Source organism: Neospora caninum, chromosome Ia (genome assembly GCF_000208865.1).
Source record: "Neospora caninum Liverpool complete genome, chromosome Ia".
In the NCBI taxonomy this organism is placed as follows: Eukaryota; Apicomplexa; class Conoidasida; order Eucoccidiorida; family Sarcocystidae; genus Neospora; species Neospora caninum.
The window spans coordinates 2119431-2258463 of record NC_018385.1 but is presented as its reverse complement, the minus strand read 5'-3'; the positions used below and the strand labels follow the sequence as shown (position 1 = coordinate 2258463).

General features: G+C 54.6%; 16 protein-coding genes across 16 annotated transcripts; 7 read left to right on the top strand and 9 right to left on the bottom strand.

The window, feature by feature from the left end:
* Positions 1–14374: 14374 nt before the first annotated feature.
* On the bottom strand, positions 14375–15450 carry NCLIV_002440 (putative tubulin-specific chaperone a; the record flags this gene model as incomplete). The annotated part of the gene is made up of 2 exons (XM_003879742.1): positions 14375–14809; positions 15316–15450. The coding sequence occupies 2 exons, from the start codon at positions 15448–15450 to the stop codon at positions 14375–14377; spliced, it is 570 nt and encodes a 189-aa protein (XP_003879791.1).
* A 1263-nt stretch (positions 15451–16713) lies between these two features.
* On the top strand, positions 16714–24831 carry NCLIV_002430 (conserved hypothetical protein; the record flags this gene model as incomplete). Its single annotated transcript, XM_003879741.1, has 10 exons — positions 16714–16956; positions 17575–17736; positions 18304–18497; positions 18820–18918; positions 19532–20182; positions 20919–21159; positions 21872–21958; positions 22117–22185; positions 22610–22731; positions 24699–24831. 10 exons carry the CDS (start codon positions 16714–16716, stop codon positions 24829–24831), a joined length of 2001 nt encoding a protein of 666 aa, XP_003879790.1.
* Positions 24832–27026: 2195 nt separating this feature from the next.
* Positions 27027–39336, bottom strand: NCLIV_002420 (conserved hypothetical protein; the record flags this gene model as incomplete). The annotated part of the gene is made up of 14 exons (XM_003879740.1): positions 27027–27848; positions 28300–28674; positions 29374–30536; positions 30990–31133; positions 31494–31839; positions 32265–32378; positions 32819–34201; positions 34690–35213; positions 35682–35881; positions 36599–36664; positions 37001–37143; positions 37334–37867; positions 38203–38373; positions 39187–39336. 14 exons carry the CDS (start codon positions 39334–39336, stop codon positions 27027–27029), a joined length of 6135 nt encoding a protein of 2044 aa, XP_003879789.1.
* Positions 39337–42450: 3114 nt separating this feature from the next.
* NCLIV_002400 (hypothetical protein) lies at positions 42451–46510 on the bottom strand (the record flags this gene model as incomplete). The annotated part of the gene is made up of 8 exons (XM_003879739.1): positions 42451–42513; positions 42849–42914; positions 43122–43262; positions 43597–43662; positions 44090–44272; positions 44938–45042; positions 45713–45976; positions 46286–46510. The coding sequence occupies 8 exons, from the start codon at positions 46508–46510 to the stop codon at positions 42451–42453; spliced, it is 1113 nt and encodes a 370-aa protein (XP_003879788.1).
* A 1718-nt stretch (positions 46511–48228) lies between these two features.
* On the top strand, positions 48229–49302 carry NCLIV_002390 (nucleoside diphosphate kinase,related; the record flags this gene model as incomplete). The annotated part of the gene is made up of 2 exons (XM_003879738.1): positions 48229–48538; positions 49145–49302. The coding sequence occupies 2 exons, from the start codon at positions 48229–48231 to the stop codon at positions 49300–49302; spliced, it is 468 nt and encodes a 155-aa protein (XP_003879787.1).
* Positions 49303–50307: 1005 nt separating this feature from the next.
* On the bottom strand, positions 50308–51834 carry NCLIV_002380 (conserved hypothetical protein; the record flags this gene model as incomplete). The annotated part of the gene is made up of 3 exons (XM_003879737.1): positions 50308–50427; positions 50769–50996; positions 51349–51834. The coding sequence occupies 3 exons, from the start codon at positions 51832–51834 to the stop codon at positions 50308–50310; spliced, it is 834 nt and encodes a 277-aa protein (XP_003879786.1).
* A 5965-nt stretch (positions 51835–57799) lies between these two features.
* Positions 57800–68959, top strand: NCLIV_002370 (conserved hypothetical protein; the record flags this gene model as incomplete). The annotated part of the gene is made up of 11 exons (XM_003879736.1): positions 57800–58354; positions 58994–59386; positions 59835–62261; positions 62562–62891; positions 63482–63541; positions 63847–63961; positions 64557–64846; positions 65230–65367; positions 65919–66013; positions 66651–67768; positions 68700–68959. The coding sequence occupies 11 exons, from the start codon at positions 57800–57802 to the stop codon at positions 68957–68959; spliced, it is 5781 nt and encodes a 1926-aa protein (XP_003879785.1).
* A 2745-nt stretch (positions 68960–71704) lies between these two features.
* Positions 71705–72895, bottom strand: NCLIV_002360 (conserved hypothetical protein; the record flags this gene model as incomplete). Its single annotated transcript, XM_003879735.1, has 1 exon — positions 71705–72895. The coding sequence occupies one exon, from the start codon at positions 72893–72895 to the stop codon at positions 71705–71707; it is 1191 nt and encodes a 396-aa protein (XP_003879784.1).
* Positions 72896–75383: 2488 nt separating this feature from the next.
* On the top strand, positions 75384–80057 carry NCLIV_002350 (hypothetical protein; the record flags this gene model as incomplete). Its single annotated transcript, XM_003879734.1, has 5 exons — positions 75384–76536; positions 76851–77062; positions 77435–79132; positions 79601–79762; positions 80028–80057. 5 exons carry the CDS (start codon positions 75384–75386, stop codon positions 80055–80057), a joined length of 3255 nt encoding a protein of 1084 aa, XP_003879783.1.
* A 1083-nt stretch (positions 80058–81140) lies between these two features.
* On the bottom strand, positions 81141–88634 carry NCLIV_002340 (conserved hypothetical protein; the record flags this gene model as incomplete). The annotated part of the gene is made up of 10 exons (XM_003879733.1): positions 81141–81556; positions 82121–82232; positions 82663–82887; positions 83259–83669; positions 84298–84393; positions 84940–85013; positions 85474–85567; positions 86082–86861; positions 87467–87574; positions 88080–88634. 10 exons carry the CDS (start codon positions 88632–88634, stop codon positions 81141–81143), a joined length of 2871 nt encoding a protein of 956 aa, XP_003879782.1.
* Positions 88635–93338: 4704 nt separating this feature from the next.
* Positions 93339–98201, top strand: NCLIV_002330 (conserved hypothetical protein; the record flags this gene model as incomplete). The annotated part of the gene is made up of 9 exons (XM_003879732.1): positions 93339–93492; positions 93789–94000; positions 94241–94492; positions 94762–94908; positions 95489–95814; positions 96102–96426; positions 96729–96935; positions 97285–97368; positions 97671–98201. The coding sequence occupies 9 exons, from the start codon at positions 93339–93341 to the stop codon at positions 98199–98201; spliced, it is 2238 nt and encodes a 745-aa protein (XP_003879781.1).
* A 1523-nt stretch (positions 98202–99724) lies between these two features.
* On the bottom strand, positions 99725–100843 carry NCLIV_002320 (conserved hypothetical protein; the record flags this gene model as incomplete). The annotated part of the gene is made up of 1 exon (XM_003879731.1): positions 99725–100843. One exon carries the CDS (start codon positions 100841–100843, stop codon positions 99725–99727), a length of 1119 nt encoding a protein of 372 aa, XP_003879780.1.
* A 1859-nt stretch (positions 100844–102702) lies between these two features.
* On the top strand, positions 102703–103938 carry NCLIV_002310 (conserved hypothetical protein; the record flags this gene model as incomplete). Its single annotated transcript, XM_003879730.1, has 1 exon — positions 102703–103938. The coding sequence occupies one exon, from the start codon at positions 102703–102705 to the stop codon at positions 103936–103938; it is 1236 nt and encodes a 411-aa protein (XP_003879779.1).
* A 1463-nt stretch (positions 103939–105401) lies between these two features.
* On the bottom strand, positions 105402–106895 carry NCLIV_002300 (conserved hypothetical protein; the record flags this gene model as incomplete). The annotated part of the gene is made up of 4 exons (XM_003879729.1): positions 105402–105599; positions 106067–106143; positions 106419–106488; positions 106788–106895. 4 exons carry the CDS (start codon positions 106893–106895, stop codon positions 105402–105404), a joined length of 453 nt encoding a protein of 150 aa, XP_003879778.1.
* Positions 106896–109037: 2142 nt separating this feature from the next.
* NCLIV_002290 (hypothetical protein) lies at positions 109038–109460 on the bottom strand (the record flags this gene model as incomplete). Its single annotated transcript, XM_003879728.1, has 1 exon — positions 109038–109460. The coding sequence occupies one exon, from the start codon at positions 109458–109460 to the stop codon at positions 109038–109040; it is 423 nt and encodes a 140-aa protein (XP_003879777.1).
* A 4443-nt stretch (positions 109461–113903) lies between these two features.
* NCLIV_002280 (hypothetical protein) lies at positions 113904–137427 on the top strand (the record flags this gene model as incomplete). Its single annotated transcript, XM_003879727.1, has 35 exons — positions 113904–114114; positions 114251–114375; positions 114912–115217; positions 115967–116092; positions 117074–117509; positions 117770–117807; positions 118282–118413; positions 118610–118689; positions 119673–119865; positions 120140–120345; positions 120881–121234; positions 121750–122474; positions 123088–123242; positions 123964–124148; positions 124707–125010; positions 125197–126792; positions 127189–127446; positions 127672–127837; positions 128219–128303; positions 128780–128940; positions 129141–129282; positions 129753–129821; positions 130208–130358; positions 130522–130602; positions 131206–131424; positions 132003–132577; positions 132845–132991; positions 133510–133648; positions 133962–134082; positions 134549–134721; positions 135422–135594; positions 135756–135950; positions 136192–136339; positions 136959–137014; positions 137337–137427. 35 exons carry the CDS (start codon positions 113904–113906, stop codon positions 137425–137427), a joined length of 8322 nt encoding a protein of 2773 aa, XP_003879776.1.
* Between the last annotated feature and the right edge of the window lie 1606 nt (positions 137428–139033).

Sequence of the window (139033 nt, the reverse complement as noted above, 5' to 3'; positions counted from 1 at the left end):
AGTAATCAGAGAGACCCCCAGCGGCCAACACGGTTATACGCGTGCCCCAACCAAAGCGGGCCGCGCCACGAGTCAACCCCCGATTTGCTTACTCCCATCATCATTCGCTGTACAAGCTGATTCCCCTCTCGTAGAGAAATCCGACGTGCTTCCTACAACCCACCCGCCGGCCCATACGCGTGGACGTATCCCTGCTCCCTATGCAATGCCATCGGAAATCGCATGCAAATCGCATACTTCCTCCAGCTACATGGAAAAGGAAAAACGAAATCATGGACCACCCACAGAAATCCAGCTGTAGCGCCCCTCACCAGCCGCACCTGCCGTCCGTCCGTCTGTCCTTCAACCCTCCAAAATCAATATGCTGCCAGCGCCGCGACCTCCACAACCGGCTCCGAACCCTACGCCCAAGAGCACTCATCACACGCGCCCACATAACTGCCGACGCAGTTGTATTACTCGTTTCCAATTGGTCAACCCGTAAGCAATGAATTTCCATTCCGTTTTCAGCACCAATCTTCTGACTACCTACCAGATCCATCTGAACATGGCAAAGACGCAAAAGCTGTAGCCAACCAGCTGCGAAAACCAGCAGGCCAGTGTGATTTCGTCTTAACATTCCGTCCACGTAGACACATATTTAGTTGATATGCCGAGTCGTATAGGACCTCAAGACCTGACTCAACCCTTACTAACTCAGTGACACACCGCCATCCTTATCACGCCCGTAGACCTCGCTTACACAGACCTCTACACGTCTTATGCCCCCCACCCCTCAGGAACCCGAGTCTCCTGCGTCCCTCCTCTCCCGTTCCTCTTCACTGCCAGTACCCTCCTGATGCCCTCGATTCATTCGCTCCCTCATCCATAACGTCTCCCTGACACCGACAAACACACTATCCACCATTCGCCTACCGCCTGTTCAGTACGCCACAGTCAATCAGACACCTGTAGTCGAGCCGCTGGCTACCTTCTGTCTCACATCCCATTCCGGACGCGATTCGAGAAGCAGGTACCCCTTGCCTCGTCCCTCACTATCCACGCGCCGCATATCCAGCACCCAGGAGCCCTGCAACCGGACCTACACAGAACGTAACACCTGTTCACTGCCGGGCGATACACATCTCACTTCTAGATCACCACATCCATGTAGGTGCCCAGGCGCGAACCGATCAGGGCCAACTCCATGTCACTTCCTCAGGAGTGCGCTTCCCAGCATCACGCCAAATGCACTAGATATGAGTTAACCTTGGACTCACCTTGCTTCCCAACCCACGAGCCGCGCCCCAGCCATGCGCTATTCTCAGCCTCCACTGTCTGCCTCGCGCCAATTCTCATGACGACACCAAAGACCTTCTACGGACGACGAAACGACTGTGATGCAGTACTACCTCGCCCGTCTACCCTCTTCGTCTTCATGAACGTGTTTCATGGAAATTCCCACAATCTACGCAAACAGCTTCAGAGGACGGATCAATCCAAAACACACATTTATACAGGTGTGACGAACGATGAATTGTGGAACTTCGTGCGCACAGACGTGATCCGTGTATCACGCTGTAACCCAACCTCTCTCACGCCATGCTACACTATACCGCAAGAAACCTCGTCCACCACAGTCAACAGACACCGGTGACGAACAAAGGAGCCTGGAGCCTCGTCGTCACAGGCGTCATATCCACAACGCGCAACAGCCACCCCATCCCCAGCACTCCTCCTCTATTCTGCACTCATCTATGTCGCTTGCGCCACCCGCGAGAAACTTAACAGAATTTGTAAGCATGCGCGAATTGCCAGATGGGGTGGTTTGTTTCAATATACCTCGCATGCCTTCTGGTCCCCTCCAACAACTGCCTGCCCGCTGACACATACATTCCTGGCCTGGGGAAACAAGTGTCGCTACGCGTCTCCTGGATAACTGCACTCAGGTATCCTGTGGAGCAAGCACCGCCTTCGAGGATAACGCGAAAATGCAGCAATGCTATTCATGCACTGGCAGTGCTATACATACCTTCCTCCCGTCTCGCCTGCCCAGCGGATCGCAAGCGTGTGCAACCTGCCGGCCTGGCTGTCTACAGTTCTGCTTAAACAGAGCAATCTGCAAACGACAAGAACTACTCGGCGGCTAGTATGATCACTGCTGGCCCGGCTGTCAATTCCATCCGATGCCATCCGCCGCCCCAGCGACACTAGCTGGCCTCTAGCTGACCCGTTCAGAAATTCTTCTCTCCCACGCTGCAAAGGAAAACCTTCCACCTAGCGTACTTCTTTCTAGTGACGGGGACGGATTGACAGGGAACGTGGCGCCAGACGCAAAAGGATGGAAACGCCGCGTATTGCCGGCGAAACACCTCAAAACATGCCGTATCGCACAGCCTCTTCCACAGGCTCTTGGCGGATGCCTTCGTCTGTTCGGCGCATCATCTACATACCTCAACGCTTCACATCCCTTTCGTCCCTTGATGCCAGCTGGCCCGAGGCGCCGCAGCACTGCATCTCTGTTACTACTACCGCTATAGCCGAACAGCACATTCCCCATCAGTAATTTCCCCTGACTGCTCTGCACATCCGCTGTAGCTCACACGAACTCCCATCACCTGGTGCACCACCTCAGAGCCGTTCCATGACATTCCTCCGCCTGTCGCCCTCCCGTCCAGCTCTCGTCACCGTGGGTGCGCCCCAACACCCTCGGTACACTCGCTGCATCATGCGCAACGTTCCCTCAACACCGACACACACTTCCCGTCATTTGCCTACCCCCTGCTCAGCAAGCACGAAGCCCGTCAGACACCCGTGGATGAGACACGTGTTACCTTCTGTCCCACATCCCATCTCGGACGCAATTCGAGAGACAGGCACCCCATGCCTCGTCCCTCACTATCCACGCGCCGCATATCCAACACCCAGGAGCACTGCAACCGGACCTACACAAAATGTAACACCTGTTCACTGCCGGGCGATACACATCTCACTTCTAGATCACCACATCCATGTAGGTGCCCAGGCGCGAACCGATCAGGGCCAACTCCATGTCACTTCCTCAGGAGTGCGCTTCCCAGCATCACGCCAAATGCACTAGATATGAGTTAACCTTGGACTCACCTTGCTTCCCAACCCACGAGCCGCGCCCCAGCCATGCGCTATTCTCAGCCTCCACTGTCTGCCTCGCGCCAATTCTCATGACGACACCAAAGACCTTCTACGGACGACGAAACGACTGTGATGCAGTACTACCTCGCCCGTCTACCCTCTTCGTCTTCATGAACGTGTTTCATGGAAATTCCCACAATCTACGCAAACAGCTTCAGAGGACGGATCAATCCAAAACACACATTTATACAGGTGTGACGAACGATGAATTGTGGAACTTCGTGCGCACAGACGTGATCCGTGTATCACGCTGTAACCCAACCTCTCTCACGCCATGCTACACTATACCGCAAGAAACCTCGTCCACCACAGTCAACAGACACCGGTGACGAACAAAGGAGCCTGGAGCCTCGTCGTCACAGGCGTCATATCCACAACGCGCAACAGCCACCCCATCCCCAGCACTCCTCCTCTATTCTGCACTCATCTATGTCGCTTGCGCCACCCGCGAGAAACTTAACAGAATTTGTAAGCATGCGCGAATTGCCAGATGGGGTGGTCTGTTTCAATATACCTCGCATGCCTTCTGGTCCCCTCCAACAACTGCCTGCCCGCTGACGCATACCTCCAGGACCTGGGGAAACAAGTGTCGCTACGCGTCTCCTGGATAATTGCACTCAGGTATCTTGTGGAGCAGGCACCGCCTTCGAGGATAACGCGAAAATGCAGCAATGCTATTCATGCACTGGCAGTGCTATACATACCTTCCTCCCGTCTCGCCTGCCCAGCGGATCGCAAGCGTGTGCAACCTGCCGGCCTGGCTGTCTACAGTTCTGCTTAAACAGAGCAATCTGCAAACGACAAGAACTACTCGGCGGCTAGTATGATCACTGCTGGCCCGGCTGTCAATTCCATCCGATGCCATCCGCCGCCCCAGCGACACTAGCTGGCCTCTAGCTGACCCGTTCAGAAATTCTTCTCTCCCACACTGCAAAGGAAAACCTTCCACCTTCCGTACGACCTGCGATACACGGGAAACCAATGACAGGAGACATGGCGCCAGACGCAAAAGGATGGAAACGCCGCGTATTGCCGGCGAAACACCTCAAGACATGCCATATCGCATAGCCTTTTCCACAGGCTCTTGGCGGATGCCTTCGTCTGTTCGGCGCATCATCTACATACCTCAACGCTTCACATCCCTTTCGTCCCTTGATGCCAGCTGGCCCGAGGCGCCGCAGCACTGCATCTCTGTTACTACTACCGCTATAGCCGAACAGCACATTCCCCATCAGTAATTTCCCCTGACTGCTCTGCACATCCGCTGTAGCTCACACGAACTCCCAATACCTGGTGCACCACCTCAGAGCCGTTCCATGACATTCCTCCGCCTGTCGCCCTCCCGTCCAGCTCTCGTCACCGTGGGTGCGCCCCAACACCCTCGATGCACTCGCTGCATCATGCGCAACGTTCCCTCAACACCGACACACGCTTCCCGTCATTCGCCTACAAGCTGTGGAACGAGCACGACGTTTCGCACACAACACGAATCGGGATATGTCAGACCCTCCGTCGCACGTCTCCTGGCGAGCGCAATTGGAGACGTAAGCACCCATGCCTCGTCCCTCACTATCCACGCGCCGCATATCCAACACCCAGGAGCACTGCAACCGGACCTACACAAAATGTAACACCTGTTCACTGCCGGGCGATACACATCTCACTTCTAGATCACCACATCCATGTAGGTGCCCAGGCGCGAACCGATCAGGGCCAACTCCATGTCACTTCCTCAGGAGTGCGCTTCCCAGCATCACGCCAAATGCACTACATATGAGTTAATCTTGAACTGACTCTGCGTCCACACCCACAACTCGCTCTGAAGGCTTGCGCTGTACTCAGCGTCCACCACCATACCGAAAACAACTTGCCCCAAGCACTGCATGACACGCATCATGGAAAAATACTGTGAAGCAGTGCCGCGTCGCCTCTCTACTTCGTCGGACCCGCAGGGCAGTTCTGCATTGGAGACGCCAGATCCAACACGAACGGTGTTTGAGGACGGAACACTCCAACTCACATCAACGTAGAGTCACAAAGAAAAACAAACGTGGAACTACGTCTGCGCAGGCGTCATACGCACAACGTGGCATGCCTTCGCCCCCTCCCAAGAGCTGCTATTGTGTTCCTCATTCAATCCCAGCGCTGGGAACGCCCAGAGGACACTGCTCAAACTCCAGAAGATGGCGCAATCGCAATATGAAACGGTCTGATGCAAGATGCCTGGCATAATTTTTGGTTGCCTGCAAGAAGGGCGTCGCCACCCGAACCTACGTCCTTGACCTGGAGAAACACGTCGTCCAACGCCGCGACTCGACCGCGTACCGGGCAGCCGATACGGCAGGAAATGCGCCCGTGGCGCGAGTATGGTCGACAGTGCAACCGCGATGGAACAGCCTCAACGCGTCACGCTAACGCGCATCATGAGGGGCTCTCTTTTTCCACCTCAGTCCTATTGGAGTATGTTACGACCTTCCTGGATCGCTGAGTTCATTTCCGTGTTCGACGAGGCTCCGACATCAAAGGCGAGCCTATGCTCAGTTTACTCAGCCCCTCAAATGCCTTACCAACCGAGCCTGAAGAAGGAAACAAGTAAACACTAGCCGGCCCGTGTAGTCATGTCGCCTTAAGAACCCCCGCGCCACGGACTTGATGGAGTGGTCCCAAATCACGGTATTGTATATGATCACAGCAGAACACTCTGTTACTCAACGCACTTCAACTTTTGGCACATTCTTCCGACACTTTGGCCCTCGACACAAACACGATCACAAATGACGCCACATGGTCTCCAGATCGTTGCCCTCCTTGTGATAGCCTATCGACCAATACAGCGCTTCATCTCAAATGCAAGGATCTCTGAAGCATTACAGCATATTCCATGACGCTCATTCAGCGGCATTCTAAACATCTGGGGCAGTACACTCTAGCAGCGAACTACTGAACCCGTAACTGGCGGTGCAAACACACTTGCAACAAACGGGTTCGTCTATTTTGTGCTGCCATCCGTCTCAGGCACTCTCCATAAGAGCACAAACTTTTTTCTCGTCCTCTCAGGAGCAACGCCAGGACACCAGCCTGATAGTTCCTGGCCAATGCACCTACAGCCTGTCAGGGAAAGTCCAGAAACCAAACTTCTGTCAGAGACGGTCATGAGGGTCCCATGGGGGGGAGGGGGGGCTTCCAGTAGAAACCTTGCCTTCGTGACACGATCGGTGCAGGCGGGCAAGCCTCGATCAAAGGTATCACAACCTCTCTCGGAAATCAGGAACTCGGGGGTGAAACCGACTCCTGTCCCCTTCATCATTCCTACCGACATCACCCTCAACCGTTCCGTTCGCGGTAGGCCCCCACCAACCACGCAGACACAACATACTAAGCCTGTTCCACCGTACTGAGCCAGACCACGCAACTGATCCACTAGCCAAACGCCAGACACGCGACCGGCCTCAGAGGCATGTATCATGCAACAGCGGCGGCACCCACTGCCCACACGAGAAATTAACGCTTGAACGCCCCAGCAAAACACCCACCTTCGCTGTCCGTATCACTCGAGCCTTCACGACACGCTCACACCTGCATGCGTTACCCAGTATCCACCGGTAGATAAACGCCAACCCGCAGGCCGGAACCACAAGAAGCAGGCCAACGCGAAAGCCTGTAAGGCAGTGCCACGCCGCCCTTCTAGTCCACCCGATCCGCAAGTCAGCATTGCATTAGACACTGCCGAACCAACGCAAACAGATTCAGAGGGCGAAGCAATCCAACGCACATAACTACACAGATGTTACGAAAAATGAATCTGAAGCTCCTTAAGCACGAGCGCCATCGGTACACTGCGCTGCAACACCACCCTCCGAGGCCTTCCTGCACTGATATCGCAATAAACAACAACCCTGGCGAAACCGGCAAGGCTCTTCGCAAATACGCAGGCTGCCACAAACCGCCTGATAGCGTGGTGAGTTACTAGCTAATTGGCATGGCTTCCGGTTGCCTGCTACTACTGCCTCGCCTCCTGAACATACGACCTTTAGCTGGAGAAACACGACGTGCAACGCAACTCTTGGAACGCATGCGGGAACGCCAGCACGGGAGGCATTGGCCTCGTCCAGTGGGTTTCTGAGACTGTTCCACTACGAGGATACAGAAGCAACAACGCGCACCACGGGCACCACGACTGGCCTCTCCCGCAAGCAACACCAAGTCCGTAATCGAGTACGTCACACCGTTTCTGAGTCACTTGGTTCATTGCCGTGCTCGACGATGCCGTCCTTTTAGAGACCATCCTATGCCCAGTCTACCCAGAGCCTCAAATGGCGTACTTTTGTTCGCTGACAAAGAGAAACGTAAATCAACCAGCCGCCCAAAGTAGGCGAGCCGCCGCGTCAAGCCGACACCCGAAGGCATTGATGGTGTGGTCCCAAGCCCACCGCATGGCATACCATCAGGCCAGTCCACTACATAGCCACACGCTCTACACATCTCAACGCTTTCGCTTGACACTCTCCGCGGGGCACCCACTCCAACATACGGCGCTACCTGATCGCCTCTTCCTTGTCCTCCTTGTCGTAGCCACTTATCCCCTCTAACGACGCCCATTAAATGCAAAGTAACTCTGCAATCTAACAACGAAATCATTGACTCACGTCTCAACGGTTCTCTACATCTTTGCCGCAACACTCTGCAACAAGGATAACAAGTCTCAGAAGTGAATCCCACTTGCCCCATGCATCCACCACGTAAAGCCTCCGTCCCTGAAAGGTATCCGACCCACCTACTGGACGTGGCCCGGCTTCGGTCAAGGTTACCGCACTGGATTTCACTGGCCCCCTCCTCTTCCGACTGTCGACAGATGACTTACAGCCTGGATGCGACAGCCAAACCTCTACTGTTATCAGCTATGTGAAAATCCATAGCAACATCTCCCGTCAGGATTCGGGCCCTAGTGAGCCAGACGGTGATGTGGCTGACATTATGAGTCACCGCCCAGATACAGAAGTCCCAGTCCCTAGGATTGGGAATATCCCCAGCAGAGCCCCTACTTTACTCGGGCTGTTGTGCGTTCACGTCGTTCACTATATCAGGCCGCTTGCCGTCATCGAACAGCCTCAACAACAGCAGAACAAATGGACACACAGTACAATCGCAATGCCAAAAGCTGATGCACCTACGCAAGTGAGCGAGTAATCAGAGAGACCCCCAGCGGCCAACACGGTTATACGCGTGCCCCAACCAAAGCGGGCCGCGCCACGAGTCAACCCCCGATTTGCTTACTCCCATCATCATTCGCTGTACAAGCTGATCCCCCCCTCGTAGAGAAATCCGACGTGCTTCCTACAACCCACCCGCCGGCCCATACGCGTGGACGTATCCCTGCTCCCTATGCAATGCCATCGGAAATCGCATGCAAATCGCATACTTCCTCCAGCTACATGGAAAAGGAAAAACGAAATCATGGACCACCCACAGAAATCCAGCTGTAGCGCCCCTCACCAGCCGCACCTGCCGTCCGTCCGTCTGTCCTTCAACCCTCCAAAATCAATATGCTGCCAGCGCCGCGACCTCCACAACCGGCTCCGAACCCTACGCCCAAGAGCACTCATCACACGCGCCCACATAACTGCCGACGCAGTTGTATTACTCGTTTCCAATTGGCCAACCCGTAAGCAATGAATTTCCATTCCGTTTCCAGCACCAATCTTCTGACTACCTACCAGATCCATCTGAACATGGCAAAGACGCAAAAGCTGTAGCCAACCAGCTGCGAAAACCAGCAGGCCAGTGTGATTTCGTCTTAACATTCCGTCCACGTAGACACATATTTAGTTGATATGCCGAGTCGTATAGGACCTCAAGACCTGACTCAACCCTTACTAACTCAGTGACACACCGCCATCCTTATCACGCCCGTAGACCTCGCTTACACAGACCTCTACACGTCTTATGCCCCCCACCCCTCAGGAACCCGAGTCTCCTGCGTCCCTCCTCTCCCGTTCCTCTTCACTGCCAGTACCCTCCTGATGCCCTCGATTCATTCGCTCCCTCATCCATAACGTCTCCCTGACACCGACAAACACACTATCCACCATTCGCCTACCGCCTGTTCAGTACGCCACAGTCAATCAGACACCTGTAGTCGAGCCGCTGGCTACCTTCTGTCTCACATCCCATTCCGGACGCGATTCGAGAAGCAGGCACCCCATGCCTCGTCCCTCACTATCCACGCGCCGCATATCCAGCACCCAGGAGCACTGCAACCGGACCTACACAAAACGTAACACCTGTTCACTGCCGCGCGATACGCATCTCACTTCTAGATCACCACATCCATGTAGTTGCCCAAGCGCGAGGTGATCAGGGCTAACTCCATGTCACTTCCTCAGGAGTGCGCTTCCCAGCATCACGCCAAATGCACTAGATATGAGTTCACCTTGAACTCACCTTGCTTCCACACCCACATCTCGCTCTCAGGACTTGCGCGATTCTCAGGATCCGCCGTCTGCCTCGCGCCAATGCTCATAAAGAGACCAAACACGAAGCACGGACCACGAAACGACTGAGAGGCAGTGTCGCCTCCCACCTCTACCCCGTTCGTCCTCAGGAATATGTTTCATTGATGCTGCCACAATCCACGCGAACAGTTTCAGAGGACGGAGCAATCCAACACACATAACTACACAGATGTTACGAACAATGAATGTGGAGCATCTTATGCACAAGCGCCATCGGTATATTGCGTCGCAACACCACCCCTCCGTGGCCTTCCTGCACTAATATCGCAATAAACCACAACCGTGGCGAAACCTGCAAGGCTCTTGGCAAATACGCAGGCCGCCACAAACCGCCTGATAGCGCGGTGAGTTACGAGGTGATTGGCATGACTTCCTGCCGCCTGTTACCCCTGCCTCGCCTTCTGAACATACTTCGGTGGTCTGGAGAAACACGACGTGCAATGTTGCACCCGGAACGCATGGGGGAACGCCAACACGGGAAGGACTGTCCCCGTCGAGCAGGTTTCGCATACTGTTCCAATGCGAGGATACAGAAGCAACAAAGCGCACGAACGGGTGCCATGACTGGCCGCTCCCGCAAGCGCCACCACAACCCTATTCGAAGAATGAAACTCTTCGCCGGTTGCGAGGGCGAATCGCTCTCCCTTTGCAACTTTTTAAAAGCGCAGCCCCAACGTCGCCGTAAGATAGTCACAAACTCAGATGTAGTACGTGGCGCTCCTGAGGCAGCCAAAGAGGCAGTGAATGTTAAGGGACCAAGCGACGCCACCAGTCTCAGTGAGGCAGAGTACATGGCTTGTCAATCAGTTCCACTAACCGAATCAGTTCTTAGATGCCACAGTAGTGATGCGCCTCTGGATGCTTTCGAAGAGCTCTTCTAGACCATCGACGATCGTGTTGTGTTGCAGGCTTCCATTATCCCATTCAACACCTTTCTGCCTTATTGTTCCTCTCCACTGTCAGCAAGGAAAATGGAATGTTGATGGGGAAATGCTGTCCATGAAACGCCACACATCGTGAGGAGCCAGTCGCTAGAAAGTTGTACAGAAAACGTGTTTCTCCATGGCGATGAAGTTGACTCAGAGACCTAAGCCAGTGAGGGGGAACCCTGGAGCCTGGGTGATCTGGGAAAAGAGTCCCGAATGCATGCTGAGTGCATGTCGACCAGCCGCCATCAAGCTGGGGAGAGTTGCTGAGGAAGAGTCGTGCTCTTAAGGAAGAGGAGAGAGACGCTACCTCCCTGCCGACATCACGTTAACGCGGGAGCGAAGCTTACACATTTGTCGTCGTCTTTACTGCCGCCTGCTGCGAGCCTTCGTCTTGTGTTTCCTTCAGTTGCGCTGCCGGTGCTTTTCAGCAACTCTTGCCGGCACTGCTGGAGCTTGGCAGAAACCAGCATTAGCCCCACGACCGTTGTCAGAAACGCGCCCACCATGGCCGCAATCCTTGTCTGTTTACGACGTAACGTCTTCGGTCTCCCCTTGGTCGGGCTACTTCTGCTTCGAACAGGCAGACACACACATTTTTTCTTTCCTGATCTCAGATATAGCGTGTACGCGTGAAGCACTAGACTGGAACTGACGGAATGACTGTGCGCACCCAATCTGGCAAAAAGCAGCACTCGGTAAGAAGGATGGCTTCTGGACGCCGCGAATGGCGTGTTCGGGCATCAAGGGACCAGGCGTCGCATGAGCACCGCCAATCGACTTCCACCGTCCAGCATCTCGCTTTCTCTATTCCTTGGTTGGAAAGCGTCTACGTCATATCTCAACGAGTCAATCCTACCTCTTCGGTCTCTTCAGAAGAGCAGCAACTTCTGGTTGGTCCTGGTCGGCTTCGGCCGGTGTGGCTGAGGTTGACACCACAGATGCTCCATCGCTGCCACTGGCCGGGCTCTTGACAAAAACTGGTTCGGACTCCAAAACTTCTGTCGTCATCGCCCGGCTCCCAACACAGCAGCTGAGCAGATAAAAGAAAATGATACAAAAGGCCAGAGTGGATGCTGACGGCGGATTCACCATCATGTTAATTAGGTGGAGATTCGAAAGGGCACCCAACGGCTCGAATTGGCGTTCCCTCTGGGCACGGGAGGGGTTAGAGCCCCAGAAACGTTCCCGGCCTTTGTGCTGGCGGAGAAAATAACAAAACGTCCTCGTGGAAGACTCGGTTTTTTCTCTTTTTCTGATTAAACTGAAAGGGTTTCAGTGTTAGAAGTGGACGGGGGGACAATCCAAACGAGAAGGTCGATACTGTGTCCAAGGCTTGTAGCCGGCAGCCGGGGCACAAGGCACGTATTCCGTTTTGTCTCGCCCTCTAGCAGCGCAACCGCGCGGTAACTGCACAGGAGTGCTGAAGGGTGAGCCCTGCCTGATACACCGCTAATCTAAGTCAACAATGTGATATCGTCAAAGCAAGTGTTCTGCGTTGCTTCGAAAGGAGAAGAGCAGAATTAAACTAGAAAACGAGCAGGTGTTTGTAAGTGAGGTCCAACGGACGAGAGCAGCAAAAGAGTGCATGTCTCAGGTGGACTACGACTGTCGCCTTGGCTGGTCAGTTTTCAGTTTCACCACAGCGTGTACGGGCGTCGCAGTGCGAAAGGTTCTGCTATGCCTGAACACACACGCTCCTATCGAGACACTTGAAAGTGCTATTCGATAATTCGGTAAGCCCAAACGGACGCCGATCTGCCAGGCATGGAAACGAGTTCGATGTCGAGCGGGAAAGCTGCTATGCACCGCGCGATGAAATTTCAAATGTCCAGAAGCAAGACGCTTGCGGCGCTTGGAACAGCGGCCAGTAGCCATGTGTGTGAGGAAAGTTATCCGTTACTCCAAATTGGAAGCATGAATGGGATCGTGCAAGCGCAAGGATTCGTTCTCTACACCCTTCGCTCGAAGCCCCTACCACAGTCCCCTGGCCAAGCTTCAAAAAGGCCGGCAGCGGCCCGAAAGGTTTGGTGCCCTGGGGCATCTCACAAGAAAGTCCATCAATTACTGTCTCGTTCTTCATAGCCTCACATAGTTTCCACTGTGGTCGTCAGCGTCCCATGTGCCTTGAATCCAGTGGAAAATCTTCTACCGAAATATGCCATGACACTCAAACGCACGGGCTCTTCCTCCCATATGGTGAAGATGAGGTGTCCACGCGGAGCGTCAGGCCGTCGCTCTGAGGTTATACCAATACGTTCTCGACCATTCTCATTATGGCCATGAAATGGATCACTACTGCCGCAGTAAGACAAAAAAGATTGACTCGCCACCAGGGACGCAGTGCATCCATATGTGGAAACCGTCTGTTTGCCGTCTCTTGGCGTCCAGCCTCTCTACCACATACGCTGACCTCAGTGTAGCCAGCAAACGTGTTCTGTATCTGTGGACAGCGCGAACTGCAGTTTCAAAGCGGCTACTTTCTTCAAGATGGTGCAATGGTAGGCTGTGTAGCGATTATGCCCGGTCAGTTTTGGCAACGCCATGAACATAGGATACATCTATGAGGGCTGCCCGTGACACCAAACGAACCGTGTTCAGTCCTGCTGCATTATGTGCTTTCTTTTATTATGCGCATGTGATGCAAAGACACCAGGTCCCCAAGTTGCACATGCATCCCAGATGAAGGTGTAGTTAACTTCACAGACAACACGAGCGCGGGTTCAACCGATTACTCCGAATCGGCAAGGCACCTGTCGAGTGGCACGACTGATGCAACTCACCTTTTCGCAAACGCCTATTTTTACATATGCCTGTGATGTGTGCTTGGGGGCCCATCTGGGCGAAGTCAAGTTCTCTGATGGGGAGCGAACTGTGCAGTCCACTGTTAGACTCGCTGCTAGCACTTGTCGCAGTTGCGTTGATTGTCGTCGTGACTGTCTGCAGCATGATGAAATAGCATTTCTTTTTGCGGGTATCATGGAAGAGTTTGCACTCATCTGGCTTTCAACGCTCTCACGCTGACAAACCACCGGGAAAAGCAAGTTCATTATGAACGAGAAACTTGGCTGTCATGCCTACTTCCTCACCCAGGCTGGCGTTGGAGTCACTGACGACTTCTGCGTTACTTGTAGGTTCACACGGCTCGGATGTTCCCGTAACCTGTTTGGTAATTCCCTGCCTTGCCTTCTTGTGGGCTTCTGTGACTTTGCGCGCAGACACTCAACGGAGAGCTGACGTAGAGATCTATGCGCTGGTCACCGGTTGAAGAGATCAGCTTCTGCCTGAAATCCCAGTCAACAGCGTAGGGCACAATGTTCGCCACCAGGCAGATTCCCACGTGTTTCGCCGGTTCAAAGGACATGTTTCCGATGCGCAGCACGTTGCGCACGTTGGTACTGAGACTTAAAGACAAGCAGATACACAGTGAAGCTGAAAATAGCCCCAGCGACAGATCGGGCTTGATTGCAGTTAGCAGGTAACACACGTCTTCCGAAAACTTGAATCGAATAAACACTCCCCCTGGAGCGCTACGCGATGGCCACGCGTAGGGATCCCAACGGTGGAACCACGCTTCAGATTATCCCATACGCCTGAACGAAACTCGTCAGGAAAGCCTGGACCACCACACACTCTTCGATAAAAAGGACCAAACAGTGACCGCGGGTCAACGGCACTTAAACTGTAAAAGGTTCACATCCTTTCTGCGTCTCACGCAATAGAAGCGTATTGCCACGAACCCGTCCCTCGCAGCGTTTCCCCTTCTGCCTACACCAGCCTACACATTCAAATGTCTTCCTCGTTTTCACTTTCCGGCGTGCCTCCTCCCGCTCCGCCGCTATGGGACTCCATGTCCAAAACTCTAAACTGTATATGAAGATGAGAGACGTCGAGCCCAAGACGCTGTGCAGTTGCGATAATGTCGCAGACCTCGGCCTCAAGAGTCCCCGCTGCATGCAGCCCTGCAGCTGAGCTAGTTTTGGTGTCTGACTGCGCGTCTTCCCCCTCAGCTCCATCCGCTGCCTTTGTAGCGGCACATGCCTCGCGCAGCAGCAGAATATTCTTGTGCACAGCGTCTCGGCAGTCACGGTTCGAGAGCATGTACTCATCCAAGTCCGCACACGCCCTTAAAAGCCGTTGTTCTGAGTCGGGAACCATCACCACCGTCTCGTCGTACACATTCTGTAGCTGTTTGATGTCGCTAGGATCCCGGTTCTCAGCCTGTACGCGGTGAAAGGGAGTCAGCAGCAGACCAGAATAGATACACGGGAGGAAACTCCACCCTGACGTGGGCAGGAGGGGGAGGGGGGGGGGACGCATGCGCCCATCCGCCGAACATAATATGGCGATGGAGATGCAGCGTCTGTACAGACTACGTCGGAGTTCGGAAGTTCCCCACGGCTCAATAACCAGGTAGTGTCTGGTCAGTCGTGTGAGGCAAACGGGCACCGGACATTTTTCCGCTCCGTAGCTAGATTCGAGGCGCATCCTAAAACTGGGGACCAGAGATCCACTTGAGTCCCAAGGACTCCTTTTCTGCAGCATCAGCCTGCCGTACAAATATCAAAGCAATAGAAAACACTGCACTGGAATGGCATCGCCACGAGGAAGGCCGAGTTCCAGTCACGGCCAGCTGTCACCGAAAAGAAACGATCGAAGACGAAATCCTTGATGAAGTTCCGACACGCCCCGAGAGACGAATGAACTCTCCCCGTTATTATTTTTACCTTCATCCGAAGAACCGTCTGTCGGTGCTGCTCCACCTCCATCTGATAGTATTTAACTTCCTTTAGCAGGCGCTGGACGACTTTGTGTTTGATTCGCAAGAATCGGAGATATTCACCGCTTGACCCACTTGCCATTGTAGCTGAAATGAAAAGCAATCGCGACTCAATACGTTGCCTGTTGGAGTTTAGGTTTTTCTGCTTCAGCAGTGCACAAATCACGCGGGAGAGTCAGCCAGGGACAGCAAGACACCTGTCCGAAATTCAGCATTCTGCAAAAAGGGAAATTGTGACCCCGAAAAGCGGGCACACAGGAAATCTCGCTGAATGGCACAAAGAGTACCGCGCCTTTAGCCATGAAAAACCGGGAAAGGAGAGCCTCGATTGTTGATCAATTCGAGCGTTGCATTCGAAGGACACATTCCGTTCCCGGCCAGTCCACATCCGCGGGCGCTTGCCACCGAAACCTGGAATCCTATCAGCTGCCTGATAAATCTCAGTCAGGCTGTCACTCTCTCAGTGAATCGCCCCTTTGGATAAGAATGAATTCTTAGGTGACAAAAGAGGTTTTTTTCGCATCGCACCTCTTTAATTCCGTAGCCAGCCGCGAACCGTCTTGTCCGGCTCCATCCCTTCACGAGCTGGAAAACCCGCCCGCGCATGCATGCATAGTCGAATGCTTTCAAACGCCACTCGATTTTCGACTTTGCAGTACAGCCTCTGCTGATGGTAAATTACTCCTCATCAGACCGCACCTCACAAGTTATCAATCGCGTCTGCGGCTCTTGGATATCACAGAGCAGTTTCGCAAACGCAGCATATTTCGCGTGGAGCTCTCGCTTCCCAGTCCTTGCCTTCACCATTTGCCAATAACGTTCAGCGCGTGCGCCTTTGCTTTTTGCGCCTCAACTCGCATCACATTTTGCTTCTCGGCCTATCGAGTGAGAACATGACATCTGCCTCGATAGCTCTGCGCCTTCTTCCTACATATGTCCGTGTTGGTCTTTAGAGTGCTGCTGACGCGGAAATCTCAACGAGCAGCGCATGCAAACCTCCACGCTTGCCCACACTGCCTCGTGGTTGGTCAGCCGTCGTCATTCGAATGACAAGTTTCCGTTGCGCCCGTCCACGTCGCTTCTCCAAGCTCTTTGAGCTTCGAATGTCTTCCGTCGGCTTTTCGCAGTAGGTCGGATGCGTTGTGTCATGGGATCGCTCAGGGCATTAAGTTTCTGCGCGCAGTTCGTTTTGTCTCCCGACAGCGTCATCCAGCTTAGGTGTTTCTCATCGGCACCCGGTGGCCGTTAAGGCTTAATTTTCTTGTTTGCTCTTGCCGGACAACAGATGCGTGAGGCCCAGCGCGCGAGAGGGATTTTGCTAGGTCAAGGTGCGTGCTGAGGCAAAATGGTTTTGGTCGCCAGCAGCGTTGACAACCACAAAATCTACAACCTCTCGGGAGGCCGTAGCCGCGCGGCAGATTTCCTTCCGCGCCGGAAGCGGCGACGCCGAAGAGAGGGGCAAGGCGCTGGACCTGACGCTCAGGATGTCGAGCTCCTGCAAGAATTCGAGTTCAACGTCTCCTCCCAGTGCATCCGAGTCTCGCCAGATGGAAAATTCATTGCCGCGACTGGCGTGTATCCTCCAGAGGTGCGAGCGCTACACTGACCCGATTGTTTCCACAAATCGGGAAGCGAAACCGACAACCCCTGATCCGTCGTCCATGACCACGGTTCGGAGCACGGAGAAAGCTGGCGCACAGCCGAGAAATGCGAAGAGAGAGGGGGAACGGCTAGGGGATAAAGACGTTTGATTCAGCTTCGGCAAGATAATAGACTCCGTAGTTCACTGTTCTTCTGCACGCTTCATTAATATGGGGGAAGCGTACCACCTTTAAGGGTGCGGGTCTGTCGTTGACAGACCGACTGCTGTATGATTTCGTACGCTCTTAATGTCCTTTTGCGGCCCATGGCCTTTCCCTCCTTGCGCTATCTTATCCCCTGCTGACAACCCATTTGTTCCTTCAAGGATTTCTTCTCGTGTCTTCTAAAGGCCTGCAGGCGGCCGTGGCTGACATGTAGGAGGAAACCAGATCTGCATTCGCGTGCGGTGTTTTGCCGCTTTCTACGCGTTCATCCGCAATTCGTGATCTGCCCTGGATCGCTCCCTCCTGTGGCAGTGCTGAGCCGTTGGCGCTATTGAAGAGCCATCGAAAACCTTTGCGGCTCCTCCTGCTTGTGGCTTCTCGTCCTGCTGCACTTCTTATAGGTCCGCATGTATGAAGTCGAATCGATGGGCTTGAAATTCCGCCGCGGTCTCGACCACGAAGTCATCGACTTTCTTTTCCTAAGCGAGGACTATCGGAAACTCTTTTTCCTGCAAGCACAACGGCACATCGACATCCACACTCAAGGCGGCACTTACCACCGGGTACACGGCCTGGGGTGTCTTTTCTGTCGACTCCCCAGTTTTGGAGCTCAGCAGCGGTTGAGCATCAACTTGGTGTCCTCTGCTGGCTCGCGTCAATTTTTCGTTCGTCCTCAACACGCCTCTCTGGCTTTCTCTTCGGTTTGCTAAACAGGCGCCTGGAGGCCCGCAAGCGGGCTGCTCAGTCCAGTATCTGGGTCATCCACCGTCCGTGTTGAGGCGTTTTCACTCTGTTTGCTTGCGGGTGCAAATCGTAAACATCTTTTGAACATCAACCGTCCGCTAGCAGAACTTACGGCACTGTTATCTGCGCCAGTAACGTGTGCGTTTCGCTGGCCGTAAACCCTCGTAGCCTCTCCTGTCTTCGGCTTGTTGAGTGGAGGATTCCTGGAGGCCTGGTGTTCCGGCGTTAGCTTCCATTCAAAATGCTGTCCAATCCTTGCTTTTTCTCCTCTCGATGCGCCTTGTTTGGGTTATCGCTCGGAACTCTTCAGAGCAGGACCCGACCAATGGCCAATTGCTTGTCGCTGAATCTGCGTTATTTCTTCTCCCTTCCCCGGCGTTTTTCAGCTGCGCATTCCGCGCGAGGGGCGAGGCCTTTGTTACCTACCCACTTTGGCGAGCGCCTGCATTGCCGCCAGCGGGAACGAGGTCTACATGCTCGACCTCGAAGACGGTTGCTTCCTTACGCCGTGGACGACGACGAGTCCGGCGAACAACTGCTGCTTCACCTCCGCCGTTCTTCCAGTGCTCGCCATCGGAGGGTACGTGAGAGATCCCAGAATCCCTCTTTTGCTTTCCTCACTTGTCGGTTCTCTCTTTGCGTCTCTCTGCGTTGCGCTGTCACTCGCTACTCGGCACTCGCGTCCGCCCGGCTTAACACTGCCTCGCCTCCTCTCTCGACTGAGCTTCTCCTCGTCTGGTTGTTGTCGTTTGCGTCACCTCCCTGTATATATTCGCTTGGTTCTTCGCTTCGTTCCTCCGCGTAGCGTCGTTGTCGCCGGCTCGTTGCGCTTCCGTCGCTCCATCCGTCTTGGATTTTCCTCCTGGACGAACCTGCGTCTTGGTTTCTCTTCTGCTCTACAGAGAGAACGGCGTAGTGGAGTGCTTTGACCACCGCACCGCACAGAGTGCCGCATCGTTGGACGTCGCTTCCCACGTTTCTCCCTTCGCCGATGAGCAAGTGTAAGGCTACCGTTTCGCCTTAAGCGCGGGCTTATGGAAGCCCGCAGCCAGGCTAATCGCTCCTAACAGAAGATGGCTTCCGTCAATTGTCCCATGAAATTCACGTACAAGACGCGTTTTCTCTCCGTCTCTCGTACCGCCTCCTCGCGGCCGCCAACGTCTCCCGTTCCCCGCTGGCCCAAAAGCGCACGCACCCCCCTTCGTGACTGTCACTCTTTGTTTCTCTGGATTGGTTTCTACAAAGTTTCTCTCGTCCACACGCCCTCGTTTCTTCGTCTCCCACATTTTCCTCGTCTCTGTTCCCCCACCCCGTGTTTTTCCTCGCTCTCTCTACCGGCACATTCGCCATCCTCACGTTTGCGCACGGACCCCACGATGTTAGTTCTGCAGACGACCCAGGCGTGTCATGTTTTCTGCCTTCGTATTCGAGCGGGCGGTATCTCGTCCGAGGGTCACACCAGCGTCGAGGACCGTCTTCTCGCGTTCTCCACCACGCGCGTGGGAGGCTTCCGGCCCACGCGCCCCGTCTGTGTTTATCACGACGGCGGGCCGTGTGTGAGACGCATCTCTCCCCGTCCACAAGTTGGCGTCTGTGTCGCCGCTGTGTCCCCAGGCAAGTCACGTGCGGCGCCTTCTCTCCTTCCGGTCTCCAGATGTGCGTTGGCACAAGCACTGGAAGTTGCCTGCTCTACGACCTCCGCAGCCGGCGTCCCTTGTGTCACCACTCGCATTATAACGGCGAGCCGATCAAGCAAGTCACGTGGAAACCCATTGGTTCCCCGGGCAAGGGCGACGGTCCTGCTCCAGTCCCTGCCTCACAGCTCTCCTTCCTAGACTCCGAAGACAGTTCGTCTCCTCTCTCCGCGGTCTATGCGGCAGAAACCTCTGCTTCGCAAGGCGACCTCGTGCTGGCCAGCTGCGACGCCGTCAGCATCCACATTTGGAGAGAAGGGGAAGATTCGAGGCAAGGCGACGACTGGGGTCTGTCTTTGCCCAGCTCGGAGACACCCAGCTCGCAGGGCGGCAGACGCAACTTCCGGTCGAAGATAATCTCGACGATCGAAGCGCCCGTGGCTTCCGCCGACGAGGAAAGGGGACGGAGTGGCCAGGGTGGAACAGAAAAACAGACTGGAGGCATCCGGGACCAGCGCGTTGCGACGTTCAATGGCTTTGCATTCTTCGAAAGTTCGGGTCTCTGCTTCACTGCCGGTGAACAAAAGCGCATGGGAGTCTATTTCCTTCCGGCACTCGGTATCGCTCCCAGGTAAGACGGAGAATCCCACGCATGCATCTTTTCGATGATCCGGCACCCGTCGGCGTGTGCCCCAGTGCCCACTCATTCGTGTAGCGTGCAGCCGTTTGGCGTCTACCGAGTCTACTTGTAACCCCGAGACGGCTCCGCGTTACGTTCCCGCCCTGATAGGTACGCTTCCTTCCGTGGGGGGACATACGTGCCATGCCCTGCCGGTGATGTCTTTGCGTTGGTCTTGCCGTTCGAATTCTTTCCGTGGGACGCCCATGTGGTCACAGTTTGAGGGCTGGCGACGCTCCGGTGTTGGGGCGTGCTCGTTGTGGCTTTCCATTCAGGAATGCTCCGTTTGTGTGTGATTGTTGACGAGGGGTGTCGGGCCTTTTTAGAGACTGTGGTGTCCCTTCTTCCGTAGTTCTTCTGTCGCTTGATTCTCGTGAAGCTCGCGCGCTCCCTCCGAAGTCCTGGTAGCTCGACAGACGGCCACAGGAGCGAGGGGAAATTTGTTCGGTCGCGCGTCGGGCTTCACTCCGGATTTTGAGTTGGTGATTGTATGCTTTCCCCGCATCGCGCCGAACACAAAGGCACGGGGCCGCAAAAGGACAACGGAGCAGGTGTTTAAGACCAAGCTGGCGGCGAATGCTTCAGCGTCTGTTTGTCTCTTGTCACGGCTTTGTCCTTGGTGCCGTGTTCGGGTTTCCTGTTGCAACCACAGAGAGGAAGGCCTTGTTCTGTCTTTTGCGACTCTCAGGTGGTGCTCCTTTTTGGACACGATCACAGAGGAACTAGAGGAAAGCGGAGGCATCTCTTCGTCCTCAGCGCTTACAGGCAGCGTTTCACAAGGCGAGGCTGCATCCGTTTACGATGACTATCGGTTTGTGACGCGCCAGCAGCTGGAACAGATGGGAGTCCAAGAACTCATCGGGACTTCTTACGTCAAGCGATACATGCACGGGTACTTCATGGACGCGAAACTTCATCGGAAGCTCCAGGTGAGCGGACCAGAGTGGAGACGGTCTGGGGGCTGGAGCAAAAAACAGGAGTGATACGCGACCTCCCGCCAAAAAGTACACAGACTGAGGCATCAGATGGAGCGGCACCGGATGTTACTGCCGCAGGTGTTGCGTCGTCTCAGTCTGGAGTGTCTCGCCTCTGGGGAAGGTTGTGGAGGGAGTGGCCGAGACTGTTCATGCAGAGTCCTAACGCCGTCCTTCTGAAATGCAGCAACGCGCCTTTGAGTGCCTCGGCTTCCCTCCCTCGTTCCATCGCGGCTCGCAGCAGGCCTAATGCGCGCGAGGATCTGGCGGGGGAAGACCCTTTAGAGGCGCTTCCTTGCCAGCTGTGCCTCCGGTGCATGCGTGCTCGATTCTGTTCTTCAGTAGACTCCCCGGCAATCCCGGCCTCCTTCCTGTGATGCACTCTGTCCACACGCCTAAACCGTTCGTTTGTCCACGGATTTCGGGTGGCTCAGAGCTGTCAACGGCTGTCCTGCGCAAGACGGCCGGCTTGCTCGGACCGTACTCGTGATGGTGATTCATAGCGTCTATGGAAGGCGCCACGTGTGCGACTCCTGGTCCGGCGGCGTTCGGGTTCGCCTCTTTGTTGCCGTGTTCACATCGTGGTGGACGAAATCTGCGCAGGAACAGGAGCCAGGAACGCGTTCCAGCTCCGGGTTGTTTCCCATCGTGTTTGTGGACTGCTCAGGACGCTCTGGAACCTTTTGGCTACGAAGAGTATCGCCGAGAAAAAGTTCGGCAGAAAGTGGAAGAAAACAAAAAGATGCGCATCGAGGTACGGCCGACTGCAGCGATCCCCCAAACGGCCACACGTTCGTTACTCGTGCTCAACGTTCACGCCCTTTTGGGATTTTGGTTCGACGAACCGGCGACGCCTCGGTTCAAATATCTTTCTCCTCGTTCCGTTCCCGCGTTTTTACTCTGCATTTTCAGATTCGTCACAAGCTTCCGAAGGCGAACTCCGCTTTGGCAAAGAGACTGGAGGAGAGTGCAGTTGGACGCGTAAGTGCTTGCGCTGCTTCCCTGCCTGCATGGTGTTGGCGGCGATGCCGCCGTATTTTTCGGGTCTTTCTTGCCGCTCTCACAAACTGAAGCCCGATCGTACAGTCAGCTACTCAGCGATCAGCAAGGTTCCTCGGCTTTTTCTGCCGGCCTGAATCTCTAATCTGGTACAGTAGTTGTCCGGATGAATCATCCCCACCGGCGTTCAGTGTACAAGTTGTTTTTCGAAGGAACCAGGGAATGTGGATGCTCTCCTTGCTGGATGGACACCCGGACGCTTTCCCGCAGAGGGCTTCGGGGACAAAACGCTTCCTTTTCTCTCGCCTTTCATGCCCCGTTTCCGAGAAACGAGCTCGCCGCACCGCGCGACTTGTTTCCATGTTTGCTACTCTCCTCTTTTCTTGATGCTTCGCGTTTTGCTCAGGCCTCGGGAGGCACGAAGAAGGAACGGCAGCAACAGGAGGCCGCCCGTCAATTGCTTACAGATCGGCGCTTTCAACGTCTCTTCTCCAATCCCGATTTCGAGATCGAGGGAGACGCGGTGCAGTGAGCGCCGTTTTCTGCCTTTCGTCGCCACTCGCTGTCGCTGTGCTGTCTCCTTTGGTGGCGGATCTCCCGTTCGCCACCTCTCTGGTTCCTCTCCTGGTTCTTCTGCTTGTCGCCGGTTGATGTCTGCATTACTGTGTTTTTCTTTCTCCACGGAACCCTTTCTTTCTCCGGCTGTCCAGCTTGTTGCGGCCATACTGTCTGGCGCGTTTGTGACTTGTTTGCGCGTAAGTAGCATCCCGTTCTCGTTTCGATGCAGGAAAGCATCCCTGCAGCACCCAAACGGATGACCTTGCACTGGCACCCAATTTGCATCCTGTTTCCTGGCTCACCGTGCCGGTGCGGGCTACTCCGGCGGTCTTGACTGGCCGTAGGCTGATGGGCGTCTTCAGAACGGGGTGATGAAGCGGCTTTACGGTGCATTGTGGGACGTAGAAAAAACGGTCGCATATCGGTACCGGGACGCGGTCGACGTCAGATACTTTTCACAGCACAACTCCTTTTTTGCGGACTTGTGGAGGATCAGGTACAGTCTGCATCACCAACCTTGTTCTCTCGCCCCCACCCAAGGGGACCGGCTTTCACGGGGGCGAAGGTAACCGCCGCCTGGCAGTGGAAAACCTTGCGTCAGGGAATGCAAGACATCGCTTGGCTGTCACAAGGCTAAAAGTTGGCCCCGTACCGCTGTCTCCGCAAGTGAGCACGCTGCAAAACCCGTCTGATCACCGTACAGCGTGGGACCTCTCTTCCCAAATCACGGCGACGTGGTCACGTCGTATGGTCACGGCTTGTAGGCGTGGCTGCGAGTGCCTACGTGTGTACTTTTTTGGATTGGCATCGCCGTCCACGACGCCTCGTGCACAGCACTCCCTACGCTTAGCTACATGCACGCTTGAAGTGGATGTCCACGGCGACCAAGAACTGCTGCCGTAGCTTCTCAACATCTGAATCCGCTAGGCTTGGCGCTGATGTCCCTACCTTTCGATGTCCTCCCTGTTTCGATGTAACGACCGAAAACGGAATGGGACAGAACACTGTAGGTCCGCGATACAGAGTGGAAATAAGAATATCCGCGCTAGCAAGGTAAAGCAGAGGGGTGGACGAGTACCACTAAACTACCCACTGTCACTCTACGGAAAGACCACCCGTACAGCGGGACCGTTAAACCTATCGCAACAGTTTTAACACATTCATCGTTGGTTTCAGAAATGTTTCAGAGCTCCAATCTTGCGCGGCGTTTCCCAAACAGCATACACACTGCCTTGGGAGCAACGACAACACGCTGTGCTGAAATGATATCACCCACCTTGTGGCGCTCGACCAGCAATATGACACTCATGGGCTGAACGCTGCCACACCTAGATGACGATTATAGTGGCGCTGGTGATCCGAAACAAGGTCTTTCGCAGCTCCACTTCGAAGCATTTTATGCGCCATGCTTCGCTGATACTGTATACATATATCGCTTACACAAAGTTCTACTTTTGCTTCGCAGCCGGCTTAAACAGCAAGGGACCAACTGGCAGACACGGAGTAACAGGGTGCCCGATCGGTGTACAGTGAGAACCACAGTAAGGGAAAATTGATTCCTGGACAGGCAAACACAACCTACCGGTCGCCATCCAAAAAGGTATTGCTACGGGGCGCCCGCCGATAGTCTTAGCTATTGTTAAAACTCGGCGTGCCACAGTGTCTCGCTCGAGGCTGTTTTCTGGTAACGCCATCCTTGAGCATCCACAGCGCTCCACTGTTGCTGAGCAACAATGCCTCATCCGTGAGATGGCACTTAAAGATACCCATCCTTGCAAAACACATGCTGCTGCGACCAGCTGTCACCGCTTCTTGCATACTGCTTGTCGATACTCTGCCTCTATTGTGGCTTTTGGTGAGCCCGCTGTCGATAAGCGGTAAGCAGTGAAGACAATGTCATCGCCTGGCCCTTTTTCGCCTTCCATTTTGATGCTCAGGCACTGGCGGCCGTCTGCGGAAGCGGATTTCTGGATTTTCAACATACCTCGGGTGGACGGTGCTTGTGTCGCTGGTCTTCTTGACGCTGAGCGAGTTATTGACGGCCACAAGGACACAGGGGATCCCGTCTAAGTCTCTGTCTCTGTTGAAGCTGCGGAAGCAGTACCATGGGGTCAACGTGGCTCCTTCACTGGATACATTTTTGGAGATGTCTCAGGCGGGGCTGACTCCAGGAACATGGCGCTATCAGCAGCGTGTATGCGAGAGGACATACGAGTGGGTGCTAGCATGCTTGCCACTGGAGCCGGTGCTCACGTCGCTGGCATGTCAAACCGTGTACTTTGATTGTCTCTTCGTGGATAATCTGCTTTAATAGTTTTAAGCCTGCTTCGGCATGGCACGAGGCCGTTGTCGAGGCCATTCGTGTCCAGATTCTCCCGGAAGGAAAGAACGGCTGTTCCTCTTCAGGAAGGCGTTTTGGCAGACGAAAAAGTGGAGAAAAACACGGTAAAGGTTGTAGACATAGCGCCACGCATGGGCTACTGCACAAACATTGAGCAGGTTCTACAGCGCCTCGCGGAACCGGAGGAGGTTGGTGGGAGCCTGTGGCAGTGCAGCGCCGTGCCTAGAACGAACAGAGGCTAGCTGCGCAGACTGGAAAAATCTCTCGTGTGTTTGGGTTGACAGAGCTGCCCTCGGTGCACAGCCGTCATCCACCGTCTCTGAGCAAAGTTATAACCTCGGGCACGCCAATGGTACCAAACGGCTGTACGGATTCCAGTGGTGACGCTAAAGTGCGCACGCGAACAGTATGTGGGAAAGTGGATCATGCGGCTGCAGATTTGGAGGCAGTGGCTCCTGAAGCAAGGCTGACTCTCATGTTTTCCGCTCTCCGTCTTCCGAAAAAGCAAAACGTCATCATTGCCCATCCGTCCGGTGCGTTAACCCTACAAGCTGGGGACTCGGGAGCGCTCTTGTGAAGTGCAGTCCCGTTCACGCCGCAGGGACGACTGTAGGCCGCACGTCGTGTTTTGAACTGCTGCAGTTTCAGTTCGTTTTGCCACGCGTGGCGGAAGTTGGCCACACGGGAACGCCGTGAGAGGTAGAGCAGTTGGCCAGTCAGTTCAGACTTCCCGCATATCTTTTTACTATGACGACGCTCGGCAGTAAAACGCCGTGCACTTTTAGTGCCATACATTGCTCTCGGTAGCAGCTTCCAAAATGCAGGCTGTTCCGGAATCAACTGTACGGCTTATCCTTTCACTGAGCTCCAGTGTAAAGAGAAATATCGGCCTAACGGCGAGGCTGCTATCCTTGCCATCCGAGCGGCAAGGGACGCTGCTTTCAATTGGGCCGCTGTTGTTGTTCAAGAGACACCTCGTGGGCTCACGATCGGCTCGATGCTCTGGAGGGTATCATTTCGATCAGCCCTTTCTGGGCACGACCGTCGGGAATTTCTTGGCAACTCCGGTTACGGCAACGTGCGCGCTTAACGCCACCGCTGAGCGGTCGCTGCCGTCCGCGTTTTCCCGTTGTTCGTAATCGAAAGATTGTAAAGGCCCCAAGTGTGCAATATGAAAGCCCGCTCTATGGTGGGTTGGTTAAAGCGGTCGCGCGCAGCTGCAACGTTTCCATGCGTGTGGTAGATGCAGCCGTCTTCGCCAGTGCCACGGACGAGTCGAGGACTGCTGAGGGTGATGTTCTACGTGTGACTGTGGAGCAACAAGCCATGGCTGAAGCGAATGGTCACGAGTCAAACGGAAGTTTAGAGACGGCCGCCACCCGCATCTTTCCCTTGGTGACCAACCCTCTATACGAGGCATCGAAGGATTCACCGCCCGTGGCAGCCGGTGCTCTTGTAGTGTTGCTGTGCAGCAGCCACGTAAGTGCGAAGCCAGTTGCCTTGTAGCCAGAGTTTGCAAATATGTTCTCACAAGTATGAACTGAACGCAGAGGGAGGCCGTATATATATATATATATATATATATATAGCGACAGGTGCCCTAAAAGCGACGGTGTTGCTTGTCGGACCTCAACCGGCCCTCCATGTTTCGGGGGAACGTGTGGCGATTCGGAGAAGGAGACGTACACTGCTGTTAGAGGCATTTGTTAGACTTCGCTGGGGGCCTGCGTCTGCATGAGTATGTCTACTGGCACACACTTACGCACGATTGCCTGTCCGCCTGATAAAGAAACCCGCAGAAGTTTATTCCACACAACGCTTGAGTTTGGTCCAACTGTCCTTACCTGTTCTTAACACTCACGCGGACCCCGGCCTAGACTTCTTTTTTACGAGCAGCCCCTTCCTCTCTGCAGTTCTACTCTCTTCACTCTCCTCTCGGGAGTCGTCGCTCAATTAGTTCAGCAACCCCGGGGCTGACGGTCCAGCACTTGGAGCACGCGCTCAACAGGTCGCGCACAAGGTGCAAGAGGGGGATCCTCAGATCTTCAAGTCGACAGAGACTCTCGTAGAGGTAGACACAATCTAGCCAGTAGCGGTCCCCCATAGTCTCTCCCTGAGCTGTACTATAGACTGCATGCACTGCTTTCTTCTCTCCTCCACCCAAGTGCGAGTTGATCCGCACTTGTACCGCATCCATCCCTGGAGCTGGAGACCCTTGGCCACCTGCTCGTAAGCCTCCAGCGTCTCTGCCGGACGGTTCCGTTGCGGGCGAACCAGTCCATGACACTCCCTCCTTTCGACTGCCTGCTGAGTCAAGAGTCTCATCGGAGCCGGGCGGACTGCCGGACCCGCTAGTCTGACCTGGTGTCGTCAGCCTGCCTCCGTCGTCTCCGGGCGCAGGTGGACCTGTCCCTACTAGGCTGCCTCCCTGGGGAAGCGTCCCTGCAGCCTGGGAGTCCAAGATACTCGAATCTGCTCCTTCAGCGCCCTGAGCACGCCGTTGCATGCCTTCTCCAGCTGTGGAATGCCCGTTGCTTGGCGTGTGGGCAGAGTTATCGCGAGCGGTCCCACTGTCAACGGACCCGTGTGCGAGACCGCTGGGCGCCGGTGGGAACGCGAGAGGCGCGGGGAACGCCTGGTGAGAGAAAGCAGCCGTGAGCCGTGTCTCAAACCGGTAAGAAATCTGGTGAAAGGTCCGCGCGAAAATCTTGCTCACAGCATCTGCAGGAAGAAGACGGTGCAGGACCTGCACAAGACGCCAAAAGGCCGCACACATTCTTAGTGAACAGATCTCTCCGGTCTCCGCTCACGACAGCGACCACAAAGATACACCAGAGAAAAGATGAGCTAAAAAAAGAAGCGAGCCGAAGTGCCGGAACACCGCTTGCTCTATCCTGCTGTCCGCGGGCGACCGAGAAAGCAAGTGCGTGTCTTCTGGTTGCGATTTGCCTTCCCGCATAGGAAGGCAGCGGGTGCGAGAAAACCGGAAGTCAGAAAAGAGCTCCGGAGGAAGCATGAATCCGGTGCGGTCTACAGACGTCCTTGGAATCCATACCGCTTGCACCTGGGACCTGGAACTGTCGAGGTATGTGACCCGTGCCAGTGGAAAAACAAGAATGGTCATCTCTGGCCCGCATAGGGACACCAGGAAACGCGTGTGGCGATCAGATGGTCGACGAGCCTGTGTCACCTCTTACTTTGTAGAGGGAAGAGGCGTCTTTGACGAAACCCTTGAGGGCGTCATGCGGAGGCGGAGCAGGAATCTGTTGGACGTCCTGCGGGCTGCCGTTCGAAAGGGTGCTGGGCGGTCGATTTGTATTTCCTTCCCGCCCTTCGCTTCCATCAGGCCGAGCCTCTTGCTCTCGCTCGCCCCGCTGGGACTCTGTGCGTTGTCTCTGGTCGTCCGTGGCTGCCGTCGCTTGTCCAACTGAAGCACCTGCCGCCCCCGCGCTCCCCGACGTCGAACTTGATGCAAATTCGGCCATCATAGACGGCGGGTGAGCAGTCGACAGCCATCGTGCGCTGTGCACCTCGAAGCGGTCAATCAAAATATCGCCGATCTTCTGGTAGACCTGAGAATCGACGGACGGAAAACACACAACACGGTGCGATCATGAGAGAAAGCCGCGAAGGCCACCTGAACAGGTGGGGACGCGAAGTGGGGGGCGAGAACACTCAGGCGACTCCGGCATCATGACTAGACCTGTATGCACTTGCAAGCCAATGCATGCACGAAAGGGTACGTGTTTACGTCAACACACTGGTCAACACAGAAAAATCGATAGGAAGACGGAGGGACCGGAAGTGCACGCAAGAGTGTAGTGTGGGGACCTTCGGAAGACCTGCAGACAGTCGACAGGTAGAAGAGAGAAACGGACAAGAGGGGGTGGCCGCCGTCTCACCAGTCGCCGCCGGCGACACCAAGAGCGCACAGCTGCGCCGTGGGACCGAGAACGCGCAACACAGGTCCCAGTTGTGGGAAACGACGATCCTCCCGATTTCCAGAGAAGTAACCGCCTTCACGTGGACAGGCAACTCGCGGGATTCAAGGCTGTGTATCGTAATGCAGACGAGGACTCCCTGGAAAGGCTAAGACTAACTACGAAAATAGACACACGCCATGTGAACGTTCGCAGTCGACCTGGAAGGTTTCGAGCGAAAGGCGCGTCAGGATGGGAAGCCCCACACATGAACCAAAGGTGCGTCCTCTGGACGAAAACCAGATACCCGCAAAGACGTCTGGCGATCGACGTTTCTCGCGACTCCCTTACCTTGGCTTGGGCGCCAGCCAGGACTTGGCAAGTCTGCTGGAGGACCTGCGAGGCTCGGCTGTGGGGGTCGACGGGGCCGAGGCCCATTTGACTCGCAAGTGCCTTCGGTAGGGGACTGAGGAGGGGCGGGACGGGCGCGAGAAAGACGCGGCATTGGCGAGAAGCAGGTGTGGAGGCTTCCTCTCTCTCTCCGGCTCGTCTCGTATCGACTTCCTCTTCCCCGCGGCTCCCGTGGGTGTCCCGGCCTTCGGTGCTGTCCGCTCGAGGTGCTTGGCTGCGCGTCGCCCCGTCGTCTCCAGCGGTCTCCTCGTGAGCTGTCTCGAAAGCGAGTTCTTCGGGCCAGGGGAGCAACGCGTCGCTACCGTCTTCGCCCTCGCGGCCCCCCGGCGACTCCGCCGCTTCGAGGCTGATGCGTCGCTTGCCCGAGACGCGTTTCTGCTGACTGTCGATGCGGCGAAGCAGCAGCGCCAGGACCTCGCCCAGGCACGCGCAGCTCCGCGCACAGAGAGCGAGGGCGGCGGAGGTGATCCGCGGGAGGCGGCCTCGCTTGACCGCGCCTCCTTCCACGGTGAGTTGAAGCGACACCCGCGAGAAGTGCTGCAAGACGTGTGCGAGAGACGACAGGACGAGCGGGAGAAGCAGCGGAAGGAGTCGGAGCAGCGAAAGGTACTCTGAGAGAATCTGGATCGCCAGGAGACAGGAAGGCACGACCATAAAGGCCTCGTTGTTGATCGTCAAACAACGAGGCGAAAGCGTGCATGACCAGCAGTCGCATGCACAGACCACGACTTCTTGACTGGAGCCGGATTCCCCTTTCGAGCCGGGAAGAGACGCCCGCTGGGGCTCAGGGCCTTCGTCGCTCGCCACTCCGCTTCTGTCGTCGCGCACCTCCGAGAGAGCGCCCGGCTGTCCGCTGCAGTCGAGCGAGGCCCCGCCTGCCTCCTCTCGCCCTGAGCCTTCCCCGCGACGCCTCGCCTGCGTCTGACGCCGACTTGGGCACCGCGGAGAAGAACAAGGAAGCGGCGCAGAGAAAAACGGGAAACGGTGAATGGTCTCGAGAGTGGGGACGAAGGAGACAGGAACATCCGCGCGTTCCCACGTCTCGTTCTCCAAAATGACGTTCACCTGTGCGAGCTTCGCTTCGTGAAAAGACTCCAGCAGCACTGCGCAAACAACCGAGAGAAGACAAAACACGCGGCGCGGTGAAAGATCGACAAGGCTCTCAAGGACCGAGCCCCCAGAATGGCCCAGTGATACACGCCTTTCGAACCGCCCCGATGGAAGCCACTTTCCGATTCTCGACGGATTTGGAACGTTCTCCGACTCCCCTCCAATACCTTGCAAAGACCGGGCATCCTGCTGCCACAGGTGTATGACAGCGATGGGGCACCGCCAGACACCACCGAATAGTCGGCTCCTATCTCTGTCTTACGAGACTCACATCTGCAGATGCATATATACATACACATATCTATACATATACATATACGCACCAACGCAGACATGCGTATTAAAATACTCTACATGCATTTATGTACGCAGATATGCGTAGGTTCGTCGTCTCGTTTCTCGTCCATTTCGAGGGTGCCGCAGAGAGAGCTTCGCTTGAGACCGACTTTTGGCTCGAAGGAAGAGCTGAGATTTGAGAGAGGCTGCCGCAGGGACAGCGAGTTGAAGAGAGAGATTGTCGACTTGCAGATGAAGAGGTGAACTGGACTGGCCGTCCACATCGTCGAGAAGACGGAGAAAGCTCTGAGAACCTGCAAGCAAACACGAGTGAGCAGACGAAGGCGAGGACAGAGCCGAAGGCGCGAAAAACTGAAAAAACGGGAACAAAGGCGTGTAGGAAGGACACGCGGACGAACGGACTCCCCGGGCTGTTCTCTGAGAAACAGCGGAGACAGCGTATTCTACTGCGCCCAAGTGTACAGTGAGAGCAACGGGACGAAGACCAGGACTTCAACGCCTCCGAACTCATCGAGGACTTGAAGCGAGAGCCCCTCTTGTCGGCCTTCTTGCATTTTGAACGTGTTCCGTGACAAACGAGTAAAGCGTTTCACCCCCAGGGCGGCTTCAGCTGGAGCTGCCTGTGAGGGAGTCGCATAAAAGACGGTTCGTACCGACGGCGTCTTCTTCTTCGTCGTTTTCGGCCGCGTCGTCGAGGCCTCCAATCCGGGTTTCTTCCATCCCGCCGTCGTCCCGCGCCTCGCCTCTGGGACCAAGATCAGAAGCCGAGTGGGTGTCTGTCGTGGCCTCTTCTCTCTCTTCCTCTGCCGCGACACCCGATTCGGTCCGCGAGCGCGGCCTGGACGAAGCTGCCGGAGACAGCAGAGACGCGCCTGGCGCTTGGCTCCGCAGCTGATCAGGAGAAAGCAGGAGGTGAACCGTGACCCGAAGAGACTGGAGAAGCACCTCTGTGAGGCGCTTGTGAAACCGCTGTTGCAGCGTGTACAGACACCCCATCGCCTGTCGAAAAAAAATCAGAACAGAGACAGGAAAGGACGCAGTCTCCACCTGCCAATTTTTGCATGTACCCTGTGCCTTCTAGAGCAAACAGTGCAATCGCAAGAGCGTCGCCTGCTGTTTCCACTCTTCCAGGCGCTGCCTGCCAGCACCTTTTTCTCCTTCCCCTGGAGAGGAAGTAGGCGTGCACATAATCTCTCAGGTGTGGTGTCCTCTCCGTTTTCTGACGGCTCATGCACTCCTTTACCGCGACTCTCTATGCCACAATCGCTGTACGGGCTGTCCCCCAGGCTTCGATCGTGCATAGCGCGTGCCGGCGCTTTGTGGGGAGAGCCTTCACTTGCAAGGCGGCCAAGCCCCACCTGTCTCCAACCCGGTGGAAGCTCTTTCGTTCGCCTGCCCCTTTTCTTTCCTTCTAACGCGCTTACAGAGAGGGACGTCCAGTAGAGCTGCGCGAGGTGTTCTGGCCGCATGCGGCAGTGCGGTTCGGCCCGCAGCTGCAACATGCTGCTGCACTTGGCCACGAGCGCTTGGACGACCGTCTGCGCACGAGAAGGCAACGCAGAACGCGTGATTCCCCCGCCCATCCTATCGACCAAGGAAACGGACGGACTTCACTCCCTCCACGCACACATGCATAGACACATCCGCTTTATAAAGAACATACATGCATGTGTATGCGCCGATTCACACCAACATTCCTCCATCTGTGTACGCACGTGCGTATACGTAGGTGCGTGCAGCTCTACACATGTGGATGTATACTTTGGCACCTTGTATAATTACTGATATTGTAAAACAATATTTTTATTATGGAAAAAAGTTGTTATAAAAATTAAAAACGAAAAAAATTTTATTTAAATTTAAGATATTGATATTTAAAACCCAGATGTTTAAGGACAGACACGCTCCCACGCCCGCATCCCTCGTTTTCTGCCAAGTGAAACGCGCGACAAAGCATGCAAAAAGACCCCTGTCGTACCTCGGCGAGTCGTGCGAGATCGGCCGCGATAATGCGCCACTGGCGGGTTTGCGCGTCGACGCGTTTCCCCAGACTCTCCGCCTGCGAGACCGTGAAAGCGGAGCCTTCTTTCTTTCTTTCTTCTCTCCCTATGTCTTCGGCCTGCGAACCATCGCCCTGCGGGGACCTGCAGCTGTCTTTCCGCGTCTCTTCTGCAGCGCCGGTTTGTCTTGGCGCCACGCCGTGGTCTCCTCTCGCCTCGGGTCCCTTCTCCGCCCGCGCGAGCTCTTCCTTCTTCAGACGCGCAGCGAGGGAGAGCTCGACAGTGCGCATGAGAACGAGGCACGTCCACGCCTCGAGCCGACGCGCGACCGCGAGACAGAACCCCAGACAGTCGCTCCAGACTCCCCAAAACGCGCGAGGCTCGAGCTTCGTAAGCGCCTCCGCGAGTTGGTGGGGGCCTGGGCCTTCGGGGGGCGGCGCAGGATCAGAAGGGCGAGGCTTCTCCGTCGGGAGACCGGGAGAAGGCGGCGCGGGTGCCGGGACCCTCGCAGACCGGCTGGCTTCTCTCTGGTCTTCGCGACCTTCTCGCTTGGCCGCCTTCTGGACCTCCTCGCCCTCTTGCCCCTCCGCCTTTCGCTTTTCGCCCGTTTCCTCGCTCGCCTCCTGTGATATGCCTCTCTGCTCTTCGCTCTGCCCTACAGTCACCCTCCCACCGCTGGACCCTCCCTCTCCTGCCGTCGCAGCGAAGCACACCGCAGACTCACCGGCCGCTTCCCCGTCGCCACCAAAATGGCCCGCCTCTGCGTTCTCTCGTCCTTCACTTCCAGATGGACGTGGTTCGTCTTTCTCTCCCTCTCCTCGAGAGACAGAGCGGGAACTAGAGAGCCGACGCCCTGATCTCTCGACTGTCTCCTGTTCTCCCTCTTGATATCTCTCTTGATCTCCCTCTTGGTCTCCCGCTTGTTCTATCTCTCTGTCTCCGTCTTCGTCTCTTGAGGGAATGACGAGGCTGAGGGAGCGGCGAGAGGCTTGTTCAGAGGAAGGTTCGCTGCTGGGAGGAAAGTGCGGTGAAGAAGGCGCCTGACAGGTCTCCTGTGGATCTGTGGACGCGTGCGCGTGTCTCGATCCCTCGCGAAGTGGCAAACGGCACTTTGGCGGCTCCTCTTCCTCGGAATCGGTCGCCAGTCTGCTCGGAAGAGAAGAGGCCTGTCGAGGGGCAGGCGAGGCGCAGGAATACTTCATAACAGCGCGACTCGCGACTGTCCTCATGGCGCTCTTCGTCGCGGAAGAAAAAGATTGACGGGCGCGGGCGATCATCATCGACGCATTGCCCTCGCACCTAGACAACAAATTTAGCCCCTGCAAACTTTCTGGCGCCATTCCCACGCACGATATCAACCGCTGGAGAAAAAAAGAAGACACACAGAAACCAGTTATTCAAGGTCGCAGCGATGGGGAAAGCCACCTTCCTCACACCTTTCTTTTACTGAGTCACATGGCGTGGGAGTATAAGACACCGAAGATATATATATATATATATATATATGTGAACGTAACAATGTGGAGATGGTGGTACCTTCGTGATTGCTTTCTTCCGTGGAAATGAATGACTCCATCCGCAGAAGGCGATCGATGAAAGACGCGGCATGTGGTTTTTCGCATCTCTGACAGGCATCGACGTGTCTCTATTCCATACACAGATTCATATACATCTAAAGACGTTGAGGGTCTCGCATCTTGTGTGCACCCACACACACCGTCAAAAACGCGTGCATCGACAAATCAAACGCTGCTACCGATGTGCATGAGCAACGATGTGTGCAGACACGGACTGGTTGACTGGAAAAGGGAACACTGCCTGAAAGTGCGAGACGCGAAATCGCACTGACCTGCTCCCAGGTGAAGACCCCTCTGTCGTCGAAAGGGTTTGCTTCTTCTTCCTCGACTTGCAGCGTCCATCCTCGAGCCCAGTCGCCGTACAACGCGGTGAGCGCTGAGCTTATCTGGCTGTCGAGAGAGTCGCTGCTGTCTTTTTCCGTCTGCTCCTGTCTCTGTTCCACAGTCCCCAGCCGCGCATGCAAAACATCCACCCGGACAACTGGCCGAATAACCGGCGCAAGCCGCCGAGCTGCAGCGACCGCGTGCGAGGAAGAAGAGGACGACGAAGAAAAGGAAGGCGAAGAAGAGGCAGAGAACGAAGAGGGAGAGGACGAAGAGGGAGAGGACGAAGAAGAGGACGACGAAGAAAAGGAAGGCGAAGAAGAGGGAGAGGATGAAGAGGGAGAGGTTAAGACGGCGTGAAGCGAAGAAACGAGAGTTGGAGATTGAGGGTCACAATGAGCAGGGAAGACAGCAGCTAACGAGGCGGCAGCAAAGTCGTCGATTAATGACGTGGTGATTCGGTGCTGGAGTTCTGAAGAATTCAAAGCACAAAAGCGTTGAAATGTGCGGAGAAACGTCGACTGGTGTCTTGAAACTTAGACGCTGAAGTGAATCCTCGATTGCGACGCCACCACCGAAGGCCTTTTGCTTTTCCCTTTCTGCCCCTCTTTTTTGTGCGTGGACGTGTGGGAGGGCGAAGGCCGTGTTGAAGCCCTCGGCCAGTTACCACTCTCTCAGCCATAACGTCCCAAAATGTGAAGGTCCCCTCTCTTCCTTTTTCTCCTGTTCAACTTTCTTCCTCTCCCGCTCTACATCTTATCTCTCTCTTCTACCCTCAAAGCGAGTTGCACGCACAAATATACCGATGCCGACAGAATACCCACTCCCTGACTCGTCACAGCTCTCGTTCCACCGACAACCCCAATCCCTAAAGGTCCCTCTCTTTCTCTCCTTTCCCCCTTCTTTCTCTCCTTTCCCCTTCCTTCTCTTTGCTCCTCACCATCCAGCTGAAGGCGAATGGGGCGCGCGACGTGCAGCGCGGCGAGTTCTTGGTTCATCACGGCCCGCGTGGCCTCGATGAGTCTCAGGCAGGTCGCGAATTCTTTCGCCTGCAGCAGGATGTCGAGAGACTGGAGACAGTCCCGGACGTAGCTCAGAAACTCCATCCGGCGCAAGTGAACGAGCAGTCCCTGGCGTTCTCTGAAGGCAGGCAGCGCACGCGCCAGGGACGAGACAGAAATAGACGGGACACACAGACTGAGAGGAGGCGGTGGACCCCGGCTTGAAGTGGCGGGAAGGATTCTCTCAAGAAACGCTCTGTTCGGAGGCGCTCAACCTCCATAAAAAACAGCGCCACCGACGAAGGAGGCTGAAGAAACGAAGGGAACAAGACGACCCGACACAGAGGAAGGTTTGAGGCTGCGAGGGTCTCCGCGGGCATCGACGGAGAGACGCCGCGCGGACGGGAGGGGCGACAAAACTCTGCGGAGAGACGTGGAGGGACCAGCCAAGAGGCAACGTGTTGGAACTCTCTGCAGAACGACAGGACGCGGAACGCGATGGTGGCGCGTCCAGAGGGAAGAAGGCGACGGCAACGACGGGGAGACGCGAGAAACCAAGACAGGAGATGCACAGCTGTGGACGCATGCGGAGGAGAGCTCAGAAAGATCTCGAGGGCGCAGCATTGATCTAGACCGACGCAAACGGCTCACAAAGGGTGAAGAGGCAAGAAATCGCAGGACAGGCCTCGCGAGAAAAATAAACATAAACGGGTCAGTGGAAAGCAGCTGGAGAAACACAGAAAGACTTGGTTGATGGAAACAACGCGCACGCGTGGGGCAGAGGAAAGCGACACAAAGACCAGAAACAGCGGCGTGTGGCCATCTCACGGGGTCATCCAAAAGCCGACAGGCTTACTTTGTCAACCGCAGCACCTTGAGGCCGAGCTCCACGCGCTCCGCTTGCATCTTCTTGATCTCCCCTCTGAGCGAGCTCATCAACAAAGAAAAGTGGAAACAAAGGATTAGATTTGTTCAGTGAGACATGCATGTGCAAAGTGACAAGAGGTAGGAAACGGAAGCCGACGAGGTCCGTGGTACACCCCGCGCTACTCGCGCTTTTTTTTTGTCCTTTCCTTTCCTTGTCGCGAAAGAGAAACGAGGAACAGTGTTGTGTTCGGGAACAGACATCCTTCCTTTCGAGACGCGCGAACTGAGTGTTCTTCGGTCTCTGCTTCTTCGTGTTGAAAAAAAAGGTGGAGACTCAGTCAAGAAAGGGGACGGAAGCGAGTCTAGATCCGGTTGCGTTTTCGCTCCTCACCTGAGAGAGGCGACCGTTCGAAGAGCCCCTTCCATTTCAGACTGCATGCTCGTCAGCTTCCACAACGAACTAACGAAAAAGGAGAAGCGCCGAGAAAGCAGAGAGACGAGGCTGCATTCGACCTCGTCTAAACAAGTGGAGAACTGCGCGCCAAGAGGACAGACAGACAGACACACACACAACTGCCGGATTCGCCTCTTGCAGCTTTTTCGTCGACGCTGCAGCGCGCCGCCTCTCCCTGCTTATCTCTCTACTTCTCTCTGTCTCCTGTCCCTCCACTTCTTCCCGTTGCTGGTGGTCCTCTCTGTGTCGTGTCCTTTCGCAGTCGCTCACCTCGTCGTGCACCTTCACGGCCTCGGCCAGGTCGTAGCAGAGAAAGTCTGAGAGCTGGAAGTCTGGCGAGAAGAAGCACTCCGGCACTGAACTGCAGGTCAATGTCCCTTCCACAAATTCCTCGTCGTCATCGTCTCCATAGAGGAGAAGTTGCTCATGATCAATTCCACCTCTCTCGTTTCTTTCTAAACCGTCGTCCTCTGGTTCTTCCTCTCCTCTCCGTTCTCCTAGACTTCCGTCTTTTCCGCGCCCTCGCTTTTCCGCGAAGGCCGCCGAGTCTTCCTTCTTCGCATCTGCGTCTCGCGTCTCCGACCTCTCTCTCTCTCGCCGCCTCTCCCCTCTCGGCAGTCTCCGGTCTCTGCGAGGTCGGACCGCCCCGCTGGGGGGAAAGCGCGAACCCTGCATGCGTCGCGTGGACGCCACCAAGAGCTCGGCATTCTCTCTTCGCCTGGCACTCAGCGAGAGAGTCCCTCCGTCGCGAGCCTTGAGGGCTTCTCGGTCATCTGCGCAGATGGCTTCAAACTGAGACAGTTCCTGAACGCCGGGGAAAAGAACACGGGGGGGTGGAGAACCCAACATTCGCTGCCATCCCTCGGCTCGAGAAGCGACAACGCAGGAGACAAGATGCGAGAGACGACAAAAGCGGTCGCACTCCTCCGAGAGAGACTGCATCACGAAAAAGAGAAGATGGACTTCAAAGGAGACGGCCTGCCTTCTGCTCTCCGTGTTTCCACGGTCTCTCTCGTGTTTACGTCATCGATTCCACGTTCCACGTGCTCTTCGTTTGTCTTTTCTTCCTGTCGTAGCCTTTTTGGGCCACTGTCTCTCCGCGTTGCCTCCGCTTTTCCTCAGCTCGCCCGCGCGCTCACCTCTTTGAGGCTGTTGAAGTAGCCGTCGAAATCCGAGAGAGAAATTTCCTTCGGGGCCAGGCCGGCAGAGGCGCGCCGCGGCGAGAAATCCGCAGGTTCCTCCAGAGAGGACGCGAAAAGCGAGCCTTCGGAGAGGAACGAGAATACGCTGCTGGGTTCCAGAGCCCCAGGCTGGTAGCGACAGGCAAAACACAGAAACATGGCAGAGACTCCTCGCACAGAGTCCTCGCAGAAGCTCCAGAGGAGACGCACGCCCCCGTGGTCCTTCCCAGAAAGACGCGGGGGAAATACACGCAGCCGTTTTCAACTCTGAAGTGCGGCGACAGGCACCCAGCAGTGAAGGGGAGGACAAACACGTCGTAGACCCTGAACCCTAAAGAAGAGAGGCGCGGTTTCAAGACGCTTCTCAAGGCGTGTGATCAGAAACGAAAACGAGAGGGTGGCGAATCGAGGAGACGCTTGGGTGCGTGACAGCACGCGGGGGCGAGGGGACACACAAGAAAAAGAGGAAGCTGCACGTTCTCGCTGAGACTGAAAGGGAACAGAACTCGATAAGAGAGGGAAATTTAAAGAGGGCCTGGCACGCCCGGGTGCACTTTCGACTTCCATTCAGAAGGGTCAGACCGCCAGTCTGAAAAGTGGAGACTCCACAGACGCGACCGATGCCTCCGAGAAGAGACGAAGGAAACCTATCCGACTCGCGGAGGCGTTTCTACGTGGTCGGCTGGCTAACTGAGAAGAGACTGGGAACTTGGCCCCAGCTCTTTGAAAGCGTGCGCAACAGGAATATACGTAGGATATTGAAATCCAACACTTGCGAGCAGTATGAGGCGGTTCAGTGCAGTGGGGTACACCAATCAAACACAACGGCAGTATCTGCACTTCTCCCAACTTGAGGCATCAGTTCCCCTGTCTCAGCAGCGACTCCACGTAGCAGGGATTTGGTGAGGAAAGGAATACACAGCGAGCAAGAGCCAAACCTACAACGTTGACGACGGCAGAAATGCTTTGCGCGGCCTGCAGTTCCTCCATCAGATTTCCTTGCCACTGGGGGGAGAGACAGCCGCTGCTACAGTTGCTTTCTTCTTCGTCCCCCCTCGGAGGCAACACGAGTTCACGCGTCGGCTCCGCCATCTTTTCGACGGGAGACGCGACTCGATCTCTGCCAGTCCGTTTGTCTCTCAGTCGCCCCGCGTTTTCCTACTCAGATACAAGCAAACGCCTGAGGAGAGAATGCCTCTCCTGCGCGAGGAGCGCTCGCATCTCCGTGACTCCCTCTCCTGGCGGCGCGGTGTACGTGGTACGATCCAACGCATGCATCGAGATCCGCGCATGTCCTCTTTTTGCAGATCACCACGCGCTGTCAGTTTTCCCCCTTTCTCCACAGGACTCCACGGGGTCTCTGGAAATGGCGATGCGGCTCGACACAGGGGTGCGCCGCGCTTTCCCGTGTGCGCCTCGGCGGCACAGCGTTCGAGATGTGTGAACCGGGGAAAGGCCGGAGACGGAGGCGACGCAGTTAGGCCTTGAGGCAGCTACACGGAAGTGAAGAGAATCGTAAAACACAGAGGGACGGAGATTTACAAAAACGAAAGGGCGTGGGGAAGACAAAAACGAGACAGGAAGAGACTGCGAGCGCGGTGTGCATGCCTGCGGATCTTCGCCACAGGGACATCCTACCACGAGTCCGGCAGAATGGGAGAAGGGACGAAGGGACGCGCGGAAGGAGAGGAGACGGGAACAGAGGAAAACGTCCGAAACAGAGAGAGAAAGTGAACCGTGCGACTTACAGACTCCTTTCGCATCTTGGGGGAGTGACCCCGGTTCCCTTTCCCGGCAGGGGTCGGGGATGTGAAACAGTGACACGGGATGCCTGGCCAAATGCACATGCAGTGAACGTTTTGCGGATCAATTAGAATCGGGCCTCTGTGCGTTTCTCTTTTTCGTGGAATGGACTTGTCCAAGTGCCTGCTCCGTTCTCCGCCGCGCAAAGGAGACTTGCTGAGGAGCTGGGCAGAGGCGCCCAAAAAGCCGGTAAGAGGTCGGAAGCGAGGCGTGGAAACTCAGAACTTGTTTTTTCTTTAGAGGGAAACGGGGCATTAGTGAGGCACGGAGCATGAACGGAACCGTGTAGAGAAAATAAGGGAGAAGACGGTGAATGCGCCGCAGGACAGCGGGGGCGCTGCACAGACGAGGTCCAGAGCAACGAAGACAAACTCTGCGGAGCATGCGCACGGACTCGCGAAACGACAAATGGAAAAGCGAGAGACGTCTGGAGTGTAAAAGCGTTTTCGGCTGAAGATCGCCGTCGCCTTCTCCGTTGAACGCGTCTTGTTGTCGCAGAAGGGACGCCCGCGAACAACACACCGCGAAGCCCGACGAGAAAGCCAAATATGGGACAAGCATGCGCCGCATCTGTTTCCCTTTTCGCTATACGGCCCTGAGAACCGCCGCAGTTGCATACGTTTCTGCGACGGCAAAAGATGCGGAAAGGTGACCGGCTCTCCAGGCTCTCTCTCTTTTTCAGTCTCAGCTTTTTCTTTGGGCTTCCACGTGGCCTCTGACTGCCAAAGAAAGGACAGTTCTTAGGAGGACCGGAGGCGGGGGTAAGATGCACACCGCCCGTGCTGTCTGGACACCCCCAAGTTTGGCCGTCGCAAGCTTCTTGTCTTGCCTCGCCGAGGAACCCGGTTCTTCCAGGCAGGTTCTATCCGTGCCTTGTGCAAGCAAAAATGTGTACAGAGAGCCGAAAAACCGCAGAGGGAAAACACGACAAGAGTGGATTCCGGTGTAGTGATCCCGATATACCGATGTTTGATCACTGAAACTAACATATAGCTGTACGGAGAGAGGTGTAAGATAAAGATGACAGGTTTAGTTGTAAATGCACGAAAATGCCTCTACCATAAGATAGGGTTGGTTCTGTGCTTATGCTAAACCAACAGTTTCAATGATTTCAGCAGTCAAACAAAAATGAACACCGGTAGGATAGTGAAATCCAACTGCGTGCCACTGTACATATGGATGCATGTCTCCAATCTCCAGCTTTCGCTTTGAAGAGTTAGACGGCAAACCATCCAGGGGTGTGCAAGGCCCTTCTGCTCTCCTGCCAGAGAGGAGAGCATTGCCGCGAGAAGCTCGAGAGCTTCTCGCGGCAATGCGCCCCTCTCTGTCTAACTCCGGACGTCGCGTGCGAGAACCGAGGGGGGAAAGTGGCAACTTCATCTGACCTGTCTGATCATTTTAACGAGAGTCTCCGACAGCAACCGCGATATAAGACTGCGTTCATCCCTGCAACTGCCTGGCTGAGCCTAAGCGTGAAGCAATCGGTTCTGTCGTGCGGCGTTTGCGTCAACCAAAATGACATCCTGCTGTGCATGTTCGCCCCGTGGAAAAGTTTGTACGCAGAAGACCAGCGAAAGAAAACTACTGATCAAAATGCTAGGATGATCAGTACCATCGTACTAGGAGTGATAACATCTGAGAGAGGGTCACCTCCGCGCGTCTCCCCTGCAGAAATTGGAATCGCAGCGCAACGCCGACAACTCCTCGAGTGCGGGGAGCTCTCACAGTGTATGTGCATCCTAGGGAGTCTGAGTGTGTGGTCAGCTAGCAGATTTTCCTTGTTCCGGTCTAACCCAGAAAGCGAGCGCCACCAACGGGCCAGCCTTCGCTCTCGTGTCCCGAAATGGAAAGCAAGAGTCACACGCTTGAATTGTTTTGATCGTCCTCTTTTGCAACAGGAGCACGGCGCCACAGTATGTCTGTACCTGGAATCCCGAGGAAGCCGGAACCCTAGCGAAACTCGTCTCCACTGCGTACCGCGAGACCAGACACCAAAGATGCACTGAAACTCTGCCTTTCCCTTTACTCAAAATAAACAAGGAAGAATTTTGCCTATAAACAGAAGACTTACTCGGATAAATACATGCACATACGTATACAAGGAATCGTTTGTTTTTGCGAGACAAGAACGTCCAGCGGTAGAGTCGCCAGGTGTACGTACACTGCAGCAGGGCACGGGGGCCGCAGAACAGAAGAGAAAACCGAAGCGTACATACAATGCTTGGCTGGGGGAGCGCGAGATTCGCACGAGATGAGCAGGAATGCAGAGGCACACTCAGGGAGAAGGCTGCATCTGTTTTCTCCTTTTCAGCCAGCGGGCCGAGGAGAGAAGAGGCGTTGCAGCGAGAGAAAAAACAAAGGTCCATCTGGCAGACAGCATGCGACGGCGCTGAGGGGCATCTATCAATCCCCGGCATCGTCGCCCAAGTCGTTCAGATTCTCAAAGAGATAATTTGCCGCCATTTCCTGAACAGACGAGAAGAAAAGTGAGTTGCACAACACACGCTCACGTGCCCAACAGGTATCAAAACCAACTCACCACGCTTGCGTTTTTGTGAGCCGCTACACCCTACAGGCGATGCACAAATGCCTGCACAGGTGCTTTAGATGGAGAGACCGGAATGTACACGGACACATGGACCTGTAGTTAAATGTCTATAGACATATGCATCCAGAAACAGAAGCACTGATGTAAATATACAGGTACGCCTATCCATGTATATACACATACTGAAGCAAGACGGTGACCGAGGACTATGGGCTTTCTCCTTAGTTCTTGAAAAGTGAATGAGGCCACTTACCTCATTTCTGTCGCAAGCAAGATAGGCCTCCACGGCCTGGTGACGAGAGAAGCCGAGGGCCTCGAGCTGATTTGAAGCGAGCAGACAGGCCAGAAAAACGTGTCCGCTTCAACGAAGCCATATTCATCCGCCCTAAACCCAAGGATATACACTTGCATCCACATCCAAGCACATAAATAGGTGAACACCTAAGCAGACACAGGTACCTATATATAAATATACCTATGGAGGTGTAGGGGGATGCATGTGCATCGACGGTTTTCTCGTTCTCACCCGCTGCAAGGCTTCCATTTCGTCCGGAGTCATCTGAATGATGCCTCCGGCGCCGAAGCCTGTGCCGGGCGCACCGGCCTCGCCCGTACCCTGGCCGCTTTGCAGCATTTCCAGGAAAGCATCTTGGTTCTGCGTGATCAGCTGAAGAAGATCCGGGGCAGAGGGACACAGCAAAGAATGCGGTGCTGAGTAAAGGCGCCCATTGGAGCCTCGAGAAAACTTCCCATACAAAAACCTGTCCACATGAATACACACACGCACCTGTAAAGGAGATGCATGCAGATGCATCTCCTTTAAAAAATGCCCACGCGGTATGCCATCCGCTAAGCGTTGGGGAGCGACAGGTGGATTCCCTCGCGCATGCACATGCACAAATGCCTACAAACATGCCCTGAAGCAGATATCAAGATACTTGCTGAGTAAAGGGCTTTCACACGGAGAAGCTCTCGTTTGAGAAAGTGCCCCCCGTGCCTACTTCCAAAAGTTGCGGGTTTGAGTTCCCGATGAGTTGCAGAACCTGCGGCAGCATCGCCGGATTGGCCTGACAGAAACACCCCACAGAGAAAAAAAATACAGCGTCTCTCAACCTTTTCCACGCAATGCGTCCTTCCAACAACAGGAAAAATCCGAAACAAGTCCAACGAGCCGGATGCGAAGCGTAAGGCACGCCTTCCGTCTTGCTCTTCCACTCCCATTTCGACTCTCCGCAGATACCCAACCACATAAAGACACGTTTGCACGCATATACATATATACGTATATACATATATCTATATATATTTGGAGATGCACACGCAACAAGATAGGGGTGTCCAGGTATACAGATATCACTACTGCGAGCCATATATATATATATATGAAACCGCGGGTTTCCTTCTCAGTTTACATCGTCGCATGGGAAAAAAGCAGGTATATAGACTTATGTATCGATACATATTTGTCTGTGCATATTTGCATGCTGGGCTTACCTGGACCATTTGTCGGATTTGATTGAAGGCTGGGTGGTGTCTCAGCGCGCCTAGAGGATTTCCATCGTCTTCGTCTCCTTCGTCGCCGTCTGCGTCTCCTTCGTCAGCGATAGCGTCGCCCTCGGCATCCTGCGCCTCCCCACTGGCTCCGCCAAACAATGCAGAGACTTCCGGGGGCATTCCCTGAAGAGAAAGCGACGCGAGGAAAGAATCCCGGATTTCTTTGCAGGACTGCTAGTCGAGGCCCTTCTCTCACAGTGAAGCCTCAAGGACGCAAAGTCCCGCACAGAGACGGAGAGGGCTACATATCACGAGCAGCGCGACGAGCAGAAAGCGAAGAAAAAGGTGCTACGAACGGGTGCGGCGAGACACAGTGGAAATCAAAAGACACATCCACCTATCAATTCGCATGTGCCCCTGCCTAGAGACACGCACAGAACGAGGCAAGAGGCATTCCGCCTCTCATTTGCAGCGTGACAGAGACGTGAACGCGACAGACAAATTATGAAGAGGATGCACATCCCCAGACTGGCTGATCCCTAAAACCCACGACGTAGAAAGCGATAGACAGGCAGGCGTGACAAAAAAAATGCATCCGGCTCTCTTGGAATAGTTGTGGCGTCTCAACGCCTCCTGAGAGAGCCCGGGTTTTCCAGGCGCGCGCGCGTCGTTCCAGCAACTCGATGCACAGACGTCTCGACAAGTAGACGTAGCACCCGCGACCGAAGCTCGGCATCACCAGAGAGAGACGCCGCGACACGTCGAAATGAGTCTGGTTGCACGCAGAAAACTGAATAGGGGGCAGAAAATGGGTAGCTGTGTTTCTCGCGCTTCCCTCGCTTACGTACATTCATGAGATACTCGACAGCTCGGTCCGGATTGTTAAAGGCTGCGCGCATCGCCTGTTCGGCTTGGTCGCGCGGGAAGCCCATGGCGACTAAGTGCGTCAAGGTCTGCAGAGAGAATGCGAGGGAGGGAAGAAAACGGCGATTGGCCACAACGCACGCATGCGCCTTTTCCCGTCAGACGTCCAGGCACTGCATCTCTTTGTGCTGTCTCCTCCGCCGACTGTGGGAACGTCCACCTCCTCTCTTTTCCGGTCTTTAGCGCTTTAGTGTTCGTTTCTGCTCTCGGCTCGCTTTGCCCTCATGGCCACCTGTTTGTTTGCTTGCCTATCTCCCGCCCTTCTCGGCCTTCCTTCTGCATGCTTCTCTCGTCTCTCCTCTTCCGCATTCATTCTGTGTTGTCCGTTTTCTTCGGAATTTTCGTTCCACCACCTATCACTTCGTCGCCGTATCCTCCGGTGCTTCGCCATCCTTCCCTATGCTCCCCCGTCACGCGGTGTCCCAAATCTCGTTCCTTCTTCCTCGCTCGCCTCATCCTCCCTCCGCCTCGCCCCTTGTTTCCGCCTAAGGCTGACCCCTCTTTTCCTCGCTCTGTAACATATCTGCCATCTCTCCTCTATCCCCCCCGTTCTTCCTCGCCGGCATCCATGATCTCTTCTTCCTCGCCTCCAGTTTCTTCGTTTCACTCCGTGCATCTGCCTTCTGTGGCGTCTGCTTGCTTCCCTCCCCTCCCGTGTTCTTCGCTGCCTCCCACTTTCCCTTCCGCCCGGCCGGCTACCTCCTCGAGCTGCGGTCCCGTGAAGAGCGCCGACTCGGCCGCGGTGCGCGTGAGGGCCTCGCCAGCCTCCCCTTCGGACGTTCCTGAGGGCGCAGGCGCCGAGGCAGACCCTGAAGCGTCCGCGGACACTGCGGAGGCGCCCGCGCTGGAAGCGGCGGCTGAGTCTCCACTGGGCGTCTCCGAGGGCGAGGCCGTCGCTGAAGACGCAGGCGCAGGGGCTGCCGGCGCCGCACTGGAGGAAGCCCCGGCGGGCTGTGCGACGGCCTGAGAGGAAATCCACGCGCGAGGCAGCAGGCGCACGTGTCGCGCCTCATACCGCGAGCAGGCTCCAACTCAACGCACACACACTGTTTCCCACTGACGTGTACGCAGCGTCATTTACGCGTGTGTTTAGACGTGAGTAGATCCATGCGAAAATGTATACATATTTAGATATGCGTGTTGTCGTAGAGGCTCCAATACACGTACATATATATATATATATATATACGAGTGTGATGGAGATGGAAACGAGGATGGAGCGGTAGGTGTCTGGGTGCTTTGTCGAGTGAATCGTTTTGTTGAATTGTTTACCTTGGTGACCATGACGACGAGGCGGTCGTTTTCCTTCAGCGAGGGGCACTCTTTGACCTTCTGGGAGTCGGCCAGAATCTTTCCCGCGTGCACGAGTTTCTGGCGAACTGCAGGCATATGGGGCCATTTCTGCTCCACCTTCTCTTTCAAATTGAAAATCGTCTCCTCCGGCCCCACATCGAGCTCCGCCTCCTCGTTGCTCAGCGTCCGGATGCGCAGCCGCATTGTGGCTGTTCTGTGTGTCTGCAAAAATATCCGCGCAGATGCAGAAAGCACTGTGCCGCTGAACGCGTTCACACACCACAGCCTGTGAACACACGCTTTCAAAAACATACAAGCCGGCTGCGCAGGGCCACGCGTCGCCGGTGAAGTCCGAGCGAGTTTGTTGCAATGCAAGCAGTTGGCGACTGCTGGAACAAACGACGTGCAGCGGAGAAGCACGCTGTTGCCAGCAGACTGAGGAAAGTCGCCAGACTCACGCAATCGAAGATAGAGGAGAGAACGAGGTCGAGCAGGACCGCGTGCACCTGCAGACAGACAGAGGCGTCGAAGCTACAGAGGTGGGAATCGCGATAGCGCGGGCACGCAGAATATCGCGAATGATCCGGGTGTTGTTCGACGCGTTTACACGCAATGAAGGAGCCGCGCCACCGCTGTAGATACTGTTAGCCGGTCGGAGCGAAGGCAGAGGGAAGACGCGGGAAGACAGCTTCGTAGACGGAGGGAAACCAGCGGAGGGCGACGGGATTTTGTTTACCCCATGGGCGAGGAATGAGCAGAAAACGTCAGAAAACCGGAACGTGGATGTACGCGCCGTAGTTAGGCAAACCTGGCAACAACGGTCTAGGGGAGAGGCACATACCAGAAATGGTGTCGTGTTTGGCAGTACGACGGCGAAGACACTGGGTTAGGTCGAGGAAGGACCGTCAGGAACTGGCGATCGCGCCAAAAAAGGAAATCAAGAAGTTGAGGGTCAGTTCACACGTAATGGCAAGCACAGAGAGGGGGAAAGGAGGAGGAACGCCGGGGACGACGAGTGAATCCATGCAAAAGGAACGCAAGAAAACAAAAAGACGGCGCTCTTCGCGCCTGGTCTGCAACCTCTGTGGCACTATTTTTGACTAGAAGCTGCGAAACGCATGTGAGGAGCGACTGTGCAACTTTCGAAAATCACCTCTTAGTACATCGGTCAGCAGGTTGGCCCAAGGTCTGCGACTGACCGTGAGACTTTACTCAAAAGGGGAAGCACGAGGTCCACTACAGCCGTCATCGTGCCCAGGCTCCGAGTCGGGCAACGGAGGTGAAGGCCCGGCAAGCCGCCAGTGACACACTCGTTCCTCCCCGTTTGCTGCCCCTCTGTCGCTCACATGCTCGAGTAAGGATCGCATGAGCGCAGACAAACGTCGTCCGCCGAATGCGACTCATCCAGAGTGCGATGCGCCTCCATATTGCAGCTTCAGTACAAAGCAGCCTCTCTATACACCCGAAGAAAGGGTTGTTTTGGAGAACCTGTTTTCCGTTACAGCAGCCACCGCCTTGGCGAACCAGGATCCTCAGTCGCTGTAAGGACGGCCCAGAGGATCCACTGTAGGGCGCGTACCAACCGGCAGCGTGCAACTTTACGCCGCTCGAAATGGATTAGCATAACCGCCCGCTTAGAAAAAAGCCGAAGAAAACATCGCGAATCGGAGACATGCACACAGATCATCCACGGTGGTAGGGAGTGCGGAAGTGGTTCGCACCCCCCCCCCACACGCACACGCTGTAACGAGGAAAGCAGAGACAGGCAAAATGGTTTTCCGACACAGTGTTTCCGGGGTGCCGGGAGACGCTGGACGAGACGGCACTTTTTACTTGTTTGCTCCTCTCTATCCACATCTCTTTTGAGTCGATTTGTTTGTTTAGAGGCTTTTCTGCGTCCAAGTTCATTTCCTGTCTACAAGATGGTGGCCAACCGGCAAGAGCGAACCTACATTATGGTCAAGCCCGATGGCGTCCAGCGGGGCTTGGTAAGCGAAGTGCTCAAGAGATTCGAGCAGAGGGGCTACAAACTCGTGGCGCTTAAGATGAAATCACCCGACGCGTCCCTCTTGGAGGAGCACTACGCCGATCTCAAGGGAAAGCCCTTTTTCCCTGGTTTGATCTCTTACATGTCGTCCGGCCCTGTCGTGTGCATGGTCTGGGAAGGCACAGACGTCGTCAAGCAGGGACGCCGGATGCTCGGCGAGACCCGACCTCTTGAGTCCAACCCAGGTACGTCCGAGTCGGTGGCCTGGATGCGAGTGTACATGAAATCGCCGTTTGCCGCCGCTAGATAGAATCTCGCTCGGAGACTTGCCGCCGCACCCCGTGATTCTTACCACACTGACGCAACAGTGCACTTTGGATCTACGGTGTGAAAGCATCCGGTTCCTCGTCTGTCTAGAGGCCCGCGTACCAAAATTTTCCCGTGCGGAAACGTGTACGCATATGACGCCCGTAGAGGAGGCACGCCCAGTGTGAGGATGCCGAGCAGAATCTGCTCCATGCGCGTCTTACCCGGGTGGTGTTGCACTGCTGCAGTCGGGTTCTGTCTCGGCACCCCGGGGTAGTGGCACGAATCAATGTGGAAAGGCGAATGGCGAACGGCATGTGGCCAAAAGTGACTGAAAAGGGGAATGTCTTGAATGTGCTGTCAAATACCTAACGAGTGGTCCCCACGGTCCGGTGAACCAGTTCTGCGGTGTGCGGCGTCAGGGATCGTTCGGTACATTTGCTGTAGCCACAGAAGTGTGCTCTTGGTGCACAACTACCCGTCCAGCGTTTAATTTCTCCACTTGTGATTTTAAACTGTTCGTATGTGTGTGGATTTTTTCGCAGGCACTCTCCGTGGCGACTTCTGCATCGACGTGGGCCGCAACATTGTCCACGGCTCGGACAGCGTAGAGAGTGCCAATAAGGAAATCAACCTGTGGTTCACCCCCGAAGAGATCTGCGAGTGGACCTCTGCCCAGCACAAGTGGGTTTATGAGCAGTAAACCCTGTAAAGTGCGCCCTCAGTTGTTTTCATCGAACGACGTTTCCAGTGTGACGTAAATGCTGAACAAATCTGCACTGATCGATTTCCTGTTTCGGCGCCAATCTCGGACGTATCTGCGTCTCTTCTGTAGCAACCCGAATGACTCTTCTGCCGCCCTTCCTGAGACTGAATTGTCAAACGCGCCAAACTCGTGGACCGAAAAGGTGACGAACAAGCGAGCCTACATTGAACCTCACTTCGCACGGCCTCGCGTGTTGACGTAGGTGGCAGCGTCTGCGCACGGCGGCTTCACTTTTTAGCATGCGCCGTTGCCAACAAAAGCAACCCCTAGATATGCGACGCCGTATTTCACGGGTGTATCACTGTCTGGAGACGAGCCCTGCGGTGGAACAGGAAATATTTGGGGCGCCGTCAACATGGTAGCTGTTGCGGAGGAGACTAGCAAATGAGGAGCGATGTAACGAACACCAAGTGTCGAAGTGTGCAACTCTGCTGGGGCCACGGTTACGGCCTTAGTGGTGCCTAGGACACACAATGGCACTTTTCTCATCGAACGGAGTGATGACCTGCCGGACTAGACAGCGAATGCGGGGAGTTTCTCGGTGGATCATCATTTGCCGGTCTCATTTCTTGTGTGACACGTGCTCCATCTAGGAAGTAGAGTTCCATCTTAGCCACTTCAGTGAGGGCGCCGTGAAGCAGTCTCTTCGTTCCGGAACGCGAACACAAATACGGATCGCTTCGGAGGGGAGAGACGCAGCCCACACTTTTGTTAGAGAGTGGATCGAATCGTTACATGTTACATGACCAAAAGTTTTAACGGCGGGGGGGTTCAGTATAAAGGGTGCGTGCGGAATACCACATTGAGTTGTACGCCTGCGACATCGAGGATGTGAAACTCCGTCATGGATCTGTACAGTGACAGCTCCAAAGAATTCAGCGGGCTCTACTTGTCTCGAGGCTGTAGATTTCTTCCGCAGGTGTAGAACATCGAGGGATGAGATCAAGCACAGAAGCTGCAGGTGCCGCATGTCGTCGGCCGGGGTGCACCGCCAGGGTACTTAACGTGATACCGCGCAGGAAGATGCGACATAGCCACACGTGGCATGCCCATGTTTGGTGCCTGTGTAAGACAGAGGAAAGAGAGTGGTGATGGAGATTATTAAATGAATCGTGCGTTTCCTGCTTGTTCCGCTTTCTAAGAAAAGCATCTGCACGCGTCAGAAGAAGTATGCGAGGGGAGGATCTACATCCATTTGAACAGACACGCTATCAATTTTTTTCAATGGCGGAGAGAGTATACGGTGCGTTGCGACGCACGATCGACAACAAGCTGACTACCATGTGACAGTGAGAGGATGCCGTTTTCCTGCATTGCTTGAGTTTGTTCTCCCCTGTAAAGGTCGGATGCAGTTCGGTACACCCAACGGAATAAAACAACCCTACGGTTAGATCCGGACTCACCCAGCCTTCGGCCTTGTCTCCCATGTTGCCATGGCTCTTGTATCTTTCCCAGAGGACGCTGATGGTCGAAAGCTTCCTTGCACGTAGCTTGTCTTGAATCTCGTCCACAATCGTTCTATTTACCGAAGCATTTCTATCTAGCCGTACAATATCTTCCGGCTGCCCGTTGGTGTTCATGAGATCGACGTAGCCATTCTTCTCTTCCGAGAAAACGAAAGACCTGTTCCGCTGGACGGGCGCATGTGCTGCATACAGAAGGTAAACACAGGAATCCGTGAATAGGAGTAAACACAATCCCAATCCTGTTCCCGATTGGCCAGAGAACCCGCCTGGTAACATCTGGCGTACTCTCGATGCTTGGCTGTTTTATACATGCACGCATATCATTTTAAGTAAAAGTATTCACCAGAGAGGAGCCACTGAGTTGATGTGCATTGCAGAGGAGACGTATGCGAAAGGAATCTAAAACGGATGCCAATGCTCTACTTCACAGCCCAGACTACTATCACTGCCGGACGAGCCCATGTATCTGGACTAGCAGCTAGAGTGGAATAAACCTGTGAGTGTTTCGTTTGTTGACCCAACCTGCGAAGATCGGATGGGCAGCGGCGTCGCTCTCGGCCTGGTCTGGAGCAAATGAGATGCTCAACTTTTTTGGTCGTGGTTCTTCGTCGACGCTGGCCCTGTTTTTCAGAATCGATCTGATACGCGGCCGCCCTCCTTCTGCGGCTGAGTGCCTCCGAAGTTGCGTGAAGCCCCCCGCCTGATCGCCTGGATGACCAGAGTAAGCGGCAGGCCAGTAGTCTTTCCCCTCACCAACATATGTTCCTTTCCTCATGTAGGACAGCGTTCTGTCTCCGTCGTCTGTTGAGCAATCTGCGTCGTCCACCGTATAATGAGTTTGGCTGTGGTGATGCTGCTGGTGATCATCACTGGTATGTTGAACGAACTGGCTGTCGGCCTGTCCGTACTGCTGCGCAGCCTGGTCACCGCCTGGCTGCTGCAGTCCATTCGGGAACTGGTCAGCAACCTCGTGTTGCTGCCAACCCTCTTGTTGGTACTCCATTGTTTTCTGCGGTTGATCTCGAAGAATTGTAACTACAGGCGGAAGGGGATTGTTGATCGAGCAGCTGCACGTCTGCCTGGCCCGACACTAATTGCTGCGAATTCGCTCGACCTGCACAGAACAATTCACCGTAAGAGGGAGGTCCCTGTGCCTGGTACTGAGGCCTGAAGAACTTGCACACGTGGCAATGAACGCCCAACAAAAGCTAGCTTTTTGCGACGAGCACGTTGGGCACATAACAGTGCGCAGGGTGCGACGCCGGGCAAGGAACCCCGGGTTTCGGGAAGCGTGCGTCGAGCAATGAATTTGGGCACGCAAATGATCCTTAAAAAATCGACAGCAAGGATTTTCCTCTGAGGGACGTTACTGGCTTTCAGAAAAACTCTTTTCGTCTGTGTGACATGCACATCTGTGATCTATCTACGGGAAGGCTTACGTTGGCGCCAGGAACGCGGTTTTTCGCTGTTTGAGTCACCGCTGGGCAACAGGATCGTGGCAAAGGCACCCTCCTTTTGTAGACGGGGAGAAACGTTAAAATCGTGAGAAGTCAGGTGGTGAAAGGAAATCACTTGCAAGGCTGAAAAAACTCTGAGGATAGCAGCTCGGCGCCTTTTCCCCCTCTTGAATCATCCATGCTGGCTGAAGACCACTCGAGTCGCGCGCGAGCCGTGTCGATGAGCGGCTAGCCCCCGAGAGGAGACGAGAACTCGTACTACGCGACACCGTCGACAGTGGCCGGCAGTCCATCAGGACAAGGTTCCTGTTTTCACCTTTGGAGCGGTACCAAAGTGAGTTTCCGCGCACAATTGCCGCGAGTACGCCGGTACATTGTCTCAATAAGGAGGAAACAACCAACCTTTTCTGCATCATGTGGGCCGGACAATTTAAACTAGCGTGATTTGACTTCGTTTCCCCATGTCCCACTCCCTCTGTGCCACGACCTGCTCCTCTTCTAACGCAACCCACTCTGCAACATGCCGTTTTGCCTCGCGAAACACCGACCTGCTTTCGAACGGTGTGTAAGTGCTGTAGCCGATGAGAATGTGCAACATCATTCGGTCGGCGCTTGACACGGTCACATTGTTCGCACGAGAAGCGCCTGTTCACTCGTGTGGACCGGCAACACAAGGAGGACACGGCACCTTCACCCGGGCCGCCGTGCACACTCCAAAAACTTAGCAGAAAACATGGCGTGTTGTTCGAGATCCTTTCTAGGGTTCGAGGTCGAGCCTTCTTCCAGGATGGGAGGCCGAAAGCCCTTCCCCTCTCACATTGTGGGATTTCGATTGCTTTGCGGATGAGCCCTCTTCCAGAGTTCTTGCCTCTAGCGCCAGCATTGCTCATCCTTTCCATGGACTGGAAGTGCACTTAGTGTTAGAGCTTCATGTCTTCAACCTCATGCAAACGCGTCTGCTAAGACCCCCATCGCATAGGGGGTGTCCTGCTCCAGCGTGAGGTAAATTCAAGTGGTACATATTTCAGCGCTTTCGTGACTAAAGCTATGGAAAAACGTAAAGAGTTTACGAATTTCTTAGCGGGGAAGATTGCAGATGTTCGTAGGGTGGTCTTACCAGAGGGGGAGAAACGAACAAGAAATATAGCGCCGTAGGGGCAACTGTGACTAGGAAGACTGGACAGTTTTTACCCTGCTACGCCTAGGATTTCCAAAGTAGAATTTCTGCTTCGAATCACTGGCGGATTGCCTAGTTCCCAAACGGTCCTTCAAAGCAAAAACACTTAACCGTCGAAAATGCAGATAACTGTTCACATTCTCAAGCAGAGAAACCCAACCGCTTACAATTACCTGATTCACATAACTTCAAAAATTGATGCGCGACCCTCCGACGCCTTCAGAAACAGCGAACAGAAAGCCCGACTCGTCTTTTCCATTCCTGCTCTCTGCTGGGCGCTGTATGTGACAATGCAGGGAGCGCTCCTTCTCTCTGTGTACATGATAACATACTTGCCCCCGTAGCTGGATTCTAAGGCAAGCCTGTTGAAAAAGATCGTTCGGCGTTATCTGCAGCCTGATGCAAGCGTGTATATCCAAATAACCCTTATGCGCATGTGCGTTCGCGTTTCCCACGGCTCTACAAATGCATACCTAGACGGGGAGCCTTTGGTACGGACGTTGCGCTCACATGTGCTCGAAGACTCGTGTTCCCGCGGGGGCTGCTGATGCTATTCAAGATTTCCTGGTGAATGCGCTCGCCAGCTTCCATCGCGTAACCCTCATTCTCCGGAAGCTCCTTTTCTTGTCCGTGCCTTCCCGGCGTAGTCGTGCAGCCAAATGACGATATAGAAGAATACACAGAGCATCAACTCGTCACCTTCCTTGCTCCTGCAGGCTGCCACATGAACGAACATCTGCATGCACTCCAGTTTTACTCGCTTCAGTTCTCCCGCGGTTGTCCCGCCTGAAGCTCTTAAAGAGGCCACGAGCCACGATAAAAAATGATTTTTATGTACACTCGCATGTGTGGATAAAGATACATATATATATGTATATGTGACTTCCCTAATAAATTGTCTGCCGCTTCCGTGAGGGCGGCTTCGTGCACCATGTAGGGGAGCACGGCTCTGTCTCCGAGCCGTTGCTCTACTCAGCTGATAGACATTTTCATGTCTCTGTGCCTTTTGCCTGCGCCTGCTCCCTACAGTGTATCCAACCCCATAGCTTCTGATTACCCCGCTCGCAGCGCCAGTATCGTGAGAGGAAAGTGGTAGAGAACAAACCTGTTGCGCATGCCACCCTCTTGCTGCTGTCTTCTAATGCACCCTCAGTCTCGTTACCCCAGAGCCATTCCTTCCTGGTGTACGCTTCATCGTATCTTCTGTTCCGCCTTTATCGCTTCACGTACTCTTGGTGCTGTCCTCTTTCCCATCTCTTTCAATCCTGCTTTTCCATCTCGCCCCGCTGGCGTCGCCGAGACAAAATCTCCGCATGGCTGTCGCCACAGCGGTGGCGCGTACCGCCTCTTTGGCTGCGGGGGGTGTCTGTACAGATGGTGCTAACAGAACAAGGTGTGTCAATGATGAACGGGCCTTCACTTGTGCTTCTCGGTCGCGGCTCTTCTGCCTCTTGCACTGTGGCACCGTGAACCTCGTCCGCTCGCTCGAATTGCTCAGCCACCAGGAGCGACGGACGGGCGCTGGCCGAGGAGCATGAATCAGAGGCGCCTTCTCTCCCATCGGAGAAGCCCGCTTCTGCTGCTGAATGATGCCGGTAATCGAGAGTGCGCAACTCATCTTCCAGATCGAGGACCTGCGGGAGCACAGCGCGAGATTCGGGGGCCTGTCTCTCTGGGCTGCGAGCAACTTCTGCCTCGGAATAAACACGTATTGGCAAGGGTTGAACGCGTGAAGAGAGCCCTCGTGGAAGATTCGAGGTTTGAAACCATGCAGAAGAGCTCGAACGACCCGGGAAATTACAGAAAGCGAAAAACAGGGCGCCAAGGTAACCACATATGTCACCATTTACGCAGACTGCATGCTCCACTTCATTATCCGCCAGCACACTCAAATTCCTGTATCGATGGGGCCTTCACGGCGTTTCCGTCACTGCCTCTCGTGCTACAAAGTGCGCCAACAAGGCAGTCCGAAGAGGAATTGAAGCCATCGAAAAAGAGCAAAATGCAACACTACACGCGGGTGCTTTACCGGCAGCATCTGTGAGAGTACCCCCTACACGCATGGTGTCCATGTCTCCCTCAGCCGAACAAAGCCGCGCCAAGCCGTGGTCTCTGGCATTGGATGTATACGTGTCTACGCCTACAGACAGATATCTGATAATGAAGCTAGGCAGGCCAGGGCTGCTCCGTTGGGAAAGACGACTACGCAGCTCCCGTCCTGAAGAGGAAGCCGGGGGAGGGGGGGGGGGGGGGAGGGGCGCCCCGCAAGTACGGCGGCAGGCACAGCGGGTTGTGCGTTGCCCTCACTCACCTTTTCGATGACGAACTCCTTCAATTGTCTTTCGTTCTCTCTCAAGGCTCTCTCGAGCGCTTCGACTTGCCGTTCCAGCGTTAGAACACGCGAGACGAGAGTTCTCTGCTGTTGCCCGTCACGTTGGGCTGCGTCTTCGGTTGCTTTTTCGTAGCTGGCAACCCTCTGGCGAACTCGTTCAGAGCCTTCTCCCTCCGCGGCGTCTCCCCGCGCATTGCGCTCTCCGGGAGAAGCCCCAGCGACCGGCGGGTTCGCGGGCGGCTGTGCGGCAGCCTTGGAGCTCATTCGCTGAGAGCGTTGAACAGGACGGAGATCGAAGGCGTTCGCACTGGGGCGTGCTGGCCAGGCAGATACGGCTGTTAGGCCAACGTCACTGTGGCCGAATGGAGAGGAGAAACACAGTGGACGCATCCGGCTGTGGACAGCGAGGCGAGAGAAGGGAGAAGTGTCCTTTGCAGAAAAGACCGCCGACCACCGGCAACCCGCCCTGGCGGGGGATGTGAGCCCGGGGGACGCGAGGGAAAGAGTTGAGATGAACGAGGACCGATTTGCTTGAGGGGAAAGGCCCTTCGAAGGCGAGGGACATGGGCACAAGGCAGACGTTGGCTTCATCTGCATGCAGCGCTGCCGCCTCAAGTGCTTGGCGGGCGCAAGCTCGTTTTGGAAACAGCCGTTCTTGCCGGGCAGGAAGTCGCAGAACCGCTGTCTTTCGTTTGCCGAATCGAGCAAAGACGGAGCGCGGCTCCGAGGTTGGGGAACGGCCAGGCAAGAGGCTGCCGGCGACACACAGACGACGGTCAGTTGACGCGAGTTGCACCAGGCACAGGGCTGCCGAGGACTCGGCAACGCAGCGAGAAAAACTCGACCCATGGCGTTTTCCACAGGCTACAGCGTGGACCGGAGCTCGGCTCAAAGGAGGGCTTTTCAAAGGCTCGGGAAAAAAGAAAACTGGCGCGTCACAAGAACGGTACGCCACGCAAGTCCACTCGGTTCTCAGGGCAGGACTGCGGACGGCGGAAGGAGCGTCGCTGGAAACAAGTTCCCCGCGCAGAAATTTGAGCATAGACGGTTCACCCATACGAAAACCGAGTGGAACGCAGACGAACCGGCCATTTGCGCTTCGTGTGAAAACGGAAAATTCCAGGTGTGGCCGATCTCGAGCGTTCTTCGCGGCACCTTTGCCTAGTTGAGCGTTACGGTCAAACAGCCAGCGACTCCTACTTCGCGCCTGGCAACTGCCGTCCGCGGTTCCACGGCGAAAAGTGTGCTCCCAGACAAGACAGCACGAAAATCAGCACTCGTAGCGCGGCGCGTGGCGCAGCTGCTTACCTCGGGAGGAAGCGGGAGAATCTGGAACGGCGCTTCAGTGGCAAGCGGGGGTTTCGTTAAGGTTCACGTCTGCATTCCCTCTACGTGTGTCTCGCCTTGCTTGTACTGGGAGACGGAGCCTCGAGTTTCGCGCCCGCACAGAACCCCGGCGAAGCCGAGCCTACAGCAGGGCGCGAGCTGGGGCATGCGATGCTTCCGTCGGCGGAACAGCTCCTTCCGCCTTTGCGAGTCTCTCCGAAATTTCGGAACACCTGAAACCTGCGGTTTCCCCCTCCAAAGTCTCTGTTTTTAACCCTCACACACGCGCCAAAGAGTGGGGAGACAGAACGGTTTCAGTAGAGAGTCCCCACGAGTTCTTGCGGCAATCGTCCACACAGAATTCGACCAGGGGGCAACAGACCACGCGCGTTTCCCCTTGGCCTGCTTGCGTGAAAACCGCGTGCATTTTCTGCTGTCCGTACACCCCAGTTTCTGCGTTGACAGAGCTTCTCTCTAGGGTGACGCGGTCAGGCAGTTGCTTCGCCACAGCGGCTGTGTCCTGGGCAACTCCCGGCTGATACGCCGATTCTTGCTTATTTGCGCTCTTGAGAATGAGCCGTCTCCACCGTCTCGCCTCGCCGTCTTCCTCGCGGATCTCACCTTTCGCTTGCTGTCTTCCGCCTTCCGCCTTCCGCTCCCGTTTCCCAGTCGGCAAATGGTGTTCACTCCCCTCCCCGCCGTTCGCTCTTCCCGAGCGCCGCTGTCCTCCAGGGCGAAGGGGCACGCCTGCCTGCCGTCTCGGGCGTTGAAAACGCTCTCTGTTTCTTCTCTTCTTCGTCTCCAGAACTCCATTGTCCCTGCGCCTTTTTCGCCAACCCTCAACGTGGAAGTCTCCCCGGCCGTCGACCACTCAAAACTTCGGGTAGAAAATGCGCACAAACTCAGCGAGCGTTTCGCGCCGCTCTCTCGGCGTCAGCAAGGCAGACAGCCGTCTGAGTCTGCCTGCGCTTCTCCCTGCCGGCCATCCGCACGCTCTCTGCCCCCGCACGGCCGAGGGAAGGCTTTGGTGTGGCAACGCCACGATCTGGAGAGAGGCGCTTGCTTCCCCTCCACCTGCAGAGAGGGTGAAAAGAGCGCTGCCTTCTCGTCGGCTTCCGCTCGGCGCGCTCTGCCGGACGAGCAGGCGCTCCTGCGCCTCGCGTGCTTCCTGCCGCAGGGGAAACAGGGACGCGTGAGGTTGACGCGAGGAGACTCCGGAGACGCGCGCAAAGTGAGCGGCCCAGAAAGCGAAGAGGAATCGAGGTGGAGAGGAGATTCCCGACGGACAAGAAGGCAGACAAGAACGGACACGTCTGCACTTGAAAACGGCGACGCAGGCAATCCTGTCCTGCCCGCCTGGTCTTCTGCCTCTCCTTCTTACCAGTGGACGAGAACTCGTGATCACTCTGGAATGATACCCCCAAAGGCCTCTTCCCTGTCGCCGGCCGCACCGATATTTTCTCTTCTTGCTGGTTCTTGTCGGTCTTTGCGCTCACTTTCCACGCATTCTCTGCTGTCACTCTTCCCTCGTTCGATCTGCTCGGACTGCTCTTCGTCTTCGGAGTCTCCGTGGCGTTCGTCGCCGCGTCCGTCTCCCGACAGTCTTTCGTCTCCTTCGACTTCCCCTTCTCCCTCGCGGGGTGCGTATCCCTGGCCTCTCGAGCTCCAAAACGCGTCGGGTCAACCGTCACAAACCGCGACGGGGTCCCGCGGAGTCGCAAGGAATCTCCAGGCGTCACGCTGCCTCGCCCACTTAGCTCCTCCCCTTCGGCGCGGCGAGCCCCTGGCACCGGAGTCAGAGCCCCTGCCTTCGTTTGAATCTTCCGAACTTTCCTCGCCGTCTTCTTTGTCGTTTGCGTCTCTGTCTCAGCCTCTCGCATTCGGCCTTCGTTCGTCGTTCCCCAGTTCGCCAGTCTCTCCTCTCGCTTCGCTGCCTCTCCCTCCTTCCTTCCCTCCGTCTTCTGCCTCAGCGCCCGTCGCTTCTTCCGCGGCTTCTGAGCAGAGCGACGCTCTGTTGTCGACTTGGCGGTGCTTTCGAGGAGAAATAAAAGCGTTTCTGGAGCACCAGCGAGACAGCGATGGCGGGGCTGCATGCGTCGCACGACTGGCGGCCGCGATTCAGACCGGACAGGAGCAGGGCTTGACCAAAGCGGAGAGCGAAGAAAACGCACTCATGGAAATTATCAGGGAGAATACAGAGAAAACAGAAACAGAAGGCGACCTTGCAGACTGCCTCCTACAACGTGACCTCTGTCTCTTCAAGGTAGGGCTCCAAACGACGAAGAAACTAGGACAAGGACACGTTCCAATTAGGGTAAATGCATATATATATATATATATATATATGTACATATACATCTCTATCTTCTCCCTTTGTATATATGAATAATGCCGTGAGTGCGGTGTTTTGAGTCAGCACAGCCATGGTAGATGTTTCAAGGAAAACCTGGGAACCCGCGTGCACCCATGCACATCACTATTCATGCATGCATGGATATCTGCCAGTCCGTGTGATTATGAAGAGGATGTGTATAAAAGGGGAGGTGTAGTCTGGTTTGTCGACTGCCTCTTCTTCACAAGCAAAAAGGGAACGCGTCTCGACGTAGGTCTATCGCTCCCGCGCTCTGTCGCCTTTCAGTCTGGTTTCACAGTCGCGCTGGTCGGCCCCGGCGTAAGGCGGAGGAATGGCTCTGCGTGCGATGCCCTGTCAGGCTGTCTCGACTAGCCTCGCGCTAGAGCACCTCTCTGTTCGTCTCCTGGCGCTTCTTCTCTCCGACCGGAAGCTCCACTCTTCCGCACCTTCTTCCTTCCCGTCTCCTTCGTTGCCTGGCCAATCTCCGAAATGCACGGAAGAGCAAACGACGCTGTCCGCCCGCAAGCCGGACCTCCAAACAGCGCCACAAACTGTCTCCTCCCCACACCCCGTCTCCACCCCTAAGGAGACAGTCTCCTCGGCAGGCCGTGCGTTGAAGCGTCTGCCGGCTCCTCTTTCGCCGAGGCTGGACACCTTTTCCGCGCGGCCGCTCCTTCCGGTTTCCACTCGCCTCTGGGTAGACGAAATCGAGGGAAATGAAGACGGGGGAGTCTCGGCGTGGGTGTATAGACAGCTCTTGGTTCTCGGGGTGTTGTCTCTGCTTCCTCGCGCCTCGGGATTCGCAGTCCAGATGCCGGTTCTCCGGTCGCTCCTCGATCGCGTTTTCCCGACACACAAAAGCTCTGTGCCACGAGGTCAGAGACACGGCGGAAATCAGTCGCCGGGGACGACCAGAGCGACGCCCCACAGCACTGTCGGTCCTCTCGAAACAGAGACAAAGCCGGTCGAGGCGGCTGGGGAGAAGGCGAGGGAAGGGAACGGGGCTTCCAGAGAGAACTGCGTGGCGAAGAGCCACGCAAATGCAGCGCAGGAGGGACTCGGCGAGAAAGCGGAAAGAACGTCAGACGTGGGGAAAGGACCTGACGCTTGGCACCCAGCTGTGGTCTTTCGCGTTGCTCTCCAGTCTCTGGCGACGTGTCCGCTCCCCTCGTTGCCCCTCGACGTTCAGCAGAAATGCTGGGCTTCCCTCTACTTTTCTCTCTGGAACTGGGACCGACAGCAGCACGCCACCTTTCTCCGCTCGTCTCCGTTTTCATCCTCTGCATCTGGGGACGCCGTCTTGCGAGACGCAGGCGCTTCAGACACAGCCCCGGCTCCTGTCTCTCCTGCCTCTTCTCTCTCGCCTTATTGTCTTTCTGGGCCATCGTGTGTTGCACATCCTTCCCCGTTTTCCTCTGCGTCACCTTCGACTGTCCTCGCTCTCTCTTCTCCGGCTTCGGCCCCCGAGTCTTGCTTCTCTCCAGCTGCGCTCTCCTCTTCGCCCTTCCCGGAGCCTCCGCTCAGTGCGATATGCGCGTGGACTTCTCTGCACACACTTCCTGCCTCTTCTCTCCCTACCGCACAAAACCTCGCCCCCGTTTCTTCCTTCTCTCCTGCCTCGGCTGCCGCATTTTCCTCTTTTTTCGCTTCATCTCCTCAGTCTTGTTCGTCGTCTCCGTTGTCGGCGACTGCTCAGGGCCCCTCTCCGGAGGTGCTCGTCGCGGCGGGCCAGGCCGTCTCCCTCTGCGCCGCGCGCGAGGCTGTGCAGCTCCTGCAGGCCTTGAACCACTTCAAGCATCAGGTGGTCGAGTTGCCGTGGCTGTCAGCTGCCTCCTCCCTCGCGTCGGAATCGAATCCCACAAAAGCTGCAAAAAGGGAGGGCCAGACCCAAGTCCCTCCGCCACACGAAGCCTCTCCTCAAGAGGCGGCGCTCGCCCCTTCGCCCTCATCTGGTTCCGACGCCGAGACTCTTCGGCGTCCCCCGGGCGCGACCCCCGGAGCGGCCGAAGTGTCTCCGCGCCGGCGGTCGGAGGAGTGGCTAGCTGGGCTCCAAGACCTCCTGCTGCGGGTCCTGACGGGGTTGATTTCGGCCGTCGGGCTCGCGGAGACGCGGGGCATTCTGGGGGCCTTGGGGAGACAGGAAGTTCGCGACGCAGTCTTCGTGCATGCACTCGCGCACCGAGTCGCCGAGCTGATGGGCGAGGTTCCCGAGAGGCGCACGCAGGCCGAAGCAAGCAGAAAAGAAACCGGCGAGAGTGGCCTGGAGATGCGGCTCCACAGCCCCAACAGAGAAACGAACGAGACGGCGAGAGAGACGGCAGAGCAGGAGGAAAGTGGAGCTAGGAGAGGTGCGTGCTCCATGCAGAAGAGCGCGAACCTTTCGCCGAGAACAGAGACGAAGGTGAAAGCCGGCACAGATTCGGACGGCGACCGGGGTGTCTCGGAAGGGAAGGCCCTTGAGAAATGCGACGAAGCATCCAACTGTGGGCCGCCGTTCGGGTACAGCGGAAAGAGGCTCAAACTGACAGAAATGCACAACATCGTCATGCTCGCGATGAAAGCCGAGGTGTACGACCAGCATCTGATTGACGCGCTCGCTCGCCTCATCGTTGGAGAAGCCCCGCCGTTTCCCCGCGCCGGTTCGCCTTCCCTTCGACTGTCTTCAGACGGAGAAGGCGAGACCCTGGAGCGTGCGCAGCTTGGCAGCTTGATTGGCCTCGTGCAAACGCTGGGAAAACTGCAGGCGCGGACGAGTGACCCCGCTCTCTTTGACCGGATGATGCTCGTACGTGGACCAGCCAACGCCTCAAAGATCGAGCCCAGAGAGAGAAACATGGGGCTAGAGATAGAAAAGCGATGATAGAGAGACCTACGGGTTTAGCAGAGACGGTTTCGTCGCATGCTCTTTCGCGTTCCTCTCTCGTTTCCCTCGGCTTCCATTCCCAGCCGTTCACCGTGCGGTCTCTTGTCAGGATTGCTTCTGCTTGTCTCACCCTTTTGCTTCGCCTTCTGTCGCTTTTCGCTTCGCCTTCTGTCTCTTTGTGCCTGTACGTCAGTGTCTCTGTTTTGTTTCTCCCGTGTCCAGGCGCTGTGCAACGAGCTGCATCGCCGACACGCCTTCATCCACGACAGCACTTCGGGACAGGTGCTGTTGGGTCTGCTGCGCCTGCGGTTTGTTCATCCGCCGCTGACCCGCGCGCTCGCGCTGAAGACGACTCGCGCGGCTTCTCGCCAGAACGCCCAAAACGCCTTGCAGGCGAAGGCGGAGACGCCCGCGCGCGTGGCCCCTGCGCCGCTCGCGGAAGACGCCGGAAACGAGCCTTCGCCGCCCTTCCCCCCAGAGCTGGCGGAAGCCGAAGACGCGCCGGGGCACGGGCATGCCGCCGGAGGCAACTCAAATCACTTTGTCCTCGCGGTAAGCTGGTGCGCCTCCCGTTTGAAGGCCACCTCTGCACACGTCCGTCTATCTGTCGGCGCATCGATGCAAATGTATATATATATATATATATATAGCCGTGCAGCATGTACTGGATCTCCCGGTCTTTTGCTGCTGAGGAATTGTCCGTGATGCGGCTGAGGGCCTGGACACCTGCTGATCTCGATTGCTTCGTCGCTGCGTTTCGCTGCCTCTGCATATATTACAAATGTAGACATATATATATATATATATATATATAGGTCTATGGATACATCTTGATGTCTCTGTATTCTTACATTTACTTATATATGCATATGTATATATTTATCAACTTGGCTTCCGCGATGTGCGTTCCTTTGTCTCTCTCTGAGTGTGTGCATGCGCGTGTCCCCTTCGCTGTCTTTGTGCTCCTGCGCCACAAAAAGGGCGAAATGTGCTGTCGCTTGGGAGAGTCGCGGAGGCGACGCGTTTCGAGAGGGGCTCAGCGGGAGAGGCACGGGCGAAGTCTCGCTGTGTCCAGGCGGCAGGGCGAGCCTCCCCTCGCACGACACCCAGCGAGGGTTTTGCGCCCGTGCGCTATTCTGCAGGCCAACATGATCAGCCGCAACGGATTTTACAGCTTTTCCCTGCTTCAGCAAGTCATCAAAGTGAGAGCGGCAGGCGGGTGGCGGGAAGGGAGACACAGCGGCTCCGAGACAGAGGGGGAACGAAATCGAGAAGGGGGGGGACTCTATGAAAAGCCAGGAAGCGAGAGAGAGAGAGTTTCAAGACGCACACGGGAGAGGGAAGAAAAAGGAGCCGACGAAGGCAAGAGGAGGGGAAAGGAGAGCGTCGGGCATCGCTGGAATGCCGCTGGTGAGCGTTGCGCGTTGGGTCCGATGGACGTGCCTCCGCCTCTCTCAGCTTTCATAGGTTTTCGAAATTGCGCACTATGTCTCGTCTCTCGCTGCAGCTTCAGCTTACCTCCGGAGCGCCGACGAGCGTCCTGGCGATGACGCAAATGCTGGCGACGCTGGCGAGGTTTGGCGACTTCCAGCCTGCGGACTCGCACCTGCGCCTGCTCATCCGTGAGTGCCCGCGGGGCAGACAGCGACAGGGCGACATGGCGACAGCGTGGGGAAGCGTGCACGGAAGGAGACGCGCACCCGCCAGAAAAGAGAAAGACGGACGTAGAGACGCGGACGAGAAGGAAGATCGAGAGGCAACGAGAGAAAGCTTAAGGCCAGGCAGATATGCAGAGAGACAGAGACAAAGCGTGGGGACAGAGAGAGAAGCGCGAAGTGGTGCCTTTGCGAACGGATGGGCCCCAGAGAGGGGAGCAGAGCAGCGAGAGAGCGAGAGGAGGGAAACGCCCGAGAAACAGATAGAGGAGAGAGGCGGAAGACTGAAGATGGGAGGCCGAAAAGAAGGCTTCACGGCGTACTGGTGACAGCGAAGGCACCGCAAAGAAGGATGAACACAAAGACGCGGAAGGGGGAGACAAAGACGAGAAAGTCCACTCTGCCCGCGCCCGTTGTCCCCTCCTGTCTTTAGCTTCTTAATCTCGCGATTCGCGGCTGCCTCCTCTCTCTCCTTCCGTCTACTTTTCTCTCGACGTCTCGCCTTTTTTGCATGTCTCCCTGTCTCTCTTTGGTGTTCCTCTCGTGCCGTCTGCCTTTCCAGGGTGGTGTCTTCCTCGCTTTGTCGCCGAGCTGCTGCGTCGCCCTACGAGTTCAATTTCGCCTCTTAACGCGTCCCAGGTCCTTTCCTCCTGTGCCAAACTCCGCTACGTCGATGTCCCCTTCACCTCTCACCTGCTCGCCATATTCACGTCTTCTTCTCCTTCTTCTTCGTCTGGGTTCTCGCGTTCCTCGTCTTCAGTTCCGGCCTCTGCTCTGAGCACAGACGCTGAGAGGAGCGAGGCTCGGGTCGAGAGGGAAATTCCCCGGTCGTCCCCGTTGGCGTTCCCAGTGGTGAGGCGGACGCTCAGTGAACTCTCAATCTTCGCAACTTCATTTCTTGATGGAAGAAACATCCCGTTCCTCTCTGCCGTACGGAAGATGGCCTGGTGAACGTCCGTCTCTCGAACTGATCCTGCCGTCGACTTCCACGTTTCTCTGTCTCTTTCAGAAATCCCCGAACGTTCGCGCATCTGCCCAAACCTAATTTTGTATGCATTTTCAAGACACGTACGTGCACTTAACATATCTTTGTCCATGAACGTATACAAGCATTTATGTGTATGTATATGTATTTTTGAAGATTTAAATGTAGACATATCTGCGTATCGATTTGCCTCCTCTCCGCGGTTAGCCGTGTCTTGGCTTGTTCTTTTCTCGAATTTTTGCTCTCGCAGCTGCCGCCGTGTCCCTTCGACATCCGTGCATGTCGGCGGGTCTTGAAGACACTCGACGCAGCCGCGCTTGTCTCGATCGTCGAGGCAGTCGACGCCCTCGAGTTCTGGACACCTACCTCTCTCCACCTTCTCTACCAGGTAACTGGAAAGAGCAATGAACGCTGGTCCTCCGCAAGGGAGGTGACGGAAAGGCTGATGCTAAAGTGTTGAAACAAGCTTAGAACCGAGTCAATCTGGAAACCGTCCCAGAAACAACGCTGCTCGCAACACGGAAATACACACAAATGTGCACATAAAAGTTTGAGGGAGTCCATATGCATTTCGGCGACACTGTGTGATGTCTCTCTGTGTCATCTATGTTTATATATTCATATGTCGATGCGCAGTTGTGAACCTGTTCTCTGTAGATAAACCTGTGTTTGCTTATGTAGGTGCCGTCCCCCGTAGTGTACGTACGCTGCCTTTGAGTGTCTCACGGTGCCGATTTGCACCCTGTGTGTGGAGACGTACTTGCTCGCGGATGGTGATTGAAATTCTCCCACAGGTCGAGGCGTTTTGTGTTCCAGCTTACTCCACTGTCCCTCCTTGCCTTCTGGGGTCATTTTCGTCTCTCAGCCGGCCCAGTGTCCTCGCTGCTTCTCTGCTGTCCTTCAAAACGAGCTTGCCGCTTGTCTCTCTGGGCCGTTCAGATCAAGTGCATTCTAGAAGACGAACTGCACGACTTGAAGGCCTCACAAATCATCGCCGTCTGCCTTGCCTTCCGCGACTGGCACTACCGGGACTGGTGAGAGAGGAAGGGCGCCAGGCGAGAAGGCGAAGAAAGGTTTCGGTTCTCGCGAGCCTTTCTCGTTTTCAAGTTCTTTGTCTTGAACAGCGCAAGGCTGAGGAAAACGTTGAACTGAGAAGACCGTGTGGACGCGGGATCGCTCTCGACTTCGCATGCCGGCCCGCTTTTAAAATCTCTTTTGACGGCGCCGGTGTTTGCCTGCGGCCTCCAATCGTTTGATTAAGGAACGAGAAGGGGAGGCGAAGAGAGAGGCGAGACAAAGACAAGACAGAGAGAGAAGGAAAAGACAAGGAGACAAGACAGAGAGAGAGAGAAGGGAAAGACAAGGAGACAAGACAGAGAGAAGGGAAAGACAAGGAGACAAGACGGAGAGAGAAGGGAAAGAGAAGAAGACGAGACAGAGAGAGAAGGAAAAGAGAAGAAGACAAGACAGAGAGGGAGATGACAGGGAAGAAGTGGGTGTACCACAATATCTGTTTCCCCGCCTCTTGTCTGCGCGGGCTCTGGAGAGGAAGACGTTTCCTCGTTTTTAGCAGGCACGCACGTTGTCCGTTTTCACACACAGCTTCTGTCCTGAAAGCCTCTGGTTGGTCTCCATCTCTTTCCTCTTTTTCTCGATGTTTTACTCTCGCAGGGAACTTCCGGATGCCATGGTTGCTGGCGAGGCGCTGGTCGACGAGGCGACCGGCGACGATTCTCAGCCTTCGACAACTGCGACGCAGGATCTTCTTCCGTCCGTGTCTTCCTGGCTCGGCGCCTCTGCTTCTTCACTGCTTCCGCAGGCAGCCCCTCCCTATCCACAGGCGCCTTCGAGTCCGTGTTCGCCCTCTCGTCTCCGTCCACGTCCTTCCGGAGCTCGCGCTGCTCCCCTGTATCCCTCTCCGTTCGCTTCTTCGTGCTTTTTTTCGTCTCCGCTCTCTTCGTCCTCGCCCCGGTCTGTGGGGTGTGACGCGACAGTGCAGGCGTTGCAGTGGCTGCATCGGAGCGCATGGAAAGAAGAGCTTGTTCTGAATTGCGTGGAGGCGCTCGAACGACACGAGTCCTTCGCGCTCGCCAACTGGCTCTGCATGCAGAAGCTGAAGACGCTCGTCGACGCCATCCACCTCGACATCTTCTTTCCCTACTTCTCCTGGTTCCAAGCCTCCCCGTTTCCCTCTTCGCCCCGTTTCTCCTCGTCTTCCCCTGCTTTGCCTTCTGCGTCCTCTTCGTCTTCAGGCTCTTCAGCGTGTGGAGAGAGAGGGCTGGGAGCGCGAGCTGACGGCGAGGAGCCCCCGAGCATGCGGGCGAAGACTTCTTGCAGCGTCACCGAACCCCGCGCGCCCGGGCCGATGCAGTCGGACGAAGCCAAGGCGCATGGAGGAGACACCGTCTCGAAAGATCTCGCCCACGACCTGGCGCCTCTCCAGTTCGAAGTCCTCGACCTGACGCCTCCGGTGTATGGACACCCGACGCACGCTGTCGGTCTCGCCTGCGAAGGAGAGACAGCGAACCCGCGACGCGGGCTCTCTGTGGGGCAGCAGGGCCAGCCGGGGGCGCCTGTCTCTTCTCTGGCGAGGGGCGCGCCCGCAGCGAGCGCGCAGAAGGAGAACCAACCTGTTTCTCACGTCGAACGTTTCCAGGTTCTGCCGCCCTGGCTCTGGAGACAGCTGATGGACACCTGTCGCGTCACCCGCGGCGCGGTCGAGGCAAATCGTCACTTGCACGACAGAGAAGGCGAAGACGCTTCAGACGGAGGAACCAGCGCCCGGGAAGGTGAGTCCTGTCTGGAGCGAAGGAAGTTGAAGGATGCGGCAAGAAGAGAAGGAAGCAAATGACTGGAGAGAGCAAAGAGAAAGCGTCTCCAGCAGCACTCCGAATCCACTCCCTCGTAGGTAGTCCTCGCTGAAGATAGAGATGACAGTCCGCCTCGCCCAGCCGTCGCTTGCGTGTGTGTGACCAGAAGTTTCAAGAAACCTAGGAATCCCATTTTATAATCTGTAACAGGGAGTCTAGCTTCAGTTCTTATCTGATTCGTATATTGCATGCCTGGTGTCTTATATTATGATCCTTATTAATGGGAGCACAGTTCCCTGGCTATCCAATCCAGTGCTCTGCCTTGGGCTGCGTGACGGAACCGGGAGATTGCACAGAGGTCGTTTTCTCTTGCAAAAGATGTGCAAATGCGGCGGCAATCCATCGCTCCGGTCTTTCGGTTCACGCGCGCCAGTGCGGTGGAGACGGAGGTGCTCCTCGTCTCTCTTTTCGCGTCCCCAACGTTTTTCCTTGGCTCTCTGCTCTGCTCGTTTCCTGGCGTTCTCAGGACCGCCCCTCCACTGCCGTCTCGATTCACCAACCGCAGATGGTGCCGCAACGACACCTGAAGGAAAGGAAAAGAGTTCCGATCCCTCCCTCTCTTCTTCTCCTTCGTCTGCTGTCTCTGTCGTCCGTCCCCTTCACCTTCGCGTCGTCCGCGGAAAAAACGCGAGCGGGTCCAGTTCGACGAGAGCTTCTTCTGTCAGCCACCTCTCTTTGAAAACTGATCCCTCGTCGTCGCTTTCCCTCGGTGCATCCTCGTCCTCTTCTCCCTTTTCCTCTCCTTCTTCTTCCTCTTCTCCCTCTTCCTCTCCTTCCTCTTCCTCTCCTTCCTCTTCGTCCTCTCCTTCCTCTTCGTCCTCTTCTCGCTTGCATTCTGCGTGTTTCGCAGAGCCGAGGGAGACGCCTCTGGAAGCGAGTCATCCGCCGGTGTTGCATGCCTTTGGGCACCGCGGCGTCGGCGCGGTCGTTGAGGGCGCTGGACCTTTCCGCGTCTTTGTGGGTCCTTTCGTGCGCGGCATGCGCGTGGACGTGGTGGTCCAGCCGCTCTCTCGCGGCGAGGCACCGTCGGAGAAAGAGAAAAAGGCATCGAAGAAAATGCGGCGAAAGCAAGCGCCAAACCGATCCCCTGAAAGCTCAGGGCCCAGATAAGGACACCGCGAGACTGCTGTCGGGTGCGGCAACGAACCCCCCGGGCGAAACGAGAGACAAAAGAGGAAAGGACACGCGGCCAAACGCGTTGTCATGCGGGCATGTGCCGCCTGCTGCTGTACCCTCCCGTGTCACTCTACATAGATCTGTCTATTCATCTATGTATATATATGAATATTTATTTGAATTTATAGGTACAAATGTAAATATGGAGAGATTCCTGATCTCCCGCAGTGTCCATCCCTTCTTCATCTTGACACACACATCTGTATCTCTATTGACATGCAGGTATACGTATCGCGATGTCTGACGATGTGCAGTCACTGTCTATCCACATGACAGTGTGTACCGAGGGACTTGGAAAACAGAGGGTATCGATGGACTTGGAAAACAGAGGAAGAAACGAGATAAAAAAGCGGCGTTCTGGGAGTGGCTGAAACACCCGAGGCCCCGTGGGACTCTGCAATATTTTCGCGGTTTTCAATTCGCAGGATTCCCTTCTGGCGTCTCTCAAATCAAGACAAAACGACTTTCCTCTGAGCTCTCCAAACTCATCACAACCGCGTCACTCATTTGTTACCGCTTTCAAACCTGGGACCCCTCCATATTTATATCAACGTGTATATTAATACACACAGCGGTTCCTATGTGTTTACGCGCATACGAATGTGTAGCAGTGTACGCATATATCAATATATATATATATATATATGCGTGTGCATAGCCATTTGTAATATACAGATGTATAGATGCATACATACATATGCATATATATCTACCTATCTATATGCAGTAACCGTATTCCCCTAGGCGCATGAGAGTGGCTGACGAAGGTCTTTCACACTGTGGGGCACGCGGCAGGAGATTGATGCATTCATGAATTTGTGTTAAACGTGTGAATCGAGTATTTTGGAGGCGGGCGTCTAGGGAGACAAGGGAAGTCTCTGATCGACGGGGAGGGGTGTTCGACGAGACGAAACAGCAAGCTAGCAGGGCGTGACTCGCGGCGCAGATCACGTGCAAAAAGAATTTATCTCCTGCCCGCGGATCGGTGCCCGGTGGCAGGAGTAGCGACGCCAGAAAAGCGAAACGTGGAGAGAAAACGAGTGAAAAGTGGACAGAATACGAGCGAAAAGCGGAGAGAAAACGAGCGAAACCTGTTCCTAAAAATCGAATTCTTCCGGATCACAAATCAACGGCTCACCACCCAAAAGCGCACATCCCTTTCCGAAACCCCTTTTCAAACGTCGAGAACCATAAACATCTCACTCTCTCTAAACAAGCCCACGTGAGGATATGTATTCCATAACCACACGTATCCATATCCAGGCATATCCAAATACATCTACCTATCTACATATATATATATATATATGGTAGAAGTGCATACACGTTTACAAGTATCCTTTGGCGCCAGAAATTCATATCTCCGATATGAACATTTTTGTATCGACTCGTTAATTTCGGCAACTTGAGAGATGCGTGAAGAATCGCGTGGCAATCTCCGTGCACGTCTTAACCCCCGGACATTCGCAAGAGCACTTCACCTCTCTCGTGGAGACGGACGTCTGTCTCCTTTCCCCACCTCTTCTCCTCGCTACTGCCCCACCGCACGTTCCCACCTACCACGCATTCACACCCACAATCCTGAAAGGCTTCTTGTTTCCGAGAAAAACGTCTTCTCTGATTCCCACTCACACCGAACTGGACAGCAAATGCAAAACAGAGCTACATCTCTTTCTGTCCCAACTTGTAGCTTCGTGAACCGTCTTTATTGGAGTCGATGCAGACGATTCGGCTGTCCCGACACGGGACCCCGAGCCCCCTGGCGTCAGGCAGGTTCCAACGCCTTTGCCTCGTCCCGCGACAGCCGCGTAACGATTGAAGCAGAGAAGCAGCCTGGAGACGTATCACGAAACGTAGATTCTTTCGCTCGCCTTTAGAGCTCACCCCTCTCAAAAAGGGGGTGCACGCATCTCCAAATACAAGCGTGAACAGAATAGAGATGTGGGCCTCAGGAAGCGGAGGTTGATGTCCACACGGTGTCTTTCCCGCCGTGCCGCTGTGAATCTCTCGAGGAGACACTTTGCTTTTCCGTCTTCTTTGGAAGGTTGCAACTGAGGCGGCGGAAACGCGAACGCCGACCGGAGAAGACGCCGTTCACCGCTGCCGCCTGTTGCATGCAGCTGAGAGAAATGGACGGAAGCTGGGAAAGAGAGATGGGGCGAAAAAGGAAACGAGGAAGCGCCGAGAGAACGAGTCGCGCCGTCCGCGCTCTGAAAACACACGCAGGGGACACAGGGTTGACTTCACGAGGAAGCCAGGCCACGACACGCCCGGTTTCACCAAAGAAAAGAGACTCTTTCCAACTGCGCAGACAGTTCGACATGACCGACTCCCCATCTAGCTACGTCCACGTACACCCATATATATATATATATATACATAGATCGCCTTTCTCTGTATATATATATATATACACGTATGTATATGTATTCATTCTGTATATATACACGTATGTTCATGCGCAAGTACGCACATCGACGTGCACCCTTGCAGGTCCCACTCAATGTATGGATATTTCCACGTGCACCACGTACACCACTACCTCCAAGCACTCGGGACTAGCTGCTTACATCTCCACGCATATGTATATATATATATATATATATATATACTGCCTATATCCATATGTATGTTCTGTTCATGATTGTGTTTCTGGTGTTTGAGGCGTGTACCGTGTGTTTAGTCCATTCGGAGTCTGCCGAGGACACCGAGGTTGGTGACGGAGTGGTTGGGGAAGAAGTCGCTGAATTCGAGTTGTTCTTCGTTGTAGTAGTCAAAGTCTTGCGCAGGGCGGATGTCGGGGCGTCTGGGGATGACGACGGTGTCGTTGAAAACGTTGTTGTGCGGGTCCACGTGTCGGAAGTGGACGAGGAGTTTGAACGAGTTGTCCTCGAGGGCTTTCTGCGCGACTTCGATGTCTTCGACGCCGACGGCACCGCACCCCGAGACGATCGGCGCCTTGATGGCGACGGGTTCCCCGTTCAGTTCGCGGAAGTCCACGCGCACGCCCTGCCGGTGCTTCAGCCACGACACGTGGCTGCGCTCGGGGGCGTGCGAGCTGTACCGGAAGTGCATCAGGCAGCGTTCCGCGTCGAAGACCATGTTGTGCGGCGGCGTCGGAGTGTCGAACCAGTCGAGCACTTGGTAGTAGTTCAGTCCTTCCCTCATGCGTCTCTGGATGAAGGCCGAGAGCTGGAGCGTCGGCACGGGCGTCATGTCCGTTTCCCGGCCCTCCCGGCTGAAGTGTATGTCCACGCGACCTGCGTTGCAGACGCCGCGCACTTGCTGGCAGTAGGCGACCCAGTACGAGTCTTTGGTCCCGACGCAGCCGCGGGGGACTTTGAACCGCTGCACATGTTCCTTGGAGAAGTTGAGGACCTGCACGCTCTCGGAGCGGCGCATCGTGTACCGGAATTGCCCTTCGTGTTCGCCGTAGCTGAAGAGGACTTCGATCGAGCGCGCGTCGATCAACCCGAGATCCGTGTTGTCCCCGTTCTCCTGGTTCGCAATCGTGTCAAAGACCACGACGCAGTCCTGCTGGTCAAAGTACACCTGAATCTTCAGGTCCTTCGTGTTTGGGCCCTTCAAGATCGACTTCAACGTCTGAACCTGGGTGCGGAGCATCTTCGCCATCTCCGGGTACATCACGAACTGCGCACCCATCTGAATCATCTGGTTCGCAAACCCCAGCCGGCGCGGGGAACTGCCTTCCGCAGGACCGGTCGCGGCCGCGGAAAAGGCAGCGAACGGAGACTGCGGCGCGAGGAGCGCGAGGAGGCAGAAGACAGCCGCGAGGGCGACCCCCCCGCGCCGCCGCAGGGGAGACGGCGGAGCCAAAGAAGGTCCGGGCCGACGGAGAGGCGGCGCCATGGCGAGGGCAAAAAAAACGGCAAGGCGGGGGGAAGAAGGCGGAAAGGACGGGGGAGAAGAAATGGGGAGGACCCCGAACCGCGAGAAAAGACCGACGAGAGAGAGTGAGTCCGCTGCACGGACGCCTGTCGCTTGAGAACCAGAAACCGAAACGGGGAGACGGGGTCGACTGGCGTGTTCACGACGACCTCTCTCAGTGGTGAAAAGTCTTCCCAGAATTTTTTCTCCGGCGGGAAGGACACCCTAGGGCGAACACGGGGGGAAGGCGGAGGCAGAGAAGACAAAAAACGAACCACGCGGAAAGGAACAAGAAACGCTGGGAGAGGAGCGGGCGATATCTTTTCATGGACCCAGGCACAAACGGGCCTCGCGGATACACTGGCGGCGGCGGGCGGATCACGGCTCTGGGAATTTACATCTGCAAGTCCGCCTCGAGGATCGAATGCGGAGTGTCGTTCCGCGATGTCTCCACTCAAGAAGGGCTTTGAGTAAAGGGGACAGTGGGGTTGCACGGAAGTCTTCTCTGCAGGCAGGTTTTCCGTGTCCGAGTTACAACAAGGCGATGCTTACAGGTGCTGGACGATGGGAGAATCTGAAGGAGTTAGGTCCTCATGCGGCGCCCGAGCCCTCGTTCCGCCCACAAGAAAAACCCGAACGGGATTCACCTGGGATGTGAACGTCGTGAGACTGGAAAGACCTCGTGTGCTGGGTGGATGGGCTGAAAAGTGGGCGGCGACCGACGGAAAATCGTGCGCGCCACTTGATCGCCCCTCACATGCCTCGATCGAGACTTACGGTGACAAAACCCAGCGAGCAAGAAGGGGAGAGAGAGAGGAAACGAAGACTCCCGTCACTCTTCTAAACGTTAATTCTTGTCAATGAGACGAAATGCAAAGACTCTCACCGGATTGCTGGTGCCTCGTGCGCAACGCCGCTCCCTCAACGCTCTGGAACGGCGCGGAGGCGCTCGGTCGGTCGAGCACACAGCTGAGGAGACTGGAGCGAAAACCGGAAGAAAAAAACTGCCTCGCTGCCCATTGACAGCGAGACGAGCTGAAAAGGTCAAAGCGAAGCATGCGTTTTCTCAAAGACTTAAGCCGTCAAAACGGCTCTGTGCAAAAGTGTGCTGCTCAGTCGGACCCTCGACCGACCCCGGGCCCCGTTGCGGTCAGGTGTCCATACACCGGATCGACCAGCCGGGTGAAGGGTCCGGCGGTCGAGTCTTCCACGAGTGCAGGTGAGCGAAACTGTGCCGCTTCTCTTGCTGAATCTCTGCAGGAAATCGGTGACCATCTGGCGGCTCTGTGCAGATTCGTCCCCGTGCGTCGGGTCTCGTTTTCCGCCGTGTCACGGAGCGCTGGAAAACCAGTCGTGAAGCGGAGCGGGGACACGCGCGCGCGCGCGGTTGTCCGAGCCCCCCCAAAGTCCATGTTTCGCACAACCACAAAAAAGACTCCATCCTCTCACGTATAGAGCGCGCTGACGCCGTCTTCCAACAATCGGAGGAAACCGGCAAAAAGGGGGTTACGCAAACGCAAGGCATGACTCAAAAAAGCTGTGCAGAACGGGCACCGGCGTGTTTCTCCTTGTGTGTATCGTCGGCAGCCTACGTTGTCGAATGTGCCAACTTGGGCACCTTTTCACAGCGTTCTGGAATTTTTTGAGACCGCGTGACAGCTTTCGACGCGCGGCTTCTACCAGGTGGCTACAGACATGTCCAGCAAACGGAAAGTCACCCTGAAGCTGGGTTTCGCGTGTTGTGTGGAAAATCTGTGCAGCTTTCAACTGTGCAGGTTTTGTTCTTGAAACTCTACGGTGCTGTGACTAGAGTGCGCGCGGCCTGCGTCCGCGCCTGGTCTTCTTTTTTCACGCAGGCTTCCGTTCCGCTCTCTCGCTATCTCTGTCTTGTTGTAGATGCCGGGGGGTTTTGTCGGGTGTGTGCTTTCCATTTCCGAGACAACCTGCGTTCTGAGAACGCCGAGACATGAACAGGAGAAAGCCGAAACCCGTGTCAAACCGAATGCCCTAGCTGTGCTCTCTTCCGCTGCCCCGGGATGCCAAGACAGCCGAAATAGCCATCCTTGTCAGCAACGAATGATTCATGCACGCAAGTGCTTGAATCTGCAGCCATATATAAATATAAACACGTGTATAGGGGTGGGCCTTTTCACCTACCTCCCGTTATAGAGTCTGAAGAGCTCCTTTTTGTTTCTGTCTCTCACTTTGTGTAGGCAGAAGCTGACCTAGATATAGGTATATTTGTGTGCCACGTGCGCAAGACGAATCTGTCGTCAGATGTTCGCCCTTCCTTTTGCATGCAAGAACACTATCAACCGAGAAAGTTTTTCGACAAATTCCAGCTCGACGATGTTCCTCAGGAGCCAGCATGGCTGCGCATGCTCCACACACCTACAGGACCCCGCGGGCGCCTCGCTCGAGTTGTTCAGAGGCGACAGGCGAGTCGCCGCTTGGTGAGCGAGCGAGAGGGATGAAGAGCACTACAGGACAAGCGTCGCTTCCCAGTCTGGGTTACCTCGGGAAACGAAACGCGGCAGAGGAGTTGAAATCCCCTGGACGGGTCGAAGAAGGGGGCGGAGGCTCGCGGGCTGTCAGCCACAGGCTCCGCCTGTCTCCTGACGCAGCGAAAGGGCCGAGCTCTCTGTTTGTTGAGGGAAGAAAAGACAAGAGCGACGCTGTGGGGGGCGAACTTTTGCAGCCAGGCCGGTGTTTCGTCGACCCGGGACAGCGAGAACAAATCGAGGAGGCAGCACGCGCGCAACGTCAATTCGAAGCAGGTCTTTCCTCGTCAACCGCGACTTCTTCGCCTTTGTCGAGCAACGACTCTGTTTGCCTCTCGAATGGAAGGCGTTGTTCCCTTGCCGACTTCGGTCTCTTTAGCCCTTCTCTAGGTGGACCTCTGCCCGCGTCTTCCTCTCCGTCGTTGTCTACACCCCCGCGCTCCCCTCCACCCTCTCGTGGTTCCTCCTCCTTCCCTCCTCATCGGGGTTCGTCCTCTCGCTTCGCATCGCCTCTCTCCCTTCCCGCCTCTTTGCTGCTCTCTGCGCCTCCCGAAGAGCTCCGCCCTGCATCGCCTTCTGTCCCTGCATCGCCTTCTGTCCCTGCATCGGCCTTCGCCGAGCCGTCTCTCTCCACGCCTCCGGGTATTTCACGGTGTGATCCAGCACACCGCGATCACCGTTTTCCTCTTCGCCGAGAAACGCTTCGATTCACCTCCTCCCCGACTGTCGCTTCTTCTGTCTCACCAGACCACCTCGACCAGGCACCTGCGCCTGTCTCTCTTCCCCCGGGAGGCAGCGCGTCACCCTCTTCTCGTCCGTCTCCTGTTCTTGCCGTCGCTCCTCACCTCGAGTCGCAGGACCAGCGCGGGGCACACCACGCCGCTGCCGCGGCTGGTCTCTCTTCCCCCTCGCCTTTCGGAGTTCGAGGTCACTGCGAGCAGCCGGAGGCGCCGGGACAGCATCCAGCGAGAGATGCGAGAAACAAAGAAAGCCGAGGCGAAGCAGACGATGAATACTTCCTGAAAAGAGTCAAGTTTCTCGACCTCGACACGTGCATCATTCTGCAAAACAGAAACGGCCCTTGTCCCTTGATCGCTCTCGCCAACGTCCTCCTCCTCACTGGTGAGAAACACGCATGGATCACCTAACAGATTCAGTCTTGTGGCTCTGCATCTCGTTCTCCCTGCTTCTTGTAGCGTCTTTCATCTGTCTTCCTCTCTCTCGTTTCCTCTCTCTCTCTCGCTGCCTCTCCTCATTCTTCCTCTTCTGCCTCTCTCTCTTCACCTCTCTCATCTTCTCTCTCTTCCTGTCTTTCTTCCTGTCTTTCTTTTAGCCTCGTGTCCCCTTTCCTGGTTCCCTGTGTGTGCATCCCGTCCGTCTCTCGCCTCTCCGTCTGTTTCCTCGATGTCTCCGTTGAGTCGTCTCCCTTCTCTCAGGGCGGCTGTCGCTCCAAGAAGCGTTGCCTCTGTTCGACTCCGCGGGAGCTCGAGGCGACGATGTGTCGGGAGGACGAGAAAGAGAAGCTGCATGCACTGTGAGCGGCGACCGGCTAATTGAGCAACTCGCTGCCGCCCTGCTGCAAGTCCACGATCGGAAGCTCCGCAGCGGGGGCCCCGCCTCTGCTGTGTACCAATACCATCTGCAAGAAGTGAGAGGAAGCGACGGGCCCTAAAAAGAGAGGAAAGCGACAGAAAGGACACGTGGGGAGAGCGGGGAACCCGGACATGCGAAGAGATAGCCGTACCCCGAAGCGAAGGCACGGAGATGGAGACATGCAAAAGGTATTACCGGGCAGGGTGCGCGGCCATCGGCATGTCCCGCGGCCGCGGCTTCATCCTCTTTTCTCCAGAGGGGCGCAAGAAGTCCCTTTGTCGGGCATATCTCTCGTCAGTCTCCGTTGTCGCTTCGCGCTCAGGTCTTGGCGCGCCTCCGTTGCGTGCATGCACTGCTGGGAAGCTGCGCTGTCTCCGGTGTCTCTCCGAGCGATGTCTTCTCGATTGCCTTTTTGCGCTGTGCGCAGGTCCTCGACCTCCTGCCGCAGCTGCGCGAGGGCCTGGATGTGAACTGCTCCTTTCGCTCGCCCACAGCCTTCGAGTACACTGCAGCCATTTCTCTCTTTGACTTGTTCGGCGTGCGGCTGCTCCACGGTTGGCTGCCTGATCTTCCTTCCTCTCACCTTCCTCGTCGAACTGCCGACAAACAAACCGTTGGGCCCGTCTCGGCCTCCCCCAGTGCGTCTCCAGACACTGGCGGTGCGCCCCATAGTGCGTCGAGGGCTGCAGATCTCCTCACTTCAGACACTCCAACTGCTGACTCTTCTTCCTCTTCTTCTTCCTCTTCTTCTTCCTCTTCTTCCTCTTTTTCTCCCTGTTCTTCTTCCTCTTCTTCCTCTTCTTCTTCCTCTTCTTCCTCTTTTTCTCCCTGTTCTTCCTCTTTTTCTCCCTGTTCTTCCTCATCGCCCGCCACGCTGTGTCCCTGCGACGCGTGCTTCCTCGCGCAGTTCACCTACAACAAACTCGTGGAAAGGTGCATCGCCCACAACGAATTGCTCGACGAGCTGAGAAACCGACAGGAGCGCGAGATCCGCCTGCAGTCGCAGGTGGCCGCAGGCGAGTCTGCAGACGCGGAGACAGGCGCGCAGGGACCGAGACCGGGCGATGAAACGCAGGAGGTGCGGGAGACGCTGGAGAAGAAAGTGACCGCCCTGATCGCAGGCGCAGAATCTGTGTTGTCTCCACGGACACTCCAGGAAACAAGCAACGCGCCGAACCACACTGCCGCGTCTTCGGCTCAAAACCGCTTTTCTCCGTCCGTGGAGCCCGCCGCGCGGAGAGGTCTTCTCGACAACCTCGACTCTGCGGAGGTGGAGAAGCTTTTGAAGGAGGGCGGGATTTTGTCGTCCTTTCTCGCGAGCACTTCCTCGCAGCTCACGGAGCGCGGACTGCGTCTGCTCTCTTCGCCCTGCAGCTGTTTCGACGGCGTCGGTTCTCTCGAGTCCACAGCCGCGCAGCGCTCCGAGGTTTGCCCGGGAGACGCGAGGGACAGCGAGTGCAGCCCCACCTGTGCATGCCGCTGCCACACGCCGCTTCCAGTGCGACGCGCCTCAACCGCGGGAGACTCGCAAGCTCTAAATGGTCCTGTTTCCGGGCTTCCTTCCCTTCCTTCTCTTCCTTCTGTGCCTCCGTTGAATGGAGACGGAGAGAGAGGGAGAGAAGTGTTTTGTTGCGCGTCGTGTTGTCGCCACGAGGCCGTGCTCGCGGAGCTCGCGCCGGCGGTGCTCTTTCGAAACAATCACTTCCTCACCGTCGTCCGGCGAGGCCGGTCACTGTACGGCCTCGCCACAGACTTCTCTTTCCTGCATGCAGGCACCGCCGTCTGGGAACGGATCGTGGACGTTTGGGGAGACAACGTGTACTGCGATGAGCAGTTCAGAGACGAAGCCGAAAGAAGAGAGAGAGAAAGAGAGAGATGTGGAGTGTATGGCGCAGGGGCCGGAAGTTTTTCGGGGAGGAGGGAGCGAAGAGACAAAGAGAGGTGGGAAGACGAGAGGAGTGCATCTGGGGGGGGAAGGCGGTGGAGCTCGGAGCGAGACAAGCGAGAATGTGGAGAACGCGACCGGCGCGGCTACGTGGATGCATGCGGAGGCGGCGAAGTCAGCAGACGGGAAGAAGACGACTTTCGCCTCGCTCTGAGGCTCCAGGAAGAAGAAGAAAGACAAGTGAGAGGAGCAACAAAACTGCAGAGTACGAGGAAGGGAAAGAGACGTTCACTGGAGAAGCGAGGTGAAGCTAGATATGCGTTCTTGTCCGTTCTCTACGCGGAGTTGTTTCCAAAGTTTCTTCACAGTATCTCTCGCGCCTCGTTCTCTCACGTGTTCCTCGGAGTCTCCACAACTGATCGGATGTTCGGTCTTGTCTACACTGTTTCCGTGAATCCCTCTCTCTCTCTCCGTGCGATCCTCTTCACCTCGCTGCTCCCTTCCCTGTAATTGCCGTTTCCTTCCCGTTGCGTTTGACCTTCCCCCTCCTTCTCTCTTTCTTTCTCGGCCCGTCCTCCGTGGGTTCTCTCTTTCCCAGTTTCATAAATACAATCAGTGAAAGCTTTTTTGATTTCCACGAAGGTAGTTACGTATTAGATTATCTCCGATCCCATGGTCTCGCCTCTTCCCCGTGTCTCCTTTCTCCAGGTCCGCGCCGTCGCGGCTCTCCGGGGTGAGCACCAGCGACGGGGCCCCGGGCGGGCGGCCTCGCGGCGCGGCGGAGACAACAGCGCAGCTTCTAGTCCTGGAGACGAGTACGACGGAGGCCGAGGATTGAGCAGTTTGTGGAGAGGCCGAAAGAGCAACAAGGTGAGAGAAGGCTGAGGCAGCAGAGACACGAAACTGCACGACCAACGAACCGGAAACCGCACGAACGTTCTCGGGAAAGGGGCGAGAATACCCTCGCGGCGAGCCGTGTCCCCAGAGAGAGAGAGACGAGAAGAATCGAGTGTGAAAGACAGGGCAGCACGTCGCTCTCTTTGTTTCCTCGCCGTGGTTTTCGTTGGATGCACGAGGCGATTCTTTCGAAAGGCATCTCTTTTAAACTTTGGTTTCTCTGTTGCATGTGCCTCAGAAGAAGCGGCACGGATGCTCCATCATGTGAAAACTGACAACACACACGCTAAACATCCCCCTTCCGCGAGTCCCAAGAAGAAGCCGAGGAGCCCCGCTCCTGCTCACAAGTGTCTCTGTCAGAGCCTTCGCGGGGTCGTCGGTTACTTCTTGGTTGCGCAGAGCACGAAACGGAGCGCCAGGCAAAGGCGAGCGTCTGCCTTTTCTGAAGACTCGTCGCTTGTTCGAGAAAGCCGCGAAACGAAAGTGGGACAGCAGGGTCGGCGCAGGAACTGGAGGCGGCGAGGCGTTTTTTCGTCTCGCGAGCGTCTCTCGAGAAACCAGCGAGAGACCACGCTAACCAAATCTCTGAGGCGCAGAAGCGTCGTCTGGGCGGAGAAAGACACACTCGCTTCGCCGAGGAGACACTATCAAACAGCGCATTTTTTCGAATTCCTGGAAACGCGACTCGAGCAGCCTTGCCGCCTCCCCGCGGAGACACGTTTTGTGTGCTGAGGCGACGCACAGATGGAGCCCTCCAAAACTGTGTCTCTGAAGGAGTCCCGTTTTCTCTCTTCAGACAGCGGAGCTTCCCAACGTCGAGATGGCTCGTCAGGGGCATGCAGAGCGGCTTTAGCAAAAGCGTAAAAAAAGTATAGGATGTCCTCTCTGCGTCGAGTGACAGGGACGCGCGGAGCGCAGCGGCCTCCCTTGTCATATGAGAACATGTGCATGCGTGCATATTTGTGAGTATATGTGGTTACAAGTGAGACTGTGTACGCGACAACCGCTCACTGGGGACGTGGGATGTGCTGATGTTGCCTATACATGACGCCGGGACACACTGTCGCTTTCGACGTGGCTGCGTTCGCGTTCCTGTCTGAAATATGCAAGTCTTCTGCGCCTTTCTCGCACGGCGTCTCTCGACCTTCTGTTTTTCTCTCGCGCGCGCGTGTCTCGCGACGCGCCAGCTTTGCCCGCGGGGGCGCGAGCAGAGCCCGAAGCGAAGAGGCCGCGCGGCGCCTTGTCTCGCCGTCAAACGCGAAATCTCCGCTTTCGCTCGACACAGCAACACACACATCCCGTTTCACCGCAAAAGGGGTTCCAGAGACAGATGCATGCTTTGCCACAGACATCAAATGTTCCAAGGCAACAGATAGCTGGCGTCGCTGCTCAAATCACTGAACTCGGCCTGCTCCCGCACGCACGTCTCTCTGTCTTGTCCTGTTCGGTCGGCTTCGGCTCCTCTCTCGGTCTTTGCATGCCTTCGCCGAGCGTCGAGCGAAGCCTCCATTTGCTGCAGCGAGGGAAGCACGCGCGTGGCGACGAAATCGCGCACTGCCTGCCGCGATGAAGTCGCAGAAAGCGTTTTCTCTCGCGCCGCCGCGCCGGTCCCACTCTCACGGGTGTCTAGGGAGACACTCGGCGAGGGCACCCGAAGAGACAAAACGGAAGAGTTCGCGCGCTGGAGGGCGGCAGCCACGAACGGCGTGTACGCGTCGCTGAGGGAGCGCGTGTCGTCGTAGAGAACTTGGATGAGTTGCAGGAGAGCTGAAGAAGTGCACAAAGGCCACGCAGCGAGACAGGGAGAGACGTGGACGCGAGAAAGCAAACCAAGTCACGAGAAACCGACACCAACAGAGAGGATAGTCCAGGAGGATGGGAAAACGTACACGCAGTCGAGAGTAAGAAAGCGGGAACCAGAGGATAGCGCAGATGATGCCCGGAGACGAGGCCGATCACGGGCGTGAGATAGAACAGGCCCCCAAACGCACGAAAACGTTTGCCTTTTGTGCATCTTCTTTCTTAAAACCACGCTCGTTCCGCCGATCCTTCCAGAAGACGCCACCTGAGAGTCGCCCTCTCGGTATCTGAGCAGGTGTTCCCTCCCTGCGCTCATCCTCCCCGTCCCCTTTTCTCCTTTCCGGCGTGTCGCCTTCTCTGCCTGTGTGCCTCTCGCTATGTGCATGCGGCTCCTGTTGACGCCTGCATCTCTTTCCTTTTTCTCGGCTGTGTCGCAACGGTGGGGGACTACCCGTCTCAGGTTCTCTTCAGAGGGTACTTTCTCGCGCCAGTCTAACAAAGCGGAGTTGTTCTGCTTCTGCGGAAACGCACCTGGCGCCGACATTCCCAGAGACTTGGCTGAGTTCTCGCCAGGCAGCAGGAAGCCCGCGGAGCCGGTCGTCGCGGCAGTCAGTTGGAGGCTGAGCTCCTCGTAGACGCAACTCTGTAGAGACAAGACATCGCTCCTCTGAGGCATTGGACAGTTGCGGATTTGAGCCGCTGACCTTCGAGTCATGCAGAGATGCCATCCTGCTCTACCTCCCCTTATCTTTAGAAGGAATCAGAGGGACGTCGGCCCCCGTCATTGTAGTCCGTAGCCACAAACTCTTCCAACTGAGTGGTGAAAGAGCGGCATCGGCGCCGCTCTACAAGGTGAACGGCGCTCTCCGCCGACACAGACATGCCCGATTTGAGCTCGCGAAAAAAAACCACAAGCGTGTTTTCCGCCTGGAACGCGTGTCGCCGAAGCCGTCGAGGCTTGCCCATTTCTCCGTTTCCATTTTAAGTCGCGCGTTTCAAAGTCGCAGGCGTCTCTGTGCGAGAGGTCTTAACTTTTCTGCCAAGCGCGCGAGAACGCGAAACCCATGTCTCACCAAAAGCGTTTGAAGGAGTTGGTCGACGAGAAGCAAGCGCAACGCAGCGAGGCTCTTGTGCTGATGCAACAGGGCGGCGTCTTGGTTTTTCACGGCGCAAGACCCGACGAAGACTCCGGACCGGTCCTCGCCCTCGGGCTCTTCTGAGGCTCTGAACGGTGCCGAGTCTTCTTCGCGCTGCGCAGCCGCGGAGGTCCGCGTCTTCATCCGGAGACCCGCAGACGACTGTAGGCCGAAAACACCCAGATTGGAAGCCACGATGCAAAGCGACAAAGGCCACAGAGCGCAGCCCGAAAACAGTGAAGAAAAGCTGCCGCACGAACGAAGCAGAAGGCGCTCTCAAACGAGACCAGAGACCACGCGCCACCTGGACGCTCGTGAACGGAAAGAGCTTCACGCAGATTCAAAAGAAAATCAGGCATGCACGTCACTGATATATATATATATATACCTATACAGCTAATATATATATATATATATATATATATGGAGTTGGGCTCTCTGCCCGCCGTGTCGCGTAGCACCTCTGCGCGTGGCGACACGCGGGCGAGAGTTGGAAAAGGGAAAGCCTCTCGCATCTGGATTCCGATTCTTACAGCGGCGATTTGCAGTTCGCCTAGACTGCGCACGCGTTCGAGGGCGTGGAGGAGGAGGGGGAGGACGGGAAGGAGGAGGAGGAGCACGGCGGGTCTTCCCAGGGCCAGGATGCCCCAGACGGCTCCGAGGACAGTTTCGAGGCTGCTCTGGGGGTGAAGCAGGTGGCGTTTGAGTTGGAGAAGAACGGCCGTTTCAACGCTCTCCATTTGTTCTCGGTGCGCGCGAGCGCGACAGAGAAACGCGCCGAGCAAGTGGGCAGCCTGCCGGCGCAGTTCGAGCTGTTGAGGCGTGAACGGCAGCAAGGCGCTGGCGACAGGCTCCGCGGGGACGCGCGCCGGCGAAGACGACGAAGCCGCGAGCGGCAGTGGTCGCAAAAGACACTCCATGAGAGGCAAAAGAAACTGGTGAACCTGCACAGAGAGAAGGAGGAAAGACATGAAGCAGGATCGAGCGGAGACGAAGACCGACGAAGCAAGAGAGGGAAGGAGAGACAGAAAGGGAAGGAGAGACAGAAAGGGAAGGAGAGACAGAGAGGGGAGAAACGAAGAAACGACAACGGAGACAAAAGCGGAAGAAAGAGGAAGAAAAAGGAGAGAAACACGAGGGAGCAGAACAACAGAGAGGGAGAATGTGAAGAACCCCAGAGAGAAGAAGACAAGTCGAGAACGAACAGGATCCAGGTGACTTTTTCTCTTTTGGCTTCCGTATCTTGGGTGAAGCCGACATTGGCACGTGCATCGGCGACCACGAACGAGATCCCACCCGCCGCGGACTGATGAACGCAAGCTCCTTTTCATGCGGCTTCGTTTCTCGTCTTTGCGCAGGGGACCCCAACTGTCGCCAGGCGCTCGTCGGTTCATCTAAACAAAGGGCGAGACTCCTCTCAGGCCCCTTTTCCACCCTAGCAAACACGTCAAATTGCTAAAACTACCAAGTTTTCCCTCGATTGCGGTTGGACACAATCCTCCAGATATGTACATGTGCAAATATTTGAGCTTGGTGCTATGCAGTCATGTTTTATCGGACGTTTTCTCTTACGTGACTGTGGAGGGGGAGATGAGGGTTCGCGAGGATCGCCTCGGCAAGGCGAAGGAGGAGAGTCGCGCGATGGGGCAAGTGAAGACATCCCCCAAGCTGAGCACACAAACCGCGCAGCGAAGGACAGAACGCATGCAAACAAACACACAGGATTTATCTTCAACACGTTTGCATGCACGCCAACACACGGCCTCAAAACACCTTCCAGGTGACTGCTGACAAACACAAAGACGCCCTGTCAAATGCGAGATCACGTTTCAGAGCACAAGTTTCCCACTTATGCATAAGTATATGCCATATCGCAGTTACACACACATATTCATACGCCGTATACTCAATTGGCATATACATGTGAATACGAAGATACATATATATATATATATATATTTACATGGAAAGGTGACTGAATAGGTCGATACGTCTAATGTAGAAAAATAGAGATTTACAGATGCTTATTTCCCTTTTCGTAGACCCGAAGGGCCACAGAGACGCGCCTGTCTGATGCCCATGGAACTCTAGGAGGTGGATGTGAAGGCAGAACGTGTGCCCAATTGTCCCTTTCTTCGAAGACCATCCACCGCGACACGTTTTCGGAGCTATATGCAAGCTGCATATGCAACTGCCAGACTATAAGGCGAATACCTCGACAGCAAAGAAACGCGCCAAGCAGGGAAGGAGTTGCTCGAGCCCTGGGATGGAACTGACGATTTTCAGCACTGCGAAAAAAAGGATTTGTTTTCAGACACATCAACATGTGCAAGAGGTGCACAGACTTCGTCCGCGATCGAGATCCAGAGACACAAACACATGTTTCATGGACGGAAAATGAACCTGGACCTCGCGAGACACTCAGGCTTACATACAACGCGATACCGAATCGAGCATATATATATATATATATATATATATATATGCATGTAGCTACAGATTTGCGGAGCTCCATAGAGATGTCGACACCACAGCGAACTGTAGGTGTGAACGTATACATAGATAGATGTACAGTAGATTGAGAGACGCACGGTTGCATATACAGGTACAGAGTGAATCATTTTAGAACTGTGTGGATCCCTAAACAGACGCGCATGCACACGGATTGAGACAGAGCAGTCATGTAGTGAGGAAAAGTGCAAATTTCTAAGGGAGCAACTGGGCACCGAGGTTCCACGTGGGGCGCACTTTTCCGGAAGTTTCGCTCGTAGTCGACACCGTGTTTTTCTTCCATCGCTGCCTGGAGGGTCTCGCGTACGGCTTGAAGGAACTGCTGATGTTCCTGCAAAATCGCAGCACAGAACGCAGACTTTTCTTCGTTCAGAAAAGCAAGGACGAGCAACAGGCGAAATCCCCAAAGGCAGCCGTGGAGACAAACGTGTACATACGAATCGGAGAAACACAGACGAAGAAATGCATGTGGATAGGTAGGTAGATCCATAGAAGCACACATGGAGACAGGAATAGACAGATAAAGAAAGGAGTCCCCTGAAGGGTGCATGCGTCTCCAGCCTTCCACCGGCCGCGTCGGCCTCTGCTTCCAGACAGATTTCATGGAAAACCTAAAATCCACACGTTTGATTGGCATTTGGCCGCTCAGGTGCGTGCGCTTTTCGGCAGACTGGCGGCTGGCCCGAAACCCGCCTCGCGTAGCACGGGATCCTTGGCACCGTGAGAGAGACGTCTCCCGCTCCTAGTCACCTGGAGGAGCTGCGACGAGCTCTCCCGGGAACGTCTGGAGACCGATACACCGGCCAGGGTCAATCATCCTAATTGTTTTCCCCTGTCCTGCATACCTTCCCGAGGGCGTGGCAAAGCCGGGGAGCGACGAGGATCCTTTCAAGGCTCAGAGGCCAGGCCGAAGGCAGTCTGTCTTTTTCGTCTCTGTCTTCACTGTCGTCTTCGGAACTTTGGCCTGAGGAGTCGTCAGCGTCTTCGCGAAAAAATGTGACGCGTTTGCTTGACTCTCTTCGTTTTCGTCTCTTCTCCTTCGCGTCCTCCTCCGGCTCCTGGCTGCGGTCGCGCCTCTTCTCGCTCTCGCCTCGCCGCCGTTTCCGCCGCTCGCCCTCGTAGATCTGCAAGCTCAGCGCCCACTTCCGACTCCGCGGGCTCCCCTCGTCCTCAGTCTTCTTCTCCCGCCGCTCCCTGCATGCCAAGACGTTCTGGGGGATCGCGGGCACGCTGCCTGCGACGGCCATCCAGTGAATTCCAATCGCCTCCTCGCGCGGTGCCGGCAGCTTCAAGTCCGCGTATATCAAATCGATCAGGCGCGAAGACGCACAGGCGCTCGACCCGGGAGCGAGCGTCAGCGGCTTTTTCTCCTTCCCGCTGTTCCTCGAAACGGAAGACGACAGCCCCTCCACGGTGACCGCGCTCGCTGCGGCAGAAAAGAGAGTCGAGTCGAGCGACTTGCTCCGGGCCCCCGAAGAAGACGGAGACGCCAGAGAGAGAGCGCTCGGTCCCTCAAAAGGACGAAGCGTTTCGCGGCGAACAAGTTGAAATCCTTCCTGCGCACCTGCAGCTCGTGGAGCCACCACGAAGCGAAACGTGCTTGGGCCACTGTAGGAGAGGAGCGGCTGAAGGCAACCGCAGGAAGACGCGGAGCGAATGTGCGTGTCGATCCAACGGCGGATCGCAAAGGCGAGAACAGGCCTCTCCATTTCTGCTGGGATGTGTGTGTGTGTGTGTATGCAAGCAATGCGTGTGTCTTCTCTGACAACACCACAACCGTTCGTCTCCCTCCGTCGTTTCTCTTTCCACGTTCTCGCTCGAAACGGTTCAAAAACACCGCAGCCACAGACTCAGGGCATACCGTCGACGCCCTTTCTACACACCCACCCCTCTCCCTTCTCTGCTTTCCGTCACTTTCCTCCCCCTTCTCTGCTTTCTGTCACTTTCCTCTCCCTTCTCTGCTTTCTGTCACTTTCCTCTCCCTTCTTTGCTTCCTGTCACTTTCCTCTCCCTTCTCTGCTTCCTGTCACTTTCCTCTCCCTTCTCTGCTTTCTGTCACTTTCCTCTCCCTTCTCTGCTTTCTGTCACTTTCCTCTCCCTTCTCTGCTTTCTGTCACTTTCCTCTCCCTTCTCTGCTTTTTGCTGCTCTCTTCCGCCTCTGTCTTCGATCGTTATTTGGCGATCCGGCTGTGTCTCCACACGCGTGTGTGTATTTCACTTGAGGACCTACGGGTATCTTCAGCATGTTCATCGCTTCGTGGACATCGCCGACTGTTAGGACGCCTTCCTGGGCGACGCGGGCGCTGTGCTCCATCAGTTTCTTCGCCGTTTTGATCAGCTGCATGCAGCCGCGAGAGCACGAGAACACGCAACTCAGCTACGAAAAACCTGTGAAGGGCAGCGGCGGCGTACAGCCCCGAGAGAAGGCGAAGGCCGACACCAGCACAAAAACGGGACTCTAGGCAGCAGACAGCTAAGGCCGCGAACAAGACGAGGAGGAAGGAGCAAACGGAACGCAGTGAGAACACACAGAGGAGGGCCAGGCAAAGCGAAGGAGAAAACAAGCGGCCCGAAAAAACACGGCAACAGAGACGGGCATCGTCTCCAGTTTCTGCCCCATCTACGGAAAGCCTCAGCTGCGGGCGCCTTCCCGCGTGGGGAACTGAAGAAGGGACGTGCAGGAACAAACGCACTCTCCATCACACAGCCTCTCTTTCCTTCACTGCGAAGCGCCTCCGCGCTCTCCTCGACGCGAGGTGGAACTGCCTCCCAAGCTGTCTCCGTGCTAGATGCTTTCCGTAACGGAGTTTCCTTTTCGAACGGTCCGGCGTGTTTCCTCTCACCTGGACCAGGCGAAACTGCACCATGGACCCAATGACTCTGGCGGCCGCAGGCGAGACGAGAGTTTCCTGGAGAGCGAGAAGATTCTCCAGTTTGTCTCCTCGATCTCTGCCTCGCTCTCCAAAATTCTTCTCTGGGGCGCCTTCGCCTCGCGAGGCACTGCAGTAGCCGTGCGTTCGCGCGATGCTCAGCACGTGCGAAGTCATGAGAGACGACGTGGGGAGAGAAGAGAAGAGCGGCACGTCGAGGCTAGAAGGCAAAACATCTGGCCGCGACTGCGGGAGAAACGTCGAAGAGACAGGCGGTCCGTCACTCCCCTGTCCAGAGGACGTTGGGCGGTTCGCAGAGACTGTCATCGCGTTTGGCGCGAAGGCAGGCTGAGAAGAAGAGACGGCAGAGAGAGCGGAAGACAAAGAGGAAGAGACACCAAGCGAGGCAGGCCTTTGCACGAAGTCGCTGTTAGGTTGCTCTCTTTGGGCTTCAGGGGAGGGGTGCGGCGAGAGAGCTGCGGAGGGCGGAACAGAGTCGCTAGACACCGGGAACGTGGGAGGCTGCATGGTGAAGAGAGGGGGAGAACGAGAGGCTGAAAGGGGGGAGAGCGCCGAAGCCGATCAGGCGACTGGAGCGCCGATGTCATTCTTTCATTGTTCGACGGACGTTCAGATGTTTGCTGGGAGGCAAAGGAAACGAGTGATTCCTTGGGCACGACCAAAAGTGTGCCACGGGTTTTCGTTCCGCGATAGGAGAGGCGCAAAGCGTGAAAACGGGCCGTCCGTACAGCCGAAGAACGTGGCAGGATTTGCGGGCGCACCTCCACGCACCGGTTTACGCAGATATTGTTCTCGGCGGAGGAGCGAAGAAGTTGCCTTGCGCTCGAGAGTCGCATGCGGTTCAAAACAAAAAAAGGATTGCGTTGAAAAGTTCGACAAAAAGGTGTGTCCAGGCGGTGGAGGGCAGAGAGACGAGACACCGGGCGCCTCGATCCGCGGAAAAAGCCCGGAATCTTGGCTGAAGACAGAAATCGCCGATTCAAGGAGCAGCTGGATGAAAGACGAGAAAGAAGAGGGGGGGCAAAATGCTTCAACGGTTGGAAAAGCCCGAGCCCCAGCAGGGGTGGACGAACGCCTGCGCAGGAGTGTCCGGACGGCGGAAACACAGAGAGATCCAGCAGTTCGCATTGTTTGCGGCGAAATAAAACGACCGCTCTCCTCTAACGAAAAAAGACGGGGGGGGAGAATTCGTGAGTCTTTCCAGACTGAGGACAGGAAGGGTTCCTTTTGCAAAAAGGAGGAAAGTCTCGCCAAGATGCACAGTCTCCCTGCATGCTCGCGCGTCGCCTTTGCGCAAGCGGGCCTCGAGTTGGGTTGGTCCTGCTGCGAACACAGCTTTCTCTCAGCCTCAGAGGAGAATTCAGTTGCACGGAGGAAGCGTTGTCTCCCGTGAAGTCGCCGTTCCGAAAAACGGAAGGACAGAGATAGTAGCGGCGCCCACACCGCAGTTGTGCGTGAGGAGCCGGCGCAGTGTATGTGTAGCTTCCGTTCTTGAGAGAACATTTTTTTCTTGTCCGGGGGCCCGGCCTACGAGAAACGCGGCTTCCCCTGCTGTAAGCGGGTTCTCCCCTGCAACACAAACCACGTCTCCCAAGTTTGGGTTCGTCGAAGGGGCTGTCGGTACTCCGTCCTCGCGAGCTCTGTTCGGAGGCCAGCCAGGGTTGCTACTGTCTGTGGTCTAGGTCGGACCTTCGGGTGTTTCGGCCAACACTGTACACCGCGGTGGTATTCGCGGGAGGAGAGCGCTCGAGAGATGCAGGAACCCCACCGTCGCGTCACGCAGTCGCACATTCCTGAGTTTAGTGGACGTCTCTGTATGGGCACTTGGTCTTGGCAAAGGCGGGGCCTCCAGTCACTAGCGGCGCAACAGGGACCATAGAATGTGCCGCTCACAGCGATCTTTTGCGGCCAAGTGAAAGCATTAACATGCACCGGGATTGTTAACTGCTTCAGCCCTACGAAGCGTGTGGTCTGGTGACTTCATCCTGTGACGCTTGCTGTCTCGTGGGTCTCGTGACCGGGTATCGCTTCCCACGGTGGTAGAGAAAGGTAACTGGGGGGGCGCAAATTTATCGGGAAACTAGCCATCCGTTTCCCCTGGATCGGCTGTCAGGTCGCGTGGACCAACTTGGGTGGTATTTCGTTGTGAACATACAGACTGGTTGCAGGGGGACACACAACAGAGTTGCCAGCAGAATGTCGCGCCCGAGGACATTTGACGCAGCGTCTGAACTGTTTCATCTCAGCGGGCTAGGTTGACAACGGGGTTGCTGACCGCAGGACTAACAGCCACTGGCAGACGCATTCACCTGACGCAAAGAACAGAAAGACTTCATTTCGACAGGGAATTGCTGCCTCGGGAAAGACGGGGGTGTCTTGCAACGTGCGACTCGGCTGCAGGCTCGTTCCGGAAAACAGCTTTTGGGGGGCAGCGCAGCTGAAGGGTAGCTGGTCGACTCAGAGGTCCAGGTAGAGCTGCTATTGAGTGGTTATCTGCACGAGGGTTGCCGACACAACTCATCTGGTGACGAAGGTCATGACGGGTCAGGTGCGAATGCATGCAGGCAGACCAGTATTTTGGAAGAAACAGAAGCGAGGAATCCTGCTAGACGGGCTCCCTCGGTGGTGAGTGAACAAGTGCCGTGTTGTTGAGCCTTTATGCGTCTCTCACAGGGTTCTAGACTACATGGTAGCCTGTTGGCAGACGCAGCGGCAAAAATTGCACGGTAACAGAGATGTGGCGATGAAACGGTGAATGTAGGCGGCTTCTTATCGGCACAGGCACGTCTCCGGTTTTCTGTTTTAGAAATACTCTGCGGCGTCACAGCGAATTTGCCACGTTCCGCTTTAAAAGCCCGCTGTGACACCCTGGATGTTTTCCTGTGTCTGCACGTGCGCGTGCATACGCAATATTTGGAGATACGGCCTGTGCACTTATACACAACACGCATTTCTGTGTATTTGCTCAATTTATGTCCTCGGTGGGTAAGGCTCCCTTCGCCGGGAAGGGGCGATCTAGGAGACCGGCCATTCCGGGACAGAGAAAGTTTTATGTCTATATAGTTAATCGGGGCGCAAAAAACGGACGAGGAAGGCGGGAACGAAACCGATTCGGCAGACAATAGCAAGGCTGACCTCATGTTGTGGAAGCTGGCCAGAACGCCAGGTAAGGAGCCTTAAGCCTTTTCTCCCGTACACTGCTGTTCCATGATAGAGCCTGGACAGTGAAGACGCAGCTCCATTGTCATCTGTGGCAGCGTGAACACTTGGGCGTAACCGGACAGTGACGCGAACCAACGCCGTCCAATACCCCGCTCTTTCACTATTCGCTCTTGAGGGTGAAGACGGCCAACCGACACAGCAGTTGAGCGCAGCCTGAGAACCCTCCTAGGGTGTTTCCTCGACTGCGCGTGCTTGCAAAGTGAGCAGGGAGTCTCCCCGCCGCTTGAACCAGACAGAGTTCACCCTCTGTTGCTTTTAAAGATAACGACGGGGTCACGACTGTCCAGAAAAACCGAAAACGCGGCCCTCAGAGTGTTTCGAACGGTTACGACATACCCGCCAGCCCGGCCCGAAGTCGACCGGGGCCCCGAGAAAACACCACGAAGCGATGTGTTGCGGAATTCCGAGGGAACTGTCCGGCCTTGCTCCTTTTCTACGGAGAACTGTTGTTTCACACGGATGCGAAAGCGTGTAAATGAAGCAGGTGGACAAGCCCTGAGGCCTCAAGGAACGTTTCGCGGCAACCCTCAGCAGTCTGCTCCCCATCCAGAGACCACTGGACGGCTATCTCGGAGCCGCTGACCGATGTCGCTGGACTGTTCGAGACTCGAAACGGTATTGCCTTAGCAGACAACCGCATTCGGTAGCGCTTGGATAGATGCTCCTGAGACAGCGCATCAAAACAGAGAAATGACTCAGCTTCTCTTTGGAAAGATTTTGTGGACAAAGGTCACCGCTTATTTCCTGTCTTGTGCAGGAGCGGCGCCCGCTTTCGCGCTACCGATTCGCTGGGGCTGAAAAACCGCCCGACCAGTTCAAGGTTGTGGAAAATGTCGCCGCACTTCCTACCCTCTCCTAACACTCAACATCCGCATTTTTATATATTTTCTCCGTGATCTGTTCCCATTTGCAGCAAAAACCGACCGGATATATTGCGGTCACTTCGACAGCTCGCAGGGAGGGCATTCGCCGCGCAAACATTGGCCGCGTGATGACTTGAGTAAAAGCCGTTCCAAAAATAAAGAAGCCGGTCTGGTTTCTCGTCGGTCTTTCCCTTTCTGAACACTCTGTTTTGTCAATAACCGCGGTTTTTTCGCGCTCCATGATTTCTTACGCGCATTTCCTGTCCGTTGTGTCACCGCCCGTCGCTCCAGAACTTTTATGCAGGCGCCGGCATGCCGTACAGACCACCTAGTAAGGAGACGGCCTTCTCACCGCCCCAAGCGCTTAGCCAATGAATCTCAAATCATCGGTGCGACGTCTGAGCGACAGTTTCATCTGGAGCTTCAGTTTCCACGACGAGGACACCGCTCTTTTCCTCAACCCCTACGCAAGCCTGGCCACTGGGGGCCCGTGTCCAACACCGTCACGATTGTACTCACGTTTCGGCTTTATCCCAGACTTGTGAGGTCCAAAGGGATTCGTTTTTTCGTAGAGGCTTTGTCCGGAATACACCGGGGGAAACTGTCCAGCGCAAGCTGAGCGGCAGTCTCTTCTCGTCATCGTCTCACGCCGCCCTGGGACAACGCCTACGAACTTTGGGGAGGCGGGGTTAAACCTGGAGCTCCGGTCCTGGGGGAAATCCAAATAGTGCAGAGGATCTCGCGAATGAGAAGGCGACGAAGTGCACCTTCTCGAAATCTTTCTCTGGAGTCTCGTTTCGGCTCGAAGGCCCGGCTCTGATGGTCAAGCTGACCGGCAGATTGTTTTGGCGCGCCAATAGCCTGTTCATCACGTTTCCCCGTTTATCCTTTTTCCGCTTCCACTCGACATATGTGCTCGACTGAGCAACTTTAGAGCATCTGTCTCGGTCCAGCGTCCCCCCCCTCCCTTCGGCCCTCGACCTACTGAGGAGTGCATTTGCCCCAGCAGCTGTTTATGAGCGGCGGGGTCCTGCCCACGATCGACCGCCATAGAGATTGACTCCGCCTCCCCCCCCCCGCACGGACATTCGCAGTCTCCTCGGGAATCCACACCGCCGCGGGAACGATGAAGAATGAGGGGAAAGCCACGTTCAGTTTTGGGAAACCCCGGGCGTCGCTCATCCTGCCCCGTGAGCAGGCGAGCGGCCAGCCGGAGCCCCCGATTCGATGGATGGCGGTCGACTTCGTTTGCTCCTCGGCCGCCGAGAAGCTGGATATAGGTGAGGAAGGCAGCGTTCGGAAGCCAGATTCCCCGTCGCGTGGGGGTGGGACATGCGTCCGCTCGTCCGCGTTCACGGGTTCCTCAAACGCCCATTCGTTCTCCTTCTTTGGCACGCGCCCGCGATGCTGGATGTGCTCGCACAGCGCGTTACACGCGGGGTGTCTGCCGCGCGCGCTCGACAGCGCGCAGCTCTCTGACGAAAAAAGGGCCACGACGGCAGTGGTCGCTCACAGCGCTGGACGCGGGCGGCGTTTGTGCACCCGAGCGTGGATCTTCTGTGCGTTTCCTGTCCAGATGTTCACGCGTTCGTCTTCACCCACGAAGGGGAATACATCGACTGCGTGTTCTACAAGAACCCAGTCCTTGCTGGAAAGGGCATCCGCCTCCAAGACACCACGCTGTATTTGGATCTCCTCACCCTGCCCGGCAGAGCAGGCTTCGTGGTCGTGACTCTCGCCGTCTATTCGGGTGGTACTTTGTTGGATCTTCGAGAATGCTCCACTGAAGTAAGTTTGTCGGAAATGCTGTGTAGAACCTTCCACTCGACGAGGGATCTAGAACAGCCAGGCTGGCCGCCTCCGGTGCCCCCGACGGCGGCGCGCGCGGGAGCTTGACCGTTTCCATCGCGGGGTGTATCTGCACTGAGAGGGCCGAGCGACGCGGTTAAGCCGCGGTCCTGGGCATAGGTGGTCAGGTGGGTCAACTCTGGATCGGAACTCGACGTTTCTGTGCTTCGCGTCCTGCAGGTTCGGGCCTACATTCCGAAGGATCCCTTGGCAGTGGCCAAGCCGGCTCCTGGGAAGTTCCCGTCGCCAGTGGACCACTGGGAGGCGCTTTTGGCCACGATGGACATCACCTCTCAAGTCATCGGCGCGTTTCCCGATGCCAAGGGGTTCCTAGACTGCCTTCTCGTCGAGGAGGACGGCAACTGGTTCCTGAAAGCCCTCATGAGACCCGTCGCGGCATTCACTCCCCAAGTGTTGATCGAATCTGCGCAGGTGATCACAGCGAGACGTCTTAACGGCGCTCGCCCCCTTCTGTGTGTAAACTGTCAGCGCGGCGTCGGGTTGTGGTCACTTTACTCAGATATACACAGCCCTGGATAAAGTCCGTGAACACCGACAGAGGAGGCACTCAGCCAATCCGCCTCGTTGGGTCTCCAGGCAAATCCTTCAGGGCTCGCCACCACGCGAGGCGTGGCTGGGGTGAGCAACTGTCCGACCAATCAGGCTGGTTTTTGGTCGTGTGTTTGTGCCGTACTGCTCAGAAAGCCGTCCTCAAGTATCGGTCGACTGTTGATCACGACGAGGAAACGTTCGCCCTTCCGCTAGGAGAGCTTCTGCAATCGGCCAAGGAAGGCAAGACGCCTCCGGCGCTGCTCCCCGCCAAGAGCTACGACGACCTCAGTTTGCAGGTACCTATCCGGACTATTTGTGAAGCGTCAAAGTAGAGTTTCGGAGCGTTGCCGCTGTGTCGCGAGATCTGCGTCTCCGTACATCAAGCAGACCCAGTGGGTCGGTTTTCACACAGAGTTCCGCAATCTCTTCATTCGTACCACCAACGCGCAGGTGTCCTCGTACCCGTCAGGAGCATGGTCAGGTCCGAGGAACGGAGTTACAGGCTTCGCTGCACTCTGTGTGCGTTGACATGCATTGCTCCCCAATCTTTCCATTCGAAGCTCCCCGTGTGGAACTTCGCATTGGGCGTGGAAGCGCTCTGACGGAACTCGACGGCAGCCGAAACGCCGGGAAGTCGTGGTTTCCCGCGAACCGCCAACTCTGGAGTTTCCTGTACTGTGGGCTTTCGTTTTCGTGTGGGAAGGGACTTGTGGCGATGCGGAGGCACCTGCCTGTCAAGATGGCAGATGACCTAAAGCGGCTGTGTGCGAGCGGGGGTGTTCCTAGGAACAGATGTCTCCGGGCACGTATGCGCAGTCTTGCCGCAGGGAGGGCCTTACCCGTTCGTGTCGCCGTCCCTCTCTTCTGTGAGTGCAGATGGGCGAGTTCGACCGCTTGAGTGGAGCCAGCGACTCGGAAGTTGCTTCAAGAGACAAAGGGCCAGAGGAGACGTCGTGGTCGGACAACAACGGGAAAGGCGGCAGGGGCGGAGATAGTGCGAATGCAGCCGGTCAGCATCCGTCGTGGGGTGAACCCGGTTACTCCGCGCGCTCGCCTCGGCCCGACGGCGAACAAACGGGGACTGGAGGCTGGCTTCGCCGGGGAGAAGACGCCGGTCTCGCCGAGCGTCGGAGCGTTCTAGAGGCACAGCGCCAGGGCATGCTGGATATCCTCGAGGAGTTCATGGAACCGTCAGAGATGGAGTAAGCGCCGGAGGAACCTTTCCTTTGGCAACGTGTGTCCACACGACTGGGGAACGGCTTTCGCGACGGCGCAGTGCATGTGAGACGGGAGAAACGTGGTCTAGGAACGTGTGCAGTGTGTTTTCGCCAGACATGAAACACGCTCCTTTCGACTGACGCCGTCAGTGATTTCATCGGCCACGCGATGCTTCCCGGCGTTTCGCTTGCCCTAGCTGAGTTCTCGGGTGTGCGATGTGTTTCCCTTGGGGACACGTTGCGCGTGCTCTTGCCTCTGCCTTTCTCTTCAGGGTAGCCTCGACAGAGGGAGAGGAGCAGAAGACGTTTGAGACGCCGAGACACTCCGCCAGAGGAGCCCGAGCTCCGCCGGCGAGGGCCCGTGGAGAAAGGGCCGCGCCTAAAGCGAGTGGCGCTCGCCTTCGCGACTCGCGAGAAAAAGAGGATAGCGAAAGTCCAGGCTGGAAGCGAGAAGTGGAAGAGCGACTGGGGCGACTGGAGCGCGGCCTCGCAGACGTGACCCGCGCTGTGCAACAGGTGGCCACAGGGACGAAGGAAATGAATGTTAAGATGCAAAAGTGGTTCGCTGTCACAGTGGCGCAGCTGGAAAAAATCCAGGTAGGCGGGGTGCATCGAGCGGGAGTTGTGTGAGGGGAGCCCAGGGGAGACGAGAGACGAGCTCGACGTGGGTTGATGTCCAACCATAGGTTTGAGCTCTCTCGCGACGCGCAAGATACTCACGTCCAGAAAAGCCTGTGCGTCGCCTTTTCCGTCCAGTGCTCCGGCTGCTTCGTGCCACGGTCCTCTTGTGTCGAAGCCGTCATACACCGAGTCTGGCCACCAGACCAATAGCGCGGTGAGGCCGTGAGCATTTCGCCTTTGCTGAGATTTTTCCCAAATGATTTGCGACTGCGACGCAGCGAGGAGGCGCAGGCGTCCCCGTCCCCGTGGGCGAATCGGAGCGAGACGAACCCGCTTCTCTACAGAATCTGCTGCAAGCGATGGACCTGGCTGTTCCCACCGCGCGGGAGTCTCAGGATTCCGTGCGGCATCAGCTCCGGGAAATCGACCAGCGCTTGACTCTTGGCGAGCGGAACCAGCAACACATTTCGCAAACCCTTTCCGAGGTAAGGGGGCGTCTGGGCCTTCCTCTGGTACCCAGTTCGCTGGTCCGCCGAGGCGCCTTTCTCCCTTTGCTGCCCTCTTCGCGCTTTCTGTCCTTTCCTTCGGCAACAGGCTCGTCCACCTCGTGCCACAGTGCACCGCTCCCACTTTTCTTCACCCTTCTTCCACTCCATTGTCGCTCAGCCCCGCGGGGTCTGCGGATGACACTTTTCTCTCGCAGTTTTCCGTGCGGGAAAAGGCACTGAGAGCCTTTCCGACTCGGCATGTCGCTGGATCAGCCTCCGCGCGCACGCTGCACAGACACCTCAGTTTCCCCCGCTGTCTGAGTGCGATGTGTGAACACTGCTCCAGCTGAAAATGCAACTCGCGGGAGTGGAACGGCGCCTAGGCAACGGGGTGCTCGGCAGCGCCGGCAACCAGCCGGCGGTCCCGCAAGTGAGTCAGTGACCCGTGCGTGGGAGCGGCGTGAACTGGAAGGGACCACGTTAGGATCGAGTTGCCTGCTTCGAGCCCTCTCGGCAGCACACACGCTAGCGCGTTCCGACCGCCCTTGGGACGCATCCCTGCCAGTTCTGGAAAGCCGAGGAACAGTGGGAGGGTGTGCGCTGTCTAGGTCGCTCTCTCGCCTCGCGGTATACACAAGGCAGAGACTTTATCGCTCCGTGATGGCGTGCGCGACTGGACAGCCCCGCACGAGAGCCGCTTGCGAATTGATTTTTGTCGGTGATGTGTTGCAGTTGGTGGTGGACGAGCTCGTCGTTGTCGACGACGGAGCGCCCTGGAACCAGCGCGCCGAGGAAGAGGACGGCGAAACGCGAGACGAAGCCACGGCGAAGTCGCATCGGAAAGGCGCCTCTCGCCGACGGCGTTGCTGCGACTGTCGCTGCGGCTGCTGCACGGGCAAGGGTGGAGCCGCGGCGCGGTCGACCAGAACCCCCTGTGCGTGCTCGACAGGACAGGAAGTGACCGGAGAGCCACTCTGCGCGGAAGGCCGAGATTTCGTCGACATGATGTCGAGGACGCAAACGGTTTTGAAGAACGTCGAAAAGATTGACCGCTACGGCGAAGAGCTGGGTGATCTTCTGCGCTGTCTTGCGAGCTGCACGGCTCCTGATGGGCTAAAGGGTCTGGACCCCATCGAGCGGAAACTCTATGCATTCGCTGGAACACCGAAAACTTTCGAAGCACTTCACACCTTTGAAACTGCTCTGGATCGATTGAGAGTGAAAGGCATAGGTTTGCTCGATTCTCCTCGGAAGTGTCTGTGAAGTCGGGCACACGCTGCGCATTCGTGTTGTCGGGTCCGATGCGTCTCACCTGAGTCGATGGATTGAGAAGGCCTGTGGCGACAACTGAGCAGTGTCAGTTCGCGCGTCGATTTTTTACTTTGTGGAAACACTTTGAAACAAAGAACTCTCTGACCCTTCGTAATTGTTTTTTGCGGAGTGACCACAACCCCTGGGATCGTGTCTCTCGGCGAAAGGCCGAATCTAATTTCAGGGTCTTGGAGGATACTACGTATCTGATGCAACGTTAAAACGGTTCTGTGTATTACATTTTATATTGCCTTTTATATGTTGTATTATACTCGTTTTACATCTCTTCTACGTGCATTTAATTGGTTCAAGGGGCTACACACTTCCACCCGGCAGAACGCACAAAAGAAGCCGCGCGTGAGGATGGCACAGGAAAATTTGCAAAGGTGAGAACACCTAACAGAGAGACACGCCCCTCTCGTTGAGGCGTGTACGAAAGTTGCGCGTTTGCTGGCACTAACGCTTGAGGGAGTTCTCTGGGTCCATCTCTGTTCAGCAAGAACATCGATCTGTAGGTGGGGACTACTGATATGCGGCGTTGAGCGTCCCGGCTAAACTTTGACTTGTTTCCCCGTGACGCCGACTGGGGTTCCACTTTCTCTTCCCCATGCACTGCTGCTCTTGAGGGGAGTCTCGTGAGCGTGAGCGCGCTTGACCGAGGAAGAGCTGAACCTATGCCTTGCTACACATACGCTGTGCTTCCCGGTCACGAGGTTGTGGCTTGTTTCTCTGTTTTTCGGTTCGACAAACGGAGAGGAAACACGCAGGTGAACCGATGTTCTTGCCGAGTTGTGTTCGGTCCGAACGTGGTCGTGGATTCGTATCGTAGATACCGACACAAATCTCACACTGGCGCAGGACTGCGAGCAAAGTTGGTCACGAACTTGTGTCCTTGGCGTCACCTGGCCTGCGTTATCGGCGCGTTAACTCCTGCGTCCCTCAGGGTGTAGTCGTGAGAAAACTCTTCGCTCTCAGAAGTAGGGTTCGCACCAAGTCACCACAGCACGAACGTTCTTTTCACAAGTACGAGCCATCCACAGACTGATCCACAAAAGTGTCGGGATGGACACTTTTAATTTCAGGCTCACCCCATCAGCGCTTCTCGCGATTTCACCGCAGAGAGACTCGTAACTTTGGGGCTTTCGAACCTGCTCCCAGGTGAAAAATAGTGAAGGCAAACACTCTAGGGCGGGAGCGCCTCAACACGCAGCCCGCCTTGGCTTTTTTAGAGCCGCGCCCTGCCTGCAGATTTATGGCACAAATCATCTTAAAACTTTTCTCGGCTCTCGAAACCGTCGACACCAGGCCTGGGTAAAAGGCACACGCGCCCCCCTCACCCCGCTGCCTCGTCTCACGTGTGTCTCCATCGGCTCGCCGCTAGATGAGCATGTCTTGTCTTTCGAAACGGAGGTGGAGACTGTTCGCTGGGAGCCTCCGGTCGAGCGCCGCCGAACCGCAGGACGAGCAGACTCTGTTTAGGGTTTCGCCTTGTCGTCTGCTCCGTCGCTGAAAAGGACGCGTCCAGGTGGATTGAACGCGTCTTGATCCTCGAGATCGAGGATGCTTGTCTGGAACTCAGGCACTGCGTAGTAGTCGTCCTTGGGGTCATACGACCTGTCGATTTTTGTCGACGCTAGGATTTCTATCGCAAAGTCCCCCAAGCCCAAATTGATCACCGCGAAGTCGTTCAAATAGTCCACTAGCGTGCGTCGGATTTCCAGCTGATTCCGCGGGGGCATGAACGCGCTCAGGCGCCACGCTGCGGTGAACAGTCTCTTCATACGCGGAATCATCTGGCGAGTGAACGCGCCGAGCTCGGGCAGGACCGTTTCTTCTTGCGTCAGAACGAAGCTGAGGATCGACAAAACCCTCGCCAACTGGGTATAGACTGCTTCGAAGACGCGCCGGACTTCGCCGCTTTGCCCACGGATCTCCTGAAGGGTCTTCCGCGGCCGGTCGGGCTCGTGTTGCGTCTCCCGCTCCAGCACCGCCTGGACTTCCAAAATGATGTTTCGGAGAGTGTCCAAGGCCTCAAACGTTTCGTCTGGAGCCAGGTAGGCTTCGAGATGCAAATATTTGCGCCGCACACGCCGCAGGCTCGAATTGGTGTCGAACAGACGTTTGTACAGAGGGGGCCGCTTCTCCGGCGGCACTTGACTGTAGGCGCGCAAAAAGTAAACCATGCCGTACCCAAAGATCCGCAAGTCATGCCTCACGCTGCTCATGTTGATGGGCGTCCGGACTACAAAGTGCTTCGCCTTCTTGTACGCTTCCGACGTGAGCACCTGCGATACCTGCTGCAAGACGCCGTTCTTCACGTCCTTCCCCACTTGGGTCGCAAAGCTCGAGAGCGCATCTAGGAACCTGTCGACCGCGTGGGAGGCGCCCGGCGACTCACTCGCGGGCGCCTCGTTCTCCCCGTTCGGCGCATCTGGCTTCCTCTTTGAATGCGGAGAGGAAGCTCGGAAAGCGGAGCCCAGGCGACTGAAGTTGCTCAGCTTCCCGGCCTCAGATGCCTGCCCACACGCCAAGGCAACAAGCGCCGCAACCGCAAGGACGCCGAGGCGCCTCAGCGTGTGCCGAGACGCGGCCATGTTTTGCACTTCAAAGAAGGGACGCGGTGGTAGAGCTCCGTTTCCCGGCAGAGTGTGCGTCACTCATCACGCCACCGTCGACTTTGGCACTGGAACGGCTAGACCGCCGACACCATCAAGCAGAAACGGACTCGCTTGGGAAACGGTTTCACGCAGAGGTCGAGTGGATGCTCAGCTGGAGAAATCGGAAACCGGCACGGCCGAGAGTTTGGAAGGTTTTGGTGCCTGCAAAAAGCCTGCAGGCGTGTGAATCGCTCCTACCGACTCAGCCTCCACGAGCCTCGCTTTTGCGCTGCCGCAGATGAAGAGAACGGCACGTAGACCCGAAAAGGCACGAAGAGGTTTTTAGAACTGAAGGTGCTATGCCCTCTGCAAGATATCCCCGTGCAGATTCCGATTGCCAAAGTTCGAAGGATACCGCGTCAACCGGTTTTTCCACGGAACCAACTGCAAACAAGGCCGACAGCGGGGCGCTCGAACGCTTGCTTTCCACACGAAACGAGCCTTTCACATCGAAAGAAGAAAGAGAAATGCTTCAACACCGTCGACAGGCCGCCTCGGTACCGTGGAACGAGGCCGACACTGCACGGCGTCCGCTGGAACTTCCCAGTGTTACTCGAGATTATAAAGCGCCTCCACGGCCGGTTCTTTGTCCGAAAACTTTGTTCACGGACTCGCCGGCCGAAAACCATGGCAGAGATAAAAATTATGGCTTCGCCAAAAAGAAGCACTTCCAAAGGCGGCTTGTCACCGTTTGGAGGGCCCGAAGCAGGGGTTACAAAGCAAACCAAATACCTCCCCCACAAAAAGGAAGATGCCTACCTGGCACGTGGAAGCAGTGCAGACGGTACCTCACGTTCCAACAGTCGAGTTTGCTCATCTGCTGTTTCTGTGTGGAGCTCTCTCGGTTCACTTTGCAGATGAGCGCGGCCCCCAAATGACGGCCTCATACGGGGCCCGAAACCAGCAACAGAGTGCGCTGCGTCGGGAGAAACCGGCCTTTGCCGACGAGCTATTTTTTGTCGGAAACCGCAAAACACCGGAGAAGTTCATCTGCAAGATCGCCTCCAGGCACCGTTTTCTGGCAGAGTCGTGCTCCGTCTCCAGGGTTTTGATTCAGGACCCTTGCTCGTGGTCTTGACGCTGGTATTCGCCGCATGCATAGAGCCTACCGAAACCCGTGGACCGTCTCAGCTTCGACGTCGCCGTCTCTCCTTGTCGATGCTTACTCTGCGCGGCTTTCTCTTGCCTGCATTCTCTTCTTGACGGAAAGACAGGGTGCCCTCTGGCCCCTTTCTTGGGTGTGCATGTCTGCTTGAACATTCAGATCGGAGTCTCTCTGGGGAGGAGAGAGGCGCGGGTCAAGTCTCGCTGCTCCGGCGGCGCGGGGCCCACCCCCTCTGTGTGCGGCGCGCGCGGCGAGCAGAGAGCGAGCGGGGAAGAAAACCCGTCTGTGTCAAGCGTTGCAAGGCTCTACCAGGCCAGTTGGGTGCCCAGTCTCGTGTCATTTCAAGACGCAGAAGTTGCAAGTTTTGGCGAAGCATTATGGGGCGATGAAGATACCGAGTCGGCGGAACGGGGCGACTCTGGCTGCACCATAGCAGCCGCGCGGAATTGTGCCGTGTTTGATGGCACACTGCAAAAATCAAGTGGATTTCCGTCTCTCGCACATTCCAGGCACGCGCGGGATTCGGGAGCGGGACATTTTACCCGCTGCCGTCTCCGCAAAAAAATTGAGCTCGTTTGGTGTTTTGCTCGCGGAGAGAGTGGTGCGCCAGAGGCCGTCGTGGAGATCTCGTTTTGACTGACCCCGTCTGCGAAGCAGAATGTCGAGGGAAACTCTGCTTTCTGCAAGAAACATGGTTGAGGGCACACCCGGGGGGGCCGTCCGTGCGGGCTTGGCCTCGTTCTCTCGCCCCAGTCCGGTGTCCCTGCATTTCCGACAGCCGCCTTTTGGGATCCGGAGAGGACTTCTTCTGTTGGCCCTTTTGGGGATCGCCCAACTTTTTCCCGTTGCTCGCTGGACAGAGTGGGGCAGCGAGGCTCCGGAACGGACAAGCTGCGCAGGCTCTTCAGGACTCAGGCCGGAAGAACCGCGATCTTTCGCCGCTCCTCATTTCGTAGGAGTCTCTGCAGCGCACAAGGCCATCAGCGAAGAAGCTGCCGCAGCTCTGGGGGTCCAGGCTCTGAATGGGATTTTGTCACAGCTGGGGCAGCTGGCCAAAGAAACGACTTCGGCCGTCCGACGCTCGGTCCACCGCAGCATCTCTGAAGCTCGACAGACCGACACGTTCAAGTCGCTGAAATACGCTGTAAGAGGGGGACCCGTGATGCCGGACGGCGTCATGGAGGCGGACTTGGCGGCCTTGGGCGAGGGCCTGACAAAGTACCTTGCTCGGGTAGATACGGTTCACCCGCGGGAAAGGACCACGGTTTTGCCGCACTTGCTGCAGAAGGACGCTGGTCTGATTCACGTAATGTTCAAATATGCAGGCCTGGACGGGTTTGAGGACGTCGACGTTGCCTTCAAACGCCTCAAAGGCTTTAAGAGAAGTTTCGAGGAGCTGTCAAAGATACCCGAAGGGGACCGTGCTTCAAGTGAAGACGCAGAAGATGAAGAAACGGACGAGGCTGGCGATGTGGACGCAGGAGGGAAAGGGGGCGAATCACCAGAGGCCGACGGCAAGCGCGCGAAGCGTAAGAACCGCGCGCGGGGGGTGAGAGCTCCCAGCGATGCAGCTCTGTTGGCGGAGGACGCCCTGAAGCTCTTTGAGGCAGAATTAAGCGCCCACCTCGCCTTCCTTACTGACGTCCTTTCTACCAGTCCCGAAGATGCGGAGATACTGAAGCGGTATACTCGCCGGATGCTTCCCCGGCTAAAGGAAGCATTCAAAGCAGCGTGGCATGCAGCTTCCACGACACTGCAAGACAAGGAACGCAGTTTTCATCTACGGTATTTGGCTGACTACTTGCGCGAGTTTGGGGCCCTCGATTCCCATCTCGGCACACTCAGCGAGATTATGCCGAGGTCACAGCCACCCTTCAACCCTGAAAACTACTATTATGGGACACCGTCCATCGTGCCCGGCGAGTGAACCGGAGGGAGGCAAATATGTACTTGTATAATATTCTTTCGGGTAGAAGAATGGGGGGCGGGCACAGGGCCCTTGGCTGCGGCAATCAGTATGGACATTTTCGCTGTTGCTGACTTTTTATTGCGAGGGCAACCGCCGTTGCGAAAGAGGGTTGAATTTTCAGCCTTAAGAGTCCTTGTGAAGAAGTTCGGCTATATCAACTGAGGCGCTCTCTTGGAACCGGGAACGTACGCTGTCATTCTCTGTTTCGTCACTGTGCCTCACGATTCCCGCTAGAAAGCGGAATCAGAGAGTGTCTGTCTGTCGCACGACACTGAAGATGGATATCGCGAGGTGCCGCTTGGTCTATCGAGCGATTTACGAAAAAGATTTGCAAGCCGACTCGACAGCTGTGTTTTTGTGTTCCTTCGGAGATCGCTGCTCTTTCCTCGCTCCCGATTGTCTGCCTAATTGAAGCAGAAGAGTAATTGTATTCTCAGGGAGTAGACGCTCGTCGCTGAGATCATCTGCCCCGTGTTCTCTTCGTTGATATACATGGCTTTTTGGTTTTGGTGTGCAAGGCTACACAAACGCTGTGTTCGTGGGAGATGTGCGTGCCTTACACGAGCTGAAGTGGGAGCAAACGTTGGGGTAATCCCCCGTGTAACGCCAGCACACAAAGACGGCATCTTTAGCTAAAACGTATCGACGGTAATTGAGGCTCAGAGTCGTAACTTGCCAGCGGATGCTAACAAGCTCGCACCTTGATGCAGCCGACGGTCACCAGAGAACCGCGTGGCGGAGCCCGCCAGTCGCTGCTTGGTTGTAACGAATCCGTATGCGTACAGACGCCTCAGATGCTACTCACTTCCAACCTTACGGCGTGTTCATGAGACGGGCACTGCCTGTGTTTTTAGGACGGGGACATAATCACTCCAGCAGCGCTTGACACACGCTGCTTGCTGTTACAGAAGGATGGTGAAACAGCGGGGGTTTGTGACCCTCGAGCATGTGAGTGCGCGCGCCTGTCAGCTCGGGAACCGGCTGATCGTCTAAGAACTGATATTAGAAGGAAAGCCAAACGTTTTAGAAAACTCCGAAATAGAAGAGCTACACCCGAATCGTCGCCCATAAAATCGACCCACAGACCACGTGGGAAAATCTTCTTGGTGTCGTACGTGAGATGCTGCCACGATACTAAACGCGTCACCCTTTTCCCAATTTTTCCCCATGAACTGGACGAGACGTCAACTGTTCGCTCTGTGGGAAACACATCTGCAAGAGAACGCCACGCGGCACTTCAGCGTGCATACTGCACTTGGAAAGTCAGCCCACGAGCTTCTTTCGACGAGGAACACGATACTCAAACTGTCGACCTATGAGAAGACAGAACCGAAAGTACTAGTGCAGTAAATTAAGGGACGCTCCCTCGATTCCCACAACAGTCGGCATTGAGGGTGGGAACAGAGATGCAGCAGATCTGTTCATCCCGCACCTGCGGCGGGTTTGCCTTTTCCCTCCCGTCGATGTGGCAACTCCGGCGGGCTGGGTGGTGAATACTCCATGCCCACTCCGGCGATTCCAACACCTGGAACATCCCCCCGCTCTCCCGATGTTTTTCGGCCCAGATGTACCGACTCGCGTTTAAGCACGTGGAGCAGCGTCTGCGCCGATTCCAGAATCTGGACACAGGAACAACAGGCAACGCTTTTCAACGGCAGATCAGAGCAAGCTCCAACGCCAGGAGAGTCCCGCCTCGGGGATACTTATAGGCTCCACGCTGACAGCCGGACCGCAGAACCTGGCACGGGAGCTCAAGACGGTGGTTCAGACTCAACTTTGACCAAAGTGCTCCGCATACACATGTACGGCCCGACGGCTCTGTTCCAGAAAATGCTTTGTGTGCGTGCAGGCCGCCAGTTCGCGCAGCATCCACGCGTCGATAGAGGGTCTCGAAAAACCTAAGGATCCAATACGCTTCAGCACATGCAGCCTAACCACCCGATCCAGCGGCTTGTGTAATGGGTGCAACGTCTTGACTCGCGCGAATACAAAACGCTGGGCTACAAAAGGACAGCCACGGAGAATCGACAAACCCTGCAGCCGAAGCTCCGGGTCTCGACCCGCAATTTCCAACGTAAAGACTGACCTTTGTGTACGCCGCTTCCGTCTCCGAGATGGTTTTGTCGTACTCGTTCCTGGCTTGGATCTTGCGCGTCAAACTCTCTGAAAGCAGAAGAACGACAGGACAAGGATCCGAACTGCTGCTGGGGAGGCAGTTCCAACCCGCGTCCATGAGGCACCCTAGTGGTTCCGTGTATCGAAGGAGGCCGTGGAATATCAGATTTCTCGTCTGCAACACAGAGTTATCTTGCAGGCATGGATAGGGCGAAACACGCAACTCCGGTTTTCCCGAAGCCACACAGCGTATCCAGCTCGCGCATCAGAGAACTCAAGCAGGCTCGGCCACACGCTTCTGAGTTCTCAAACGAAGAACTGACCATTCAACTTCTGAAGCCGGTCCTGCAGGAGCGCGATCTCCTTCTGCACTTTCGCTCTATCCTCCTCTTCCTGAGCAGCGTACAGAAACGTGACAGCTCGTTGCGTATTCAGATGCACTTCTTCAGTCGCCGGAATTGGGCAGTCTCGAGATGCCACGCCACAGTTCACTTTGCGGGACCACGACTAGAACCGAGGAAATCCAACTAGTTACGGCGGCTGATGTGCTCCGTCACGCAACGCAGCAGCTACAAGAGGCGTCCACTGACGTCGTACATTCATACATGCACGAATATGATTATATCCGTAAACACACTTTAAGCACCGTTGTTCCTATGCGATCACGGAACCAACAGGAGCATTGTCCGCACTTTGATGATCTGGCGGTTGACTTCTTCGCGTTTGCGGCGGAGGTCATCAATGCAGGCAACGAGCTCGTGATTGTAGTTGTGCAAATTGGAGTTTGTTGTGCTCGTCATTTTGGAAGCTGTTTGGCTTGTGTCCCCCTGACAAACCGCTGATCCTCTCTAAGAAACCGGAAATGTGAACGTGTCGAGCAAGGCTGATACCGGTTTTCCACGGACGTGTCGTCAATTCCTAGCCCGCCAGCTAAAGCAAAAAATTCTGTCCTGTCGTTCCTCAAACTTGGGCATCACCTATCTGCAGGAGAATGCCTTTAAACAAAAGGTGGGCCATTCATGAAGGAAAAAAGGGGCGGTTGCCTAAGATCGCAACCTGATACACAAGGTCAATCGTTGCTAGCTCTGGTAACCAGCCACGGTAGCGAGAGGCAAAACGGAACTGGAACTTGACCGGAAACGGGGATAGAAAGCTGGAAATAGCGGGTTAGACCAGAAATCGTTCCTAGGAGTGAACAAGACATCGTCGAAAGACATGCTATTTCATTGCTGTCGTTTCACCGACCTGAGGATTTCCGTCCGGGTAGTCCGACGTAAACGGACACGAACCTCGAGAAGACGGTCAAACACCTACAGGAAAAAGTCAGGTCCGTCACGTCTCAGCGGGCCACGCGATGAAGTCTCTCACATCCTTGACGCCTTTACAAGTGTCCACTGCTGAAAGATAATTTGAGAAGACAGCATATCATGAACTTGTTGCTGAATCCGGTAGCCTCTCGTTATTTAGAAGACATCCTTCACCCAGCCCTGCTCGACCTGGGGAGCTTGTCGCTCAGGTCTGGCCTTGCATGCACAGGGCGGAATTGGGGGGGAGGGCGGACGGCAGGGGGAGGGGGTTTGTGTGCCAGCAACGGCAGAATAGAGAAATCGCTCGCAATGACAAAAACTGGCGTGTGTCAAAGCACACTGAGAGTGATGTTTTTTGTGGTTAGGCTTCCAGCGAGGCGGATTCAGGGAGAGGATCTGTTTGTCGCCGTCTACATACGACAGGACACAACCAGTGCAGCCCACGAACCCGTTGCAGTTTCCGGCAGTTCCAGAGAGAGCGTAGCCGGCGAGTCCAGCACGACAGGCAAGCTGCAACTCCTGATAGTTCCCAGAGTGCCATCCGGTTAGATGCCTTTTAGGGCAAGTCCTGTTTTGGCCGTGTGCGTTTCTCATGAAATACTGCCATGTACAGAGCTAGCAGGGGCACGCTTGGTGTTTAGGGTAATTGTCACCACTGGGCAACACTTTGCTCCCGGCGGCGGCCCGAGAAACGCCTACTGGTTGCCTTCCAAGCCTCACAACTGCGTAGCGACGCTAGCCGACACCAGTACAACCACCTATCGCAAAATGAGTGTTACTCTGAAGGTGACATTTATGATTTCCATACACATCATCGTTACAGAACGCTGACTGCACCACTCCTCCAACAGGTACGCCCGGCGAGTCTGTAACAGTGCCGTGGCGCGCAGCTCGCGCCTGCATGGACACGATTTTAGCAGTAAGATATCGGACACAGGAGTGTGCTCGGATTTTGAGCGTTATCCCCAAGAGAACCGTATACTCGCCGATACAGTGCGACATCGGTGAAACAGCAGTGTCAGTCTGCATTGGCTGATAACCCACACCGGAGGAGCTGTGATGCTCTGCCCTCCTCATGGGCCTGGGAATCTCTGCTGTCCGGACGCGAGTCGCGTTCGGGGGACGCGCTCCATTCGGTCTGGCGCCGCCTCGAACATCGATAGTCGTTACTTTCCGATTTCATCTGCAAAGACCGATGGAAGAGGCGTCTCGAGTCTGCGTTGAGCACAAGTAGAAAACCGCCAGCGATGGGCGGAAATCTTGGCGTGCCGTTCCTCAGCGGAACTCAGAGCTTCATGAATGAATGTGCGGGAGACTCAAAACAGTTCGCCGCATAGCTGTAGTTTGGCCAAGATGGAAGAGTGCGGGGGAAAACAAAGGACGGGAACCGAACCGCAAGAAATTGAGGAAAAACCAATGCCAGACACCAAAGGTGCCGCATTGGACTCGGAGCTTCGCAGTGAACTTTTCTTCGGTAAAACTCGGCGTCTGTCACTCCTCCCCACAGGAGACCGCCGTGGACAAGCCTTTTTACTGCTATCTCTTATATGAAAAGCATCACCTTGCAGCAACATGCACCGTCTGTGGTTTCTACGGGGAATAACGCATTGCACAGGCTGCAGAAGATATTCCCTGTCAATACGGCAAATTACTTTTGTCCCTATCCAGAAGCCACTTGGTGCACTGCTTGATGCCGGGGAGCTGCAGAATCCACGACCCAAGCGGTGAAAGGCGAACGGCTGAGAGGACCTGAGGGAGGAAGGAGGAGAAGAGCTGGAACAGGCCGTAGAGCTGGAGAGGCAACCCGAACAGGGAATAACCAAATGCAATCAGAAAAACGCCAATGATGAAGGTCAAGGACGCGCGTCGCTTTTCCGGACGCAAGAAGAAAAACGCGAGCGTCTTCCGAATCCCCAAAAGCAACACCAGACCGAAGAGAAAAGCAACGTTCCCCAAAGTTAAAAGTGCCCTATCAAGAAGAAGAAAAATCCCAACTCCACCGAGACACAGACCAAGGCAGCAAAAGGCCACCCCGATCTTCTGATTGTCGTCGAGCATCCTCGAAGCCTCGCCTGTCCGACCGTCTGTACGAGGCAGAACTCTTAACGAGTTTTTTCTGCGAAATACACGATCTCCCCGCTCTTCTTCCCACTAAAATCACGTTAAGTGGGAGATCTAACCACAAGTTGCGGAAATTGATACGAATCCGTACAGAACGAAGGATACCTCAAAATAAATTTCCTGTAAGGATACCCCTTTGATGTTTATCTAGACAACGCTTGGGCCCACGGACCAGCAGTCCTTGCAACAGGATAACAAGAAACGACGCTTGCACTTCGACACGCTAGAAGCACAAACGCAGAGGCCTGCAGTGTTCCGGGGCCTTCACGCAAATATATGTTGCACTCAAGACATGCAAAAAATCAGCTACTACCAACATGCAAACCAATAAATCTCGTCTGGGACAGTCAGGGGTGGAAAAAATCGTGGTGTCTCCGCAGGCTCAGATGCTTGCGACGACTACACTTCAAGTCTCGATTCACTTTTGCTGACTTTCGTGGGTGCTCTCAGAAACAGCGAGGCCTTCTCCACTTGTTAACAACAGCGAGAATTACTGATGCGCGTCGGCGCCAAAACACGTATGGGTACTGTGAGCACGTGCAGTGGGACACTGCTGCAACTGGAAAGTTTTTCCACGCATGTTTCAGATGTGGTCTTTCCTCCACCAGACACTTGCTGCAGAGATGGACGATAACGCAGGGGCGGGCCTTTGACCATGAAAAGACCAAAAATCGATATCTCGAAGCGCTTAAATTCAAGGCGGCAGACACGGACTTGATTGAACGCGGTGGAGGTAGGAAAAAGGGGGGGAACATAAGCACCGCCCTTTTACAACCCGTATTGTTGGCCACGAGAGTGGCGAAGCAGGAAACAAGACTACCAGACGAGAAAAAAGAAAGAATATGTTAGATGCAGGTTTTGTTGAATGTACATAGAAAGGCGACTACGCGGCAGCGAGCTTGACGGCGGCTCGGATTGTGTGAGTGGCGGTGCCATGGTCACCAAACAAGGCGTGCCGACTTTTCGTAACAGGAGAGACATCGAAACTCACGGCGCATTCCAGGCAAACTTTAAAATGCGGGCGGAAAATTTCTTCCCCGAGTCGTGGCAGATCATGCATCGTGACACCACACAAGACTCAACAAAGCCGCGGATGGTGAGAAACAAGGAAAGAAGAAAGAATCTCTCAACGAGAGGGAACCCAACGGAGGACGGCCATCGTCACTTCAGTTGACGGCAGATCGGGCGGACCAGCTTGGCCACTGTGCCGTTCTCTGCGTTTATTTCCTGTTGTTTTTTGCCTTGCTTGTGTTTTCCTGCTTCCCCGTTGTGACTTGATAGAGTGTGTATCCGCTTTCCCAGCGAGCAGGAGTAAGCGTCAAATTGTCATGTCTTCTGGGTGTGAGAGGACACGGACTGCCCTCAGCTGTTGACGCTGACTGTAGTGACCAGCACGAATCCACCGCAGATTCATGCATTTCGTTCTCGGTGTAGTGCCTACGCTGTGCGGCCACAGTTTTCCTGTCTACGAGTAGTACGAGCGGAGGCAATAGGCGTTCGGCGTTGTGCACAAGGTTGCCTTCTCCCTGTTCCCTCGGGAATTGTTGTGCCGGCTGCTGCAACGATTAAGGAAAGTTCAGGTTTCGTATGTATCCCTGGTATGATTCAGCTGACAGCAGTCCTGCTCCGAGGGCCATTCGAACGGATCGTGTCGACTGCGAAACGGCAACTTGCACTGGCTTTAACAATCTACTACGACTTCTTCCACGCCAGGGTCTGGACGGCGGCGGTGGTTGTAACTAACTTGGCATAGAGGTGCACGCTATCAAAAGAAAAATGGTGTTCTTGCTATCGTCTCCAGTTACAAAATCTTTTTTTTTCGTCCTGCATGTTCGCTGTGCAGCACTGTTTAGCGGGGGGTACGGCGTAGCCACAATTGCGGCACACAAACGACGTGGTCCTGCAGTATGCGTCTCTCTGATTACCTGTTGACGCAAGGGTAGCCGATTTGGCAAGACTGTTATGTCAATGTCCACACATACAGGAACACGTGTCCGGCCTTCAGGAGTAACTAAACCTGCACAAGGCAAAAGCACTCGGTTCCTTAATGCATTGTACAGAGCAGTAAAGGCGGGAATTGTTGACTACCGTCAGTTGTTTACTTTCCTGCTCCAACGATGTCCCCACAGCTGCTGGGTGTCATTCACCCTCCAGTACGTGACTCGCCACACTGATAAGGACAGATCTCTTTTTGCTGAGGAAGTGCCTTTGCGTCTCTAGAGGGAAAACATGGTCACAGAGCAGCAAGAGAAGGACGTTCAGCATAGAGGGAACTCGGGGAAGAAGACAGGGGTGGTGAGAGCGCTGCTCCCCTAAGCTGAAGTGACAAACGTCGACCGGTCGCGCAACCGTGCCTCAGCTCTGAAGTAACTTCCACGTACGCTGAAACAACACCCTCTGCCAGCACACGAACGCTGCAGTCCGTTGCAGCTGAAATGTGCAGGCAACCTTTTTCCAAAGATTTTACTGTGACCAGGTAGCAAGCTCTCTGGCCTTGGCACATCCACTAGGTTAGCAAGACGCGATGTGTCTCGTTCACAACGCATTCACGAGCTTTTACGTCAGAAAGAAAGTGTATCTCTCAGCAATTACTTTAAGACGTTGATCACGTATGTACGGTAGGCTGCCAGCTCTACTTCCTTTTAGCGGTTGCCGAACGCCGGGCTACAGCTGCACGTAGGCCACGCTCTGTTGTGTTTACGGAGGTCTGCATGTACGTTTCACGCAAGTCTTCCTCAGGACAGAGACATTATCAGGTCTCTCTCAAACAGATTCTATGCTCCTCCGAAACAAGAGCACGAGTCCGACACGACGCTAAGAGTAAGAGCTGCTGACATCCTGACACACGCCCTGCCCGGCACACTCGCTTGTTGGGTTCTTCCGTCTCAACCGCAGCTCGACTGTGCGTTCTACGCCGTGTTGGAAAGCGTCTCGGCGCTCCGCTGTGTCGCTGTTGTCTCCCGCAGTTATAGTTACTAACTTCTCTTCACACGGTGAGCCAGAGAAGGGATTGGCTTATGGTGGTGTTGCCATGAACTGACTCCTCGTGCGACCACGCATCGATACTAACCCACGGATCAATTGACTCAGTCCAGAATGGAATGCGTTGGGAAAACAGATGAGATCAGCCTTATCCCTCCCCCGTTGTCTCGTCTCTTGAAGAGGGCTTGTCTGTTTTGAAACAAACCGCATCCCTCCAGTTTTGAATAAAAAGATAAACAGCGCTTGAGAGTTGAAGACAATTTCCTGTGGGGAGAGAGCTGGACCTCAGAACAGCTAGCACGATACCGCTACAGTTGACTCCTGCTGACAACGCCTTGCAGCACACTATTATTATTTCTGTTACGCTGAAAAAATATTTGGTAAAAGGGAAACCTCGACGCGTAGCGGCGATGCATGTTTTTCCGGCATTTGTCGGTGATCTTGCCCTTCGTGTTTTCTTGTCTCGGCTTCCGCTCGATTCCCTTTCATCCTTGTTGCTGTGCGTTTCGAGCCGCCTCGGACTCAACCCAACGTCACGCACACATCCGAAATGTCTTGCCAACTTTTACAGACTCGGTGGCTGATCAGTCTTTGGACATTATTATCTTTGTAAACGGTCCAATGTACGCACGTGCGGCAGGACACTCTCTACTGTCAAGCCCAGAACGTCGTGACGGCATTCCTCCGAAAGTAGACAGCGCTTGTGCCTGTCTCAGTCAGGCGGTGGACGTGTGTCCAATTGCTGGATGCCTCATCGGTAACATACAAAGACAGTGATTGTATCACATCGAGAAAACGGACAGGCCCTTTGCGTCTTACTTTTCGTGTCAGATGGTCTCGCTGGTCACACATCATCTGTTAGCTGATCAGAGGCAACGAGGTCACAGGCCGTCCAACGTTCATATGATCTCTTTTTCTTTTGGGTGTCGAAGACTTAGTGATGACCATGCCAGAATTTGACTTGACAACCGTTTCCTGTGTTCACGTGTCCTCGTATTGATGGGAAATCATCAAAGCCGAGCTCAACGGACGGGCAAGCTACAGGGGATTCCGCGAAGCCCCGTGGCCGCTCCTTGCCTGAATCTCTGCTTGAAAAGGGAACCGAGTTCTTCAGCGCCTCTTAGCCTTTCTGCACCACTACCTCCCACACCTCAACGCGCACAGGAACCCCGCATCAACATCTCGGTTCTCCTTCACTGCCGTTTCTAGTGGTTCTTTCCAAAGCAGACACTCTTATTTTATCGCAAATTCTGTAATCACTGACGAACGCTGTCACGTCCGGTTGTAGACTCCCACTGAATGCGTTACTGTCTATGTCTCTTAAGAGTAGAACTCTCTCAGTATCTTCAAGATTTGTTTTCCTTTTAGAGTCCAAGCCTTTTCTTACATGAATTCACCATGACAGCTTCCATCCTAATGACCGCCATAAGCGGCGGAGCCACGGGCGGCGGAGGCAGCTGCTATCCGCCCGACGGACTTCCCAGCGTCCTCGACGCGTGCCGAACCAAGCTCGAGGCTCCAAAAGACAAATTTATGAATGCACCGCCTCCTCAAGAAGGCCCCCTGTACCTTCGTATGCTGTGCTTGTCCGGTACAGACCTCGCAGCAGGTACGTCAGCGTCTCTTCTGGTGCGGCGGTAACAGTTTTGTTTTCACGACTGGTGCGTATCAGCCACGGGTTTCGGTAATAGCCCGTCCACAGTAAACCGTCATTTTCTGCTGCTTGTGTGTTCGCGTTTCCCAAGGAGACATAACGGGCTCATCAGATCCATACGTCGATGTTCGGTTTGGCGGCCAAGTTTTCTGTTCGCCTCCCCAGATGGCCACACTCAACCCTGTGTGGGATTATCTGATTGAAACAGAAGTTAAGGTGAGTGAGGCAAATTGTTTCTACCACATTTTGCGTGTTTTTCGATATTTCTTCCTGAAGAAATTACGGGGCCAAGATCAGTCGACAGGCTGAGTTCTGGTCATGTTTTTGCATACTTCTTGATCTCCGGGCTTCAGCGGGACGGCCGATGAAAGAAGGCCTCATTTCCGGTGAACACCAGTTTTCTCGTTTCACCGGTGATGACAGCAGGGGACGGCAGTATATCGTGGCTAACAGCGACCACAGGAAAGGCAACAGCGGCCAATAGTGCACACACTGCCCCTGATTTTGATCCCCTTTTAATGCCGGGGTCTCTTGCCCTCATTCTGAATTTCATTTCCTCCACGAATGGATTTTCCTTGACTCCGTCAATTTGTTTGCGGGGTGAAGGAACAGTGGACTCCCTCACATACGTGTATCTCGTCTGCGTCACGATACGGGGATTTATTTAGCCGCGCCGTGCCTGGATTCACGACTCGCTGCTACACGTTTCTCGCTCCTTCTCTCTCTGTTTTTGTCTCGCATGCTTCAACCAGGAACCAGGAGTCATCAGGATCACCGTTTACGACCAAGACTGGGGTCGGCAAGGGGATAAACTCGGCGAGTGTGAAATTCAGATCCCGAAGACACCCATGAAGATCAAGAAAGAAACGCTACGTCTTCGACACGTCCCCTCATCATTCCTCAAAAAAGCTCCGAATAGTCGCATCACTGTGCTTTACCACATTGTGGACAGATTAGAAGATCAACCAGATCTACTAGAATTGTCGAAGCAAATAGGCGAAAGTGGAGGAGAGGCTGCTACTCCTCAGGATTACACTGTCCGCGTTAATGTTCTCGAGGTGTGTTTCCTTCTTTGGTTGCCAAAGAGCTGTTTTGAAAACTCCTCTGCGTCTCTCAGGAGACAGTAGACCTGCGGTGAGCGCGTATATGCGCAAATACAGGGACGGGGGGTACACGTGGATTGAAAGGTTCGGGTTGTATATAAAAGGTGGCGCCTTGTCCATTCAGAGTCTGCGCTACGATTCTCAACGAAATCGGCCCTTTATTGAATCCACTGTAATATGTATATATAGACAGAGAGACATAAATATATGAAGAGTGCCCCGTATATTTCAGAGACTAACAGCAGGAAGGGAAACGATCCCGGGGAATCCTCATTTAGTGTAACCGTGTTATATGACACCATTTCCATAATACCAGAAAACCGTGACAGCAGATTTTGCAAGCTGATGTTCGGCTGACGCCCGCATAGGCGGCGCATCACCTGCGTGAGCTAATCCTCGTTAACACTGTTTCTGGTTCTAAGATGGGGAAAGCAACAATATTGCTTCCGCAGTCGCATTTCCTTCAACGCGGAATTTGGAGCAAGGGCCCCTAATTTAGCTTACGATACTCCTGTCGAGTACTGTACCGTTTTCTCATGTCATGCTAGCGGCAAGCTCAACGTAAAGGAAATATGAATTATCACCTGGTTGATATTTTCGGAAGACTTAGGAGGGATGTTGTAGACTGTATCCTTCATCTGCCACACCCAGCATCCCTCCGAGCTTCCAAGTGGATGTGCTGCATTTGCTTTCGCTTTTTACAGTCCGATCATTCTTCGGTGCCGGCAGATACGCTGTCGGCTATCCGCGTATCTTCGAGTGACAAGTCGCAAGTAACGGGCCTGGGGCGCCCAGAAGGATTTCGATTTGCATACGGACCGAGAGGTGTGGTACGTTCTTCGTCTCCGAAGTCCTACGCCGAAACATACAAAGTGAATTATAGTCCTCTCAGAATGTGCTAATGACTACTATTTTATCTGTACGGCGATACATATGCATGCATGATCTTTTGTGTTCCTCTTCCTCTATTATTTTCGCAGGGATCGCAGTTGGCCTTTTTTCTCTATAACAGCACTATCGAGGATCTGATTCAGAATCGTCTTAAACTAGAATGGATCCTTAGAAAAGGAACTGTAAGATGTTGGAAATGGTTTTACACTCCGTGGTTTCTACCTTAGGGGAAGGTGTCAGCTGCTGTTGGGTCGCCCGTACACTTTCGAGTGAAACCGAATCAGAACAAACACATACAGTATCTGCACTCCTCTAGCTTCATCGTTCAGGCACACGATCATATGAATTTAGGTGCGGACTGTTTAGCAGCCAATTTGTTCCTCATATCTTTTCTTTTCTCTGTCTGTCTATCCCTGTTATGTGTTGCCTCTCTTTCTTGGGGAGCTGATTGGATTCGGGACTCTGAGGAATGTGTCTTTTCTTCTTTTCCTCTCACCGTTTACGTTTCCTCTGAGACTGAGTTCCAGACGCACACTGCACATCCACGTGTACGCTTCAATGCCAACTAGGCTGTGCTAAGTTCAGTAGCAGCTGCCTGCGCTGAAACAGGTGTCCCGTCAGCGTGTCTCCATCATTGGTATTTGTAGTTAGAAGACCGATCACCGCGATGCGTCGTTCGCAGAGAAATGGTGATGGTCTTCGCTGTTTGTCACTTTTGGTGTTCATCTTTCGAAGGCGCCCACCGACGTAGATACAATTAATTTTCTGTTAGTGCCTTACTGGAAGCACAAAGGACTGTCACCACTTTTTGTACTCACTTGAATCGACAAGGCCAGTTCTCCTCCATCAAAGCAAGATGGCGATGGTGCTATCACTATTCTCTATATATTCCTCCTGTCAAATGCATTTTACACACACAGGAAGACGAACTGGACGCGTCTAAATCGCTCTATCTCGGCCGGCCCACGAGGGATGAGCGCAGTGTGCCCAAGACGAGTGTTAGAGTAAATATCCAGGACCCTGCTGGCGAGGCCATAGGCCAGGAGAGAAGTATCTTTGAAAATGTTCCTTTTGGCACGGGGAATGACGGGGGAAAACTAGAGGGACTGGACGGCAAAGAAGAGGGGGAAAGACTTGCCCAGGCGGGTGCAAGCTCTGCGACCGAAGTTGCCACGCCGACTGCGGTGGCGAGAAAGAAATCAGAGGAGAACAACCCAAGGACGAAGGGGACTTGTAAGAAAAGGGCGGAGAAGCACACGGGAGCATACTTTCACGCTATTTCCACCCAGGAGAATACGGCGCCTCAACGTACAACCAACAAAGTGTACGTGGGCGATCTGGCTCTTCGACAGAGAGGTACGACATATCGGAACACGACTGCGTGTTTTGTACACACAGACAAGAAGGAGATTTCGCCAAAAAAAGCATCGTGGGATATGATGTGGTGTCTATGCTTGCGGCCGTTGTCTCTGAGGGGCAAGCTCGCGATAGTCTCCGAAGAGCGATTACGTGCCCGTTTATACCGGAAGGGGAAGGAAGAACACTTATGTGTGTTTACAGCTGCACCTGTGCGGAAACCGAGAAATATCGTGCATGGCTTCATTTGTTGTCTTCAGACAAGAAGAGGCGTCGAGCACATGCCGGTCAACCAGAGGTGTGAACAGAAGAGATTATACGCATCGATGACCAGGAAATTCTGTCGAAACACGTGAACGTAGATTTATCTATCCTGTCTGCCGGTACCTACGTACATACGTATCTGAACGTTTACACGCATATATATGTATTCGTGTACCTATATAAATTATTTAGGCACACGTGTACGTTCACTTGTACGCCTCTCATCGTGAGTCAGCGTAGCTGTTTGCAGGAAAGAGGGACATCTGTATAGTCACCATCCATAGTGTGTGTTTTTTCTCTGACCATGCCCGCATACGTTCAAACGAAATACAGAATCTGCCTCCTACGTGTCTGCGTCTATTTGCAAAACTTCCGGAATCACCCAAGCGCGGTGCGTTTTTAAGAATTAAAGAAGTACTCACTCATAGCTCAGAGATTAATTGTTGAAAGAAAAAAGCTACAAGCATACAAACCTTTGCATGTTTTGTCCCTTTGTTTCCCGGAACAGTCGCATTTCCTTCCTTTTGGAGTGTGGGAGTTCCCTCTCGACGAGATTCGGGATTTCTGCGTGGAGACGAAAGTGTGCGCATGGGCTGCTAGAGCGATACTCGTCAGTGCCTCCGGGATGGCGGTCGGTGAGGTGAGGAACTTAAGACGAAGGCGGATTTTTTTCCAACTGAGTTCAAGAAAACTGAGCTTCTGTAAGGTTCTACGGACAGGAGAAAAGACGACTCCACATAGGCCAGTAATATGTACATATACATATGCATGTTGCATTGTATACTTGCTTTTTTCCACATTTCGATTCTCACGTTTTTTTTCCTTTTTCCGTCTAGGTTCTCCTACATGTCGATATCTTTACGGCGAAGGAAACGCCAAGGGAGCTCGTCGATCTCTACCATTTCCCGCCCCCTATGTAAGTGCCGATGCTGGTTTTTGTCCCAGTTGCGCAAAACAAGAGGGAAGGAAGATTTAAAACGAAGACTTTGGGGGGGGGGGGGGGGAAACGAGAATGATGATGCAAACGAAAACAACCAGATACACGTCGTTAGAACGAGGAAGTCTTTTTCCTTTGCACCGAAAACAATTATATGTATGTATATACTTGCAACTACATATATTCATGCATATTCGTAGAGGCAGAACTTCCCGATTCCAGCCTCCAGAACCAGACCGTGATAGTGTCTCGAGCTCATCTCCTACACTATTTACACATAATGCCACCCTTGGCTTTGGGTTTCATCCTCGTAACGTCGTTTTTCTCCGGCTACCATTTTGGACAAGGCCACACTCGGGAGGACGTGTCACAGCATGGGAAATGCGAATACGCGTATGTATAGATATACGTACCACACGTACATGTGCAGACTATGTGTCAATGATTGTACACAAACATCCACACAGACATCTGCACGTACGTGTCCTCTGTAAGGGAGATGTGTTCTTTGCATATCGTTTGTATATGCGCCAGAGTACCCGCTCGAGCACATTTAAGTGCACATATGCATTTACACCCAAGAGTGTGCATGCTGTGCTAGCTTAATGCACACAGCCAACGTAGACATGGTATATCTGCAGCACTCACTCCCCTGCGCGTTTCCGTGCACGCATTTCTTGTATTTCCGCCTGGGATCATAAAAGTACCATGTACGGTAAGATGATGAGGGGGGCTATCGAATGAAACAATGTGCCCCAACGCTGCTTCGTTAGATTTTTTTTCGCTTTTACATTTTCACCCAGCCAATCCTGCGTTGATCTCCCCACACAACAGTGTCTAAACCAAGTCCAAAAGCCTTCTCTTAGGACCACTATTTCGCATAGATACATGGATAGCTGTTCCGCGTTTCTTTTCAACTGTTGCGTGATTCTATTGTTTTGTCTGTTTCTTCCTCTCCTCAGACAGCGAGGCCTAGCTGTGAAGCCGCCGAAATTTCCAAAGAAGACACTTGGACTGTCAACATCGCGAGCTCGAGATAGCGCGGCCCAAGCCCAGGAGGCAGCCAACGAAACCGAGTCTGCACCAACGAAAGAGGAGGGAAAGATCAAAGAGAAAGCTCATGCGCCTGTTCGAAGACCGAAAGAACGAGACGGCGTAAGACGAAGAGGTTCACTCCTGTAGATATGGACGCAACAGAGCGTCTCGTTGTAATACATTGAAGTGACCATTCAGCGAAAATTGTGGAATAGGAGACGAGGGCTGGTCCTGCTTTACTTGTGTGTGCCGTCCCTTTTATGTGCTTGAGGATATACCTACCCGCCACGCCTACACATATACATACCTTGTGATGTGTATCGGGCTCTTTCCATTTTCTGCTACACAGTCGCATTCTCACTTTTCTGTGCCACTGTCTCGTCTGTGGATTCAGACCTATTACGTCTACATCTACGGCGATTTCTTTCCAAAGACAGACAAGAACTACAACAGTTGCCAGTGGGATAACTCCGACCCCTTCGTCACAGTGTCTTCCCCAAACTGTACAGCCACGACGAATTCATGGAATACCACGGTCAAGAGTAACCAACAGAGAGAGTGCGTTTGGGATCCCGTGCCCATCCAAATGCCCAAGAATCCGTAAGTCTCTTCCAGACATATGCTTCTATGGGTTTTTACCATGGGGTCACTGAGAAGACAGACGCTGGCAACACTCCACTTCCTGAGTTGAGTTGCTTCGCGGTTGAGGAAACGGTTTTGTATGCGTTGCCAGCCCCCCCGAGGTTTAGGTACACGTGTATATTTATACATGATACAAGCATACATACGCAGGTATCCATTTATCAGTGGTAAAAAGGTCATTTCGTAATATCGATCTATATCTACAAAGGACTGAGTTTGTGTGTCGTATTTTTTCCATTTCAGAGGAGAGCTCCTCGAAGCTGTAATGAAGCTGCTCGGCGTCTGTCTTTTCTGTGTGTATTCCTCTTGAGCACCTTTCCCATATCTCTCTGCTGACGTTACTTCCTTTCGAAAATGTGAGGCATAGCGCCCCAGTCTACTCCTCAAGCGGGAATCGAGTCATGCATATCGAGCCTGGCACAATTCTGCCATCACCCGAGCAATGGTTTCCACATGCAGGTGCTCCCCAAGATACGTTCCTCTTTTTTTGCAGCCGCAAGCAGAAGCTCATCCTTGACGTGTATGACTCGGATTCGCCTCTCCTGTTTGGAAACAGTTTGTTGAAGGAGCAAGTGGGAAGTGCACGCTTGCTCCGCATCCATCTGGGTCGCCCCAGGTGGGTGCACATGTACGGAGGCAGCTTTGAGGGAGCACGAGGCGAATTCAACTCAATGATGCTTAAAGGGGGTCTGGATCCAGCTTCAACGTACCATGGCTCTCTGTGCGTCCTCGTGGACAACAAGAGAATGAGACGGCAAGACTGGCCTCCCTTCCCTGACAAAGTCGGCCTTCCAGTCCGCATCGAAGTCCAACTAGCCAGAGGTCTCTACTTTCCCAACATGTACAGGTGAGATGAGCCACGTGGTGGTCTTGTCAGGCAGAGAGCGTCACTGGCGGAAGAAGAAGCGGCTTTGCGCTGTGAGAGTTTCACGAGTATGATGGTCAATCCTGTTTGATTGCTTTTCTCTTGGCAAAATGTGGAGTTGACACGAACAGCAACGCGTGACTGGTAGCTTTCTCCTTTTCAAAAGCATGGCACACTCGGCCTCCCATCGTTTATCAAGATATAGCTGATGCTTTATGCGGAGACACATACGAGCAGAAACGGCATTTGTGTATCAACACGTGTATAAATATATGTATACATCTGTGGATATAGAGATGGCTAGATAGTGCCATAGATGGATTGACGAACCACAAAGACTACAAAGCCTTTGATCATGGCAGTCAGGTGCCATGTATGCTAGGCTTCTCTCTCCTGGTTGCTCTGCAGCACTTCCCTGTTCCACAGTTCTTTTGTCTTTTCTGTCTAAGTTTACCTCTGACTTTCCTGTTTTGCTCATTTGCTTTCGTTCTCCGAAGGGAGAGAGAAGTGAGCCTTCTTGTTCAGGTGGCTGGGTGTCTCCTGGAGCTGCCAGACGATGCAGACCGAGACAAGCGGAAGAAGACAGGATTCTTGGGGCTACATGCGACTCGAATGCGGACGCTCACGCGAGACATCGAGGGCATACGGAGCAGCCGCGCTATGGAGGACATCCCTGACGCAAATTTCGATCTCCTGGAGTTTCCAGGCTACGTCGATTCACGTGGGGTGCTCCGCCTCTACAACTGGAGCAGATCGCGAGCTGAAATGAAAGACTGCACAGTGGCGGCGTACCGAAAAGGTATTGCGGGCGGCGGTGGCCACTCAGACACCGTTCCCAGGGATGCATTGCAGGGCGGGACTCCTCGTAATCAAAATGTACCCCTTGGCTCTCGACTGGAAGAAGACATTGACTACCCCGAATCACTCCTCAATGCATGGGTCAAGCGCATTTCCGATCCCGTCTATCTCCTCCCGAAGGTCCAGTGGGTCTACCTCTACATTGTGGCGGTGGGAGAGGAAGAGCAGCCGCCTCGACTCTTTTGCCGCCTCCCTCTCCAGGGCTCGCCACAGGTCAAACACTTTCTCGAGGGCAACTCCCGCACGCCCGCAGACGATGGAAAGTGGCCTCCCCCCGAAGCGCTTTTGAAGGCCAAGAAAAGAGCCGTGGCAGGAGCCGGCTTCGGCAACGACAACATCAGCACGGGATTAGATGCGCCCGCAGGTATGGAACACGTGCTGGTTCTCTTTGCTTCCATCAGACTCCCGACTAGCGCAGTGTTTACGCTTGTAAGAGCTCTTCGTAAGCGCTCTTGTCTCGTTTATTTTTTCGATTATTTTCACATTTTCCGGGATTCAGCAGTGGCTCGTGGCGCTGACATGTGACCAGGCTTGCACAGGGAACGCAGAGCTACGTGGGGCTGAGGCATTTGTTTGTTCCTGGAACTGGCGACGGGTGGCGACATCGCCCGTAGATACAGAATATTCCCTGGAGAGTAGAAAACACATAAGCATCTGTAGAACACCTCTGGAAGGTCGCATTCAACTGTATCCTCGGGTCAACAACACAAAGCAAAGATCGTCAACGCGTCTTCGCAGGACATCTTCACGTGTGAACAATCGTTGTAGCCACGTACAAGATTGGCCTCACGCTGTTTGATATAAATATGTCTGGTACCATCGATTTTACGTACGCCGCGGATATGAAAATTATCAGAGGAGCGAATAGTCGAAGAGCATAGCTCGGTGTGTGCAAATTACTCGCTCGTGGGAACATGTGAAAACGAACGCAAGATCTGAAGACTCTGCTTTTGTTTCCCGCTGTTTCGTATTTGAAGGACACGAACCGGCAGGGGAGCCTATCCCTCCTCATCCTGCGATTCTCCTTAGGGAGAAGGGGACGGGTGCCCTAAGAGGTGAAAGCAGCACAATCCGTGAGGTTGAGAGCCTGGCAATTCACGCAAAGAGCCCGGAAAAAATGAAGTGGACACAGGTGCGTAGTAGTCGAGAATGAGAAACAAAAGAAATACGATCTTTCAGCGACAGAAGCGGATTCAAAAGTGGGCATTTATATCTCCTGGCATACAATCGGGTCGGCCCTCCGCTTACGTTCTGCATATATGTACACATCGATCGATGCATACATGCATAGATTAGAACAATAAAATGCTTTTCTCTCTGGGATTATGGATATCTACGTGCCGTTTCATTACTATCTAGGTAGATCAATCTCTCTATGCCTGTCTCTTTGCCTCTCTCTGGTAATCTATCCTACACATCTACCTCTATATATATATATATATATATATATATATATTTCTGCACCTTCATATACATAACACGCTTCGTGTGTATGATGCCGGGCGAATTGGTGGGACCATGCCTAGTGCTAGGCCATACGACTGCATAACCAGGTAAATTGTGATAGACATCAGTGGGCAAGTAACCAAACTGAGGGAGAAAAACAAGCTTGAGTTGATGGGAGGACGGGGAGGCAAGGATTTGTAGGTGTCCGTGGATGTAGCAGAAAATGCATGTGTATGATTGCGCTTGTATCTGCAGACGGTATCCACATGATTCGTGTGGATACCCACGCAGTTTATAAAGGCTGGAAGTGCTCTTTGTAAACGAAAGCACCTGTTTCTCGTCTTGTCCGTTGATTTGGGTGTCTCACGTCATTTCGTTTTTTGTTTCCTGGCATTTGCTTCCTTCAGGTTCACTGGGACCAATCAGTCACCGCTCTCCGGCCCTCTAGGTTTCCGTCGACTTTCGCTGGATGCCTTCTTGGCCAGGCTCGCGCGATCATTACTGAGGATCCTGCCCAGTGTGCCCCTCTCGGTAAAACCGCCGCAGCTTCGAGAGCTCAGTCGATAGGGCCAACTCTGAGAGAAAGCGCACAGTAAGGTGGAAAAATCATAAAGCTGAACTCACGAAGCATGCGGAGGAATGTGTAGAGGCATGAACGTATAATATCAGTTATCCGGTGGTGCCGACGCCAAATCCAGAGGGCCTTCAACACACAAAGTGATGGAGAAATTAACACATATGCGCATATATATATATATATATATATATATATAGGCTGTGAGCATATGTACTTCTTCATATGTGCTGGCCGTTTCACGTACCAAGCATAAGCGGATGAGGAAGCCTGAGGTTAAGAATCAATCGCATGTGTGCCACCATCTTTCGGAAGTCAGGCGGTGAGGCCCTGAAAAGGAGTGCAGTGCAATTTTGTGTAACCGTATTCCATTCCTTGACGATGGCTTCATCGTTCAACTCCATCTCTCGCCTTCGCTCTTCCACCTTCCCTCTCGTCAGTCGCTTGTTTTCACCAATTCTTTTCTTCAGTTATCTTCCTCGCTGTTTCCCTCCCTCTACGTCCGCCTCGTTTATCTAAAACCTTCCTTCGTTTGAGGTCTCCTTGTCTGCGTGTCGCCTGCTCCTTCCTTCGCAGCGAGGTGGTGGTGTGCGACGAGTGGGAATTGGAAAATGTGCCTCGGCCCGAAGAGCGGCCCGTCATGTGCGGCGTAGAGCGCGTAACGCGCCGGCAAGGGCACGTTGGTTGGCGAGTAGAATACGAGTCTCTTCTCACTCACGCGCTCGCCGACTTCGTTTCTTCGCCTGCCGCAGTGAACGCTGTCTCCCCTTTCTACCGCGAGGTGTACTTCCACTCCGATATGCTGCAAGCGCGAAATCTCCCCGCATTAGATCCCGATGCTTCCGTTAACCCATGGTGGACAATTGAAGTTGAGACTGAGGTACGAGAGAAGCCACGTGACATGTACCCGGTTTTTTTGAATCTTTCAAGCCCATGCAATTACTTAAGTCTCTCGGTACCCTCCCACTTTTTCTGGAGCCGCCCCTTCCCTTTCTCATTTTCTCCTCCCGCTTCTTTGTCTGCATCTGAGTGCTCTTCCGCCCCTGTTCTATGCATGCACCGGCAGATCGTGAAGCTGGTCCCAGAGCGACACATTGATAAAGATTTGAAGATTCTGGGGAGCACAGCGAACCCTTCTTTCCTGGCACGGACGGTCGTCCCCGTCTTCCTCTATACGGCTCCATGGGTAACCTCGAAGGCCCTGGGGCAAGATGACGGCGAGGAGACACCAGGCGCGGTTCGAGCGGCGGGGACCGGATCCTCTGGGGCTCAGAGAGGTGCAGACACCTCTGTCTCGCTCGGCAGTGCCGTCCCCAGTACAGAGCGAGGTCTGGCGGGCTCGATGCCGAACTTTGGCGACCTCCTGCTCCCTCCCCCACCGATTGTCGTGCGGCTGTTCGACATCGATGTCCTTGAAAGTGGAGAACTGGAGAAGGAACTGATCAGCATCGTCGTGGACTGGGACCCAGCGAACTTGGATGAAAGGCAGCGAATCGTCGGGGACCTGCTGAGGAGCCAGGAACCCGGACACCGGACTCTGCGGCAGCGCCCCAGCGAGAGGCGAGGCGACGGGCTCGAGGACGGGGGCGAGAACACCAGCCACTCGGCAGGCGCACAGAGAGAGGCCAACGCAGGGAGGGAGGTGGACAGCAAGACGGACCCGAACTTTGCTAACGAAGCCATTTGGTACTCTCTTCAAGACAATGAGCAGTTGCCCTTTGATGTCCTCGAACGCTCTGTCACGCTCAGCAACGCGTGGCGAACGAAACCCCGGTTGTTGGCGTCCGTCGGATTCTCGGCGAGTGCATGCAGTCCCCTGGCAGAGCAGTTGACAGCCCAAGCCGAACACCGCTGGCTGGCCGCCCGCCATGAGATGTTGGAAACTGACCCGCGCACCCAGAGAGGACCCCGACGAGCCGCGGCTCTGATCCGACAGCCTGAGTGGGCGGTGTACAAACTGAGTGATCCCGAGGTGGTCACCAAGGACAAAACGATTAAGCTCTTGTACTACGAGATTGACGTCGACTTGCTGGGGATCCGCGTTCTCGAGGCGGGCGGCCTCGAGCCATCGACGGACTACGTTTTGAAGGTTTCGTCCTTCTGGCCGGAAGACCCAGAGAAGCCTCTCGAGTTTTTGTTGTCGGCTGGGGACTTTCCGGGGCCCAACATTGTCTGCCAGTACACGGACCGGCCCCTGAAGCAGAAGCTCCGGCGAAAAGCAGTGGAGATTCCTGACTCGACGAAATTCGAGAAATCCAGCCAGGTGGTGCTGCCGTTACGAAGCAGTGCAGGAGCCTCGCCTGTTCCGGGGCAATGGGTTGGCGCCCGCATTTCTCCTCCGCTCTTCGTCACTCCCTACCTTCCCTACCTTCAGGCTCTTTTGCCAAAGAAACAACGCGCAGAGGCGCAGGATGCACCGCGACCGTCTCAAGATGAACAGAACGCGATGCCTCACTTTCACAACGCGCTCGCAAACGTGCGCTCCGTTCTCCCCGATATAAACTTCCGACTCGTGAGCCGAGAAGGAGACGACGTGGCATCTCTCGGCATTTCTGTCAATGAATATCTCAACTTCCCTCAAGGCGATACCGCCTTACAGCTGCAAATTCTCTCGCCGCAACTCGCCAAGCTGCCCCCACCCAAGGTGGACAGAGATATCATGGTAAGCAGCCTGATAAAAGCAGCCCCTACGAGACGGCTGGTCTCCACAACTTTGATATGTAAGCAAGGGCTCATACACAGATATATACATATATATGTACGCACGTGTGCGGATATAGAGATCGATGCGGAGGCGGCTTGGTAGGGGGGGGGGGCATGGAGATAATTAGGCAGGTGGGTACACAGGTACGTGCATGGGTGTAACCCATACTATATACGCATATATAGATACATGCGATTGTGGACACAACCATATAAGCACAGCGACGGATACGTGAGTAGATCGGTTAAAAAAGAGAGTAAGGATGAACAAATATGATCGACAGTGTTCGTCGAATGCAGGCGTCCTAGAACCCGTCAGTTTTGCAGTGTTCTTTATGCGTGGGATGTCTTTCAGACACACTACATCTTCCCTGAGTTGCCCTGTACTACCGCCGCCAATGTAGATATCCTCATTGAGTGCTTTGCCGAGGCAACTGGAGACCTCCTGTACGACGATGACCTGCTGGTGGGGCGCATGCTGACCGACCATGACGTGTTCTTCATTCGTGACCCAGATGAAGAAGGAATCATCATTCACACTTTCAATGCCGACGATTACTTCGTTGGTTATCCGGACAAAAGCAACACCCCGTTCGAGGACCCGGTTCTCAAGGTATCGAACACTCAACTGCTTGCTCTCTTACTACCCCGTTCATCTGTCTCATTATATACATACATATATGTACATCTATTTTTAGGCATTGGTAATGCATGTATGACTGCGTATTTATAAATGGAGCGTATACACAGATGTACACGTGTGTGTGTAGGTGTGAGACTGCGTGTAACTGTTGGGAGGCACACAGCCGTCTGTGCACCTATTTGCGAAAATGCGCAGGTCGCAGATCTCACAGACCCTGGTCCAGCAGCTGGCGAGTACCTCGACATGATGAGTGTTTTGAAGGGACAAAAGGAAGAAGGAAAGAGGTTCCCCGGTGCATCCACACATAATATGGCGATCGAGAAGCAACGTGTTACACCACCAGAATCTTCAAAGCCTGAAAGTACTTATTTCTACTCTTGAATATGGTTTTCTGTGCTCCGCTCCATCGGTCTCCTGTTTCTTCTCCAACCACGTTGCGTGATTCTCAAGCAGCGTTCGCTTCACTACGCACTTCGTGATTGCTGTGGACATAATCAGATTTGTGTCCAAGCCTTTTTCCAAATACAAATAGCTGTGTCTCCGTTTCCATATATATATATATATATGCATATACATGTGTACGCATTTGCATTCATGTGTATACGTGTATCGCCAGATATACGCGCAGATGCATCATTAGATTTCTCTGTTTCCATGTACAAAGTACGTTGATAGCCGTGCACACATATGTGTGCATGTGCATACATCTGCGGCAATGCGTTTGTGTGTCTATTTTGTCCAGGCGCAGCAGACGAGAACAGAGTGCGGGCAGCATTGAGGACGTGGATCAGAAAGGTGGGCCACCGGTCCAACCCGGCGCAGATCGGGTGAGCCTCTCCGGCGGTCTCTACAGCGCACTCATTGTTTCCCTCCAGAACCTTCTTGTTTTTTCCCCTTCTCTTCCCCCTTCTCATTTTTGCCCTCTTTATTCGCGCTCTGCAACCACCTGCTTCAAATCCCGTCTCTTCTGCCTGAAATTCCGCGTTTCGCGGCACGTGGAGACGATGCTGATGTCCGTGACCTCGTCGCTTCTCGATATATCTCGCGTAAAATTTGACGACAGGTCGTTCAGTTCCCATGCTCGCCATCTGCGTTTTAACTGTCTGACGTAGTGGTCTCCACTTTTCCCGAGTATTTCCGTCACTTCTGTTGTGCAGAGGGTTCTCCGTGTGGCGATCCCCTCTCTGCTGTACCACGACTTCGAGATATTTGCTCCGGCGAAGCTTCACAGAAAGCATCGTTGCCAGTGAACACACGAGCCGACGCCTCGTTTTTCTCGACAATTTGTTTTGTCGTTCTGCAGAACTTGTCTCTTGGCGAGGTTGCAGATGATGAGAACCGAATACCACACAGACCCTCTGAGAAAGCTTCACCGCGGCACTGGCGCCCTTCCGCGGAATTCCTCATTTGATCGAGAGCTGACGGGAACTTACAATATGGTGAATATCTACACCAAACACGAAGGTAACAAAAGCATATATATATATATATATATTTGTATATCTTGAGGATTCATGAAGATACATACAATCGCATTGCGCCCCGTCATTTCGTATGTGATAGGTTCAAGGTGTCGGGCGCTTTGATATATGTTCATCCTTCTTTTTTGCCCTTTTGTCCCTTGTCTTTCTGTTTTCACTCGCGTCGCTCCTCCGGTTCTTTAGGCGTGGTGGTGTGGGCGCACGACCAGAGCGAAGAGGGATCGAACGCGAAGCTTTTCCGCCGCGCTGGCGAGCTTCTTCTCATTTTCCAGAGTCTTCACGACAGACGGTTCCACCGCATTTCGGTACCGAGTTTCGATATCAGGTATGAGACAAATAGAGAGTGAACTTCACGCGAGGGTGAAAAAGACAACGAATGCATATCTGATCGTCCCATCCTGTGGCACCAGAGAGCTCCCCTTGCAAGAGGGGAACACGCACGCGTTGTGAAAAAAGTCAGCGACCTTGTCTTTTCAAGCCCCTGGATATTCTTCATTCTCTTTTCGTCCCTGGCGCTCTTCCTCACACTTACGCTTCCCAAGATGGCGCAAGCGTGCCCTGTAGAAAATGTAGATCGAGAAGACTCAAAAAGGACACTCATGGCGTTCTCCGCGTTGCCGCTAACACGTACACGTGACACGCGCCGCATCTACCGTTTTCGGCAACGGGGAATCCACCGCCTCAAGTTCTGCGTCGAGATCGGCGTGTTGGTTTACCCGTGTACTTGTTGCCGCTTGCCGCTCATTATGCTCGTATTCGTTTGTTGCCGTTGTGATTCTTACGTCATGCGTATAGATATCCGGTAGAGAATGGCTTCTTCATTCTCGACTCGATCACTGAAAGCTTTGAGGACGTCACGAAAATGTGAGTCGTCTGTGGTGAGAGGCAAGGCACAGCACGCGTGCAAGTGAAGCGACAATGAGAAGAAAAAAGGCTATCATGTTCACATTGGTGACGGTTCCAGTCTCTTGTCTATGAGCCTCTAGGCGCGAGCACTTGTCCTTGCCAATACCCACCCTGACGCTCGTTTTTTCTCTTCGTTTTCCCCTTGGCTCGCTCTTCTCCAGAGCGCGATGCGCCAAATGATTCTCGAGCGTGAATGACGGGTCGGTTCTACAGTCGCTTCTCTTTTCTCGTTCTTTCCCTTGTCTCTTTTGTTGTTCGGCGCACTCAACAAGAAAGGGGGTCACAGACTGTGGAAGTGCAACTATACCCTTTTCTCTCTGTTTTTGTAGCCCGTTTTCCGTTAGGGCTAGAGACTGCCAGTCGAATCCCACTCGACGGATAAATCTCGCTTTTCCTCTGTTTTCCGTGTTTTTTGCGTCTCGTACTTTGAGGGCGCTGGAACAGAAGCTGTCCCGGAAGGTGGCGCAGATGAAGCTGTTGAAGCGCCATTCTTCGGTACGTGATTCCGGTGTCTCCATCTGCCTTAGAGAACGCCAGCAGTGACCCCGACGCGGAAGAAGGGAAAAAATTTCTGGAGAGCATGCCACTGGCTTGTGGAAATGTTCCCACGAACGATATGGAGATCACGCAGCATTCGTTTTTTTTTTGCTTCCATCAGAGCGGTGACGATGAGGAGGAGACGGCGTTGAACGTGGAGATTCAAGAGCTACAGCATTCCATCGACAAACTGGAGCCCTCGGTAGGCTGCAGGGAAATCGACGAGGGAACGTCGACTTGCATCGATTGAACCGTCTGCATGTGTCTCGCCAGAGAGAAAGACAGTGTCTCGTTTGCTGCCTGATGATTGCTTGGTTATACGTGCACAGCGAGTAGTAAGTATCTACGCCTTTATGTTATTTCTTACAACATAATCCAGTTGTGAATATATGTACAGAAGTACACGTGTGTGCATGCACCATGGACAACTATATGTGAGCCTATTTCCTTTCGTGGATGCGCCTAGAAGCTTTCGGAAAAGATCCAGAAGCCTGCTTGCTATCGGAGATAGAGTGTTTCGGGCGCATGGCTTCTGAAAGTGTTTACTGGTGCACACCCGTATGGTGCCATGCTGTGATATAAATGCATACATATATACATACGCATTTAGAGATGTATATACATATATACGATAAAGCCCTACCAAGCTTGGGTACTCTTTGTACACCCATGGACCCCAGTGCTCACGGAAAAACAGCTGTATATATACATCCGCGTGTCTATGGGGTGGTGTGAAGAGAGTAGTGGCTCTTTTCCTCCTCGCCGCATTTCGGGTCGTACGTTTCGAGATAATTTTTTTGTCCAGGCTGGTGGCTACCTTAAGACTGCGAGCCGCAAAGCTGGTTTCTCCCCACCTCTCTCAGTGCGAAGGGGCCAGCTCGTCTGCCGCATGAAGAAAATCGGGACGATGTTTGATCGAAGTCAAACAAGAATTTGGTACGAGTCGTTCGACCTGTTGCCGCCGAGTAATCTCTCCGGCTACCTTCGGTGGGGAGAGGAGGAGAAGAAGATCGCTCAGTTGAAGGTGAGAAAGTGGCTCAAGAGGCCAGAGGTGCACGAAGAAAGGGAAGGAAAGAGGAAACGGAATGAGCAGGAATGACAGGACATTACTGCGGCATTTATGGTGGACAACTCTTTCGATTCGATCCTCCCTCAAACTCTCTGAAAAGGAGAGAACACAAAGTCGGAAAGGCGCAAGTCCAAGGTCTTGCGAGGGGTGGAAAAGGGAACGGGCGACAACAGATGGCATCCTTGTTTTTAAATCGTAAACTATTTGAAGTCTGCCCCCTGGACTATTGTAGTAAGCATGTGTTTGTTCGTTGGGTGGGCTTCGTGGTGAACGGGTGGTGAGTTTCGTGACTGCCTTCCTTTCCCTTTTTTCTTCCCGGTTTCTCAGCGTTTTTCTCCTTCCGCCTGGTGTCGTTTTTTTGCGGAGTTCTCAATTTCTGGTTCTCTACATCTCCTCTCGGTTTGCTTCGGCCTCGTTCTCGTTCACTCTCTGGTGTCTGGCTCACGTTCTGCCGGTCCTGCTGTTTTCCCTGCTTCTCTGGAGCGACCTTCTTCATCTTGCCTTTCGATTTCTGGTCTTCTGCCTCAACACAGGGCTGGGTGAAGGTGACAAACGTGACGGAGCCGGAGGCGCTGGCGAGGCAGAAGACCGATGGAGTCCGTACGGGGTCGAGCGTGTGGCTGCGAGGAAGCTTGCGTCGACCGGAGTTGGAGCGTGGAACGCCCACGCATTCGCTCGCTTCTGCTCCACAACTCATCGGCGGCTCCGAGGGGCTCGATGCCAGGAGCAGCGGCGCCTTGTCACTGGGAAGAGAGGAGAACGTGAGACACGACAGAGAACGCAGTGGAAGAAGTGGAGAGCGGAACGACGTGGATTCGAGCAACAAAGACGCCCGAAGCACCAAGACACGCGGGACCTTCCCCGCTGACAGGGAAAGCGATGCAGACAGCACATCTACAAAATCGTCGTGGAATGCGGCCAACATCAAGGCACCAGTGGTGACCCTAGCTCCGCCGATGCAGAGATGGGTGGTCCAAACTGTGGTGGTCCACGCCTATATTTTGACAGGGCGAAACTTGCTGAACGTCGACTGGTGGGGCAAAAGTGACCCATACCTAAAGCTGAGCATCGGCGACCAAACGGTAACCTCCGACAAAGTCTTCGACAAGTAAGCAGCACGCCGAGTAACAGGCACGAAACGCAGTGAAGTGTGTGTGCGCGTCTGCAATAGGGCGCGTGCAGTTGTACTTCTGTTTTAGCGTATAAGTATAGATATGTATATATTTTCGTGTATGAATCAGTTATTTGCGGATGCGTGCACATTATTACTTCCATATATGTCTATACTAGCATCTACCGTGCCTATAATTAAAGACGGTTTACTTCCAAAGGCAGTTTAGAAGTTCCAGTTTTTTCGTATTTTTTCTTCGTCCAGCAACGACTGTCCGGATTTCTACGAGCACTTTGTCTTTACTGTCCTCATTCCGGGAGCTGCAAAGCTGAAGATCGCCGTGATGGACAAGGGCGATATGCTCGCGGCTGATTCAGCCATTGGCGAAGCAGTGATCGACCTAGAAGAAAGGTAAAAATACTTACAAAATATTGTTCTTTCTCTGCGACCTTCTCCTTCCCCTGTACGGTTCTCTGGCTTCGTCCAACTCTCCCTTTCTTTCTTTTCCGCTGTTCTTCGCGGGGTTTGTTCAGCTTTATTTTTGTTTGCCTCTGCACATTTTTCTTCTGCCGTCAGGTGGTTGGCGCTCAAATCTGAAAAGCCCAAGAAGATTCAAACTGAACGGTACGAGCATCCATGGATGTATCCTTTATATATCGAGGGATATTGTATATATTCGCAAAGGAGTATTTGCGAGAAAATATACTTGTGCTTGAGCGTGTCTCTCGCGGTGCCTAGTGCATTGTGCTGGGACACAGAGCTACGTGCTGGAATATACATGCGGGAGTGTGGACCCTCGCTGCGCAGTTGGTGAAGTCATTTACATCAAAGACTCTTGGACTCTAGTACTGTAGGTACCAATGAGGCATCTTCAAAACGGGACTGCTCGTTCATTCTGATGTGTTTCCGACCCGTTGTGTTGTACACAGGCCACTCATCTCCAAAGACAAAGAAATGTTTCTCCCCCCCCTTCTAGCCTTTCCTCTCGAGTATGTTACTCTTCAAAAGAGCCAAGAGGAGAACGACTTTGGCGTATCTTGCGGGACTCTACGGTTTATGGTTGACCTGGTGAGAGATAAGCGGAGAAGGGTGATGCGGAAAACGGCTGACAGGCAGAGGAAGGAGCTTCGAAACGGAAAAACAGAAACGGGGACGATGAGGAAGACAGTGCAGAGAGAATCAGCTGCGGAAAGACGGTGACAGAAGAGTATATCCTTTTGCTCTCCCGATCTTTTTTTATCGCCTCGCCTGTTGCCCTCTCTCGGTCTCTGTCCTGCCATTTGTTCAGCCTCATTTGGTCTTCATCATCGTTTTATCATTTCTTCTTTTCTTCTCGTCTTTCACCTCTCCTGCCTACCTCCCGCGTGCTTTTCTTGGTCAGGTCGTCGACGGAGCTCCATACGAGCCGCTCGTTATCAACAACTTGGGGACGACGTACGAATTTGAGCTGCGCGTTGTCATATGGAACGTCACAGACATTGCTGTCTTTAAGGGTGCTTCAGGTAAGACGCCCACACAATGGTGTCTGAACCGGAAATGCAGCCCCCGTGGGAGAGCACGCCGCATATATATGCATGCCTTTGCACCGATGTATCAACGTAACTATTCGCATACATCCACGCGTGATATGTTTACAAATGTATAACGCTGGCTACCTTCTTTCCTGTTTTGTGAGTTTATCTCGTCGTCTCCTAAGCAGAAACGCTCTGCCTGTGTTTGCGTCTCCTTGTGCATCAGCACTATTGTTGCCTAGAGTAGAACATCATGTCTGTGGCGAGTTGCAGTTTCTCCCAATGTGTCTGCTACTCTTACTTCTATATTAATGGTGTTCCCACTACAGTTACTTTCAGAATAGTTGCTGAGATCTTAAGTGCCAGCAGTACCGCTTCTGTTGCCGGGGGGCTGTCGCCCCAAAATCTTCTTTTTCATTCTCGTCTTTCCTCTCTCTACTGTTCTGCTGTTTGTTAGGCGAGCGCAATGATTTGAAGGTCCGGATGGAGCTGTTTTTGACTGGCATCGACTTGCAAGATACTTACGAAGTTTACCACACTGATGTGCATCTCTTCGCGAGGACAACGGCCACGTATAATTGGCGCATCGTTAAAAAACTAAATCTTCCGGCGGCTGCACTCAGTCTTAAGGTAAAGGAAAAGTGGGCTTGCTCAAGGGTTTACCGTGCCTGTGCCCGGAGTCTGTTCCTTGGCGTAACTGAGCAACACATGGAGCCAACAGTACACTTGTGCACGTACAGACATTGGTGTGGCCGGGTGAGTACACGCGTGCGAGGTTTAGTGGTGATCGCGTAGCACGCCTTACGATGCACAAGGGAAGTCTGTGGAGTCGGAGGTGAAATGTGGAACACATGCGGCAGCGAGGTTGTTTGGGACCGTACAGGAGATGTACCGCTTCTCATTTATAGCGGACGTTTGAACTGCGAAATTGAGTTAAGGCCTGAGTGGACGTGGGTGAAAGGCGGCACGCAATTATTCTTGTCTAGGGTCCACTGCATACGGAGCCAGCGTAAAAACTAGGAATCAATCTCAGAGGTTCACTCACATACACTGCGGTCCCATTCGTTCTCGCGCCTTTTCGTCTACAGGGGTCCTTTAAAACTGTGGGAATGCAAGGATGGAAGATGTAGTTGTACGACTGTCGTGTGTCAATGATGCATGTGCACTGCGTCTCTGGGACAGTCATTGTGCAACGGGATGTATTGGAAGTTGAGTGGCTCTTCCAAGAAGCATCGTCATATCCTATTTCTTTCTGAGGATGTTGCTCATTCCATTTGTTTCTATTGCGGCGGCATGAAAGACTCCCGTTTCCTCCAGTGTCCATTTGCAGTTCGCCCTCATCGACAACAATGCAGTTTACGACGACGACACACTCTACGCGCCAGAGTGTCTCAGTCTGGATGCTTTGACCCACACAACCATGACGAGGCTTCGAACAGACGCGGGCCTTCCGGACCCACTGGATTATACCATCGTCTTCGATGAGCCTATGGGCCACGGCATGTAAGCTCCCCTTTTTGTGTGCCACAGTGGCTGGCGCTGGCTTTTGGAGATACGGCGCGGGCTCCAGGGGAAGCACACTGTTGCCCATTTGATTCATAGTTTCTGTCTTGCCGTCTGCTTCCCCTAGTTCGCTTTTCCTTCCTCTCTTGCATCTTTTGCAGGGTTGAGATGTGGTGTCAGTCCTACTGGTGCGCACCCCTCGAAGCGATGGGTTGCCCAACTGCAGTCACTAGCTGCTGCAACAGGAGAGACATGGACGACGACTTTTTCGGCTCAGCGCCTCAACCGGCGCCTTGCTCAAGCTGGCTCAAGATATTCTGCTGTGGACGGACAGGATACCTGAGACGTGTCCGCAGGTGGGTTGCACGATTTCTTGCAGAGCAGTAACGCATATGTACACACTCATATCTCTCACACCGGGTTCGTGTCACTGTACAACGGTAGCCTCCGACAGAGGAGACCGATCCCGATGCGGAGTGCCGGCCGACAGGTTGCATTTGTGCCTGCGACTACGGAGAATGGGATCTGTAGCTTCTTTCAGAGTTGAAAGCGTTCCCTCATAGATCTATTTACTTTCGTCTTTCGATGTGTCCACAGGACAACAACCACGCCAGCGCGCCTGCACTGCACAGTCTCCCTGGTCCCGCACGATGTGGCGGAGGCCCGTCCGGCGGGGCAAGGTCGCTCAGCTCCCGACGCGCTTCCAGAGCCAACAGATCGCCCGTCTCCCAATCTCATGTTTACAGTGAGTCCTTGTTCCCGAGGCACACCAAGTTTGTAGCCTGCACTTTTACGAGCTTAGAGTCAAAGTCAAATACAGTCCCAGTAGAATGAGGGTTTTCCCGTCCGACTTCGGGAGACTGCGGGAGCACGGTGTCCTGCAATACCGCTCTTCTGAGAAGATCGTGGCGTGTGTGCAAGGAACTAGAATTTGCACCGAAGGCCACCGGCGCTTTTACAAGGGGACAACATGCGTGCACTCCGATGTGCCAATACTGAGATATATATAATTACACATAGGTGTAGAAGCAGATATTTATATGAAGGGAATATTCGATCTTCCTTTTCTAAACCGCTGGTCACCCTTTGTTGCCGCGAACCACCTGAGAGAATAAACATTGTCTGGGAGTCAGCGGAGCGAGACTCCGATTGCTGAAGAGAGATAGCAATTCGCAGCCTTCCTGTTGTTGCTGTAGCGTCGGTAGCCTTCAAGTGGGTACTTGTGCGTGACGTGGACAGGATACCCGTGGATGAAAGCAGCATCTATTGTTTCTAGAGGTTAGTTTTGATACGCACTAGCGATTCATCTGCGAACATCGAACTGGTTTCTTTTGTGGTTTTTCTTGTCAATCTTGTTTTTGCAGGATCCAGTGGCCTACCTTTACCTGGTCGTAGGGCAGCAGACGTGCGCCCTCATTAAGTAAGCTGCGCGGCTTGTTTCTGCTTGTCCTCCAGGTAGCCTCTCCTGAGCCGAGATTACCATGTTTCTTTTCATGGCAGAACGAAAAATGCACGGTGGCTAGCGGCAAATGACCTGCCTTTAGAGACTCCGCATGCAAATGTTCCACTGCACGTTAAACCAGAAGCACCGACGTCTGTCGCGAGAGACAACAGGTAGAAAGTGAAGTACCCGGCAAAAGAGAAACAGGTGTCTGCCGACCTGAAGCACCGCTTGCAAGGATTACAACACCGCGGTTTACGTACTCATTGCTTGCTTTCGTTTGCGTCCTGTTTCTTTCCAGAGCTTCAGGCGCTTGCGTCTGTGGAGTTTTCGTTTTGGGCATCATTGCATTCGTTATTGCTGTGATCGTCATCGCGGCACGCATGCCATGAATGCCAGTTCACCACGGAGCGATACTTCCTCGGGGATCTGCAGCTAATGTCCTCCTCAAACTCTCGTTTTCCAAAAATGTAACTGCCTGTCGTGGCCCTTCTGGATGCTACGGTTTCCCGCAACCTGCCAGAGGGGACTTTTTTTCGACTCTGGTAGCTTTGTTCACACTTTCTGCCTTGTAGTCAGATATCACTCATCGGCAAGAGGACAGAAATAGGACCAAAGATATCTTTTTGTACTTCCATCTGCGCCCCTCTCAGCACTAACCTGAACGGGAGGCCAGGTTCAGTAGCTCTTCAAAAATACCACTAGTCGCGACCTTCTTTTTACGATGTTTCCGGAAACACTACAGAGGCACAATATACAGACTATTTCATGCTGGCGGTTGTTTCCATGTCCACAGTTAGCGAATCAATAAAACAAAATAGATTTCCAGTCTTTCTTCCCGATCGCACGCAGGGACACTGTAACTCCTCTTAGCACAAAAATCAAAATAACGGTCTCCGAGCATAATCCTTCCAGACGATTCCCTCCCGCCTTAACCCGATGATCTAGATTTAACGGCAATACCCTCGCTTGCTGGTCCTTTCGCTCGAAAGTCTCCCGCTCTGCCGTTTCGGATCATGTGCAGGAACAAATACGGTAGACAGCTGAGGCCACCAGGTCTGATATCGTAACAGGTGAGATTGCCATGGCTCCGGCATTCAACAGTCATGTACGGTGGCCTTGTTCAATTCTTCAGCTGTTTCGCTAAAGGAAGTTTGAGATATTGAAGCATTGGAGTGAAGGAAAAAAGCGGGTGGACTGGAATCACAGTGCACTCTCGTGTATCGAGTAGTCCCCGTCTGGATATCAAATACCAGGAAACAAACCGGTTTTGGGCCGCAAGGCTGGTGTCCTTGCTTCAAACCCTGGGAATGCACGTGTCTGAGTTTTTAACAAATTTTGTTCGACAGCTGTTTTTTTGTTACGGCTTGTTAGCTAGTTTCTAACGGTTTGAAGACGACCGAAAAAATGTTGAACTACTAGAGCCAGTTGAAAACCTAGGGGGAACAGAAAAAATATTGCCACAAGCGTGAAAGCGACTCTCGTACGTATATGTATATATATTTGCGTATATCGATGGAGTCGCACATGCAATATGGGAGGGGGGAAGTGCTATCAGAGCCTGTCGTTTACCTCCTGACTCCATCCCTGCTAGAATGTGTACCAACATAGGTCGATAAACCTATATATATGAGGTAGACGGTGACTGTCGCCGCCATTGGTCCTCTCTGATTTAGGCAGTAGTGCATGTTATTTGATTCATAATGATAGCAACTTCGGGATGTGAGCTAGAAAAGATTGATACTCGCGAAGTGTGCCGTTCGGTGGTCCCGGTTAGGCGCATGCGCCACATGCAAGAGAAGATAAAATCGACGAAATGTCAAAACGGTAGAGAAACGCATTGAAGATTTTGCCACCACCCTCTAGTGTTGTTTCTCTGAATCCATTTTGGTCCCTTTCCGCGAAAGAGAGTTTTGGAAAATAGTGCAAAATAACTGAATTGTTGAGTCTCAGCGACACTGTCATGGCCGGGGATGTCGAGCCCGGTCGGAGCCGTAG